A 121896-nucleotide genomic window follows, 5' to 3' on the forward strand; every position below is an offset into this window, starting at 1 on the left:
TTAGACTCCTGTTTACATCATTTTCCCTCCGTTATACCTAAAAGTTATCTTTCAACAGTGCTGCTTTGCATGGCCAATGAGAGCAAAGCAAACAGTACAGAATCAGCTAGGTTTTCTTGTAGCATCTGACATACATAACAGAAGCAAAAGAAGGTTTTCCCCGTTCAAAATTTTTTAAATGTTCACAGGTAGAACTAGAACAGACAATCTAACCATTAACAAAACACGAACTTCAACAGGAGCTTAAAAAGGCTGATGATACTCAGTTCTATCAAGGTTCACAGAGCACTGCTTATTACTTTATTCTAGAGCTTTAAGCGTTATTTATGCAACCTTAGGGCATAAGCTCTTACCCATGACCAAGGGGAGCCACTGAGGGTTTCTGGCTGGTCCTCCTCAGATGATGATGTCCTGACCCGATAATTTTCCCCCATTCTTTGCATACACTACTAAAACCACTCTTGGTTTCAGCCATATAAAAAAATGCTTCCTTCAGGTTTTAGCTGTTGACAACAAAGCTCCAGAGAGTATAATTTCCCAGCGATCAAGTTTGCTTGCTAATTTTACCTGCTGAGGTTCTTGGAAGCACAGTCAGAACAAGAAACTTGAGCTCAGTAAGCCAGGGCACACTTTCCTTGCAACTGACTCCTCAAGTATCCTAATTAAGTCATAAGGTTCAGTGAAAATTTAGAGCCTGACAAACACAAATTCACTTCCAAGCAGTCGGTATCCTTACTTTCATATGAGATTTTATGGTTAGACAGTTGGCTGAGTTATAAATTCTGTGAACAGAATATAAGGGATTTTCACTGCCAACATTTTATTACCATCATTAATCATACTTTGTATGGTGTTTAATGATTCAACGTTGTTTCCAAGACAAGTTCTTAATGTCAAAATCTAATTCTGCCTTTCTGCACAGTTGCACAACTCCACAAACATAACTGGATGCACGTGAAGGCAGCACAGCTTTTCTGTTCTTCTGTGCAATCAGGTTTGAAGGAGGGCCATATTCTTTTCCATTTGTCCCTTTTGGTCTTCTGTTTCTGTTTGGTTTGGTACCAGAGTGTAGAGTCCAGTTATTATAGATGTCACCATATGTAACTTCAGACAAACTTGCCCTGATACCCATGAGACTTCTGGTTCTGTAAAGAGCAGACTGCCACATCCAGCATCTTGAAATCACTTCTGGCAGCTGACAGGAACGGCAGCTTTGTCACCAGGATCAGGCCCAGAGGAAGCTTTGTGCTTGAACTTATCACTAATTCATAGCTACCATATGCTTTCAAATTCACAGCCCTTAGCTGTATTTTTGTTATTTATTATCCCTCTGCTTATGAGGCATCTGGCTGCAGTAGCTGGTGAAATAAAATCGCTATCAAAAACCCTGAACCCTTCTGATACATCTCTGACTTTGGGCAAAGGCTTCTAAATCTTTCCACTGCCTTACATAACAAAATGGGCTATTTATAGCACACCACTTCAGGAGAGTACTAGCATTAGCTGTGAGCTGATAATGATTATCAGATGAACAAATATGCCCAGCTATGTTTGATATATAACCTTAAGCTATATGCACATTCACTAAGAAGGAAATCCATTAACTGATAGGAAAAAAGAAAACTTTGGAAATATAGCACTGAGTAAAGAAACAGCCTGTGCCAGCATGTGATCTCTCATCACGGTGAGTGTCACTAAGTGAGCAGCATGTAAAGACAGAAAGGAGTTAAAAGTGATAGCCTTCTCTGGCAGTTGGCAGCACACCAGGCATTGTCAGCTTGAGGATTAGGGTATCACAGTCGCACAGGCTGTGATTTTATGGTGTGTTGTTTTCGACAGCAACATCAGCATCAGCTGTACGCACCTCCATCATCCTTATCTCAAACTACAACATGCAGGGCTTTCTAAAGTCTGAAACAGTTTCCTGAAACAATTTATTCTTGGATCTTAAGAGCTGTGACATCCTAGCTCAGAGGGAGGCTCACTGCTGCGTGGAGTTGCCTTTAAGCTTTGGAAGTATTGGAAATGAAGTGTTATTCCTGTGCATCAACCACAATTAACACAGCTGCCAAACTGCTGCAAATGTCTGACATGCCAAAGGAAATGTCAGTTTGCATCACAGGACAGGCATCAGGTGCAAGCAACACACTCTCGGCTCACTCCACTTACTCACTGGGCCTATAGGAGCCTGCTGGGTTGCCCTCAGCATCCCTCCTGCACTGTCATTCAGGCTTATGCTGCCAGCTCTGACCTGCTCCTGCCCCTGAAATCCTGCCACTCTGGCCCAGTGGTCCCACTTCCCAACAGACTTCCCACCTGATGGGTGACAGCATCACAGGACATTGACCTAGAAGACATCTAGAAGAGACCTAATTTTCAGGAAATTGATGCTTGCTTAGGCTTCTTCACATTTCACATTAAAAACTCAGAATCTGAAGTGGCCCAATAGCCAAATCACTCTCAAGCTGTAGGCTAACACTTCCAAGGGAAAATAGCACAGCACTGAAGTTACCAAGATGCTCAAGTTACCCATTTCTGTCGTACATCAAACGTTAAGACTGTAAGCACAGAAACCCATTTATTAGCTATCTGACAGATCGTATTTTCTTTCTGAAACAATTTTTGGGAAGGAAATTCAATACAATTCCTCTCATTTCAGCTAAACAGGGAAATACCACACCTAGTGAATTTCAATGGCATTCCTGCTTCTGCTGAAAGGTCTATTCACTAAACTTAAAAGATAGGAACCACTGTTCTCTGGAGTAATTTTCCACTGTCTCATCCATTTCTTCTGTTAAATGTGCTTTCGAGCTGTGATGGGTAAGTACAATCTATCAGGAATACTGCTTATATCATTGTAATGTATTGCATAGTGTTTATTTATAAAATTCTTCAGGCAGTGGGTGTGCGTCTTTCCCAGCACACTGTATTCCTGAAGCCTTTGTCATATTCTGTGCCATCCAACTTCAGGACCTTTCTGCTTTCACCAGGAAGCACTAACAAATACGAGCATTTCTTCTACGTAACAGATATGAATCCAGCAACTGCTCTTCTTAGAACAATGTGTTTGATAGTCTGGTATCCTATGTCCAAGGGTGACCATCACCATACAATTCTGATCAAGATATCCAGAATGGAAAAATAACCAGATGTAAAATGAACTTTCTCCGTAATTTTCATAAATCAGGACAGTGGTTCCCAACCTTTTCCCAAGGTTGCCATTCCCACCACCTGCTCCCCTTCCACCTCCCCTGCTGCCATGGCCCCACATCCAGGCCACTGGCTCTTTGCCTCCTTCCCAGTGCTCCCCCATGACCCCAGCACCTTTTCCCTCACTCTCTTCCCATTTACCCACTCTCAGGAGTTCACAGATTTGCTGCTACTTCCCCAGCTGGTGTTTTCAACCAGACACATGTGGAACATGAGGGCTGACACAACATTCACAGAAGATGTTCTCAGACTTACGGTTCACATAAGCTTCACAAGCAGCTTTGGGACTGCTGCTCAGCTCCTAGCCTCTGCGATCCTGTAGCAACATGTTTCATTGGATAATTATGCAGTGTAAACAGAAATCTTGATGTCAGTTTTAAACATTGCCTAATGAATCCACTGCACAGTGACGCAGGGTAAACAGGAGCCAACTTTTTTTATAAAAAGCATTTGTAAGTGCTGTATCATGAGAAGGAAAAAAAACATTTGTAATATTTCCAGAATATTTAAATATAGTAATATTAGTTCATGGTAACCATTGTGTGAACTTTATTTTGCTGAACTGGTAATATTATATCATCTTACTTTTAGTAGAATAATTGTTCAACTTAAAGATGAATTTAAGGTATTTTTAAATACAATCACAACTGTACTGTACTGGGACAGCATCATCACTCACCTAAAAAAAGCTTAACTTTCTCCAGCCTTATCACATTACTGCAGTTGCTGTGGACAAAGCGTATGGAACTGCTCTTCTCTATTTTCTTTCTGTAAAGGCTTTTGTCTCATAAACACCCATGGCAGTCTATAGCCCTTTGGTATCTGAAATAGGGCTATATTAAGAAAGCAAGAATAAAATCTACCTTATGCAGCTGCTGAGTTGTAACTCTCCTCTTTTGCATCTCCTGCAGAGGTAAGATTCAAGACGCTGCTTGTTCAGCCCAAGCACCAGCCTCGTGGGGAATTTCAGACTGGTACACAGTGCTGCCAATCTGCCCCAGCACCGGTGCCGTCTTGTCTGGGACAGATCTATGAGATTTATGGCTAATAAATCAACAGTGTTTACAAGAAAAATAATTTACAAGTTTAAATAGAAAGAAAACACACCACCAACAACAAAAAGGTTCTGTGTGCTTGCAAAAGCGCGTTCTGCATAGGTGTCATATGAGGCAGAATTAATCCAATGGTTACTGCAATACCCTGTGAGCCAATAACTGTTCTGCAAAATGTATCTGATCCCTGTAGGTAGCAATGAGTAAAAACTCACTTTCCTATCAATCCTGTTGTCTCTAAGCATCTTGTTAAGTTGCTTTTAACAGTGCCACTCAACATTTTCTATAGCACCTCAGCACACAGTGCTGGAGTAATACTCCTTGGTATGTTCAAAGTTTAAGTGCATAGTCAACTCATTGGTCACGGTCACGTGACAAGTGTGAAGAAATTTCCTTCTGTTTTTGTTACTACATCAATATAAATCAAACATTTCAATTTTCTTAAGGATTTTAACCAAAACCACATTCACATATGCAGCAGCTTCATGAAGCCTTTCTTAAAATCATGGCAGTTGATTCCAAATGCCTTTTTCTCCCTGAGCAGGAGTCCCACTGTTGTACCCAACACCCAGTCACTCCCTCACCAAGCAACGTCAGCCGTGGGCAGTGCCAGCAATGTGACTATTGACTCAAAACTCCCAGAGTTGTGTCCTCCACAATCATCAACGGTTATTTCGGGGGCTGTCAAAACAGGACTGGAAATGTTATAAAAGGATTTGCAAATGACCAGAGCCACTGAGCATTTCTTCAGGTGAACAGTGGAGAAGGCGTAAGGGGTAGAAGAAAGTCAACAGGCAGACGAGGTATGGGACTAGTTTTGCTTTTCATTGAAGAGCTGCACCCTTAAGGAAGTAGGAAAAAGGAAAGAATATGCATTTTATTTCACACCAGCACAGCCACCCTATTTCGGTGACAGCTGGTGAAATATTAAGGCTGGCTGCTGAGGGGTGGGGGGTGGTGTGTGAGCAGAGGACTCGGGTGGCAGAGCGGGACGGCAGCGCGCGATGCGGTGGCAGGCCGTGCAGTCGGCATGTAGGTGCCCACCGGTGTGCGGGGCTGTGCTCGCCGGGTAGGCAGCGCGTGGCAGGTGGGTGCCAGCAGAGGCTGGTCTTTAAGATAATCGCAATGCACTACCGCTCTGAGAAACAGCTGTGGCATGGGCATGTCTGCTACAGGTGCCTTGGCAGCAGCTGGGAAAAGACCCCAGGAAGGACTGGTGTCCTGTGATCCCCTACCAAGCCCCGCAGCCAGCCCAGCCCAGAGCCTGTGGCAGATGGATGGTACCTGTTGAGCTGGGTGCTCACACCACCCACCTGAATTCCCCCTGCCATGGAAACCCTATTTATTCCACACTGCACACAGCCCCTGCCCAGAGTCCTTGTGCCCCAGCAAATACTTCCTACTGCAGCCAGGAGCCCTATTTGCCCCCCAGCTTCTTCCGTGCTGCTGCCTCCGTTCATAGTCCCCACTTCCCTTGCTCTCCATCTTCCACCCTGTAAACCTCTACCCCGACCTTTCCTTCAGGTTGTTTATTACTTGTACCTCTTTCTTTTTGTGTGTGTGACACCTTTCACCACAGTGTCACAGATACAGCCTTCGAACAGCAGCCCCTTCTCGAGCAATATTTAGCAGCTGCTTTTAGATGCAGAGTGGGAGCCAAGATCTGTGCGTTCCCTATCACCACAGCAGGAGGCACTTGCTAGAGAGGGATGAAATCCCTTACATCCTCTAGTGTTCAAATTATCTGTGACGTCCAGATGATAACAGACATTATTGCTTAAGTGCTTGTGCAGTGCTTGGGTAGGGGAGAGAGGATGGTAAGAAGGAAAACAATGTCACCCTCCCAGTAACCTTCTCTATACTTGGATACTGTCTTTTGCAGAAGCTGAATCATAAAATACTTCACTCTGACACACAATACAGAACATGCTAACAGTCCTGTCTGCAGGTGATAGTAGTGGATGACTAAATCAGCAAGCATGGAAGGCACTAGAGAAGACGCAGAGGCTGTAAAAAGCCTGTAAAATCATGTAGGCAATGCCTTTTATTTTGTTTGCTACTACATTATCAAATCACTCCGTGTGATGGAGAGCTCTATCTTCTTGCCATGTCCAAAGTCAGACAGGAAATACTTAAAATATTTGCGTACATAATGCGCATGGGCCAAGTTTTCTTGCAAAGGTCACCGGTACTGAAAGCCAGTAACTTCCTCCCACAAAAAGGCAGGACAAGGGTGGAGCTGGGACCTGGGTTCCCAGCCCTACACATGCCCCTATGGTAAGCAACTGCAGCACAGAAGTTTCAGCACGGGCTGCCAGTCCCACCCAAATAGATTTGGTTTTATTTATCATTATTATTTATCTGTATTACTGTACCACCTCAGAGTCCCAATTGGACACAAACCCTATGTTGTCCCTCTTTCTGAAAGCTTACACTCTAATAAGAGAGCTTACCTTGTAAACTAGGTCAGGGATGAAGAAACTCGGATGGAGCTCTGGAGAGTGCTTTTCCTGACTCATCCACCATTATACTTTTGGCATCCTGTGAACAAAATGCCGTATTTTTCTACCATGTTGAGTACATAGCTGGTTGTATGGTGGCCAGGAACTACACTGTGGTCACACAGTAAGTGCCTGTCTGGTCCGATAACAGGTTATGCTCTGTCAGACAATGGGCTATGCAAGCAAGTTTCACTATATACAATTGCTTATGTACATACTCCATGATGGAGAACAATTCCACTTGGTCACATGACAGACATATGTCTGGTGAGGCCAGTCCCAAGACTTCTGTGCTATAGACAGGACACAGTAGGTAGGTAACTCATGGAGCAAAAGGTTAACAGTGAAACAAAACACAGGAGTGTGATGGTTTCAGTCCACTAGCAGCTGCATTTTGGCAAAGTTTTGAAGATTTTGTGGCAAAAAAAGAATGTTGAGAGGATGTGATATATTTTTATTTATTTATTGTTATATACTTCAGGCATTTTTTTCAGTTTCTTGAAGAAAATGGATTTCTAAAGACTTGCAAAGCAAATCTCAGATCTAAAACACAGAAAAAGTTAACAGACACTGGTATAAGTTTTTGAAGTATTTGGTAACAGGAAAGGAGATTTCAACCCGCTGTCTTTAGTTCTGAGTTCTCGTAAAATCTCTTATGTCTTTGAGGCTGCATTATGCTTCAGGCCATTAAGCAGTACTGTTTCTCTTGATCAGTTCAGGGCATTCCTTAATTATATTAACCCCTTTCAGCCAACCCTTTTTTTTTTTTTTCTCCCTACTTGACATACAAAATCATACTTGACAGTCCTGTACATCACCAGGACAGATGTCCATGCAGTACTTTTATTTATGAAGGATGGACTAGACATGAATGTCATACTTTAGAAAAGTTTGACTAATAAACCAGTGAAAACTGAACAGGTAATACTATTTACATAGGATAACGCTTGCCTTCCTTCCCAAAACTTAAAATGAATTCTCACTCTGAAACAAGGACAATGAAATATAGAAACACACTGATTTCTAGCAGTTACCTTGTAAATAGTGATCTAAGTCTCTCAAACTTACAGAACTTACCTTTTCCCTGTAAATGAACCTAAATTAGCTCTTTGGCATAGTCCTACTGATGTTTGCATTTCAAGGCCAGTACTGTAATGGACTCAGGCACCTAATGGCATTTCATCAGCCAGTGATCCTCCCATTGGTGTATCCAGCAAGAAAGGACTGCCCAAATATTAGATGGCTTCTGACAATGTCTATTCTCATCCTTCCTGTACCTGGACTGAGTGAAGTTAACGCTGTTTCCATAAAGACAAAAGGGAAGTTTGCAACTCAGAGCACTTCCAAAAACCTAGACAAAGACTGTGATCACTGACTTCACAATTAGACTATACAAAATACTATGACACCTGGTGCATTCTACAACATGTTTTAGATTTCAACCTGAATCCCTCTCACTCTTAATGCATCTTGGCAAGAAAATATCCCCAGAAAGTATATTGAGAGTTTTTCAGAACCATCTCATCTGCTGTCTTGAGTGCACTGTGCCCAGCTTGAAGTCTGCAGGCAGTGCAGCAATTTAACCAGAAACCAGAATACACCACTGTTCCAGATGTAATAAGTCACTTGCAGGTCAGTCTCTCCATTTGATGTCTTCAGTTACTCAAGGTAATTTCAGTTTCAGGTTTAAAAGTTCAGATCTCATTTTAAAGTCTACTTTCTTGACCCTTTTCCTTACGCTAATAAAACCAGACATATAATTACGTTTCTCTATCCCAAGAGTCCTGTATGGTAAAACTATCCAGTGTGGCACCTGTTCCAAAAATTAAGGCTCTGACTGCATTCCCACTATTAAAGAAATATACTTTACAAATCTTCATATAAAAAGCCTACCTAGATCAATCAGTAGCAGTATACTGCAAAACTGTAACAATTCTTGTTGCCTTATGCCAGCTGTTAGATAAATAAGACTTGCAAAACAACATCTGATCCTGAATTTATATTTCCAATTTCTGGAATGTACAGAAAGTTTTCTAAAATTATTACTTATGAACTTCTATGTGGTCTTTTTTTGTCACAGAAGAAGTGCACTCATTGACTTCCCTTCTGATCCAAAATTATCTCCGCCATGGGGAGTAGTAATTTCCTGTGTCTCTCCCAGGAATTAGGAAGGACATCCACCAGACAAGTAAATTAGAAAAGTCACTTCAGTGTTTGGAAATATGAGAGTAAACTGTCTGATTAGATATCATTCTCATAAACAATGGAAAACAGTCCTGTTTCTGTTCAGAAAGCAGACCCTCTCAAAAGTTATTTCGTGAGATGGTGGCTGTTAGTTCTTGTATCATTCAGGAAATGTGTCTCTTTCCAATTAAATATGTCGTCCAGTCAGGAAGAAAAGCGGTCTGTCCTCTTTTGCATTGGCAGTCTGGAATTCATCCCGCAGCCGAAACTGCCATTCGTCTTCCAGCTCTAGCCGGACAACAGTCTGACGCAGAGAATTGCGATCTTGACAAATCACACACAGGGTGGCACCTAAGCACAGAGTTAAGAACAAACCCAAGTGAGTAGCCCCTTTGTTCTCGGATCACCCAGCTCCCACCACCTCTTTGCAAGCAGAACTCCATCCACCACTGTCACAACAGGCGTTGCAAATGGACTCGAGAGAAAATTAAGACACTCATGCTGGACTGAGGACAGCTATGTTTGGCTCCCTATTTGTCACGGTCTTCTTGTGTAAGGTGAGGCATCTAGTATTCATCTAGTAAACCGGACTAACAATACTTTCCGTACTCTTTAGGGTAAGGAAGGGTAAAACAGGACTAAGGAGGTGGTGATGGGTCCTGGCAGAAAACAACAAAAAGCCCTACACCCATGGCTGTTCTAGCCCCACTGATCATTACCTTGTCGAGTGAAACCCTCACTCAGCGAAACACTTACGCCACAAGTCAATTACCATGCGGGCTGACTAAGCTCTTTGTGCTTTGCTGACCAGAAACGGTCTAAACATGTCCTTAATACTAATCACAAACTTTACCGCTTTTCAGATTGGTAAGCTAAAGTTCTGGCAAAGAATCTGGTCTGTATGACAATGGACATGAGCAAATCCAGAATGCCAAAGTGAGAAATGTCATATTTTAGTAAACAATATCAACTGTCTTGACTGGCATGCTGATACCATTTTAACTTGCACGTATGATTTCCTGGCTTCTGAGAAAAGTGCTCAATTAAGAGGAAATAATTACCTCACCAGCATTCAGTAATTTGAATGAGAGGTGGTGAGGTAAGTGGAAATGCCCAAGACAAAAAAACAGCTGAGAATATAACAATAAGAAACAAGGCAAACAGCCATGCGGTGTTTAATGCTCATATAGCAGGTTAGGAAATGAAGCAGACTGCCAAGGGAGATGAAGAAATCCTGAATCAAATACACTTTGTGCTACCTGCTCTAAAAACTGCCTGCTTTGTGCAAAATGAAACTGATAGCCTCTGGCCACTCAAAAAATGCAATACAAAAGCACTGCTTTCTTTCGCAGTTACTGACAGCCTTCTTGGAGAAACCACAGGCTGATTCAAACACTGACACTGCTCCAGAATGAGCATAGACGCTGGCACTCACGTGGCTTCAGTGGCGTGTGCAAGTGAAAGCACCGTATACCCCAATTTGCACTTTGCTACAAATACTACATGAAACTGTATTAACTGCAACAAAGAGCACAGCAGTTCATAACAACTCTGCCTGTTTCAAGAGGGCGTTTGCCGAGGTGTTCCTCCTCCAGTGAGTTATAGCTGTGAGTGAAACAAATCCCCAGAGCCCTAAATGCCTAAGATAGTAGCAGAACAATCTGAAAGAATTTTGCAGTGTGACTGCCTGAAATACAAATGAAAGTCCACTGCTATCCACCATCGTAAGAATTACATGGAGAAACTGGTTACTAGGAATACATTTTAAATGAGCCAGCTTCTATTTCCAAGGATAATCAATAGATTTTGGTGGACACTTGTCCATCACCCATTCTTTACTGAAAATTAGAAAACCTGCAAGAACACAATAGGTAAATGCTTCATACATAAATCTTAAATACTCAGTTTTCAAACATAAAGGAGTTGTGCATATACACTAAGCATAATGACACAGATCAAACATTCCTCCCCACTTAGAAATCTGCAGAAGTTACAGCACTGTTATATACCAGTTCACTACAGTACAGAGCCAGCATGACCAAGCATACAAGATGGGTGGGACATATAAAGCCAAATATGAATAGATGCATATACATATATTTGCATATATATACATATATATGCATGTATATTTAAATATAAAATACATTTTTCCCCAGGTTCCCACAGACCAGGTCATATAATTCTCTGTAATAAAACTATTACAGCTCACCTTTAAGAAAATGAAACTTCTTCAGAAAGCTAGCTACAACAAAGGAGTCACAGAGGTATAGCAGGAGACCGCTGAATGTCAAACCAGAGGAGCTGATATTCAGAGAGTGAGGTCGAGAACTCACATAGCAAACTGCAATCTGATTGGGAGAGGGGGAAAAAAAAAAACATTTTTCAAGATTCCATATAAAGCTAAGGTTTGATATCAAGCTTTCAGTATTTGCAGCTGTTTCAAATTCAGACTTGCTTTCCAACTCCAAATATTGTGATCTTTATAGTTCCATGCTAAACATCCCTCTAATTATTATAAATCTACATAAAAGAACTATTCATAACTATATATGAGTTATTACTATTCATTACTATTATTATCAGGAGGTTTAGATATGATAGGGTTTGAAAGCTGCAGTAATAATAGCTCCGCACAACCATAATGGCTGTGACCTGCCCAGCAGGTTTTTACAGTTTGCCTACACATGAGTAAATACAGCAACTGTGAAGTTAGACACAAAAAAGAGCCCTTCAGAAATGCCTAATTCGTTTACATGATGATAGGATTACTCAAGTCAGTGTGAGTTGTGCATATACTTAAATGCGTGAGTTTTCCTCTTGTCTAGTTTGTTTTTGTGGCTACTCCACGAATCCACTAGGACCCAGGAATATTTATGGTACTCTTTCAGGATTTATAAACTTAAATTAAGGAAACTTCCACACAAGGCTTTGTTTCCAGAGTGCCATTGTACTACTTAGTTGGGGCAGACCCTCATCTGGCATAAATCAGCATGATTCAGTGGAGGAAGGCTGACCCACAGCAACTGAGACTCTGGCCCAGGATGCTTGTACTTATCCATAATCCTTTTGCATCATATTCCAGCTCAGGCAACAATTCCAGAATGGAATTAAACTCATTTCATGAGCTGAATGTGTTAGAGCTGAAAGAATGCAATGGATGAAGACAGTAACAGTACAATGCTCTTCCACAGAGTTTGTTTTTCCAAACATGGTGGGAAGATAGACCTGTAAGAGCTTAGCCAGAAAAAAAATTAAAATATATAGTTCAAAATGTTCTGGGAATAACATATATGGGAAGGTCATTTTACAGCTGTTTTGGTAAAGAAGTTTAGTAAATCTAGCAAGACTGAATTTCATTTAATATTCAAGTCAGGTGAAAAGTTAAAAACAGTTTCTCTCCCCAGAACAACACCAACTTATTATCACACTTCTGTCTGACCTACATTTGAGTATAAGTATGACCTTGGCTTTAGATCTAAACTCATCAGGGAAAGCCAACAGCTCCTGAGATGTAATGTCATCTTCTCCCATTCTGACTGTTCGCTTGGTATTTGCTTCTCTGCCTCATCTTATCATCCAAAAGTGAACTAAAACATTTGTATTTTGAAGTGCTTTCTAAAGGCTAGCTAGGATTTGTAAAACACTCCTGTGGAAGATATTTGCTGTAGGATGGGCCAAGTTATAGCAGACTGGGAAAATTCTTACAAGAAAAATGTTTTCTGTGTTAATTCAGAATCTCATATAATTCAAAGACTGTATTAGTATTTAGAACAACTCTGGTATTGTTCTCCATGTAATTCATTTGAAGTCTCTAATAATATCTCTACGGGTTTAAGATTTTTATTTCAACATTATAGGGTTCCAATACCTGGTTCTTCAAAGGCTGTGTAACTATTATTAAGGAATGCATCAATGAACTCACCCAAAACATAGCCTATACATTTCTAGAGCTGCTTGAAGATTGTTTTGTTCAGTACCTGTGGTCCTAAGTTAAGGTAACAGTCCACAGATAGCACTGGATGGCTATAATTCTTCAGTGAGAGAGGGAAGAAGCGATGGCTGTGATACTGCAGGTATTTTTCAAGGAGCAACTGAGCAGGTGCTGCCAAGAAGGTATGCTTGTTGTCAGGAGCACAAATGTACTGAGCAGGGGAGATTGAAACTGGAGTGTCAGATACCTATGAGGAAAAAATATTTCTAGTACAGATAAATCCTGATCAATCAAGTTGTACTTAATGTTGGTTTGTATAAAATATACCTCTGTCCTACAAATCTAAGATTTATATAAGAAGCAAAATCATCCAGACAAAAATACCAGCTACCAAAAAAGTTTCAGCATTTCACAGAATTATATTTGTATTTATAGAGTCTTTGAGGTTTCTTCTTTGAACCCAAAGTACTCCTACATACGAAGTCATATGAAGATGAGTAATGCAATAGCTATAGATAAAAAACTTAGTGAATGGTTACTTGGATCATAAAGAGATGGTTTAGGTGTTTTATTTAAAAGGTTTTTTAGGAAAATAATTAAGAAAAGGGCTATTTATGCCAAGAATATCTTAGATTTCAGAAATTAATAAATTAAAAAAACCAAACACATGGCGGACATACCCAATTACTGGCAACTGGTGAGGCACCGAAATACCTCAGGTCTCCTGCTTACAGGGTACAAAAAAGGAAAACAGAATTGTAACAACAATGAAACCGAGGTCTCAGGTCCCACCTTAGACTTAATATGGAAGGACCGCTGTCCTCCTACTGCAATTTGCTTTTTCATGACACTGAAGTGATTGAACCGACAGATGAGAAGTCCAGCACTATGGACACGCAAGTTGAAGTCAACATCATCACACGTAAATCTGGAAAGGATAAAGTCATAGCAGTTCAGAGGAATGTTTCTCATCACACACTAACAAATGCAAGCACTCAGGGTCTTTGATCAGCAGTATAGAAAGGACAGGTGTCAAACGTACTGACCCTCCACCAGCACCTATCAGTCAGGGAAAGAGGCCTCAGCTTTCTAATAATAAACTAGGCTAGAATGAGTTCAAGAAGATCAGAATGAGGGAGGGAACCACTTGGGGGGGAAAGGACCAGAAACACAGAGGAAAATGGAAGAAGAAAGGTAGTAAATTGCCAGGGAAAAGACCTAGGAGTTAAAATATTTTCTTTGCCTTTTACTACAATAACGTAGTTATAGAAAATAGCTACACATGTTACTATGCCAGATAAGGTCAAGGAAATTAATTCCTTTGACTTCCAAGGAGATGGATGAGGCCCTACATTTGATTTGTCAAATGCACAGACATCTCCGAGTACTCATTTTTCCCTTAGAATACAAATATCCAGTAATTTTTAAAATGTTCCTCTACAGATATATTGTCATTTTACATTAGAGACAAAAGCTATTTAAAGACAAGGAGTCTTAATACAACAGAACTGCTGAGACACAGGAATAAATTAAGCAGAATGAGGCCAAACGTCCCTGAGCTGAATTTGTCCCATTTTAAAAATAAGATGTAAAGTAATAAAAGGTAAACTTCTAAAGCTCACTAAACTCAAATACTTGGCCTTTGGAAAATCCGGACTCAGTTCTTCATTTTGAAAATATATTATTACAAAGCAAATAGGATGATGTGCAGAATTGGTGGGTTAGCATCCAGGGCTTGGATTCAAGACAGCTGAGCAATTACCACAACAGCTGACATCAGTGAGAAACATGGCATTTGTTATAGGTTTTTAAAATCTTGTCTTTCATCTTAATAATATTTACATGGATATTTGGTGTTCCTGACTGTGCCTCCGTGTTTTAAAATGTACCTTTTTCCTTTCCAGCCCAGGCGTGGAATGTCATACAATACTTCAGGCTCAACGGCACCCACACGGAAGATAATGGTTTAAAGATACAGGCAGGAAATGGGGGGTGTGATCCGGCATTCCTGACATTTTAACATTGCTGCCTGTACTCCTATCATTATGCTTTATTTTCATTCTCTTCATTAGCCCTTCATAATGCTTCATAAGGTAATACAGTTGGACAGCTTGGGAGCACAGTTCTGCACTAGGAGATGCATGGAAGCAACTTTAAAATGCTCTTTCTTAAGGTGTCAGGCTGGTGACAATAGAAATTTAGGTCTTCTGTTTATCCACAGAATAACGAAAGCAGAAGTGCTTTCCTGCAATTATAAGTAAACTTGGACTTCAAAAGACATCTTCCTGGCATAGGAGAGTTCTTCTGAGAAGTACAGAGACTGATGTTCAGTTACCTAAGTCTAGATGTGTAGAGCCATTTTAGATTATCTGGGGTATCCCATGTAGCTTACAGAAAAACACATGTAGATTTCACGTCATACCTGTCAGCCGATATGGACATCTTGCAGATTCTGAGGTGCATAAAGTCCAGTTTCAGAGAAGTGAATCCCCACCTCTAGTGATATCTACTTCATTCTGTTTTAATAAATGCTTGTCCCTCAGAAATGGGGCCAAACCCACAGCTTATTTCACATAGATCTGTGAAATTCTGTGAGATGACGTATCTAGTGAATACAGTTGATAACTGGTGACACTGCGTACGGCAATATTATAATCTGATACATCCCATGTGGAACAATAAACGAAAAAGCCCAATTTCTGAGACAGCTGAATGTGAGAAACAACCACCAATGTTAACAAAGCTTATTTATTCCTTTCTTCTGATTGTCCTGATGAGCACACATGCAGTATGTTCCATGTTGTGCTGCTGAGGGTAAAAAGCCCAGCTGTATCTCAATTCCATGTCAGAACAAGATTTGATTATGCACCGTTCACCCATACTTCCCTCTTTCCTTCAGAAGTACTGTGTTTCCCAAAAGGCCACTTAGACTAGACAACTGAGGGACCAATACTGCAGGGCACGCTGCTAAGTGTGTCTGCTCTATAATTAAAATATGACTGTTTCATTTGAAACTATGGAAATTAATGTCTTTTTTCCAACTGCTGGCAATTTGGGAAGGATTTGAACCATCAGTAAGAAAATGAAATCTGTCTGCATCCCATTAGCAACATCCCCTAAAAACACAAGAGCTTTTGTAAGAAATCCTTTATTTGGTTGATTATATCTGTTGAAAGATGCTGCTGTTTCACTTACCTGTTCTGATTGTACTGGACATTCTGTGTCAGGTCAACGTTCAGCATAATGAAATCGTGCACATGGCAGCAGGAGAGCGGTTCCTTGATCTCAGCACTGTTTGTTTTACTGGACCATTTCCTCATCCCAATTAAGGCGTAGTGAGTGACATTGGGAGTTGCTTCAATATGTTGCAGAATTTGCTTCAAGGAAACATTCCTTTCAGTCCACGTATAATCACTACAATAATTACAAATATGTGTTAATTTTAAAGTATATAGATAATACTCGGAATCTCATTCAGCTGAAGAGCAATTCTTAACAATCAAAAGTAGTTACGAGTATCAGGATTCTTCAGCATTATCTGACTGCAACTTTTTGTCTCTCACTCTAATCAAAACTTAAAGTTAACTAGAGCTTGTGTAGTGGTGACTGCTATGACAGTTCTGAAATTTAGTCTGGATCTTTCAAAATATTAACTCAGACATGTAAAAATTTAAAGTTACCTGGATAATGTTCCAAATGACTCTGGGAGGGTTGCTGACTTTGTGCCATAACTTAAGTGCTAAGTATAAGATCCTTCTAGCCCACCCCTAGAGTCCATAAATCTCAGTTTTCACTGAGTTTAGTTCTCTTTGAAGTTTTGCTGTAAATCCTGTATAGCACCGTTCTGGGAATAGATAAAAATATCTAGTACAAACAATGTTCTAAAGTAATGAAAACAAAAATATTTGTTTGGGGATTTGGGGAGCTAATAAAGGAGCCATACAGCCTGGGACTGACAAAAAAGCCAGAGGAAACCAGTTACACAATTTGCACAGAAATGTCTTTTAGCTTCCTTAGAAAAATCCTGTTTAAAATGTACATTTGAATACCCATGCTTGCCCAGTGAATCAGGGATTGTTTAGTGTCTGAAATCTGCAGTGTCAGTAACTCTGGTTTGAACTGGAGTCAAGCTATACAGCAAAGGCTGCAGGGCACTGAAACCTCAGGGGACAGCAATGAAAAACAAGCACTAAACTGTGCTATGCAAAGGCAGATATCTAGGGAAAATACTTCTCTCATTAGGCAAGGTTAAAAGATATCAGCTGAAAAAGCGTATATTACTCTATTTACCTTTTCCTGTCCCCTGAACAATCAACTTCTACTGCATTCCACATAACGCAGGAGTCATCTGAAATGACAATGAAAGGCCAAATATCCTGGGGTTTTATCCCCAGCTCCTCCTGCCGATTTCGTTCAAGCTCCAAGTTATGGTAAGACAACTCTTTTATCAGGAAGTGTGCAGCACCTGAAACCAAGGACATAAACCATCTGATTAAAAGTAGGGGCAGAAATTGTTTGCTTTTAACTTGAAATCCTTTTGAACTTAATATTTCTGCAGACTTGAGTATGACTCATTCTGAAGATTTTTAACGCCCTGACACTCCCCAGAGCCAACTTACTTTGTCACTTGCCAAGGAAACGACTTATAGGATCCCCACTGGGAAGCACAAAAAATGAAGCCTGACTTCTGTGGTAGATTTGCTAGTGTCTTAAGGGTTTAGCAACTGATTATTTTACCCTGACAGATACTTGGCTCCACTAGCATCTCCTAGTGCAAATGTCTAGAGATGTTGATTGACCAACTGAATAACATGGGAACAATGACAACCTACTTTGAATGTTTGTCACTACTGCTGTCTGTAAGTTGTTCCAGTAGTAAAAGCAAGGTGCTGAACATTTCACAGGTATTAGCAGAACCTACCTAACAGATGTACCTAATCAGTGCACCACAGCACATAACTTATTTCCACAAGGAAACAGAGTAGGTAACTCCATCTGAGTTAACACCCTCAGCTCCCTTTAAAATCAATAGAGGAGAGTAAGTATTTCTAGGGTAAAATTAATCTAGTTTGTTTTAGGTGACCTCGATTAAGTGAATTGCATCTTCAGCTGTGACACATTCTCTTCAGAGAGAATCCAGATCACCAGATCAGATATACTAGCTAGAAGGTGTATGCCTACATTTCACTGTTGAGCAACAACACCTCAAGGGCCCAAGTTGTGTGCCTGCATTTGTTAGAAGTTTTTGTTATACTTACCTACTCCTGCACTGTTGAAAATGCTTGGAAGAACAAGCATGATGTGGTTGGGCCAATACTTCTTATATATGGCCATTTCATATTCCTTGACAACTAAAACATGCAAATGACTGGCTCCATCCATTGCATGATATAAGTTGAAAAGTCCATGTTCATGACGACCAGTGGTGGGAGTAAAAGTGGGGCTTTTTATGTAATCTTCACTCTGTAAACAAAAAGAAGCATGCGTTTCTGTATTAAGCTGGGTGATGTTTAAACAAAGAGAACCGGATCCTTTAAGAGAACAAATCAGATTCACTGACACTGGACAATCTGCTACATTTTAAATCAGCATAATAGGAAAATAAGCAACTTTTGTAAAAGTTGGGGAAAAGAAAACTCTATGACGTAGTTTATTCAGCTGCTGAGAGTGTGATGGACTGGGTAGGATTGCTAACCCTGACCTGCCAAGCGCACAGGACCTCGAGGCTAGATCTCCAAAAGGATTTAGGTCCATATGGCATAAGATGGTAAGAAACACCTTACTCCAAAACCGCAGTACAACCCTTCTGACTAGCTATCACTCAGTCTTGAATGCATTGAAACTCACTAGGTGCTTCCAAGTCTGCTAGCACAGCTTCGGAAAGCTGTGTTTCTACAGGCATCCAGGACTGTTCCAGTCTGGGCAACTAATTTTAGCCTAGTTCCTACTAAGGTCATTAAGGACCCGGAATGAAAGTGTGCCTCTTTACAGAGCCTCTCCAAAGCCCTCACAGATAAGCACTCCAGATTAAAAATGCCAAAGCACAAAATGTTGGATATGATGTCAGTGGAATTCACAGAAGGGAATTTAAAGTGGATCAAGAAAAATATTTTATAATGGTTTAATAATGTAGGTTTATCCCACAGCACTTTTCAAGCTTGCAGAAAGCTTGCAGGCACCATTTTGGAGCAAGTGAACAGGAAAAGAAGCAAAGGAAGAATTTTTGACAAAGCCTCAGAGCAGGTTGGTGGCAGAAGCAGAAAGAGACTTCACAAGGACCCAGTGCACAGTTCTGATTGCATAGCCAAGCACAAGTTTACTGGGTGAGGGAGAGCAGGAGGTTTCATCCAGAGTTGCTGCTGTGTTGCTGACTGAGTTCTCCCATTTCAAACTTGAACTGGACATAAAAGCCTGAACTGGAGGGTGGTATTGATTGGTTATTATTTATTGGAAGCAGCTTATTTTCTCCAAGATAGAAGTGCTACTGCTTACTACTTTGCCGCAAATCGCTTCAACAGTCCAAGCAGTGTGGCCTGAGAAAGGCACGGCTTCATCTTAGACACAGATATTAGCAGTCACTAGCCAACATCAGAATTTGCGCAGCCTGTCAGATGGATGACCTTACAAAGTGGTTTTTTACAAGCGTAATGTGATCTTTTGGACAGTCTTGAATAATGTAACAAAGATTCTTTGAAAGCCTTATTTTTTTATGAAAGCAACTGAGCAGTTATGCAGAGTAAGAAGGATAATCCACTGCCTTCCTCTACGGTAAAAAGATTGCTTCCTCTTAGTAGCTCTATGATAAACAAAACCATGTCTCTGAGGCTCATTGCTGAAACCGTTCCCACTTTAACATCTTAAACTCATAACCAAAGACTTTTTGCCCCAGATAAGAGTGTTCATACCAAAGGATCAACCTGGATAATGGGCAAAAGAAACAGTTTTGACAGGTGGCTTAACAGTTTTGTTTCATGTCTTCCTTTCTGGGAGAAAATTCAAGCTTAGTATCAGGACATCTTCATTATCTCTTGACAGCAGGATCAGAAGTGTAAAGAATCCTAATTCAACAGATTTTGAAATTGGTGGTGTCTCTTTCCCATATATGCCCATAAATATAATTATCCATCTACCTTATCTGTGACTAGTGGTAGCCTCATGCTTTCCAATTGTCTTCCTGGTTGGCTAAACACAAAATGATGCTCCTTTGACTTTGGAATGATAAAATGCAGCTGGATCTCTTCTCCCAGCATAGAATAGGAAAATGCAAATGCATGCAGAGTGGATTCATAAAGCTGAGGATGGGGAAAAAAAATGATAATTCCAGTGGTTAGAGTCAAACTACAAAGTCTCGTTGCATTTAGTACACATTTATAACATTACCAAACAGACTACAATCACTTACTGTATTGCATTAGATTTTACCTCACAATTCACTAGATGTTAAGCAATGCCCCCTAGGGTAGAGCATACACTAAAAAAATATAAATCAAACTGTTCTGTCTTTTGAAACCATTGTTTCTGCTTTGTCTTGCAGATGGTACCAATACTTGAAGGCCACTTTCAGCTTTCAGAAATATTGACACATAAAAACCAGTATTTGCATTCCTCACATTCCAATAGGCAACAATTGGAGGGTTACTCTGAGTAATAACAGTCTGTACACCACACATAGACTTCTCATGCTGAACGACTACTGTATCAGAAGTAGCATCTTTTGCTGTTAGTCAGGTAAAAAAAAACAAGACCCAGTAGGAAAAGTTTACCAGTTTTAACTGGTAGTATACACACGGAATGCAGATTACAGCATTGAATATGCTAGTGTAAATGAGGCAAGGATCAGTCCTCTGACATCCCCAAACCTGCAGCCTTGTCAAAGTAGACAAACCTCAAGAAATAACAGAATCTGTAAATGAGGTGTTTTTAACACATACATACAACTTCTAAGCCAATTCAAATACAGTGAATGTACACAGAACTGTGTTTGGGTTGTGTCTGCTTCAGTTTATGATCTGCTGAGTAAAAATATTTGCAAATCTTTACCTGGTACCTGGGATTGAAACCCATATACTGATGACACTGTTCACAGTGATGGTAGGTATTATATGCTGCATACTTGGACAATCTCATCCTAGTTGTTTGACGACGTGCATACATATCCTCCTGCCTCCTGCTCATTGATCTGCCTATTAAAAAAAGAAACAACTTAAATGTAACATATATTCAAGGACAGAATGTATTGCCTTGTGACAAATTGTTTCTGTCACTGTAATTAGCATCTAGGAACAATGGCAGGATTAAACACACGCAAAACAAACTATGAGTTCATTCTGTGCATAGTATGTTTTATAAATTGTTATGTGCAGCAAAGAGGACTATAAAGAAGTACCTGCAAATTCATTATTATGATAATTTTGTATAGATTTCACATAAGGCTGAGGTGTAAGCAAAGCCAGATTATTGAAATAATTGTTGCTGATGTTATTATTGGTTGAATGTTTGCAAAAGTAATAAATAGTAAAAAAGTATTATGATAGACATTTGTTATCCTGGGATGGACATCACAGGAGATTATGTGAAATGAACTTGGCAAATTTAGTGATGTTGCCCTTTAGCGAATATCCACATTTTAAGAGGGTCTACTTTGTTGGAAACTGAAGGAAGATGAGATGTAATTTCTGCTGAAAAGGACTGTTATGTCATCTGGCCAAACCTTTCACTTAGATTTTCAGCATCAGATCAGGTTGTTCAAGGTTGTTCCTTGTGCTGTCACGTTCTGAAAAATCTCTAAAAGTGGAGTTTCCACAGTCTTTATGGTCAGCCTGCTCCATGGTTTGACCACTTTTATTCTGGAAATATTTTTTATACTATCTAATTGTAATCTCCCATTATACAACTTGTGTCTGTTGCCTCTTGTCCTTATGCTACGTATCTATAATGTTTTGTATCCATAAGTTCCCAACAGGAAGCTGAAGACAACAATCAGATGCTCCTGCTAGGCTTCTTCAGACCAAACAAACCCAATTTTCTTCAGTTTTCAATGTACATCATGTGCTTCAGGCCTCTATCCATCTTGGTGGCTGCCCACTAGACTCACTTCTGCATATCAATGTCTTTCTTGTACTGAGAAGCCAAAAACTTGACAGAATACACCAGATGCAGTCTTACAGATGCCATGCATAGAAGAATAATCAGTTCCTTTAAGCTGCTTGCTAGATTTTTAGTAAGCCATTAACCCAATGGAGAACTGGTGACTTATGTTCAAATTGTTGTCTGCCAGGATCATCAGGTCACCCTCTTCAAAGTTGCTGTCTATACAGCTGACCCCAAGCCTGTACAGCTGCAAAAAATTATTCCACCCCAAGTGCAAGATCTTGCATTTACCTTCACTGGACTGTATGAGGTTCCTTTTCCTAAAGTTCCTTCCTGTAGGTTCCACCTCCCCAGCCTGGCAAGGTCTTTCTGAATGGCAGTGCTACCTTCCTGCATATTGACGGCCACTCCAATTTGGCATCATCCCTGAACTTGCTGACATTGCATTCTGTCCCTCTGACCAGTACTAATGGCAACCTTAAACAGCATTTGCCCCACTATCAGTCTCTGAGTATTGCTATGCATACCCAGCTGTCAGTCATATTTGGGCCACTCAATACATTCTGAGTCCAGTGGTCCAGCCAAATTCCCAGCCACTTTACAATCCACCTATCCAAACCATCTCTCTCGAGTTTTGGCTATATGGATGTCATAAGAGACAGTGACAAAAGCCTTGCTGAAGTCAAGACAAAACCACTGCTCTTCCTTTGTCCATAGCGCCAGTCACGTCATCATAAAATGAAATCGTGTATACCGATCATGATTTGCCTATGATAGATCCATTCTAGCTAGGTCCCAACCACTTTCCTGTCTTCACGGGGCTGGACATGGCTTACAGGAGAGTTTGTTCCATAATTGTTTTGAGGATTGAGAGTAGGCTGACTAGGCTGTAGTTGCTTTGATCCTCCTTCTGTCCTGTAGAGCAAGGGCATGGCATTTTCCTTTTTCCGGCCATCAGGAACCTCCACCAATTGTCGCTACCTTTTAAAAGCGATAGACAGTAGCCTCACAATGGTGTTGGCCACCTCCCTCAGCATGTTTGGATACATCCTACCCGGTCCCATATGCTTTGGCATGTCCAGCTGGCTAATGCAGAGGACTAATTCACACCTCAATACTCCAGGAATCTAGATCTGGCCATATGCATCTCATGCGTTCCAAACCAAACCTAAAAATTTAACCTATAAGCGCTTTTAAGTACATAAATTACTTTACCCACATAAGTCACTCCATTGCTACAGAGCAGGAAAATGCTACTATATAAAACCAATCAAATACACAAACTTACTGTGGAACCAGATTTTTAATGAAAGGCTACCTATATAATATTCCATAAAACATTTATAAGGCTCATACTCCATCTGGCAAATTTCAATTTTTTTTTAAATTCCTCAAATGCAATTTTGATAATTTCACTCTGTTTAAAAGTTTAACAGGATTCTTACATTAAAAATAAATGTTATATATGTGTACCAATCCAGATTTTTCAGATTCTAACCTTCACTGTTTATAGTCTGAAGTTTTGAACAAATCAGACTTGCATCTTCGTATTTTGGGTCATGGATAGTGTAGTCAAAAGGCATCTTCTTAAATGTCTCCAAATCTGGCCACATATCTCCAGGCTGATGGTAGTATTGATCAGATTCTTCTTTTATGTCTATGATATTATTGAAAAATAAGAATTAGTGTAATTACAATTTTTAAAGCTTTTAATATTGTTATAGGTGGGGTTTCTATGTCTATTATTCCTGCATCATTTTTTCTTTCATTGTTCTGAAGAAGCAACATTATTATGCATCAAGAGGTGCACCTTTGAACAAATGTACCTCATCCCTCAATGCAATTCTGGCTTTTAAACCTCTGTTATCAATCTAAGACCTCTGTAATCTTACTGGAGGAGTTGGTGGGATGATGATGAGAACACTGTTAAGGGTCTGTTAAGGCTGATCTACCTGCATCCAGGCATTCAAGTCTTTCCACTGAGCACCACATTTGTGAACTCAGTTGGGGAAAGATATTCTCACTGAGGAAAAGAAGCCCTCTTAAACCTTCAGAAATTGCAGTATTAAGTAGAGTGCAGAGTTAAAGTCAAATTCCCCTTCTAGTGATAAGAGCAGAGTAATCAAAAATAACTCACCCTAGGGTAAGAGAAAAATAGTAAATGGTATTGCTATAACGTGCAATGAACTCACGCCTTTTTCTGAAACAGGTTAACTGACATAAAAACCCAGACATACACAAGTCCTTACAAAATACTTTTTTACCTTTGTCAGGAGGATCAAAGATCTGACAAAAGGAGTGAGGAGTTCAGTTTGGAGGTCAGCTGCAAGCTGCTGTAAGGAGCCATAACTCTGTGTCCATGAGTATAGACTAAATGATTATTTACAGCAGGTGAGACCCTTTGGCACCCAAAGTAAATACAAAACTCATGTGGAATGAGTCAGATGGTGAAATTATCTTCATGTCCTGACTGTGAGTTACCTCAAAATCCTGCCTAAACAAAGGATTGCTTGCACAAACCTCTCCCCTGGCAGACTGGTCACCTTTTCAAGAGGTTTTGCCATAAATCTTGGTGGATAGCTGCCTTTTTCTCAAGCACAGCTCAGTGTGGAGAAGGCTCCTGGGCACTGCCCCAAAAAAAAGCCCTCAGAGACAAGAGACGGTCCCAAATTAAAATGGTTGAACAGCTTCCAGCCAGGGCCTGACACCCGCAGCTAGCAAGCAGGTAGCACCCACCTGAGATCTCCACAGCTGACTGTGGGCATGCTTTTACTGCAGAATGAGACATATTCCATAAAATATCACCCATATTTTTCTATCTAATCCAGCCATTAATTACAGAAATACATCTGGAAACACAGGGGAGTAATACACTCTAAATAAAGGAAGTTTGGACTAAAATTAGCTATTAGAGAGCAGGAACTGTTTTCCTCCTTCATTTAGTCTTATGTACTTAGAAAATATGACATTGCTCCTCAGGATATAAATCTGCCAGAATTTCACTGATTCTTTTTATATAGTTTACCACAAAAGTTCATTTCAATTCTAAACTAATAAATAGTGGCTGGATATCATTTAGTATACTTTAATGCTGTTGATGACTTCCCAAGAAAAACAGAGACATGTGGTTTTCTTACTGAAAGGAATAATAAACTCTAAATGATTAGTAAAATAAAATACTCTTAGGTATCAGTTGAAGATCTGAAAAATTGAAGACACAAAATTTTTCTTAAAATATTTCAATAATGTAAATGAATTGCAAAAGTGAATGGCATAGAATATACAGACAACTACTTTTCAATTTAATGTAACAATTTTCTACAGTCTCCAGAAGCAAATATTTTTATATCAAGAACTTACTAATGTTGATTTCTTCCTCATCATAAACATCCACTTCTGTCAGTCTAATCAGCATTCGGGACAAAATACTGAGGAACTGCAGATAGGCACCTGTTTTCCCTATCTGTAAATACATAAATTAGAAAATACAGAAGTAAACCTTCCTTTTTTAACATGTTACTTTTCAACATATCTGGAAATTGCAGCTGCGGTGAAATTGAATATTAATAGTCAGTGCTTGCTTATTGCTGTATTTGTATAGTCCTTGGCATAAATTAAATGCTTAAATGCACAACAGTTTTGTTCTCTGTATGCAGAAATCTAGTTTGGAAAACACACTTTTCTCTCCTTACTGTTTCTATGAACTTTTTAAAAAACATACAAGTTCATGAAATGTTCCAATAAAACTCCTCAAACTACAAGATAACTAAAAAATTACCTCAACCCTTTCATATTTGCATCATTTACCAGTACACTGACTGCTGTTGAAGTACACGGACTATCCTGAAGAACAAAGTGGCACGCATCTGTAGGAGAATTTGTGCAGGCCACTTCAACTCCTGGAGGACATGGTACAGGTAACAGTATGTTTTTCCACCTCTTATTCTAAAAATGTATTATTTTCCTTCCACCGTTTTAAAATTAACGTTTAGAAGTCCATTTAAAAATTACCTTAAGGTTATAGCTTTCTCCTTTCTTTTTTATCCCACCAACACACTACATATATTTTCTCTCCATTGTGCCAAATAGTACTGCTGTCCTTTTTTTCAGCTGAAGGGTATAAGCCACAGCCACTGATTTATTCAATGGATTGTTCCGTGTCTTCCACATCAAGTTTGCTGGTGGCAACGTCAAGTAAATAATGTCATATCTAAGCAGACAGCTTTACAAACTGTTACACTTGAACAGGAGGCCATACATAATTTGTTTCAATGAGAAAAAAAGAGACCAGCAAGCTGATGTCACTCACAGGAGAATGAACACGCCGTGGTCTTGTTTGTGTGTGTTTATAGCTCAGCCTCAGAATGGCACTAATGTCCAGCTGACAACTTAAGGCTAATGTCACACCTGTACAGGGGAGGTTAACACGCAGATAAGTTCCAACGCATTCTGCTGCAACTGTCTGATTTCACAAAGCGGTATCGGGTTTTGGACGAAGTCTGCATTATTACTGAATTGAAAACCCAGCTTCGCTGCCATTACTGCTAGGACACATCAGAAGTATAGGGTGCTGAATTACTAAATATAGTATCAAAATTACTACTTTTCACATATTTGAAGTGAAATTTTCATTTTCTCTCAACATTTGAGAATTTGAAACTGAAGCAAGAGTAGTAACCATTAGTTTTAGTCAAAGTTCAGTATCTGTTGTTCTTAATAAATCAGCCTGCATTTTAAACGGTTGCTTGCAAAGGGTGGGAAAGAATACTGTTAGCCCTGTTGAGGGTCAATTACAGAATCACAGAATGGTCAGGGTTGGAAGGGACCTCCGGAGATCATCTAGTCCAGGGGTCCTCAAACTTTTTAACCAGGGGGCCGGCGCGCGGATGAAGTGGCAGGCAGTCATCTGCGGCTGCTTGGTTTCCCCCCCAACCCCCCGGCGGGGGGTTCTGTAAATACCGGGGGCCGGATTGAGGACCCTGGGGGGGCGTATCCGGCCTGCGGGCTGTAGTCTGAGGACCCCTGATCTAGTCCAACACCCCGCTAAAGCAGGTTCCCCTAGAGCAGGTTGCACAGTTGCATCCAGGTGGGTTTTGGATGCCTCCAGAGAAGGAGACCCCACAGCCTCTCTGGGCAGCCTGTGCCAGGGCTCTGGCACCCTCCCAGTACAGAAGTTCTTCCTCATATTCAGGTGGAACTGCCTGTGTTGCAGTTTGTGCCCGTTGCCCCTTGTCCTGTCGCTGGGCACCACTGACAAGAGCCCGGCCCCATCCTCTTGGCACTCGCCCTTCAGACATCTGCAGGCGTTGGTAAGGTCCCCTCTCAGTCTTCCCTTCTCCAGGCTGAACAGGCCCAGCTCTCTCAGCCTTCCCTCACAAGGGAGATGCTCCACTCCCCTCAGCATCCTCGTTGCCCTCTGCTGGGCCCTCTCCAGTAGTTCCCTGTCCCTCTTGAACTGGCAAGCCAAAAACTGGACAAATAAGCCTTTCTGGTACACATGGTAGACCATGTGTTCTATACAACTCTCTGCTATCCCTAGTAACACAGAAAAAAAGTGACTTTGAATAGAGGAAATGATAGCATGGATCATAGTCAGCCCGTGGACCAGATGTTTCTAACTCCCAGTCTGGGTTTTTATGTAAAATCCGTTGAAACTAATGAGAATCTTTCTACTGACCCTGCAACAAAGTTCTGAACTTGGCTGCAATAGCTATTGATCGGTGAGCTAGACAAAAACATCTTATCTTTCCACATCTGAGGAAAACCTGATGACACTTTGTTCTAGAAGAAAAGACTTTCAGTGTTTCCTCTCAAGTCTGAGATTACTTTTACACGCCCGTATGAACTTACTCTTTTAAAGCTCCTCTGATCATCATTTCATTAAACACATCGTGGCCTGACAGATTAACAGTTCCCCAATTTCAAGCAAATGAGAGATCATTTGTCAAAAGTACACAAACTGTTCCCTTGATATCAGGTGTCTATGTGAAAAACTAATTCCTTATGTGTTTGAAGTATATACTTAGAATTGACAACAGAACAACAGGTTGAAAAACTTACTCTTTCTTTTTGGTAACCATTTAAAACTTTCTCTATAAAAATCACATATTTTGCTTTCCCTTGAGAACCAGTCTTCACCAATAGTTTTCAACAATGTATCTGGGGGTGACTAGGCTACTACTACATGGTACTTAGCTGAACAGTGCTAGTTGTTAATTGACTGGAGTATGCACAAAGCTGTAGGTTCACAAGTCAAAAATGTTGGAAACCACAGGACTACAACTGCTAGTCCCTAACCACTAAACTGAAACATACATACTTATGAAAGTCCATGCATCATATCTTACCCAATTTTTTTATCTGTCACATAAAAAGTGTCCAATACAGTACTGTGAACTTTATGAACTGTGAGATACTAGCAACGCCTTATGAAAAATGCTGGTGGGAACTTGCAGGAATCTCTCTAGGTTTTCAGAATATTTCTCTGCCAGGAGAGAGACCAGGCTGAGCCCACAGCAACATTCATATCTGGACTCCATTCACTTGCACATTTGCCTGCATTTGCTGCTGAAAAAAGATGAATTGGTGAGATAGAGAACATCTTTTCCAGGTCATTTTGAGAAGATTTTCAAAAAGAAAATAAGAAAAGAATGAATTCTCATTTACAAACAATGTTTACTCCAGAAGGGAAGAACCTTAAACAATTAATTTGTAGCATGCCCAGACAGGTAAATTCACATTTAAAATTAATTGTATTGTTTTCTATATGTACCATCTCTAGCCAAAATGGAACTACACAGAGTGTCTGTTTGAAAATACTGAATAGCTGTCAATTATCAGAGCTTCCACATCTCTCCAAAGAGTGCTTGCCCTGCCTGTCAGTACCAGAAGCAGAGAGAAGAGAGAGAGAGAATGCACGCCTGGGATGAGGAGAGGTGAGGAGAAGGCAGCAGAGGGACTGCATGAAGAGTGTGCTGGTATGAGATGGTAAAAGACCTTGTTGCAGCTTCATAGTTTGGAGAGTGCTGTGACAAGTACCCTTCTTGTAGGTAGTTTGGGCATCATAGGTAGCTGGAAAGAGTTCCTGCAAGCAAGATATGTACAATTTTGAAGCATAAAGCCCTATATTTGCCCATCCTCCATGTTCCAACTGCAAAAAAAATAGAGTATCTGCAAAGAAATTTTAAACTGGATACATGATTGGGCTGTAGCCTAGTACAAGTACAACGCTGTGTTAATCCTAATCAGTGACTCTGGGCTGAAGCATGATATATTAACAATGATGATGTCTGCTAAGGCAGTACTATCAGCACGGCGTTTTCCTCCATATCCTGCCTTTGCTTTCCACACAAAAGCTGCAAACAGATTAAAAAAATGAAGGAACCTGGAACTGGGCTGCATTTTTATGATATTATCCTGAAACAAAATGTACATGAGGTGTGCTGCTACTACAGACAGTAGTAGTGCCTTAACATATAAGGCACTCAGGGGCCAATATTTCTAATTAATCTAAGTATTACTCTAATTTGTTTCTATCTACCTGAATTTGAAAGACAGGAGTCTGATGAGTCAGACTTGGAACAAAAAAATCCCAGAAGACTAAGAAGTAAAAATCTCACATCCTGTGAAAACCTATGATAACTAAGGAATTTGGGACCTGCAAAGATTTCGTGTTTTGGTTTCTATTTTCATTCTTAGTGCAAGGGATGATTTGGCCCATAAAATACTAATATGTTTAACCTGCAGCTATTCATCCATGAAGTGTGTAGCTGTAGCTGAGCAAGAGGAAGCAATATGAATTCAAATTCCTCCTTCAGAAAATTCAAGAGGTTTGAAGGTCTAGTTTTTTGTGTCAACGACATACAATGCCTAAGAGAAGTGGAAATCTCTCCAAAGATTTTGACCACTGAACTGTGCTTGCTATTGATATCAAATATAAGCTGAAAACAAACTGTCTAAGAATCTGAGATATCCCAGTTAGAGAAATTATGTGTGTGCCTCCACACTTATGCACGGCAGTGACATCCAAAAGTGCTGTTGCAGCAGGTCAAACACTAATGCGTTCCCTTTTTTTGACTTGTTCCAGACACTGGACACCAGGACCACTCGAAGTACTTTCTTATTCTTACATGTTGCTATAAAGTATCATCTGATTTCAGTCTTCACATTTGGAGAAAGATGTCAAAAGAGGAAATAATTCCATAATGCTTTTCTATTTCAATTTCCAGGTGAGATAGTTCTTCACATACCACGACAGTGCTTTTCAAACTGTGGTCTGCAAACCAGTGGTGGTTCACAGAAAACATGCTGATGGTCCACAGGGAGCTGGCTCTTCTCCTTGTTTCCACTTGCTACCTTCTTTACAACACAGCTAACAATAGATATATTAAATATTTCCTATTGATATTTTTCTTACATAAGCTGAACGGTATATAAGCGCAATGTAATAAGGTTTTAATAGTAGAGGAAAACCAATTAATATGGGCAGCAGTTTTCTTTCTTAAAAAGTGTCTTAAACTGTGCTTGCTTTATTTCTGGATGCAGTGCCACAGGACTGAGCATGCCCATGAGCAGCTTCCATGCTTAAGGAAAATGCTAGTTCAAGTTGTAATATCCACTTAAAAACCAAAGGTACAAAACCTTGATTTGCAGTTTGGGGAACTTTAAGATGAACATTTCTAAGAAAAGTATTTTTTGTGAATTCAGTCTTCCTTACAGACATTTTCTTGGGTGCACTAGCGACTAGATTTCTAGCCATCGATAAGATACATGTTGTTCGTGGTGGTGCATATTTATTCATACTCACTAACCAATGGCTTAACTTCGATGATGTGAGCTAACTTACAGATAAATATATGGATTTATTCTATGTCTATCCAGATTTTGCTGCATTTCCTAAAGCCTCTTGTAAAAATAATGCATCTATTGCCTTCTGAAGTCATTAAGTGTCCTTGTAAAAATGCATCAAGTCTTCTAGCAAAACATTTTGACCAGTAGTGAGGGTAAAAATCTATGTGAGAGAAGGGTGAGTGTATTTTATTATGAATTACCCTGACAGTGAGAAGTATAATTTTGGTTCACTAATGTGCCTATTTTTCTTCCTGTGTTGATTTCATATTTTTCATTTTAACCAATTGCTTCCTGATTTGAATTTTAGTAAAGGAATTGCTGCCTGATAAAGAAAACAACAACTTCCTAATTTTTGAAAATATAGTACTCTGGCAGTCTTATGCTTTGACTCAGATATTATTAACACTCAGACAGATGCTGTCTAATAATTGATTTTGTTTATGCCTATATCTGTTCAGCATACTTTTACAGCTTTTTGTTTGGTTTACAGGAGTTTTTAGTACTTTGGGAGGTTAAAATAGTGAAGGAAGCAAAACTACTTTATCCACATACTGAAATGAATATAAATCCCTAGATTTTGATACTTAGGAAGAAGACATGATACTCCTAATTTAATGCATATGAATTTGTTCTGTATGAAACAGGTATATTCGTCAGAAATAACTGAGGAATATAAAATGAATAAACACCTGTGGACAGTGTCCTTTAGAAACTGATCCAACTGCATGACCCAATGCAAGACTAGGAAATAACCTGCATTGTGGAGACAGCTGGAAAAGAGATGAAGTTTCAAGTAAAAGAAGTGATATCAAGGCTGAAATTTGCTGCTGTGCAGAGGGTCAACGGAAGTCCTACTCAATATTTGCAAAAATGTAGGTTTGATAATAAAAAGTGGTGAATACCATACCCTGGAATGAAGTCAATGAATAAATAAGCTGCCTTTTCAATTATAATCAGTTAAATGGCAACAAGCAAATATGTGAAGCATCAGAACCTTCTCACAGGTGTGTAGTATGCTCTCAGAAATCTCTGAATGACTTCTGAGAATCACAGACTTACATTTGTGACCCAAACCCAAATAAATACCAAAGAAATACTTACTTATCAGCTAATCGGGATATTTAGGGTGGCTTTGGGAATAGTACCATTGTGGGGTTTGATGTGTATGCATATAAAATTCTAATAAAAATTGTCAAAGCCTGTGTTTTTCCTTGAGATAGCAATGAACATCATCCTTCTGCCAGAATGTATTTGTTTCTATGCTGCAGCTGAGTATGAAGTTCAGTTTCTTGATCACATAATACCTCAATCTTTGGCAAACATGGATGATTTCAATCAAAGGAATGGACAGTGAAAACTTCTCATCAGAGTACTTTCTGGAATCCTTTATGAATTATAGTAACATTTGCAGGAAGTCCCAATATGAAAAGCCCATTTATGCTCTTTCTACTCTACTGCACCATAAATTCAGATGTACAATGGAATACCATCACTTAACAAACATCAATGTATAGCTTCCTTTTGCAATGGATAGGCGTAGAAAAGTGGATCGCGTGGGAAGTTAAATAACTTCCTTTAGATTAATTCTTTGGGTTGATCTTAAAGCAACTGGAAACACGAGTCTTTGTCTTGGTTTGGATTTATCCTTTCTGACTTCTGAGATTCACAGGACATATATATATATATATGCTCTCATTAGGCATGGTGTCTCTTCCTACCTTGTTGTTTCATACCCTTAGCAGAACATGAGAGGCACAATATTACCTTAAGCACGTAACATGCATTGAACTAGTAGATACCTTGCTCAGAGATAAGTGCTAAACATTCTTAAAGAATTTAGACAAGAAGGAACTTCTTAGGACTATACCCATTTCCACATATCTTTTCAAAGTAATTTAAAAACTCTTGGATGAGCTACTCATCTTGTAAATATGGTTCTGCTAATGTTGAACTGGCCTTCTTGCATGTATTTTTTACAACAGCTTCTATTTCTGTCTGCTGTGTGGAAGAAACAAAGAAAACTTAATTACAAACTCCTAAGTGTCTTCAGATTGATCATAAGAAAGTGGTTTTGTGAAGATCTTTGATCTTTATTTAAAATGTAAATGCATATTCAAGTTTAACAAACTGAAATCATACATAAAATCTATCTCTTGAGCAAACTATCTTTTAAAACATTTTAATGGAGAGAGACTAACAGACAATGAACATTGCTGTAACTTCATTGTCTTTTAATTCAGGCTAATAGTAAAGAAAGGAACATTATTTTATTAGAAGTGATTAGAAAATAAAATATAAGCAGCTTATTCTCCACCAAAAAAAAAAAACAAACCTTCAAGTATAAGTAATAATATCTAATCTATTTTTTCTGAGATTAAGATAAAATTAAACAAAATAAATCGATGATAATACCTTGTTCTTATTACACACCTGTGGTGGGCCACTCAGCAGCAGCCTCCTTGGGTGAAACGTGTCCATTCTGCCTTCATTTCTGTTGTTGTAGTCCATATGGATTGGCTTGGGAACTGTCCACTGGCGGTAGTATAGAGACTGCTCCGTGCAAGTCATCATCTTACTCATAAGAGGACGAAAAGAACTTGCCCACATAACAGAATGATAAGGCAAAAGGGAAGACGATTTGGGAAGTCCACTGCTATCCGTAGAAGTAATAATATCATAAACCAGTTTGGGCAGAAAAACTATGGGAGGCTGTTTTGATGCTTTGGTCATGGAGCACTGAGAGGTCTGTAGGATGAAGGAGTTATGAGCAGGTGCAGAGGAGGAAGAAGAGGAGGAGAAAGGTGAGGAAGATGATGAGGTGATGGAAATCTGTGCACTTTTTATGTTTTGTTTTATATCCAGCTGTTCAGTTACCACTGGCAAGTGTTTGCTGATTGTTGTTTGTGCCCCCTTGTCTATTTTCTGCTTTTGCCTTTCATAGTTATTTGTAGTTTCTTCAGCACTGTTGCTTAGCGCTTGGTGGGGGGATTTTGCTGTATCTGCTGCTGCTATTAAAGGAGGAGATGGCTCACTGCAGAATGCTGTAACTAGAAGAAAATTCTTATTTCAATACAATGCAATTATCTCTACTAGTCAATGCCATAGTTAAACAAAACCAAAACAAATAATCGTTTGGATAGAGTATCCATCAAACATTGCAATCCTGCTCCTGTTCTTGCTTTCATCTTTCTTGTATTGGAAGTCATAATGGGACTAGTTTGGAGTATTCACCTCAATGCAGAAAGTGGCTTTTAAAGTACTGAAGTTCACAGGAAACTTGTCAGTGACTGTCCTGTCCTCTACTTCTCTCATCCATTCTTTGCTTGAAGTACTCATCAGATACTTTCATCACTCAAGACAGATACAAAATTACCAAAACCATCATTTAAGAGAGTGTAAGAAAATAATATTCACAGGCTATTATCCCACCAGACTACAGACACAGACTGACATCTAGAAACAGTCCTCTGAGTCAGCTCTGAATTGACACGTGTCTGCATCACCACAGCACTTAGTCTGATGTAATAAAACCTGGTTCTCAAGTCTCTGGTGCTACATAATTCATTAGTGCATTCACACAGCAGCTGGTCAGCTCAGAGCACATACTGAGCTCATCAGTGTTGGCCTTGAATAGGTCATGTAGATATATCCCACAGCTAATTGCTGATTTTCTGAAAGTGGTATATTTTTACCTTATATATTCTAGTTACTAAGATTTCTTGAAAGTTTTAGGCCTCATTTTAAGCAGTTCTAAGCATCTTTAATGCTTAGTGAATTCCAAAGAGATGCAAATACTTCAGAGTCTTCAGAGTAGACTGAGAACTGGTTGAGGAATCAGTCTCCAGACAGTACTAGGAAAACCTGTCTGAAGCTGAACACAAATAAAAACAGCTTTTATCTCAATGGTGAAAACAACAGTCTTGGTTCTCAAAAGAATTCCACATTTTGAACTAATAAAAGTCTGTATTTTCTCTTGGCCTCAAGAAATAGCTAGAGATATACTCTAGCTGCATATTAATCTAAAGTAGCCAGTAAAGGACATTAGCAATAAATACAAAAATATCACTAGCAGTATGAATGGTTTCAAGTAAAACCACTGTGACATCCCTCAAAATACCAATATCCAAAAGCACGGGGAAAAAAATAAAGGACAAAAGATTTCCTTAACCCCAGGCAAATTGAGGCACAAAGCCACAGGCCACATGGACACTGTGGAACTGATGAGCGGCCCAACTTTAGAGAAGAAAGAAATTTGAAAATGAAAGTGTTGAAGCTTATCCAAATATTTTCAGGCTTTTTTTCCTAATGTAATGACCACTGTGCCTGTGGAAAAGAAATCATGGGCCAAATATGCCTGTTACCATGTTGAAAACTACAATTAGATCGAAGAGATCATTTACTGTCACTGGCAAAAAACGTGTTTTAAAAAGCTGTGTGAGATTGCAGCTTCTAGGATGTTATGGTACAATGTATATTCTCCACTTCTATTCAACTCTTCTCTTAATATTATCTGCATAAAAAGCATGTCAAGATATTTATCAGACAAAAAAGCTGTAGTAGTTCTCAACATTGCCTCATGCTTTCTATGTCAGTCTGCAGATTAAAAAGGAACCAAAGGTTTAAAAAATTTTTCATCTCCAAAATAGCTTTCAAATGATGCAGAATTAATGAGTGAACATTTCAGAGCAAAACCAAAAAGGTAAAAATATCCATGAGGATGAGCTTTCTTTCTCTCCTACAGATTTTAAAAAGATTTTTTTAAAATGTGAGGCATGTTTTCTTTTTCATAAATTGTCATATCTCCAGTCACAGTACTGAAGATTCATACCTCAGTGGCACACATTAAAGAAGTGCCTGGTTTAGGCACCCCAACCTATGACTATTTTTCAAGCAAGAAAATACCTGATTTTTTATATTTCAGAAGTCTGAGCCTTATTTTTTTAAATTTATCTCTAGTGATCCCATTAAAATAGGCCTTATCAAAACCATAGTGATTCATGCCTTTTATTATTTATCTAATAAGCTGAATAAAAGATATCTTTTATGTCTTAAATGTAACTTAATAGAAATGATCGTAAGGTCTTACTGGAAGCTTTTGAAGACAGAGATGAAGATGCAGAGTCATGGGAACAAGATCTTTCTCTTTTCATAGGACTTCTTTTTTCTGAAGTAGAACCTGTTTCATGAATGGTAGTACAGGAAAACATAACCAAAATACATTTTAAGCCTGTAAGAAGTCACAGCTGTATTGTCAAAGCAGGGAAAAGTACACAACAGTTTGTGTGGGTTTTGTCCTCATTCTGACACTGCTTTCAGTATGGAGAGTATCTGTGCCTACCATGCAACACTGGATCAGCCTGTGGTCTAACCTAACTATGCTAAGCTTCAACAGCTTCATAAAATCAGCGCTGCAGCCAGAAGCTGGTAATCCCTAGGCATGCCTCAACCACATCGTCTCTTTCTACCTGTGTCTTGCTTTCCTCACTAACCCAGCGTCAGGGAAACCAACAGGGCAACAAACTGCTTTGTCAGTATGTTATGAAATTACTTCCTACCCCATACAGCTTCATGGCCAGACTGTATCTCAGCTTTTGGTGATGAAAATCCCTGTTTGTACAGCCACCAAGGGTATTCACTTGAGGATTCTAGCTCAGGCTTCTAAGTTAAAACATTTGTTTCTTTACAGTTTCACCATGGCAGAGAGACATAAGTACTTAGACTGTAAGGCTATCTCAGGTGCTCTGAACTGGACTCTGGAGGAACATACTGTGCTTCATGGACTAGGAAAGCTGCCTTACAATTTAGACGCCTAACAACTTAGTGCCCATTTGACTCAGACTGCATACTGCATATAACCCAGGCGTATTTCAACTAAAACAAACTGAAAAACTAGTGGACAGAAGTGCTTGTCACATCTAACATAGGCCTCTATCGTAGACAGTCTGAGTATGACCTCAGGTATATCATTCCTCTATGAAAAATAAGTATTTGATTAAGGCAAATATTTTTGTTGTGCTTGTTCTGCTAGCCTTACTTTCAATGAATAAGAATTGTTCTGCTGTCCTTATTATCAATGCATGAGAATTTGAACAGTAACCAGCTCTCTTCCTCCTCACAGTACAGAAAAAGAAATGGAGGCAAACAGTTTGAGATTTAAATAACCTACAGGGATAAAAGTCCCTTGTCTTCCATAGTTACAGGCACAATAGACAGTAAAGAAAAATGCAAAGAACTTACCGATAATGCCCATCAACTATCACTCAAAAAACCCCTCCAACAGTTCCTGAATAAATTATTGTTGTTTGTTTACACATGGAAAAGTTCTTACTTGTTCTTTTAAGAAATTATAGACTCACCAACTCTACATTCATGAATTCACGGTCATTTTCAAGGAGCACTCAGAAGTTACTATGTTCAGATTTATTTTCTAGCCATACTACTTAATACCTTACAAACTAGAGACTACTTAGCTGTACTATAGACAGTTTCCTTGGAAGGAATCATCATCATTGTCACTATGTAAGCATAGGTTGGACAGCATCAGTCAGGGATAGTTTAGGTGAAGTTGGCTCTGCTGTGAGGGAGGGCATCGGGTCAGTGCTTCCCAGAGAGCAAAGCACACACTTCCCTGCTGCAGGGAGGGCAACACAGCACAGCACTCCAAACAGTGACTGCCACTGGATGTACCCACTCCAGCTCCACTTTGCAGCAGCCTGAACATATGGGGCAAAGAAGGGAAGGAGGGAGGGGAGACAAGGGGGTGAAAAAAACAGAGCAAGAGAACAGATGCAGCAGCAAGACTGCAAAAGTTAAAAATGCTACCACAGCAGCAGCAGCCCCTGGGCAGGGAGGGTGAGAAAACGCAGGTTCAATGAGATGAAGTAAAACTGCAGAGCAGAGCTCAGTCAGTAAGGCTGACTCCAGAAACCCTCACCTAGTAGGCAGCCACACAATCCTTCTTTTTCTAATACAACTCAATCATTTTACAGCTTCTTTTATTATCACTACTAATAATACCTTCCGTCGCTATTTCTTCATCATCAGTGCTGCTTAGTTTCTCTGGGTCACTTTCTAATGCATCATTCACAACTGCCTTCTCTGTGTGAATTTCTGAGCTCACAAAGTATGCTGCCAAACCAAGTTCTTGCTCCAAGTTTGTCCTTACCAAAGAAGACGAATTTATTAAACGTAGGTCACAGTATCTCAGTGATCTGGAGAGAAACAAGAGGGGCTACTATGAAAACTCACTGTAATCTACTCCTGTATTTCTTTTACAAACACAGCCAAATGGGAATTTTTTCATGATCTGCTTAAACTATGGATGAGATAGAACACAATATAACTTTTGTGCTTATTAAGTTTACCACTGTGGTGCATCCACTTCTCTTTTTCTTAATCCAGTTATGCAGCTTAATCCAGTGCACTGAACATCAGCATCAGCATAAGAAAAAGAATAATCATTTGGGTTCTAAACCTACCGCATAGAATGGGATTCAGTTGAACATACAAAAGCATTTAGTGCCCCAGGGCATCCTGGATGGCTTCCAGCTGCCATTCCAGAAGGCACTGATCTCTACACACATCCTGTAGCACAAATGCCTGCATCACACAGATGTCTCAAGTACCTTAAGATATTTAAAGTATACTATTTTTTACATACCCTTATACTCTCCTTTAAACTGGGACAACTCTCATAATATTTTCTGAGCTATTTATATCTTGCTACAAACAGGAGGTTATTATTAATAATATGGATTTTGTATTTATGATATTAAAATTGCTGAGAAATGGAAAAGAAACATCTTGACACTGAAATCTGTTTTCTTCTCCCACAAGTGATTACACAGTTAGTCTTTAGCTATTTGGTAAGTGATGGATAAAAAACTGCCACTGAGAAAATACTGGATCTTCTTACCGTGGCAAAGACTCCCCTTGTGGATCCATACCACTAAATATCAATATACAAGGCAAACCTTCTAGTTCCAAATAGGTCTGTGGCCTCCAATCTACATCTTCAATCTTCTGCCAGATCTGTATAAGGCAAGAAACACTATTGGACATATCTGTGTGGCACATAAAAATACAAAAATATATACTTTCATCATCCGTTATATGAATCAATTTTTTATAGTGGATGGATTTTCCGTGAAGGGAAACCACAGAGCAGAGCCAATTTCAACATAGGTAGATTGCAGAATTCTTAGAGCGCTGTACGTAGCAATCTGCCTGCTGTAAATCTGAGGAGACTGGGCTAGCATATCCCAGCCTGAAAAGCCTTCCAGCTTCCCAGCTGTGCAGCACTGAGGCCAGGGCACAAACAAGTAGAGTGGATACAGTACAATGGACAGTAGAGTAGGAGCTTTGGAGGAGAGTAGAGTGCAGAGGGTTGCTTCTCATGGCAAATAATGTATGGATGTCTGAGTCCAAGCAAGAAAATGAGCTAGGAATGAGATTTTTTCACCTTAGAGGAATAGGGAAAAGCTGGAAGTGTTTAGCACACACACACCACTGTCCTCACTTGCTACACCTGCTCTCCTCCAAAGCTGTCAGTTTTCCTGATAACTTCATGAGTTTGACAACTAGATCTATTGTTCGACCATTTCACATCAGGCTATACTGCTTTACTTACAGCAGTCAGTCATTTCTGTTGTAAGACTTATCTACAGATAAGGACTACACTGTAGGACCAACCATACAACAACTCAGCTTCTGACATTCGTACATGTACCACTATTATGTATGTCAGAGAAGATAACCAGGATGTGATTCAGAACTTACACTGATACTTCAGAATAAGTTATGCCTAATTTATAACAGAATGAGGTCAGCATTAGGCCTTGGATCTCCAACGACATCATCTAACATCTAATTACATCTTAGACTACACCTAACGTACTTAATCAGTACAGAGTATACCATATATATATTACACGATCCTAAAATGTAAATACATTTTTGCTTTGGTGATCAGATGATGGTAATTTTATGAAAAGCAAAGGAGTATCAATTTTATTTTGTTAAACAGATGACCCACGACTCAGGACCTAAAGGATATAAATTAATTCATAAACAAGCACATGGTCCAGAAAGCATAAAGTCCTGAGCTGTGAATACCGGGATGCTCTAGGACTCATGAACAGCATCACTGATTTGGTGCCTTCATGCCACCTGCTGGTCATAAGAATAATGTAACTCTCAGTTGGTCACTGGTTAAAATCTTTTTGCACTATGATCATTTTGTGAGAAAGTTCTGCTAAACTGTGACAACTTTATTTGGCTTTTTTCCTTGTGGTTCATGGTCCCTGTAGCTAAATGCAGGTCAGTCGTTCGGGAAGGTTGCTGATGAAAGTCAAGTTCTAGTCAAATTGGTTAATACTCCACTGAGTATTATTAATCAGAGGTAGGACAGTAGAGGTCTTCTCACAAACAGTATGTCTAAAAGATGAGAGTCATGCTCCTTATGGCAGTTATTTTTACCAGTAAGACCCACACTTCAACTCATGACCATAACTCTCACCAGTAAAGTCTCCCCACCTACCCATCTATTGAAGCTTCCCAGCCCATGTCATTCTGCAAGTTACCTTTAGTTGCTCCACAAAGTGCTTCCCTATTGTGATTCCAGAATTAGGATTTCCCAGGATTATTTCAAAGTTATCTTCAAGGGCTAGTCTTTCCCTTACATTATACAGACGTTCATATGCCACAGCAGCCAGTGGAGTACATGGAATTCTCAACACTACCATGAGGCCATGACCACTAGGACATTGTCTTGAAGAGTTTATGAGGTTTTGGGTGATCTCCAGAGTTTCAACTGAGGTGTAATTCTTCATCTGAGAAAGACCACACACAGCCATCATAGCTGCAGAGTAGTGTTGTATGAGGACAAAAGTCCTTATCACTGCACTGTGTAATCTGGGGAACCTGAAATAAATGATGAATTAAATAGTGAAGCATTAACAACTAAAGTGGAAAAGGTAACTTTTACAAAAGAAAGCAAACTCAAGTTTTCTCCCGTAAAGAATTCTTCATATCTACTATACAATGGAATCTCACCAAATTGCAGTTTCACAATCAGAACTGATGTTGTCTCTCCATTTCTTAGTAAAGATTTACTAAGTAAGTAGTCCAGTAAGGTTACATCACTTGAAGTTACCAAGGCTTTACTGCTGTTACAAAATTTATCACAGAATATTTGCTAAGGCATTCTGTAATATCATCAATCAAAGTTATATTTTCTCATCAATAAGAATGGTATTCTTCATTATGCATTATTCTTAAGGGGCAGGAGTGGGGTGGGGTGTTTCTTTTGTTTTCTTACTGAAGCTGTGAACCCTATTACTTTTGTTTCCAAGAGGACTGAATACGTAGGCAGCATCTAATGAGCATTCTCAAGTTCCCAAACCTAGGTACACCATCTCAATCCCCAGTCTATGGAAGGCAGAGACATGGATATGCAATAGTTCCCTGTGCTCTGATTTTCACAGCAATGAAACCCAGGTGCACAGTAAAAAGAGGAGCCATGGCCTGCTCAGAAAAGTGCCTGATGTGTGTGATCAGAGCTCCAAAGCACGCTGCAGCAAGCCCCAGCAGTTAAGCGTGGATGTGCTCAGTCTCCCAGTTAGCAATACAGACTCACAAGATTTTACTTGTCCAGTCTCATTCTTCTCACAGATCCCAAAAAACTCATCCACAGCCGTATGCATGCACATAACGTGCCACTGCTCTTTTGCAGTGATTCTAGACTTGCTCCACGGGAACTACAGAAAACGGATGATGTATTTTCAAGCTCTGATGATGCTCTGAAGTTTTTATTGCTAATTTAATTGTACAAACCACAGTGATATGTCTACTTCTCTTTGTGGTCCAAGTGCAGTATACACAAATGCTATACATCAAAATCAGTCAGGGTTAACCAGCGATAACATTGAACGAAAGGAATAACACATTTGAAATTACATGATGATGCACACTTAGATTATTATAACATAGAAGGTCACAACAAGAACACACTCTAAATTGATCTAAACAGTGTGCATGTTTGCAGTAAGAGGCAGCCTAGACTGGTTAGATTACAGGCCAAATATATGCAAAAAAGATGGAAGGAGAAAATCAGAATGAGTGAAATGCCCTTGCATATGCAGCTGATTTGTGGGACAGCAAGAAAAAAAAAAAAAAAAGAACCAGGCTTCTAGCTAGTAACTGATTCTGCTAGAATGTACCTCCTAAATTTCCTGTGTTAAACAAAGGAGGGTACCATACCTCTTTCCCAAAGCCGTGACCATTGATTCAAAAGAGCTGTCATACCGGAGCAGTGGAATACTATGTCCAGAGAGGGTGGACTCAATGAATTCTGACAGTCCAAAGTATTTCTTGTTTTCATGGTATAAATCTACACCCTAAAGCAAATGAAGCAATAAAAATATAAGGTAAGGTCTATCAATCAGTAATTTACAACTGATTAACCATTGGTATCTCATAAGTTTGCAATCATATTCTCTAATAAGCATACATCTACTCAGGTGTATTAAAATACGGAGAGAAAGAAACAATTCTTTTGAAAGAAGTTTGACCCAATTTTCCCTTGTTTCTTTCTTTCTCTTTCCTCACATATACACATACACAGACAGAACAGCTATGTCCGGAATAAATATGCACACATATGAAAAAAATCCAGGTATTGTACATATATTTATGCAATAATGCACTATAGAGATTTTAGATGATTTCCATTTATGTAGCTCAAAGATTTTTATAAGAGCTACTCATTTATAGAAGATATAAAAGCAAAAAAAGAAAAAAAAAACAACAAAAAAACCCACAAGAATTGACAGGACAAGCAAAGGGAAAAAGAACTTGCCACAAACTGAACAAGAAAAAGATGCCATGCGAATGTCATTCTTGTTTACAGAAATCATGGGGCCTCCACAGGTTTGTCAAGTACGTAAATGTAAAAAACCTTATGAAAAGCTCACAAAAGCACCTCAAAGCATCTGTCTTACATTGCTGTATGAAGAAGGCCAGTGGATCTCATTGTAAGGGCTGATGTGAGTATGCTGTGTCTGCAGTGCATAGGGGAAGGAAGTCACGTGGAGGGTCACAATATTTGGCGCCTCTTTCACCTCCCTGCAGTTCAACAGTCTATCAACAAGTCCTGTGGACACTTCTGTTTGAGGATAAAGGCTATGCATAGCACTGCAAAAAAGAAACCCAAAACCTTCCAAAGTGATCAGCACGAGGGAACATTTGTGTCCAGTGGAACAGCTTTAACCTGGATACAAAATCAGAGTTAAACACATACAAGGAACTTAGGACTCTATCCTTTGCCCTGCTTTTGTTGCTTAGAAGGATGGGAAAAGAAATGCAAATTATTTCACTGCAGATTAAAATTTCTGTAAGTTTGATAAGCTCCCTAGCTAGAAAATTACCAGTCTCTTACGGCTACCACAATATGAGAGAGAAAAGATGAAGGGAAGCTGATATTTTGCAAGTTACTAATAAACAATAGTCCTGTAGTAACTTTGGCCAGATTGTTAGTGTTGCGCTTCAGAAAATATAATGCCTACCGACAAAAATCAAGATAGAAAATGATAGACAGTAAGTCAGTATGACAGAAAAACAGAGGGAAACTACTTGTGATAGAGTTTTTGTGAAAGGGAAGAATAGCTATTGTTAGGGCAAGTGCCACTATCATGGAACACCTACAGTCGATTCCGTGCTCCAGTGTAAAACTTCAGTGCAAATTTATGCTATTTAATTTTTGGCATTTGCCTGCAGTGACTAAATCACAAGCCTAGTCACTGCAAGCTTCTTCTGTTACTACCAGGAAGAGGTAAGTAACTCCAGAAACTGGTTGTGTGTGTCCACCCATGGTCCAAGTCAGCCCTCAGAGATGCCCGTGTCTCTGTTGTGTCTGTGTGAGCAATCCCAGGCAATTACACTTCTGGTTTAGGCATGTCATTTAACTGACTTCAGTTAGGTGGTAGGAATCCTGCTGTGCAGAATAGGCACTTGAATATTTGTCACTCACATATCTTTATCAGATAAGAGATAAAAATGTCAGAGTTAAGCAGCGATACAGGTACTTCCCTACCTCAAGGATGTTACATTAATAAATGCCTTTAAAGGCTGTGACAGCTGCAATAGTTTCTGTAAGTTCCCAAGACATACAGGAGTTGAACAGGCAATGCTCACATGCAAAAATAAAGTTTTGGTGAAAATCATCATTCTCAACCAGTGTGAAAGACAAGACCTTGTCATTTCAGTCACAAACAAGATTCCATATTTTTTGGTTTCAGAAACACTACCATGCTCCCAAAGTTGGAATATGCAAGGTATTCCTGGAATTCAGTATGTTCTCTGAGCAACCCAGTGCCTCGGGAGTCAGAAAGCAGAAGCAGCCCATTTCTCAGCAGGCAGATTGTTGAGAAGCCAAGGAAACACGTCTCTGTAAGTGAAGCAATGAGTTATGGAAGTGAGCTGACGGGGAACTTGGTAAAGGTTAGACGGAAACCGCCCTGCTTCCCTGAGAAGTCTACCTGACATTACTATGTATCCACAGCAGCTTTCAATTTACAAATCAGTGATTCAGGATAGAAAAAACATCGTACTGGAAATTTTCCAGTCAGTTAAAAACATAAACAGCAGTGTTGGTTCACTAGTTGTCTACTCACTGTGGAGGGGTTTTGCATGTTTTACAGCCCAGAGGACACTGACAGAGGATAATTGAGCTCTGTATACTTTCACAGGAAGCTTTCATTTGAACAAATGACAACCAGCCATAAAAAAACAATAGCTGGGGCTGAAAAAAGACAAGAATGGTGAGCAAGAAAAGCTGAAATGTTCCACTGAAGCATAATATAATAAGCAGGTTATGAATAACTCACAAAGGTCCTTAAAAGAAAACATATTTATTCAATGCATAGGAAGATAGAATTAGCAGAAAGATGCAAACAAAGATGAAGGAAAGGATAAATCAGAAAGCTGATCTTGACAGCTAATGCAAACAATAATAATTTATCTAAAAACAAATTACAGTTCTCTTACCTCATTAGATCCCAGTGTGCATGATCATGGATTAGGACAAACAGTGTATGTGGATTCTGCATAGAGTTTTGTAAAAAGACTTTGAATTTAATCTGGGCCTCTGCATCTAGTTTCATTACATACTGTTCCACCCTCTGCTTTGTAAGATGTTCCTTTTCTAATCCAAGTTCTAACAAAATACCTAAAGAAATGGAACAAATGTCAGTATTTCAAGATACAGATGCATCTAACAGTGTCCTGTAAATCTAAAATAAAGCTAACTAACGAGCACCTGAGTGCCAGAGATGAAACAAAGTCTGCTGATAAGTCACTTCAGAGGGTGGAACACAAATCAAGAAATCAATTTTCTCAAAGGAACCCAAATCAAGATTTTGAGTGCTGGAGTCAGCAATTGAGCAAATATGAGACAGCAATTTCTGAGCCACTGCTAGCTGGAATGGACGAATCTGATGTCGTTCAATCTCATAACCTGGAAAAAGGCAAAATTCTGTTTAGATATATGCCCAAAGACTAATCTAATGCAAAATGTTAGAGTCTGGCAAAGAATGACTGATCTGCTCTTTAAGGTACTTTGCTTATGAACAGGAGTTCCAGTTTATGAAAATCTATATGGAATATGCAAAGAAATCTTTCTGCATTTGGGAATTTTGGTCCTGTAAGTCTCTTAAATGTCTGAAAGCTGAAAGTGAACTTGTGCAATCATACTCTGCTATCACAGAAGGAAAGACATAGAGCTTCAAAGACTACTGTACCCAGTGGAATGAAGCAGAGCACCCATCAGTATAAATCTGAATATTCCAAGACATGAGCTGCTGTTTTCCTCAGGACCTTTGCCTTCAGGAGCCTAGGACTCTACCCAGAAGGATCTAACTGCTAAGTGCATGTCTCAGGTCCCCTACTCTGTCACGTCTTAAAGAAAATTCTCCTTACTTACTTGTACACGCAGCTGTTCCAGTTCCATTCAGTGCTGTTGGTTTATTCACTGAAGCAGAAAGTGATGAAGAGATGTGCCCTTGGTTTTCCTGATAAAATTTCTCCAGCAAAAGATCAATGTCACCCTCTATCAAATTGAAGGGATAGTGGAATAAACATCCTTATTAATAAAAGCTGCATTTCATATTGATCTTTTGTAGATCTTAAAAAGCTTTATATATGCTAGCTAGTTATCCTGCCCTTGGCTTATTGGCTATTTTATATGGGAACTCTCTCATTATTTTCTGTTGCATCTGCTTTTACAGCATATCACTAACAAAATGCAAATCAGGCCAGGGGATGACAGATCAGCTCTGCAGACCACTGGCTAGGGCATTTATAGAGGATGGTAGAAAACTAGCCCCAAGGCCCTCATGCAAATCTGCAACCACAAAGACATGAAGCTGGCTTAGTTTATGTTCAGACCATGGAGCTATATTGTTCACTAATAAGGATTACAAAAAGCTTTGGAAAATCTGATAAACGTTTTAAAGTCTTTAACATTTTTGAGAGAGAACAAAAAACATTTCCTCATAAAGCTGAAAGAGAAATATGAGTTTTATAGCCACACACAATGCTGAAGCAAACAAGGTATGATTTCTTGAACTACGAATACCTGCAAATATATCCTGTTCTATTCAGCAGGAGCCCTGCTTACAGATGAAAGCTGTGCAGAGAACACAATATGCCTGCCCTGAGTATTTAGTATTTCCTCAGTCACTGAGAAGTCTGAACATGTCTGCACTGCTGAGCTCAGAAAGGCAGGGTCCGCCCTGTGAAGTGCAATCCAGTGGATATAGATGGCAACTATTTTTAGGATGTTCATTTACCTCTTCTGCTCAAACAATAGCAATAGCAAAAGTGATTTTGAGAACTGTACTTTGAAGGTACCAAGAGCAGAAACACTAACATAACTACATGATGGTTCAAGGAAAACAATTTTAAGTGACCACTCAAAATATCATGACATATCCAGAAGGGTTCTTGTGATCTGAGTACAGATTTACTGATGTGACGTGAATGGTAAAGGGGACTGTGACAGCCCGTTAACACTGACAAATACGCTGCATTTACTCTAGTTCTGTGATACGGTTTAACCTTCCACGTGGCTGGGTCTACCTCCAGATAATCCTGACTGTAGTAACGCTCAGTACACTCAGTTAAAAAATGATTCAGTAACCCTAGCTACCTGCAATTTTCCTCTTTTCCGTGCACGTGCATCATGACCAAGCTGACAGTATGGTAAGTCAAAAGGACAAATCCTACCTTTGATAAAGTAACTGTTCTATCATGGCCTAAATGAAATCTGTGCTTAGAGCAAAAGCAGTTACACATCCATATGGATGTGGACTTGCAAAGTATATGGATGGATTTGCATAGCTAAGAATAGTATGTTCAGTTATTTGTTGCCATATTTTTATGAAACTGAGGGAATTCAGAAACCAGCACTTTTAGGGAGAATTTCAATTTAAATATACTTTCACAGCTTGGTCCTGTACTTGTTATATATTTCTTAGAATGTCTTGCTTCTGGAAAGGCAATGAACACAGCTGTTTCCTCTGACTTGAACATTTCAGAGACGTGGAAACATGCCTCTTGATTATCTGTTAGGTACCTGGGCAGAGTGTGCTAAAGAAGGACCCCAGAGTTTCCACTTTCCCTGTGACCAGCTGATAGTTAACTTCTTTTTGGTAGTCTGAAGGACTGAGCATGCTTTCAGACAGAACTCTTGCCTGATACTTTCCTAAAAGACAAAAAAGTAATTTTGAAAGCACTTCAAACTAAAGTTAAATGTTCTAATTCATAATAAAAATACTATCAAGCTAAATGAGTACCACACACACAAAAATGGCAGAGGAGTCTTTTCTCTCTTCTATACATGTATGCACCAGCCACCTGTAAGATAGATTCATGTTTTATAATTCTTTGTGTTTCTTTCCCAGTTTAGGAAATATTTGTTGATACAGTATATAAAAAGACCATATAAGTAGTCAAAGGAATCGTCAATTACCTTACGCTCATAATGAATCTTTGAATGGCCATTCAGATAAATTGGTTATCAGCACAGCCCTCAACAGAGTGACAAAGAGGATGACATTGAAAGACCCCCTTTTAGAAGCTAAACGTTCAGTCCTCTGCTTGCTAATATCCCAGTCACACAGAGCAGGAGAGCTTTATGCACCGTGTGTGCTGTACCTTGCTATTGTTTGCAGTAGCGTTGGCTGGAATGCCATGATGAGAAAACGGGTAACGCAGGCAGAATGTGACTTGCTGGGGACAGACCCAGCTGTGCAGCATGAACCTGGGTTCATCAAAACCCATTACTTGCCGGTCAAAGCTCTGCTTTCTGAGGCAGGTTATTGAAACTCCAACCAAACTTCTCATAGCGTTGCATTACTCTATTTTGCCTGGAGAAACACCCTTGGGATCTTACCTGTTATCACAATGCAGGAATCAATGGCTCGATTCCTACTGGCACATATGATCACCACGTAGTTTGTCTTTATTAATTTTCCTTCAATGAGTAGCTTAAACATTTCTGAAAGCCCTTCAGCCAGAGAGTAGCTGCACTCAATGATATGGACGCTATCATTGCAGGAGCTAGCTGCAAGGCCTGCCAGCCAGGGAAGCTGGGCTGAAGTCACAGCTGCAATCTGGCTGGGCACTAGAGGGAAGGTCTGTGGAACAGCCTGTTGGTACTGACGGATTTCAGACAGGTGTGATTCCCGCCATGAACGCATGAATATTTGTTCCAAATCCTCAATCAAAGGGACCTGGTCCGAGGCTAAAAAAATGAAGAGGAAAGCATTATGAAACAACTAAACAAAACTTTTGAGTTAAAACTTTAAACCCAAATTTTTTCTTCATGTACTTTTTTTAGAGATGATCATGTTTCAAATTTATGCATGCGTGACACTATTGCCTTTAGCAGATGTGAACCAAATTTTTCATTCTGAAGTGCCTTTGACATACTCAAGTAAAACTGAGTATCAGTAATTAGAAATATTTAAGAGGTTGAGTGCTGCCTGTCTCAGCATAATAGAACTTCTAAACCACAGATTACATTCAAAAGGCGTGATTTACAGCTTTTTTCCTTTTTTTGCTTTTAGTTGCTGAGGTCCAAGTTTACAGGAGAAGATGAACTTTACATGATTCTATGTCAATCTGTCTGGCCTTCAGGAACTAATTATTTAGTTTTGTTTCATTACCATGAAGTTGTTTAATATCACATGTCCTAAGACTGATATTTAATATTGCCCTGCCCTAATATTCCCTTTCTCATTTGCCAGCATGTAATATATTCATTGCAGTCTATCTGGATGTAAAATAACCTTACCTAGCTGGACAAGGTAGTAGACAGTCAGTAAGAGCTGCATTTCCTCTGAAATAGGCTGCATTGTGGAGGCTCCATATTGTTCATATGCTCTAGATAAAGACTGTGAATTTCTGTAACAGGTGTACAACAAAGGACTCACTATCACATCATTAATGTTCCCGCAAAGATATGGGAAGTTTCCATGACCTACAAAATAAACAGTGTTTGTACAGATCACATTCACTTCATAATTTCCCATGTATGCATTAAACAGCTTTAATAGAAAACCTTTTAAAATTTACAGTGTGTAGCAGTTGGACGTATCTTTTACAAGATTTACGTCATCTCTTACAAAAAAGATTTAAGGCCTTGTTGGGGGGTGGGGTTTTTACCTTTAAAAATAACTGGCTTTGCTTTACAGATCGTCAACAGGTTGTCAGGAACTGAGACAGGTTCTCCCGAGCCCACCATCGGAGATGACGCTGGCCCCACCAAAGCAGAATGTGGTAAAGATGATAGGCTTCCTCCATCTAAGATTTTAGACAGATTATTACTGGAGTAAGGTCTAAAATGATTTCCTCAGAGAGAAGTTATTCAACATCATCTCATACCCATATTTGGTATCAGTATTAAATGCTTTTTATGGTTACATCACACATTTCATGAGGTGTTACTACAACGCAGACTATTATGCTAACTTTCTTGGAGGACTAATTATATTGTTTGAAACCTTGAACATCACCCATGCATCTAAAGATTTTTAAATTGTTTATAAACAAGCAGTTCCGGGTATGAATGCAAGAATACAGAGACTTGTGTGGTATCAATGAACAAATAGTTAAGCTTTGCGTGTTCTGTATGATATACTTAGTTTCACTGCTTCTATAAAGCAAGAAAGAAAAATTTAAGATTCAATGTTTGCCTAATCATAACTTCTTTATGGTAATTTTAATTTAAACAATACAATAACACATTAAAAGAAAACATTTTGGGCCAAACAGGTTTATTTCGCTGCCTGTCACTCTAGTCTACTAGAGTGTCTAGTCTACTACTACATGGCACTACAAAGTCCAAGTGTCATGAACACTGTGACAAATAATTGATACCAAGGATGATACTTTGACCTGAGTTATGACACTAATTTTAATATCCTCAAGGTGTTTCCATTTCTAAAGATAGACACAGGCACCTGTCGGGATTTATTAATAATGACTTGATGACTGGATCCTAATGAGACTTAAACTCAGAGCCTCAAAAAGAAATCAATGTAAATGAGGCACCTAAATGTAGGTAAGCATGTAGGTATCAAACACCTTTCAAAACTCTAACAGAAGTATGCGTCTTTAAAATACTGCCTCTTTTCCCTCATTGTTTTCAGAATAATGAAACAACCATTGTCATTACCTTGGGTAATGGTACCTTGGATGTAGCTTACCATTTTTAATTCTGTTTGGAGCCTGTGGATTGAGCTGCAAGTTCCAAGTTTCAGTAGATGATGGAGATTCTGGTGACCAGCCTTTATGACGCTTTTTTGGAGGCCCTGAATTTGTTAAAGTGCCTGAATAATAGTAACATTTCAGAAAGGTATTAGAATAAAACATATGCAGCTTTGTGCATGGTAATTCAATATTTTTTGATAGGTTGAATGTGTGCATTAAGTACCGTGGTAGACAGGGTCCTCCATTAATATAATTTTTTATGGTTTTTATTTTACTTTGCTATGTCCTGCTTAAATTTCTGGGAACCTTCTGCAGAGAACTCTTAATTATCTAGGTTGACTTCACTTATTTTACACCAATGTTTACCCATATTAAGAATAATGCAGTAAGAATGAGATATGTATAGGAATGCTTACAAGTGTTAATATTTTGAAGTCAACATTGTGAGCATTTTGCTCCCTTTATTTCTGAACACATGACACAGTGTTTCATGGAACTTACTGCAAAATAAAATTCTCAAGGGTTCCAGGGCAGTATTAATGAAGATCTGAGTTCTTTTCAACCATTTTCCCATTTAAAGGATTTCTGCCACTTCTTGATGGTTAACATCCTTGGTTTTACATTATTCCATGTAAACCCATAGTAAATTAGTTCTGCACTTTACTTCTATCCACATGTAGTTCCAACACCTTTGTCTATAAAAACATAACTTTCTCACAGTTTTTCCAGGAGCTCCTGATATGTTTAATTTCTTGAATTTTTCTTTCATTGATTTCTTGAATCTTCTCGTGCAATCCTGAAAACTCCTAGAATGATGAGCTTTCACTAACATCAAGTATTTCTAATTATTGAGACTCAACTGTCCTCCAGAAATTGCTCAGCATCTTGCAGGATTGAGCTATTTCTATTTCTGGACATGGCTATGCAGAGGTCATGACACTACTTCACACTGGCAGGGCTCTATCTCCTGGCAGAATGGTTAGTTCCACATAAAATTTAAGAGACAGTAAGAATCTTATATAGAAGGGGGGGCAATTTTGCTAAATATATTTAAAATTATAAATAAACCTAAAGTCTTATTATTCCCTTGCAGAAGAACCCAACATACAGGACTTCAAAGATGACGTTGTCCTTCACGTTCTCACCACGCGAGGGCAGTATTTAGCCGTTTGTGCTACTCCCGCTTGCATTGCGTTTCCTGGCACACGTTTGTTACAAAGGTCACAAGAGACAGCATTGCAAAGATTTTTTTATTTGAAAATACCGTACTCTTTCCTGCAGATATGGTGATATGTGAAAGTAAACCACATGAAATGAATTGGCAAGAATACGTTGCTGCATGGAAGAAAGAGATCAATAACCTGAATGGGTAGAGAAAAACGATTTGACTGTGACGCCAGCAGGGAAACTTGGAAGACTTGCTCGGAAATAGCTATAGCATGTTTCTAGCCATAATGAAGACTAACTTTCTTGCTTAAACAAGCCAGTGACACAGAATGCAGTTTGTGACAGAAAACAATTAACACAAGTCATTATAATAATGGTGCAGTGAGGACAGACTTAATTTGGAGCCAGTTGTCAAAGCCTAGTGCACTTTCCCAAGGTGAACTGCAACACAGGAATCACCCTATGAGTGATTACTTAGAAATCTTTCTTAATTCCCTTCAAAAAACCTGTTGGTGAGATTGCTGCAGACTTTAAGAACCTCTAAGAACCTGGATTCAGAATCGAGTCTGTACTTCTATCAAATGAATGGACTGTAAATATAAAGAAAAACTTCTAATTAATAATGTGAGCTGCAACAAAGTTATGGCTGAAAACATAAAAAGAATTTTCTTTTCTGAAAATTAAATCAGAAAAAAAAGTGTTATGGTCAGAAAAGACTTGGAAGGGAATAGTCATTTCTATTCATACAGGAAATTATGATCATGATATCATTTGTTCCATGCTTCCATTGTACCCACGGAATATAGAGTTTACGGTTATTAAACAAATCCATACAAATACCTAACACCGAAGGTCTTGTCAGAGCAGACAGGTTATTTTTCACCAACTGCTGTTTAGGCGATTCCTTGCCATTATAAACAGCTGAGCTGAACGCTGCTGTCGAAGGGATGTGGTCTATGGCTGCAGCTGGCAAGAAAAAACCCAAAGTATTTAGATGAAACGTTTCTAGGTCAAGATCCCCAGCTGATATAGTAAACTGATCACTTGATCATTTACTTTAATAGAGCCGTCGCGGTCTGCTCAGAGTGAATGCAATGGCTGAATACAACAAATCCACTTCTGATCTCATACCAGATTATTGCTGTATGACTCCTGAGTGCCTGGGTAAAATTCGATTCTGCAATCAAATACATATGTCAGATCCTTTAGCTTCTTTTCAGGTGGACCCTAGCTCTTACATGAAGTTTACTCAAGAACCACCTAAAAGAGTGAGAGAAGTTTTTTTTAAAATTTACTAAAAATCTCCTAAACTTCCATTCCAATTTGACATCCTCTTTCCAAGCTTCTTTTAAACTACGCTGCATTAAAAAGAGAGATTTTCTCAAGCCTAATATGCTTGTAATTAATGTTGTTGTTTTATATATGTAACCTCCGGGGGGAAAAACAATCCAATCTGCTATTATAAAGACAAGAATTATTTGTTCTGGAGGGGTACCGGTATTCCAGATCACAACTGTTTAACAGGCTTCTATCCCACAGAGAGAATACAACCACCAATAGACATGCCTCAGTTCTCCTGTGTGAATTTCTTTACAGTCACAAGACACTAAAGAGCTGTTTTCATTATGAAGAAGCTCAAAGAGACAACTCTAGCCTCTATTATCCGCCACCTCTCACTTATGTCAAGCTAATGGAAAAGTAAATGTTTCAGAAAGGCTTTTTAATACAAAAAAATGTTACAGATACTGATCATTAGTTTGGGGTTTTTTTAACTTTAAAGCCACTTTTCTCAGCAGAAGAAAAAAATCAGAAGCTTTTAAGCTGACGCCCATATAATGCCTGCAGTAAAGAGGATTCTGGTCATAACATAAATAGACTGACTCAGATGAAAAAGCTGAAATGACACTGGTTCCTGTAACATTTGTCACCTGTGACCAGACAAGCAAGAGCTGGAGGGACGTAATAAAATAATTCTCAGCAACTTTTAAGATAATGGCTTTTAAAAAAAATAGGTTTGCCTTAGCTATGATCAAGCTGCAGAACATCTGTTTTATTATTTGCTAAGCTAAACCTGAGGGGGGAAAATGGACAGCCAGAAACCTTCAAAGCGTGATTGCTTTCTTTATTTGTAATATATGTCTAAATCTATTCCACTAGCTTTGTTTTATGCGGTAGCGTGTTTATTTGTTGGTCTTTCCATGCATAGAAGAGTAAGAGTAGGTGGAAACCCAGCGTGCTTTCCTTCTAAGCAGTACCTGTTTGCTGAGTCCCAGCTGGAGCGCTTGGGTTTGCTGCTGGCAGTGGCTCACTTGAGGTGCTTCCCGAGAGACCCGAACTTTCTGGCAGTTGGAACAATGTGCTTGAGCAGGTGCTGGATGAAGGCTGCCGGCCTCTGAACTCTTAACAGAAAAGAAACTTCTTATCCCCTGACAACAGCAGCATTTCCTCTTTGTCTGCACGTTTGATTTGATAATTTCACACATGAATTACTTGGAGGCTACAGCACTTGGAATGAAGGAACGGATGTCTTCAGACATGCCATCCTCATATTAGGTCAATCAATTACTTTTTACAGCTGCTGTAGTAATCACCTAGCTTTAAAGAGCCTTTCTTTCAACTGATCTGTCTTAGGTTTTACACAGACACCAGTCCCTGTGATAGCTAAGCTTGGATGATGAAAACCAGAGCTTGAGGAAGACAGCTTCATTATCTTACCTGCCCCTTTCCAGCAGATTACAGATCCTTTGGTCAGAGCTCCCTGTGCATTCCTGACCAGATAATACTTTAAGTGTTTCTGTTTCTTGGGCTGAGTGGTCAGTTTAAGATTAATGTGATTTGAGAATTCTGTAAAGTAGCAGAAACCCTTCTTGCCACAGCCAACACAATTGCCGGAGAAGCCTGATAAAATAAACAATGCATATAATCCAATGAGATAGGTGGGTCACTATTAATAACATCCAAACATGACCCTTTCCTGGAGAAAATCTGTATTTTACTTTTTTTTTGTCCACAGAGTGAACTTTTTATTAACATTTTCCTCCAAAAAAAAAAACCAACCAAACACATCAAGTCCACTCTGTTGCACCTTGGCTACCAGACTGCAAAAACAGAGCCCCACATTTACAGAACAATTAAAATAGGGCATATTTTTCATCTTTCTCCCACCACAAAAAGATCACAATCTTTACCTACCTGTGAAACATTAAACCAAGAAGTTTCTGACTGAAGAGTGCTGAAAGAGATGTTTAACTCCAGCCCTATTCAACACCACAGAAAGCATATGCTTCACTTCTGTTTCAGCTTTCGTCGAAATAAAACATGCAATTAAGTCTCCAGAACTTAAATATATTTAATCTACTATATTTAATTAGGCCTAAGTATATTTAAGTACCAAGTTCCTATTACAGCTGCTTTTTTAGAGATGAAAAAATACTGAAGCATTCCTGGGCTATTAATTTAAAGTAGCTTTCTCCAATTATGGCTGGACTGTGTTAGCACTTCACAGCAGTTTAAACTATTTATGATTACGGAAACAAAGTGTCTGTGGCTTTATAGACACAACAGAGATATAGTCCTTGCACGTAAAGAAGCTTATTGTACTCAGACTTGATGGGGCATTTCCAGGGATGCTGCCATTTCCTCTCATTCTGAGATACACAGTCAGCCTTAAAGAGGGGCTCGCGATGGTGATGTCATTATTGTCGTAAATAAAGGGCATTCCTGGCACAGTTGAATATTTGCCTTTTGATTCTTAAACAACTGTTTTTGTCCATTTTCCAAAGGATTTCCTAAGAAATTTTAACTTTGCACCAGACCAATGCAACCGTCTGAAAATACTTACTATCTACGAAGAAATCCTATAGTGTGTAATTAGAAGAGTCTTCTGCAGGGAAATTTCCTCTCTGTTCCCCACACATGACTTTAAGCATAAAGTTTTCTTTTTTCTTAATTATATCTAATGAATGTTTTTATTTGTCATCACAGGAATTGGAATGGGAAGAGTGTGTTCAGTCAATTGAAAGATGGCAAAAATAAAGGAAATATATTTCACGTAACATATGGTCAAAAACATTGGGAATAAATAACTGCAGTAAACGATCAATAGTATGGTAGATAAAATTAAAAGCCTTATAGGAAAATTACTATTTCAATCACATATTTCAAACAAATTAACTTTTCAAATTAATGGTCAATATCTTATTCCTTCAGCAAAATACAAGCACTGAAATATAACATTTTGTAAACAACTGTTGCTTGGTTTACAACCCAAGCACTTTTATTGGTTTTCAAATGACTCAGAAGAATTCATTAAAATCTTAAGTTCATGTGGAAATTGGTCTGGTATCCATGGGAACAAGTGGCTAACAACTATTGAAAGCTGCCTATTATCTCTCTGATCCTGGTCTGTAGGATGATAAAGGTCACTATGACTCATAAAATGAGGACAAGTCATGACTCTGCAGAATCCTCTGTGTTATATCAGTCAGCACAAAAGCATCTGTCTAACATCACAGAGCCTTCAGTAGCTGCAATAAAAGCAACAACAAAAGGAAACAAAATTCGAACGGATGTGGCAAAAGCTGTAGAGTTTGCATGCATTTTATGCAGACTAAGAAATCATTAAAAACACTTCTGCTTGTAAATGAAAACTTCCCATACATTTGACAGCACACTGAGCATGAGCAGCAGCACTGCAATTTTTGCCTGGTTGCCACTTACAAGCCTTTACATGTTTTCAAATACAAGCATGAGGGGACCATTTCCAAAGGTGGCACAGAAGTACTTGCACACGTTTTATCATTCTGCCGGGAGCACCCAGCAACTTGCCAAAGCCACAGGTAGAAACATTTGTTCAACAGAAGTTGTACAGTGGACGTAAAATCTTTTTATGTGGAGTTTAGATCAGTCATTACTGGTAACTTTCATAAATTATCATCTGCCTAAACTAGATTTAGCAGTAAGTTCTAACTGAAATAACCTTTTGCCCTAATCACCTATTTTTAACTCTGTGAGGTCTGCTAGAAAAATAGTTTATACCACATAGAGCACACAGGTGAGGCCTAGTAAAGATTAAACAGATCTAAATTGTCCACTTGTTTTGAAAAGTCCTTGGATAACATTCTAGAAGGTTTTTTTAGTTTTCCTTTTAAATCAAACAATCATCTTTCACCTCAAGCTTCCCCAGCTCCTCTGAGTCAGACTAAGAGTCCTTTCTTGCAAGCTCCTGCCAGCACCATTTTTCATCCCATTCATTCTGCCCGACACTCTCTTTGATGACAGCCATGGCTTCGTTAATACAGCTTAGCCCTGACATCACAGACAGAACACAGCGTGATCTTATAATTCGAATGCAATAATAAAATGCTGTTCCATCGTTACCCATCGCAGGGCTCTGCCAACCTTGTCCATAGCACTTTATGTAGCAGACTGAGTAACATAGAGAACCCAAACATTTCATCCTCCTCCTTTCTCTGAATGCCCTGTTCGCATGCCATGGCCCCAGGCAGCAGCTGATGGAGAGGACAGCTTGTTTCATAAACAAGCTTGCATTAAATATTCTTCCATACATTATACAGAGGACAAAGGTCAGGGGAGTCAGGCAAGACATAAGGTGACTCAATATATCTATGTCATGGGATTGATTTCACAAGGGAATCAGAAATCAATGCCTGGAGTTTAGGGGCTAAAAGCCTTTCACCTTTAGGTCACCAGTTCACATCCAGCTCAGTTCAGTAATGACTTAAGGCTGTTACCCTCAGAAGATTGTTTAATCAGAAGGTGTTTGATTGTATCTGTTATTTTATCATATGCATTGGCTTGAATTTGCTCACATCATGATGACTGATCGCAGATAATTTAAAAAGCTCTTCCATGGCAGGGACCTTGTGCTCAGAAGAAGGACCTTGGACTAAAAGGGTATGAAACCTGACCTACCTTCTCACTAGGAGAATGGTTCCTTTGGATCAACAGTGAGCTTGTGCTAGGCATAAAGAGAGGACTTCAGGATGGAAGGATATCCATCTAACATTTCATAATCTAATCTTTCATAAATTGGAAGAAATTTTCTTCCTGTTTCTCTTTTAAAACAATAACAGGCTTTTAACTAATATTCATATTTCTTTGGAAAGTTGAAAGCTTGCTTAAACAAAGAATGATTGTATTTCCAACTTTTCAGCAAAGGTATTTCGTCTTTTCAGTTCTACTCACAAGAAAAAGCACACACACACTGACAATGCTCCACATTTTCCCCACCTACTCAGTACCATTGCATTTGAAGACTGAAGTTCTAAAATTAAAAAATAAACTAAATCAATATAGTCAGGCTGGAGAGCTCCATTGTACAAAACCTCACCAGTACTACAAAAGTCCAATAGAACATTGCACATTTTAACGGAAGCAGCCACAGCATTTTCTACAATGTTTTCATCTTACACACAGCTTACAATGAAAGCAAACTAATCTTTTCCTCTGTCATTCTGACCTCAGGGACCCACTGAAAAAAAGAAGGATTTCTTATTCCCTGCTAGGAAAGTGGGCAGCTGTTTGGTCTTTTGGGAAGGAAAATGATGGGTGAATAGCTGCTTTGTTTATCATGAGAGACTCACTCTTAAGAGTGAAAACTGGGGAAAAAAAACAAGAGGAAAAAACCTTTGGGAATGGTACATGTTGGTTGCTTTTATTAGGAAACAATAAATATCTCACTATCACAGAAGTGCTGCCTCCATCTAAGCTTTGTTTTAGGTCACATAAAACCCAAGAAATAGCTTCCTAAAGGCAAAAAGCTGAATCTCTTTTGCAGGCTAGTTAAACCTGTCATCTAGCTTGATGAACAGAATGAATCATATGAGGTACATGCTCAGACACAGAGAACATTTTGCCTGCCAAAAATATAGTCTTTTCCAGAAAATGGGATTCTTTCCTGTGGAATAATATGTCAGTCTTAAAGACTAAGAAACAAAACAACCTCCAGCATAAATGACTTTCAATTCACAAGCACATATGACTTGACGGTGGGACAACTTTTTATTATCAATTATTACCGATAAATTGGCACATGCCCCAGAGGCACATCAACAGCCCCTAATGGGAACAAGACCATAAGTCAAAAGTTGGCCCAGAAACTACTAAGACATTTCCCTGTTTTCTTCTGGAATTTTTGTATGCTCCACAGGCACCTTCTCAAACATACACAGACACATCATGAGAAATCAGGAAACTGCTGGGAATTCATTAAGGTCTTTTCCCTTCAAATAAGTTGTTTTGGAAAAAAATCTACAGTACTGAGTATCAGCTGCCTTACAAAAACCCATATATGAAAAGAAAAAGCATGAAAATAAACAAAACCAATGGGGTTGAATGTTACAAGCGATGTGCCTGTATCGTCAACAGGTCTTACCGAAAGCATGGGATATATTCTGGCTCACGATGACAGCTCATTTCAATGCAAAATGAATCCAATTCATCTTCCCTCTAAACTTAGAAAGGCTTGAAGGGACCCTTTGCCATATTGTTTCAAAAGGCAAACGTGTTTGAAGAGCAGCCTAAACTCAGTAGATCAAAAATAAGCTTTCTGTCCTGTCTTTAAAAGCAAGACAATAAAATAAGATTCCCTTCTTCATATTAAATGTTTTCAACTTAAATCTATCACAAGACAGAGGTCACTGTGTTAAACTAATAGACAGAGAATTTAAGGAATGAATGGTTCTGTCTTTTACCTCACTATGTCTGAAACACAAGACTATTCATGTCTGCTTCTAATTCTACTTACCCTGATTTGACTTGCATCGGTGTATGAAAATCCTCACGTTTTTTCATTAGATTAGAGACCAGGAACATTATTTTATTTCCATCTCCCAGATGAAGACTTTGGATCTTAAAGTATGCAGGTTCTTTCCTACTTAAGCTTGCTACAGAATACATAAAAGTCATCCTACAGAATACTAAAATTCTTGGCAAAAGAATGTGATCCACTGGTGTGTAGGTGTGTAACAACAGCCAAAAGTAAGCATTTGAATGGTTTCAGGAAACTAAAATGTATTAAATAAGCAAGCCGAGGATGCAGGTAGCATAAAACCCTCCCAGTTATGTTCCTGTTGCCTTTTTCTGTTCTTGTTTAGCATGCAATTAACAAATACACTACTTCCTCTCTGCTAACAGCCTAAGGAGCTTAAGCTGTTAATAGTGCTAGCACTGAATGACTTGAGTGGTACAACATTCCTGTCTTTATCTTTAAAATGACAACACATGGGTGATTTACAACCCTCCTAATTCTTTTACAATCACTGGTCAAATGTACTGTGACCAATCTAACTCTGCAAGATCACATGAGGAAAGAAATTACTGTACATAGAATTACATTATGCACCTTCACACTACACTGTCATCCCAAACGCCTTGAAGAGTTGCTCAGTCTCAGATAACAACTGAGTTCACATCGTATCCCTCAGTGTCTGTGAAAGAAAACTGTCAGAAGACATGCAATTATTTCCTTTTTGCTGTTTAAAGCTCACACTGGTACACAGATATATGATGCAGCATTTTTTTGTTAACTAACTAAGAAAATAATACATAGGAACATGAGAGTGCCTGAAAAAAAGAGTTCTCCCTCCAATTATATACCACTTTTCTCAATATAAAAACTATTCCACTTCAATAACTTTAATATTCAGTTCATTCATTCACATGACTGCAGATCTTCCTTATTTGGGTTGGTTTGGACAGGGCTAATGGCCATCAGAAAGGCTACAATAAAAATAGATAAATAGATAAAGGACCTATGTTTATGTCAGAAGTTAGACTTTTAAATAGATGAAAAACAAGAAACTGAAGTATCCTGCAAACAGTATTATTCAAACACAAGTATTACCTGATTACACATATAAAAAAAATTCAATTTATAATCATTCATATTTATTTGTATTGTGATAATAGGTTAGAATCCAGAACCCATGCTATTATTCAAAGACAGTGGAGAATATTATTCCTATCTCAAAGAGGTAAATCTCATAAATGTTTGTAGTCCAAACTATCATCACATCGTTTGCATGTATATAGTAGCCTGAAAGTTCCACTTGACAGACCTACAGTCTGTCCATGTCAGTATTTGGAAAGCTAAAACAGGAAGAGGCAGCAGTTCAACTAGTCCAGTTACCAGATGTGCAGTTCAGCAACAGAACTGACTGGACAACAACTTCAGCCTTGGACTAATGGATAGAAGGTGATGAAGCATTTCTAATGAACTGGTTCACTCTGCACCTTTCCAAAGCAAACATAGCCAGGTCTGAGTTACTATCTTGTTATACACCACCACAGCATTACTGTCGATGTAAAACAGAAATAAGATCTGCTGAACTCACTCTGCAAAAATAGATTAACTATTAATTGTAGCCCACAGAAGAATCCACTTACTGCAATCACAGACACTTACCCAGCAGGGCATTGCGCCCATTGTCATCTGGCAGGAATCTTTTATCCACAGCACACACTAAAAGGTGATCAGGTAAATTTGGTGACTTTGCACCAACAAGTAAAAACCCTGATGGTACCTCAATATGTTCATTGGAAATTGAAACCAGTCTCAAATCTTTACCAGCCTGGCAGAAACCTAGAAAAAAATCAATTCAATGTATTTTAAGTTGACAAGATTTTTTTGTTGAATACTCACCATTGTCTTCATTAAAGGACTTCCTATGTTTTTAACAAAAACCAAAGTTTTATCCTCTGAGGTCAAGGGTAAGCAAAGAGATAATTTTCTTTCCTGGCTTTTGGTCAGCCATAAACAGATGCTACCAGTACAATAAACAAACAAAAATCTGAAAATTTACAGGGAAGTTTCTCTTGATGATGTTTTGCAACCTACTTATTTATGGGACAATATACTAACTTTATCACAACTTAGGTCAAACATTCAGAAATGGAGATAATAGTTCTCAATATCTGGTGAATTTTACTGGTTTTTCCTGGGTCTTGGAATATTTTTTACAAGATAAGCTTTAAATAGAAAAGAGTGATGATAAAGCCATATGAATTACCACATTTCAGCAAATGCCGTGCCTGCAAACTCAACCTTTTAAAGGTTGCATTGCGTAAGAGAACAGAAGCACTGTCCTCATGCCAGGTGTTCCAACAGAAATGCTTATCTGACACACTGAGCAAAGACCCTGTCAAATACAAGAGCAAGCCAGAGCAAGCCACCTTTTTCTGGCAGTTAATGTATACTGACAGTTTTAGGATTTCTACATCATATAGGTTATCTCATTCTGATGAATTATAGGGAAATGGCCCCAATCCTACACTTTCCAGTAAGGCAAATGCCTTCTGACAGCATTTTCAGTGCATTTCTTACCATCAGTAGTGCAACATCCTTCTGGGGGAGGCTTCATCTGGTAAGAAACAGGACTACTTGATTCTGAGCCTTCTTCCTCCTCCTCCTCTTCTTCTTCCTCATTATCTGCTCTGCTGCCTGCTACAAATTATCACAGCATAAATGACTTAGACAACAGAAATCACTGGCAACAAACCAATGAATGAACAGTGTGACCCAGTTACAGCAAACCGGGTTCTCTCCTCTTGACAATGACTTTGCTGTTGCCAGCTCCTAAGGTATTTGTTGTTCCCTTAAAGATCCAACTTCCAGTCATGTTTACAACGGAATGTCTTTCATTAAAAAAGAAAGCTTTTAGTTCCTGTGCAAAAAAATGTTCAAAAGCATGAGCCAACTGCACCTGAGAAGGAAAAAAAAATATGAAAGGACAAATAAACAGAAGCCTCAATTTAGTTTTTAAAAATCTCATCATTTTTAGGCTAATCTCACGATTTTTAGAAGCCTAAGTCCTGGTGTTTGAACTCTTGCTGATCACAACAGTGTAACCATATCCTTTGTTTTACAATATTAACAGCCAATGTAAAACCAAAGTCATTACTGCTTAGCACTTTAGAATGTCCTGGCTACAGTCCAAGTACAGATTTTAATAATTAGGTATTGACTGTGTCCTTGGTGTTGTACAGGAAACTGAAGAAATGGTTCCTGCTTGAAACTAGGTTCACCACAGATGGTGCCACAACAAGAACACCTAAGTCTCAGGCCGTCTGTCTCCCAACAGACCCCAGAGCACTGAGTAAAATATTGCTACTGCCCCTACAACATCGAGGAAAGGCAGATCTCTAGGAAGACCATTCACAGCAGCCTGTGCTAGCCTAGGAGGCAATAATGAATGCTGGAGAGAATACATGAAGTAGGCTTCATTTTTTGGAGGGCTTTAGGTGTTTCTTCTTCAGATTCTCTGCTGTAAACCACTTTTCTGGTGCACCAGGTACCTAAACCAGCATTCCTACCTGATAGCTTGCTCGTTAAGAGAATTTACCTGCATATCATAGGTGTATTTTTCAGCCTCTCAATTAGAGACTGGTTCTTTCATTCTCTTCACCCACAGGACAATAATTTTTTCATGTATAATGCAACAGCTCCAGCAAAACATATTGAGCAATGACTCCATCCCCTCTTATGGCTCAGACACACTCACGACAAAAGGGACAAAGCTGGCAAGCAGAGGAGTGCAGCTAAATGGTAAATGGGGAGAGCACTTCTATGGACAGGACTAAGGAAAAATTCAGACCAGATCCAGCCTTACATATGACAGAGATAGGGCACAAGTATGAAGTGAACCCTTTATATATAACTTAAGAACTTCATATAAGTATATAACTTATATAGAACTTAATACAAGCTATGTGAATATTTTAATATACATATAATGTTTTCTCAGTGGGACTATTCATAGGGCTGATAGTATCCTTCAGCTGATTGCAGCATCAGGTCTTAAATCAACAGCCACAAAATATATTTTATCTATGAACAGACAACCTCCCTTAAATGCAGGTCAAGGAAGGATGCAGTTAACCACAGGCATGAGTTAGCTGCAAAGTTCATGTCAGACCGTGGTGCTGCTGTAAGAGCTGAATATAACAACACTCAAGAAAAATCTTACTGCAGTGGAGCCAGTTGCCATACCACTGCTCTGCATTGCTTTCCCATGCTGCTTCCCAGCCTTTTCCCACTGAAGCCCCAGTGATATTGGTGGTATAGGACTTGGATAATAATGGAAAAATAATGCTTGTCATTAACTTCTGAAATCAGCTTTGCACCTTTTTGACAGAAGCATAATACACAGGCCTAAAAGGTGGCACCCAAATGCATCTAAGAGCATAAGAGAAAAATGGAAGAAATATGTTTTTTTATTTGAGAGATAAGGTGTGAGTAGAGAATCAAAACCATGAATGCGATTTTGATTCAAATGGGATTTTGATTTCAGAACTGAAGAATTAAAGAACCTCATTGATTTGCATATGCTGACTTCTAATAACTGGCAATCCAGTCCACAGGTTTAATTTTCAGTTTATATGATAATAACTAGGCAAACAGAGATATGCAAGAAATCTAAACCTGTTACAGCCAAATAACCTTGCTTCTATTGTAAAGAGATTTTAAAGCACATTCCTAGAAAGTTCCTGAACATCCAGACCATTTATTGGCATTTTCAGATATGTTCTGCAATTAAAAAGGCTAAGAAAAACTAAGAAGATGTTAGAAGACCCTCATTAGAAATGTACAACCAGTGAAACCACAGCAGGCTGCAGGCTTTTTGATAAAATGAAAAATCTAGCAAAGGTTTGTTGAAATAATGGTAATGGTTTGGGAGCATTTTAAGCACCACATGAATTTGCCAGGTCTGGGGAAGAGAGGAAACACATCAATAACAAAAAAAGAGAAAAACCCACCAAACAGAATGAAAAAACATACTATTATTGGAGCCAAGGTCCAAGTCCCAAATTCTCAGAAGAATGGGCTTGTGATAACTGGCATGATTGGAAAGCTGTAGAAAACCAACTAAAGCTGGCTAGAGGCCATATAAAGAATGGAAAAGGAAAAGGAATTATTTACAAAATGTTAGGCACCTGCATAGAAACTCCCTGTCAGCACAGGGAAAACGACAGTAGAGGAAGACAAGGTCTGAAAGAGGAAATAGAAGGCAGGAAAGCAGCTAAGTAATTACTGTGTTTGAAAATTGAGCAGCTGCAGAAACAGTTACAGGAAGAAAAGGAGAAAAAACAAAAACTGGAAGAAAAGGTTGAGATGATGCTTATGCAAGCTCCCAATCTCCCTGACATTTTACAAATCAAAAAGTTAATTATATCCTCTGAAGAATGGGATAGAAACATATAGCGTGACCTCAGCAACAGCGACCTGGGGAAAGACAATTCTTTATCTCCTTCAAATCCCCCTGAATTGGAAGCCAGAGCCATTACAGAAACAGAAGAAACTACTGGACCTCAGGGTGTAGCAGGAGATCATACCCAAGAAATTGCTGCATTCCATCAGAATTAGATGGCTAATTTGCAAGAGTGCTATGGCTGTAAACCAGGCAAAACTACAACTGAATATTTATGGCAAATATGTCCAACCAGAGAAGACAGAATCTTACTAAATCATGATGAAGTCGATGGATTTTGGGGTCCTGATGTCTTTTTCAATTCTGGCCCCAAATGATCCCCACTTGATAATACGTAGGCATACTGGGCTAGCAGAATAGATATACTAGAGAAAGGAGAGCCTCTGTTAATACCCATTAGATACTTGAGCGAGCTCTCCACAGCTATTGCAAAAGCTGCCTGTATCAAGGCCATGCATGACACAGCTCTCTTAATGTTCTCGTTTCAGCAGTTGTACAGATCATTACATGCTCAAGCCATTAATTAAGGGAGCCCCTGCTGTACTCAACTATTATCTCATTGCAAAATGAGATGAAATTAGGAGAAACACATACTTCAGTACCCCACTGGTCATAAGGAACATTGCTGACCACCAGGAAGAAGCCCTGTTGTGCAGAAATCTCCCTACGTGGGGAACATTAAGGCATGACATTATAAATCATGGGGGAGAAATGGGATGGGGTGATCTTATCTATTGACACAAAAAATACAGATCATAACGTCAGACAAATTATATGATCACCTGAAAATAGTGCCCAGGAACCAGGAACCATTGATCGCCAGCCCAGGACTCAGAGGTGGAGAGAGCTCTATAATCAAGCATTGGCATTAGGCATTCCAAGAATTCAAAGAAAACCTGCTGGCATTATCCAGGATCTAATTAATGTGTTTCAGAGACACAGTAACAGCAATTGGAGGGAAAACACGCCAAACACTGAGACACCATCACCAACTCAGAGAGGGGACGATAAACCCTTCCTTCTCTAAAATTCAAGATCAAAAAACAAATGGAATAGCGCCTGGATGACAACTGGGCCTGTCTGTCCAGCAAGTGGAAATCTGTCAATGGATAATAATAGCCGATATATTCTCATTCCAGTTGGTCCTCAACAACAACTGGTGAAATTTGTAATAGATATGGGCACACAAATTTCAATATTAACCCAGCAGGATGCCAAGAAAGCTGGGTGTGTGACACGGACAGCACAGAGTTAAAATCACTGGTGTAACAGAGCAAGTGTTATTTGCCAAACCACAAAAGTTAATCTATAGCTCCTGGGCGAGAAGCCCATATCATCTACTTGTTTTGCAGTTAAAGATCACAATAAAAATATTTTGGGTTTCAATGTTTTGAATGGCAGAACCTGGCACCTGCTGGACAGCAGCTCATGGTCCTCGTGACCCTAATTCTGATAGATGTCAGGAGGCTACAGTGCGTGTACTCTGCACAGCACCTGTACTCCCTGAATCAAAGAACACTACAGTACCACGACACCCAATTTCTGCTGCAGCATAAAAGAGAATTTCTGAAGGCATAGCTGATTTGGCAAAACAACAAATCATTCCCAGAACCCACTCCCCATATAATTCATTGGTTTGGCCAGTCTGAAAACTGGATGGGAGGTGGTGACTAACAATTGATTACCAGCACTTAAGTGCCCACACAGACCCACTAACAGCTGCAGTACTCAATACTGCAAACCTAACAGCCACACTACAAGCAGCCATACACCCATGGATGGCAGCACTAAACGTAAAAACCATGTTCTTTATGGTCCTCTTACAAGAGGAGGAAAAAAAGGAATTTGCTTTTACTCGGGAAGGTATACAATATATCTTTAACAGACTCCCACAAGGATATAAACACCCACAATTGCTCATGCTGCCCTTGCTGAACTTTTACAGACAGTCCCACTTCCTCAAGATGTGAAACTGTACCTATATATAAATGATATTCTAATTGGAGGAGATTCCCCTGAAAAGGTAGGGGAAGCTGCAACAGCAGTATGGCAAGCACAACATAAAGCAGAAATTGAAATCCCACCTGAGAAATGTCAGTAGAGAAGTAAAAATTTTAGGTACTTGGTGGGTAGGGCAGCAATTCCATAGGACACCCTAAGAAAACCAGAACAGCTACACATGCCCTAATCAAGGAAAGAAATTACAACAGCTTATGGGAACCTTAGGATATTGGAGAAAACATGTGTCCACATTTTCTGCCATTGCTGGTTCACTGTATTCACTTTTTTAAAAAGAAAAACCATGGAAGTGGAACCCAGAACATGAAGAGGTAGTCAAATACTGTAGTACAGGAATTAAAAACTTATCACTGGGACTAGTACACCCCCAAGACCCTGTTATAGTAGAACAGGGTCTTGACGAACATGGTACTGATTGTAATCTGTTCCAAAATGGCCCTAAAGGACCAAAGAGACCTTTATTGCTCAGCTCAACTGCATTTAAAGAGACAGAACAGAGATACCCTTAAGTGGGAGAAGGAACTTTTGACTCTAGTCCAAGCAGTGAAACAAGTTGGAAAAATACACCAGGAACAGCCTGTGCAAACCAGAAGACCATTTAATTGTTAGAAGCAACCCTAAAGGGAACTGCTTCCCCAGAAGGAGTTGCACAAAAAGCTACAGTCAGAAAATGGTATGTTTATTTGACAGGAATTGCAGAGGAAGTGAAATTAACTGAAGGAGATACTAAAGTTTCCAAATTACAGATGCCTATAAATGCAGATCCATTAGCATTACAACAACCTTTTAAACCCTCACCAATTTTAAATGCACCTTCTCTCACCAAAGGAACACCAACAGAAGACATTTGGTTTACTGATGCCTCAACAAAAAAGATAAAAGGTAAATGACAATAGAAGGTTGCTGCATTAAACATCAATGCTGGCAAACAAATAACAGAAGGTGAAGGTAGTGCACAAGTAGGAGAAGTAAGGGCAGCTGCTTAGCAGCACAGAATAGAGAAAAAATTATGTAAGTAGATTCCTAAGCCGTATGGACCAGTGCCACACAATGGCTCTGTCAATGGGAATCCCTGAACTGCGAAGTAAACCAATCCCCAGTCTGGAGTACTCAAAATTGGCAATTATTATTAAATATAGCCAGAAAAACACCATTCAAGACGGGATGAGTAAAAGCTTGTGCCACGGGCAATAAGCCAGCCACAAACTGGAATCAAAAGGTGGATGAATTGAATAAAATTAGGAAGATAAAAACAGGGAACTCCTTAAATCCTGAGTGGCACTGACAAGGAGAATGGCTACCTCAAAAATTAGGCCACACAGGTAGAGAAGCACTTCATTTTGCTGCACAGAGGAAGGGTTGGCCCCTAAACAGGAAAACTTGTGAAATTATTCTTACATAACGTCCTCAGTATAAATTAAGATTACAAACAGATGACCCTGTTAAAGCACCACCTTTGCATATCAGCGAGGGTATAACCTTATGGTCTACCTGGCAAATCAATTATATCAGCACTCTAAAACCACCTGCTGGGTATAACAGATGTAGAAGTAGTATCTCGACTCCTCATGGCAACTAAATGCCAAAAAGCCAACAGACAAAATACTGTATGGGGGTTACCATCTTTGTTCTCAAGTCTACCTACTCCTGATACCACCCGAAGTGATAATGGCTCACACATCTCATGCAAGAAGGTGCAAGAATGGGCAAAACAAGAAGAAATTCAATGGGTATTCCACACCCCATACTAGCCTCAATCAAATGGAAAGGCAGAAAGATCTAATGGCTTATTGAAAAAGAGCCTTAAGCCATATGAAGCCCAGTGGGATACTCATCTTTCCAAAGAACGTCACCAACTGAATCATTGGTATGGGCCCACTGAAAGCCCTGCCAGCCAAGCATTCTTTGCAAAAACTGAACGTAACACTCCACCTTCTGATGAAAGAAAATGTCCAATAACATTACAGCTAGAACAACCTATTATGGCAAATTTACCACAAATTGGAACTGTGCCTATGACTCCAGTGAAACCTTGTGGGCCACTTGCTTGGGAAGCTACTGATAGCAGTGGAGCAAAACATAGACGGATTTATCCTGCATCATAAACAGGGTAACCTTTTTGGCCTTCCCCACCAAAACCTTTTCTTTCTTTTGTCTTACAGGAGAAAATTAATCTGTATTGATGGCAACAACAGCAGCAGCATATTCCCAGCCCAGTCTCATTTTTCCTTTTAACTGAGACAAGTATAATCCTTCCAGTTCAGACACAAAGTTCTTTGGACCATGTGCTACTAAATTACTAAATTATACTTACTGGAAGTGTTGGGATCTCACCAAAAGATAAGGCAGACTTGAAGCCTGCTACTTTGGTTATACATGGAAATTAGGCATAACTGAAGGATGAATGGAGATGGGAGACACTGCACAGAAAAAGAATTATTCTATTTCACAATAATAACATTCATCAAATGAATTCAAAATTCAAAAAATTCACTTCAAGCTACACCAGGTGAAGAAATAAAAATAGGGTTCCAGGCAATCAATGGACTCACCCACGAAACCCCCACCAACATAAAAATATACTATACTGATTTTTCTAAATCAAGAAACAGTAAAAAATCTTGCTAAAAGATACCAGAACAAAATCAGCAAATTCCATCTTTAAAGGGAACCAAACAAGACACCATTTTGGTAGGATGTTGAATTAAAAATCACACTAAGTGTATGACAGCAACCTTACACATTGTAAACTACGCTGGAGAAACACACAAGATACGTACCTGTGCTTTTAAATGTGAATGCTGGTATACCTTTACTATATTCCAACTGACTTCATGATCTCAAAGGTCTTTTCCAACTTAAATAACTCTATGATTCTATAATTCTATGATCCACTGTCTGCCTTTGAATAGACTCCAACTCTTGTTCCAGCTTAGGTTTTCAATTCAAGATTGATATTGAACAAACATATTCACCAACTCAACCTCCTATCAAACTGTCTCCTCATATTTATAAGACTGGTGTCTACATGATTAAAAACATAGAACAGCAGCATTATTTAACCCATCATGGTCCCTAAAATGAGTGGAACTCTCAATACAGGTTGATATCTCTGCAATTAAACCCCCCTGCTCACCACTCCTGAACACATCTTATACAGGGTGGCTAGTGTGGTTGCATGGACAAACCCTCACCTCTCCAAAATGATCGAGGAGAGATGTGACTTTATCATGGGAACAGGGCTAAGAGTATTAAACAGCACAGATGCCAGAATTTTAACAAACAAAATAACCTTGGCAACAAGTGATGTACATAAACTAGAGAACCTCTTACAATCTTCTTTAATGGCACTAGGAACTAGTCAATGGCTTTTAGCTGATATGATGCCTGAGTGGGAGAGAATTAATGAAAAAGACCACCAACTAATTACAGAAGTACTTGGCATTACCCAAAATAATATTTCTCTAGCTCTTAGCTGCATCCAGGCTCAGCTGAAGATACAATCTACTGTGGCAGCAATTATAAGGGAAGGTAACAAGGGCACCTTGGCCACTGAGAATCAAAAGGTAATCTGGGATAATGCAACCAAATTTGAAAGGGCCTTCCAATCTTGGTGGCATCTAGTTAATGTCACTTATAAGCCCACCAACAGTAAACCACAGTTTTCATTTTGACAAGACCCAACGCTTTGGTATACACCATATACCCAATCGTTGCCCTGGGATTCAATCACCACAGATAGAATGGTACTCTATCTGATAGAATATAGAGTATGGGCCCAACAAAATGGAAAAAAATGGCAAACCACTAATATTGATGCATATGCTGTACAGGAACAATAGGGATTTTTTGGCGACAGTAATACCATTAAGGCCTAAGACATTTGTCTTGACACCGAACAAAACGTTTGTCGCTTTGAAATAAAACCTGATGAAACCCCTGAAACTGTACTTGTATATGTTGGAAATGGATGTGTTTGTATAAGAACCCTTTGTGATTTTGTATTTATAGACAACGCCACTGTGGAGACATATAATCACTCAAATATCTGTATTTGTCATTTTACCAAAATTATGGGCTGTGACTAATTACTCAGCCCCTGTAACAACCCACCAATTGTTACAGTTGAACTACATTTCATATCAAGATTCATTGCCTACCCCCATTGGAATGAACCTTAGATTGGTGAAGAAACTACTACAACATGATGACCTGTGTCAATTGCTGAAACAAAGTTGTCTGGAACAAAACCCCCCAAATTACCATTCACCATGATGCAGAGGAGATACACTATGTCCTGGAAAGAGTGAAGAAGGACAGAGAACACCACTGGTGGGGCACCTTGTTCGGATGGTCACTGATAGCAACAGGAGCTTTTGAATCAAATGCTGCATCCCATCATAATTTTACTAATTTCTGTTGTATTATGTTTATTGTTGAACATTGTTCTGTATGTTAAGAGAATGGAGGATAGCTAGATGGGTGGTACTATTGCAAAAAACCTCACATACCTAACATTGCTTAATCACATTTAACAAAATCCTAACAAATAAGTAGACCAACCAAAACTTTCCTCAAATTACAATTGGAATATGGCATTGATCTATTTATAGGCACAGAGGCAAGAGGTGACCACACTGCTGTTCTGTGAGAGATATCGATAGACTTTAGTCACGGGGTGGATTTTGGTGGTGCGTTTCCCACCCTCACCTCCCACCAGGTCACTCTACAGTCTCAGGAACACTGGTTAGGCCTTAGCCTTGGTGTAATAAGTTGGGTGGTTAAGTGTCCCTTGGCTGTACCAGAAAGCCTTGCACGGCTCAGATGGGAGAAGCACTCACCACACCAGGAACTCCTGTTGCCTGGCCAAGGCAGGGAACAAGAGTGGGAATAACCAGGCATCCCCTGACAGCCTTGGAACATTCCAGGCTTGAATCGTAGCCCGAGTGGTACAGTACCACTGTTACCAGAATTTTGAAAATTTGAAAATTTTGAAAATTCCAGTAATTACTGACTCGGTCCACAGCCAAGATAGAAACTTACCACTGACTGAAGCCAATCATCTTGCAACCCGATAAACAGGGGTCCTAAGTGAGGCCCTTTGAGCCTTCCTGGACCGCAGCCGGCTGCAGCCAGCATCTCCCTCTTGGGGGGGTGGCTCTTGGAGCTCGCATACTCTCCTGTTGGCAAAGTCTGGAGGACTCTCACCTAAAGCTGATGACGGGGCCTGGGCTGAACCCCCCAATGCTTGAGGATCAGCTGTTCACCCATTGAGAAATGCCAAGGCATTTGATGTATTTCACTGAACTCAAGGGGAAAGTTTAACAGGTATACCTTTGTATATTTATATGCATATATATCTTTGCACATTTGCTCCTTTGTGTCCGTGTGCATGTGTGTGTGAACTGATTTAGATATGCTCTCTATAATTAAGTTACTGCTCTGATTGTAGTAAATCCTATGGATTCACTTTGAGAATACTAAATTAGCCAATGAGTAAGTGCTGCTAGAATCTTGTGATCCACATTAAAAGGTCCACCTTAAACTGTGAATAAGTCTTAGACTGCTGCTAGATCAAAAGCTGTGTAAAAATTCTCTCTGTGGTGAATTTGTGTGTGTACAACATCATATGAAGATCATTTTTTAAATCATTCTAGCTTGAATCTATCTCAGTTTTCCTCTGTATATTTCATCCATGTCATAACTAATAGAGTGAACCTTGCCATCAAACTTTGTTAAGGCGCACTTTTATAAATTCATATTACAAGCACTTTTGCTAATACTTTTGACAGTGATTATTTGAGTGACCCTAAACCACTCTTTCACAACACCCACATGAAGAATAACCTAGGAAAATCTTCAGAGTCCCTTCAGAATTCCTCTTGTCTGAAACTTTCATGAAAGGAATGTTCTCTGCCAGGCTGTTGTAAGACTTTTAATTAATTACAGTTCAATTCTGTTTCCATTAACTGCAAAGAAAACAGAATCAGCCCCTCAAGGTTTGGAAAGTTCTTTGAAAGCCTTGAAAGAAAGAAGTTACGCAAGTGTGAAATTGCACTTTTGTTCCTGAACAGTGCATCTGCTCCTGTAGCATCTTTCCCAACTGATGTCATAATCCATTTTGTGACATCACAGTTGGTTTCCACGGGAAAGTTTATTAAATCCTCATATAAAGGTTTGAGAGAAGGACCACCTTGTGTTGGGAATAAGCAGCATTTATATTTAAACAATGAATGTATATTCAGTATTATGGCCTATATAAGCAAAAAAAAAAAAAAAAAAAAAAAAAAAAAAAGAAGAAGAAATTACTAATTATTTGTGAGCTGTCACCAGATTTACTTTTTCCAGAAAGGTTTTCTCAGCTCTTATCGTGAGGTAATAGTAAAAAGTTCAATATGTGCAAAATATTTTTATCTACTACTATATCTTGGGCTGAATTTATTTTTTTTTCTGTTACTATGGAATGTTAACCATTATGCATTTTCCATTACATATATATCTAAGCCATCTTTAGCAATGGCAGGGGAATTAATGGTGGCATTCTTCACATATTGGTAAACTCACTGAAAACCATGAGACTACTGCACAAAACAGCACACCAAAATACCAAATTGTATCACGAGCTTATCAGATCTATATAGTTTAGACAAACTATACTACTTCCAAGAAAAAAACAAACAAAAAGACTGAGTAAATGAAACTCAGAAAGCAGGCTTTTCTAAACACACACAAAAATTCAGTGAGAAATCCCATGTGTTAAACAACAACTAGTGCAGGGTTTACAAGAGAACACATCCTAAATTTTTACCTTTGTAACCACAGAGTAACTAAAAATATTATGCCCAAAGTTAAAATCAGTCTTAGCATATATTTTTTATAAATCTGTCATGTGTCTACCACCATTTGCTGTATAACTTCCAGTGGTTTATGGTAAATTATAAGATAACAGATTTATGTTCCAAATCTCCAAAGATTCCTCCACACATGTAATGGAACAATTCCTAGTACTTCAATTTATGTATATTGATAAACAACAAATTTATAAACTGTAGAAATAAAGCTGAGCAAGCAAGTGGCTTAATTTTGCCGAAGTAAAAGACAATGCAGTTTGTATTTTAATCTAGTTCTAATACATACATATGTATGTATCTTTGTAGATCACAAAAAATGCAAACAAAAACTTTAAATACTTTTTCTGCATTCTGATTTGAAATGTGTGTGCTGAGCCTTAGGAAAGCAAACAGCAGAATTGTCTTTGAGCAGAAATATACATTCCACCATTTCCTACCTTCCAATGATGACAGTTGCTGTTCAGCTTCCAAATACAACTGAGAAAAGATTGGTCTGGGAACTAAGTTGTTTGAGCGGAGAGAGGCCTCAATAGAATTATGCAATACTTCTTCAAACCGTGTTGTCTTGAGCTGACCAGCGTAAGAATTTCCCATCTTCTCAAAAAAAAAAAAAAAAAGAAAAAGAAGAAAGAAAAAAATATTCAATTTTAGCAGTCAGAACTCAATCCCTGCATGTTGTCAGACTACAACATTTCTCACGAAAGAAAGAAGCTTCATTGTCCACAAAGAAAGGCAAAGGAAAAGAACATTGACTCCAGCAGTCACTGGGCAGATCCTGCTGGTAAATTACAGGAAGTTATCTAAAAGTAACAGCTTTCTGTAATTCAGCAGAAGGGCAGCAAGCTTTGACACCTTCTTGAAGATGTGGCTAGAAATCTGATGAGAGTAATTCCTTGGTTTATATATAGCAATTGACGAGATGCATTTTCAAGAGTCAGCAATCTCATCTGTTAAACAGCCTTTGTTTTACATGACTGGAACAGAATAAATGTTAAAAGAACTGGGGAATAGCACAGTTTAGTGTGTTTATCTCTGCATGGCCCACAATAGCTGAAAACTCATGGCTAAAGCAGTTCAACATATCTTTTAAAGGTGCTGTCTCATAAACAATGTAACCAGACTATAACTCAGATATGAAATATAATGGCTTTTCCTTCTCTCCTTAAGCAGTATTTTTCCCTGCAAACATGTTTGGGTTGGTTTTTTTTTTTTTTCATTCTAGAATGAGACATTATCAATTATCTATTTAATTTTGCATTTAATTATTAGGACTTCAGTTTAGTGAAACTGCGTAATTTACTCATTCTGCCATTGAGGAGTCAGTCTATTCCAGCTGAATATCCCACGTACTTAACTACTGCCTGCTTTCCATAGTGAATACAATGAACTGGTAGAACCAAAAGCCATGTCAGCTTTCTTTTCCTATCACAAAGTAGCTCTTGCCCTGGGCCCCATGTCCTTTCCCTCCTCAAGTAACTGTGAATAGAAAGCATGAAATGCTTCCTGTTTGTGGCAGTAATTCCCAAACACTGAACAGCCCCTCCTCAGCACTGGATACTGCTTGGGAAATGAGCCAGTTGGGAAGCATCCTGTAGGAATCAGTCAAGCAAAAGAAAAACTACTGTGAAACCACATACTGCTCTTGAGGAAAAAAGGGCTTTGAAAGGAGCAATGTACAAACAATGTAACAATGTACAAAGATGGATATCTTTTTATGACTTTGTAAAGCATTTTTTACATATATAATCATATTTTTGTATACTTTTTGTATCATGTTAATACTACGTATATAGTATAGTTAGTACTATATAATACAGCATGTTGGTATTATATAACTTGTACTAATAGAAGTACAGTAAAAATTACAAAACCATGCAGGCAGCATTTAAGAACACGATTGTCCTGGTTTCAGCTGGGATAGAGTTAATTTTCTTCTTAGTAGCTGGTACAGTGCTGTGTTTTGGCTCTGGTGTGAGAGCAATGTTGATGAATCACAACAATGATCTAGATTAAAAGCAGGCACAACTGATGAAATATTTGTGTATATACACAAAATTAAACAGAAAAACTGCAGCAAGCAGTACTGATGTATCCATTTGGTGAAGGGTAAACAGGAAGCTGCAAAGCCTGTTAGCGATGTTCAGTACTAATATGGAAGCAAGGATGCATCTTCTGACACAAAAAGCAGATTACAGTTCCATCTCCGCACTGATAGGAAGCCTCTGGCTCCTCTTGACTTAAGTACCTGCTTCACCCACACCAAACACAGCTGAAGACAATGACGAAAACCTGACATCAGTATTGTCCTTAAAAAGCTTTATCAGAGGTGTACGCAGGAAACCCAAGGTCAAGCTCTGAAATTAATTATACTGAATGTTGTTTCTACACGAAAGCACTAGAAGATGTTTAGTTATATTTCTAATCCGTCTTTCAACAATTATGACAATCAGGTATCTTGATAATTATTTGTCTGTGTTACATTGATGTTTTATGTTTAATATAACACAGACAAATAATTATCAAGATACCTGACATACCTATTTAATTCTTCATCCTTTTAAATTCCTTCCCATATTATGAACTCTTTTTTTCTCTTCTTAGGTTGGAGGCATCTGCAGGCTCAGGGACCTATCTCTACACTTTCAGGGCCAGGTACAATATGGTTCTATGTGACTGTTCTTCACAGTCTTGAAAGTCTAGACTAAAGAGAAATAAAAATGCACGAACATGCTCTCAACATGTTAACATTTGAAATTACACCTTCAGGACTGGAAACAGCATTCAGCTATCAACCACTCCACACACTTTTTTACATAAACTGCTTTATTTAAATAGAGTGCCAAAACCTGAAAAATTAATGCAAAATCCAAAAGACTTTTTGCACTTTAGAAAAAAATCACTGATACAGCACAAAGGGAATATCCAAAAGTTTGACTGCAGTGGCAGAAGCTTGTTTTACAAAGGGCCAGATTCTACCTGTTCTCAATATGACCATGCAAAGCAGACTGGTCTACCTGCTTTTCAAACTTACTTATTTCTTTGAAAGATTCATTAAAGCACATGAAAAAGAGGAAGTTTTTAATCCAGATCGAGAAAAAACAATTCTGAGACAACTCAAAAGCATTATCAAACAGGCATGCAGACTGCTTTATACAATGAAAGCTTACTTGCTTTACTGATCACTATCTTGATCTAAGTGTGATGAATGAGAAAACACGGTAATATTTCTGTTTATAAACTCCACTCCAGACACAGTCAGCTATTATTCTGTACAGTTTATTAGGAACAGAAATAGATACACCATTTACCAGGATTTAACATACTTGCTCAGGATTCATACAACCCACTAGTGGACAAAACAGAAATCCTGTATTTAACCCTGAGGATGGCAGAAACCAGAATCTTACCAGTGTGATGTCACGGATAAAGAATCAGTTAAAATTAAGTTATTTTATATGCAAGGGGCAGGTCCTGGAATCCTTTACAATATAAGCATATTTGTTTATCCATTGGGGTGCTAATTTAATTATGTGAATGGGTTTGTAAAATGAAAGAAAAAAATCCTTTCTATACATCTGGTAAGCTCTTGTGTACCTGTAGGAACTTACAATCACAGTGCCAAACACAATCATAAATCCAGGAACATACTTTGGAAAATGTGATCAGTGTTTTATAGCCATTTTTCATTATCAAAGACACCACTGGAACCAGAAAATGGGCATTCCAGGAGCTTTTTTGCCAGCATCAGCCTTAGTCACTGGGAGTCTGAATGACAATCTCAGTTTGAGAAATTACTTTTATGAAGCAAGCAGGAAGCTGTTTCCCCACTAACTCTGTGATGGTGTCATCCCCTCTTTTCTTTAAAGCTGCTCAGACTGTGGTACCTGAATTGTCAATTGCTGACTGTGGCACCAGGAAGCAAAGGCTTTGAGTCCTATTTTCCTGCTTCAATGAACTCAGCGTTCCCAGCCTAGATTTATGTCTCTCTTGGATACAAGTGGGTGGCACAGGCTAAATTTTCAAATGCTTCTGAAATTCCAAGCCATGAACATAGACAGTGACAAGATGTCAGTGACACAGGATAGCCCTTGATCCCAACTACTGATAAATCAGAGGGCACCTCCCCATCACACTGTCAGTTTTCATGTAAAACATGCAGAGAAAAATATTTGCCAATACAAAGGGGAGAAAAAAGGGGAAGACCTGGACTGGGAAGAGCTGCTTAAAACCATGATAAAAAGAGGAAAACCACTCTGAGGAACTTGGGAGCCTAAGAAACAATCGCAGATACAGAAGAAATCCATGGATAATGCTGTCAAAGAAAGATGCCAAGTCCAGACATCTGAAAATGAGAGTAGGAATGTGTTAGGCACTAAAGAGAACAGTCCTCAAATTCCAAACAAGGGACTGTCAGGATTCCCGTAGTAAACAGGGATTGCATGACTAGGAACACCAGGGAACTTCTTAAGGGTTAATGTCTGCCACATATAGAGGCAAATTCAAGTTCAACTGCAGCTGACCTAGTTAGGTTTTGAAGAAAACCTGCACTATTCTGCTATGATGCTGTACTCCAGCTGCTGTGATTTAGAAAAAGAGTTCCCTCCCAGCCAGGAGGGCAGTACTACCACAAGAGTCATTACGGTGACCAGTCACGATAACACAGAGCCATTGCCAGCGGCAGGAGGACATGCAGTCCCATCACTTAGGAGGGAGATCTTCTGCACAGTGGAACAAAAATGGTAACACACTAGTGACTTTTTAGTTGCAGTTGTCTGTGATAAAGATCAGTGAGGAGTATTAAGATTTTTTGAAGACCGAAGATCTAGCACAGCAATTCTGGACAAGATTTATCCTCTACCTAGGAGTGACTGGGTATCCTAAGGAAAGCTATGGACTTCGGAGCATAGAAATTAACCCAGAGCTTTTTACAACTCCCATTAAAACAGACAGATAAAGAATATCTGCCTTCAGCAGAAATTGAATAAAGAAAAGAATATATGTGGGCTGTGTTAAGAAGGCTTGAAAAAATAGTCTAGGATTCTAGGGATCTAGGAATCTAAGTGGAAAGTTAGGAAGACATATTTAATGACTAACAAATTCAGTCTTAGATACAGCTTACACATTATTACAGGAGGAAGAGTTTCATATTCAGTTGTGAACATTTTGCATTATAAAATATAATGGACATTAATACTTTAATTTACTAATCCTTCCAGCAAAACAGTATGGCAATGGATGCATTTTCGCAGTTAAAGCAGACAGCTTTCATACTTTTAAAATGGCCTAACAGTAATTTCAATTGTATCATTTCTAAGAGGAGAACAGTAAGATGTTTCCAAGCACACTCTTATTGCTATGGCAAGAGGTAGTTCAGCACTTGCATAAAGTGAGGGGGTTTATTTAGGTGAACTATGGATTTAGGCATCCAAAAGGCTATCCATTAAAATTTGTCTGGGAAGAGAAAGCATTCTTCACTGCAAGTTAACAATTTGTTCACAGATCAGTACTGGAAAAGTTGTTAGTGTGATCCTTTTGCTCTTTGAACATGAGTTAGATCCATCCAGTAACATCCTAAATCAATCAATATTTCTAAAGTTTGGTAAAGTCTTTAATAATTTTTGGAAACCAGTATCAAAAACAACAGTCTGATTAAGAAGAAAGAAAACCTAGGGCAGGGACTTGCGTGTAAGTGTAAGTACAAGCAGAAAAGTAAATTTGGAGACAGCACAAAGCTGATTCTCTTTAATAGTAATGATACATACTATAAGATCCTCCTCATGGATTCAGTTCAGCCACAAGATTGTGTAATCATGTTTTATTCTTATTTCCATTAAGCTATCTGTAATTATATACAGTGCTTTCTTTAGCTTTGTATTTGGAAGAATAAATTATTTTTAATCTTCTATATTTACACGTGCCTAGTCTAAAAGTGAGACTGTGTGGTAAATCTAGTCCCACAGGTTATATAAAATCCTTGATTCAGGATAACTAAAAGAGACTGTTACTGATACTAACCCCCCACCAGACTCAGCATAGTACTATACCATATGTCTTTACTATGAGCCTCAAAACAAGGTTACTCCATCCAAAATGCCTTTTGGGAATCACCACTGACCCATCATAACTTCTGAAGCGTGCCTGGGAATTGCTGCAGAGAGTTAGTACTACCACCAGAGCCATGCCAAGGCATTACAACAGAAACTAGATTTCTAGCACAAATGAATTTTTCCGCAACTGTTTAATTTACTAATTCAGCTGTAGCTCATATCGACAAAGACAAAGAAAAGCTTACTCTTTCAGAAAGCAATCTAGTGGTTCACATACCACAAAACTATCCCTTGTAGAAGTAATTTACAAAGTTTTTATTTGTCAGTACAAAGCCACTTACAGACATAGTAAATAGGTGGACTATTGCCAGTTTCTGCAAAAAATATTAGTTTCTGGAAGTCAAATTTGTTTCCTCACAATATTCTTCCAGAACAACTTGGCAGTAAGAGAGAGAGAAAAAGGGCTCAGAAGACTGATAGTTATGATATAAGACTGGAGTGTGGGAAACATTTAAATAAATTTCTTCATTTGAGATCACTTCCAGACCAATGTTTTAGTCTTCCTATGATTTTCATCAAAATCTTCAAAACAGGTTTGATTTTCTGCGGTTAGTCTTACCCAGAAAGAGAAATTTTGAAGCTTCAAAAATTGCTGAGAATTGGAATTACAATCCTCTGCTGAGCTCAACTCCATAGTGCTAATAAGATTAATAAGATTAAAATCAGTAGTCACTCATGGATCTGCTGATTAAAATCAACTTCTTCAGTGAAGTAATTTATTCCACAGCAATAAAGATGCCACATTGTTAAAAAGTCTCTGGTTGCTCTCTGTTTTGCATATGAATAAAGTTATGGCAGTTCAGTAGACCCCATTTGGCCATTACATTTTAAAGGCCACATAAAACTTTTAACCTAAACCAGAGTTACCTTTGCCAAAAAATCCAGCTCCTTTTCTGTTACCAGATCTTAGAACTATATATCTCCTGTGGAATTATATTAGAAATGTTATCTACAGACCATACCAGATTAAACTTAATGGTTTCCTAATAATGCCACTTTGGAAGGTAGTTCATGATTAAACACAGACACTCTGATTAAGGTTGATGACAGATCACAGAGAACGTAATCCTGCCATCTTTATACAGCCAAGAACAATTCCGCTACTGTTTCCACAGAGAGAACATACTGCAAGAAGACTACTCAGACCTCTCCACCACTTCTTTTTCTTTTGCATTACCTTTTAAATTTTATCTGGTATCTTCCTTTGATTTTGAAAATCAGGCTAACTACAGACATGGGATTTCTCCTGCATTAACAGTGAGATGATTTGCTCTGCTGACTCATATTTCCAAGCAACAGGACATTGGATCGAGAGTGCAGATCGAAAGGTGCCAAGCTTTCAAGTGCACTGGGAAGAGTGGGAAGTGGGAAGACATCACGGAGCTTTTTGGCAACTTTAGATTCCAAGCCAAATTGCTTCTATTAATCACTGAAATCAGTTCTCTCACTCGCGTTAGAAGTAAATAACACAAGAGATGTCTTTATTCTCAGGAGATTGCTCCAGAGATTAATATGGACCCCGCTGCAATGAAATCAAATATATGCAATTTTCCCCACCTACTGAAAAATCAAGCCCACTTGTTAACTACCCTCTGTGCCCTTGGAAAAAAAATCACACAGATCCATATCAAAAGGGATGAAACCAGACTTGGACAAATCAATGTTAAACAACCTCAATAAAAACACTATTAAATAGCTGTTGCTTTCTTTTTTCCTTCAGGCAGATAATAAATCACACTGTTTCGTGGATCATTCTTAATATGAAATTTCACATCCATTTTGGCCACTGGAAAAAGAACTTCAGCTAAAAGCAAGTATTTTCTTATTTTTGCTGATTTTTTTCTACTGTAAACCAACAAGCATTACTTTTGAGGACAGAGTGTTCATTTGTTCAAAGAAAACATTACAATTCATGCAGGGAGCAGTAGCAAAAATAGCAAATGAGTATTTTCTACAGAAAAAAAGAAAAAACAAGTTCCCAGTAGGTCTACAAGAAAAAAAAAGTTCATATTTTTAAACTTCTCATAAAAATTAAACTTTACTTTGCACCAAAAAAATAAAACTTGACTAAATGCAAAGCAATCTAACTTGTCATAAACCCATTAAAATATACAGCTATGCTTGGAGATCCAGACTAATGCATGTTGGCAATTTAGTGACAAGGAATCTAAGCTGTGACAGCCTACATTGTAGTTTTCTGGGGAAACAGAAAACACCAATTACAAACAGATTCCTTTAATTATTTAAGGATGAAAGGCTGTTTTGGTTTTAAGACATAGTTTGGTCTTCCTTTATGACTATAGAAAACTTTACTTCCTTCACCCTAAAAACATTTATGCCTACTCTCAAACCAGAGCAGAATTTTTCTACTTTTAAAGTAGACATTTAAAGTAATGGCTTGTTTAAAATAGCAGTCTGTTTTATCTTATCTTAATATAGAAGAAAAAATATCAGACAAAGTTCAAATTGGTCATAGTAGAAAGTCCTTTGTGAAAACTCAATCACTGGATTACTACTCAATATTTTTACAAAATCATAATGACTATTGGGACAGATGCCTGATAAAAATCTGTATCTGCAAAAAGAATTTGGAAGAAAACTTAATTAGACTTTTTATAGCTGACTGAACATCTATCATTAATTTGTTTCTTAATTATAATTTTCACTGGAAATCCATTTTCAGACATAACAATAACAGATTTTCATTTACTTGCTTTTTTTATTTAGTGTGAACCTTCTTTCATAGACAATCATACATGTGGTTCCTTAAGGTCCTGACAAATGGGCTAAGGAGCCACTTTACAACAGTAAATGTAGAGCTGAGTGATAGTCCAGTGTTGTAATAACAGTGCACAATGAGCCTAATATATGATATAGCAATAAATACATGTAGGCAATGGCACTTCATCCTGTAAATGCTTTTGCATTCCTCTCTGCAGGAAACAACGTATTCTAATGGAGATTTCTTTGATTTTCCTGCAGGATCTCATAAACTTTGCAGGTGTTACTGGAGAGAAAATCCCTTATCAGCAGCTTCCAGCACAGTTCAGCTGATATGCTTCACTATTTCCACAGCACAGAACCCTGACCCTATGGCTGGTCAGGCAGCTCTGCCTTGGCTCCCATTTGGCTTTTGTGTGTTCTTTGATCAGCTCCTGGCTTTGGATGAAAGCAAATCTTTTAGAGACCACCTTCAAGCTCTCTTAAAAAAAGAATTACATACATAAAACCAATTGAGCTTGTTAAGCAGCAGGAAGAAGCCAAGTAGAGGGAGGAGAAAGGAAGGGAAGGAGGTGCCACAAATCAATGTTAGGAAGCGATGATCAAAGTGGTGACTGGAAAATTAGTAAAAAATAATCCCTAACTTGTACAGGTCTAGGTCATTCCTCTTCCCAGCTCTGTAAGCACAAAGGCTTTCTCACTATTACCCAGGAAAGAGATACAACTCCATTTCCAGCAACCGCCTCGCACATCTGCTCTGTACCTTTGAGTACAGCAGGACTTGAGATGCTAGAGTAAAGCAGTAGGAAGCAGACTGGCAAGCCAGAACGAGAGAGTTTATCTTGAAACACGTTTTCCAAAGAAAATTCTAAGAAATCAGCACTTGGGGTATATAACTCTTTCTTCTGGTTACTGGTGCTAGAGACTCTTTCTGAGATTCTTTTCAGAATTCAAAATGAATATACAAAGAGTAATCCTACACTGATTGTACAGGTTAGCTTTTGAGCCATCCTCAAAACCATACTTTTATTTTGCCTTACCCCCAACCTACTGCCCTAAGCTCACTCCTGGAAGCAGTGCAGCAGCGGTCTGTGGGGCAGCCACATGCACACATGAAGATTGGGATGTATAGCTTAAAGATGCTTTGAAGCAATCTCTTTCAGAGCAGCAGAGGCAGAGCCAGACAGTTTCTGTGGCAGTTCTTCAAGGATATACACAGAGTGCACAGGTTTAGAAGCTTTACCTCACCCACATAGAAGGACCTCACTGCTTGAAAGAAATCTTCACTGATTTTTCCTGACAGGGCACACTATGCTATATATGGATCATATTTTCCACCTAATGAACGAAGAGTGGACAGAAATACAATGGGAGCAGTCTAAAATATGCTTCAGCACCTGCGGATAGCAAATACCTCTCTAGATAGATGTATTACATTGCAAAATAGAACTCAACATCAAGGTGTACTCAATCAGGAGTTGCACATGGACTGTATGTTGAAAATACATTAAATAAACTTTCACAAACAGATATGCAATTCAAAAGCATTAAACTAGCATCTTTAGTTAAAGACCCACTACAGAAGTCAAATTTCATCAATTTAAGAAACTGAACTTAGCAGTTTGAGATCCAAGCTGTCTGTTTTAAGGGCTTAAAAATTCAAGTTGTCTGCTTTTTTTTTTTTTTTTTTTATATTTCAAAGTTTTACTGAAAGAAAAACACTCACCCCAAAGACAGAAAATGACTGACAAGGCAGGAGGTACACAAAATGCAAAAGCATATACTTAAAACATGATTAGCTGTAAAATGTCTCTCAATTACAATATTTTAACAGTAACCAATATAAGACAGTATGAGCATGTTATGATATGTTCATGTTTTCATTAAACAGTATTTTTCAGCATGGAAATACTAGCTATGTAATAAAAGATATTCTGTACCGTAATGAAGGCATGTGCTTCTTAGTGACATCCAGTAAAGTACTCCCAGAGTTTCATATTCTGATTGCACTGCTGAACATCTTACACCTGTGGTAACTGCCAGTGATTATATCTTAATGGAGTTTTCCTTCTTTTGATTTAGACGAGTCTGCTGCTTGGTGAATTGGTTAGGACACTTAAGGCTCCTGAGTCAGCACTGTACGCAACCGAACAACCCAGTCAGGTCGCTGTGACACAAACACTCTCCTGTCACAGTAGAGCACAGGAAGGTTTCAAAGCTATCTATTCTGCAACTCTGGCAAAAACAAAGTAACGAGACCACAATATACCCTGGCAAGCTGTTCTCTAATTTGTGTGCTGGCCAGACTAAATGATAAATGGTCTGACTTTATGTCTTATTAATACAGAAGTGCTGTGCTGGGTCATGGTGCTCCTGGCCAGGCACATATCAATTTATCAGTCTGAAGTATTATTAATGTCAACAATTTTGTGGCAGTTTTTTTGGAAGGACTGAGGGTGGGTTTTTTTAAAGAAATGGGGGTGTCCTTTTGCATTATATAGATTAAAAAAATCACTAAAGAAAGGATAAAATATATATTGTGGGTACTTCGTTTTGCTAACAAAAAAAGATTAACAGGAGAACAGAAATTAGATGTATAGCAATATTATCTTTGTGCTGGTACTATGCCTGTATCTTCTGAATAAAAACATTGGAAATCAAAACACTGTTTGAGAGGAGGTGTTCAGTATAATGCTGGATATACAAAGAAACAGCTATCGTATCATGTTCAAACAAACACTGCATCTTTTCAGGATACATCCACAGTACATGTACAGAGAATGTTTATTTCTGGTACAGGTATATTTATCAAATGTTTCCTTCAGTCACAAGTTGCAGTACTTCACTTCAGAAGATTAAAACAATTATTCTGAAAAATGAATTTTCTTTTTCCTATGGCTGCAAGTCATGAAACATTCAGATATATGCATAATGTAAAACTCAGTTAAGTATCACTGAAATCAGTAAAATCAAGCACTTACCTAGGCTCTCAATTGAATTAAGGTTCTGTATAACCTTTGCATGCAGGATACACTGACCAATAAAAAGAGATTATTTTTTTGGTACAGCTTGTGAAATTTTGTTTTCACCCATCAGTCCCAGGGTACAGTTTCATAACTGGCTCAAGCTGTTCTTTGCTCACATTACAGCTGAAAAAGAATGTCTCTTACTCTTGATCATATATTTACCCCCACGCCCGGCTCCGTTGTTCAGTGCCATAGATCTAAGCTGATATGGTTGAAAACTAGTAACCTGTAGGGTTATGTTCAGCTAGATCAGATCCCTCATCTAGTTATGCAGAAAGTATATGACCACCAACATATGGCAAAAGGAAAGAACTAGAAACATGTGGCTAGGGATGGCGGTGAAAGCAGGATCTTTTTCTCCAGACTATGAAAATGCTTTAAACAACATTTTAAAATCTTAATTCCACACCTTCTGATTCTTCTTCTGTAACACAAAGCAGAAAAAAATTGAATTTTAAAGCCTATTGAGACTTAGGTGATTTAGTGTTTTCGCTTGAAACAATCTTCATATTTATATAACGCTTTCATTGTCTATTCGGTAATTAAAAGATATATATACTCTCTATATGCTCAGTATTTAAAAGCCACTTGGACAATGCCCTTAACAACATGCTTTAACCTTTTGTTGGCCCTGGTGTGGTCAGGCAGTTGGATTAGATGATTGTTGTAGGTCTCTTCCAACTGAAATAGCCTATTCTATTTTATACTTAAATTTCAGATGCAAGCACTGTATGACAGAATGTAAAAGAAACTGTACAGAAGGTAGTTAGTAATGCTCTAGGAGATTGACTGGTATGTTTTTCTGTTACTACAGAAGTGAATTGGAAGTTTTATAAATGTTCTAAAAGACAATTGCGGGAGACCTCAGTCATATTATTTTCAAGTAGGATACAACATCATTCAGCTAGGGAACTCAGTGCCTGGTTTCCTATCAGCACTGTACAATTGTGTAACTAAAACATATTAACCTGACAAGATGACACTTAAAAGACTGTATTGACAGCCAAAGTTTATAAAAAAATCCAAAAGGAAAACAAGCACTGCAAGAAATACATGCACATGTGTGAAAGCATGTGTTTGTTGGAAAAGTCCCTTTTAATAATTTACCAGGTCAACAATAACACAAGCCAGAAAATTCACATTTTAAAGAGGTATAACTGCACTGATGCCAGCCAAAATACTTGTTCCATAACTATAGTGCATTCATGAACAAAATGTATCTATGATGCTGCATATGGTGCTGTCTAGAATGAAGTCTAGCACGCTGCAGTGCCTAACTCTGACTTTGCTCTGGGCTTGGAAACACCACATCACTCTTAAAGAATATTAGTTTAAGAGAGGTGTTAAAGAATATATTAATATGATACTCATTAATGGAATGCAGAAAGTAAAAGAATCCCGAGTGCTTTGGATATAGGCATGGAGCCGAAGTTCTAGAGAAGGAGAGAGGACAAGCAAGCACAGAAGGGCCTATTGTGTTTGATCAGCACCCAGAGCAGGAATGCCAGGAATGGGTGATGAGCATGCAGGTTATGTATAAGAGATCTTGTATACAGAACCTGTGGGTCAGTACGCAGCTGCTGATGCAACATACATCAGAAAAGAGTGGGTCTGCCTGCTGAAATGAGTTGCTGAATCTCTGTGAAATGAGTCAGTAATGTAAGTGAGGAATTGCCAGAACAGTTGTTAGGGGAAAGCTCAGGATGTAATTATTCCAGCAAAAGGTACATAAAACATATACCTTGCACCATAGGCACTTACAGAAAGAATCTTCTATTTTTGCAGGAACCTGCATGGCATGTTTTCCAACGTTTGAGAACACTGGAATAGAAGTGAAACAAGGGATATAACCTGAGGTTATAACCTCAGGGTCATAAGATTTTCAGAAGTTCAAAGCACAGACTAAGATATAAGGACAAAAGTCACAAACAGCGTCATGAAAATATTTCATCAGGACATTTGTTTATAAGGAAGAACAAGGAAAGAATTGGTCCACTGTGCAACCAGAAAGGAAAATTAAGACATGATGGTTACATGTAATGCTTTTTTCCCCCAAGAAGATGAGCAAAGGTTATCTGTGATCAAATCACCGATTTCTCCAGCAGCTTTAGCAGGGACAAATGGAGACTGTCCCTCCAAAACACCCAACAACTTAGTATATGAAGCATTCTGCATGCAGATTGTGTATGAAAGAACTAAAATTGGGTCCTGTCAATCAGAATGACTGGTTTAATTGCGAGACAACTACTTTTCCTCTCAAAATGTTTTTGAAATAGTTGCAGGCATACCTGCTTTTTGTGTTTATGCAGAAATACTGAAATGTATATAAAATCTTACATATATATATAGGTTAAAAACACCTACCTTGTTGTGTTTTCCAGGGTACTTATGTGGAGCCTAGATGGTCTCCTCCATAAGAAATATGCTTAGCCTTGTACTTTGGTCATGTACAAAAGGAGACTTTTAAGATCATCTAGAAATACAGAGTGTGATTCAGCTACCTAACCACAGACATCTTCTAACTTTTAGATGTTCTGGGCTATCCTGTATGGATTCTAACTGCTGCTCCAAAGCAGCAGAGGTCTGAAGCAGGTCCTCTGTCATATCTCCCAGTTCTTTAAGGACATCTCCGGTAAATCAACAAACCTCACATGAAATGAGACACCTATATTTAGGCAACAGAATCAGACTGCAGGTACCTACTGGTTCCCTAGGCAGAAATTTCCATTATAATCAATAAAATCAATGGAGCTGAGAGCATGATTCAGCTGACCAGCTGCTAGTGTTTATTTAGTTTAACATGAGCTGAATCACTCACCTGGCTCCATTGACCACATTGGCTACATCTTCATTGAATACCAGGAGTTGCAGCTGTAGATGTCTACATGAAGACCTCTATATTTAGTGTCTTGGGTCTCAATTTAGTTGCTTACACATAGATGTTTAGTGGTCTTTGATATGCTCCAGGGTATCCAAGACAGCTGCATAGGTCCCACAAACACAATGTAAGACCTGCCAGGAGACCAAGCCAGGTAGAATACCTAAGGACATATCAAACGTCAAAAGAAGCGTGTAAAAAAGAATCTGAATCAAATTCTTAATCTCAAACTAAATTCCGCTCTCAAAGTAAAAAATTGGCATGTCTACAGATTCATCTATGTTGTCAAATGACATGGCGTCCAGTTTGCTTCTAGCTCCTGATCACCCAATTCTCTACACTGTGTCCACGTTACATTACCCAGGCATTCCGCACTCAGCTGGTAGTTCTGCTGGTAGCTAAATAAGGCACTCCTTTCTCTAGGAAGCACGGATAAGATTGTGTCAGCTTTGCTCCCATTACCCTACAGTTCCCTAAAAGGTTTGATGCCCTCAGCCACCTGTTCTCACTCCATGCTCCCAGGCAAGCAGCACATGCCGTGCCATAAGACCACGAACAGTCCATTCTAGCTAGCTGCAAAACATAATTCACAGTATTTTTGTCATCTGAACACGCATGCACAAAACCTGTGCCTCAAAAGCACAAAAGTCATGTGCAGAGCACTGCAGACACAGCCCATCCATTCTGAAGAATGCTATCCAAGCAGTGTGGGCAAGAGCTGCTGCACAGCACGGCCCTTGGACCATATCTCCCTGGACAGTTGTCAGTCCAAAGAGGTTGGGTTCTCCTGGGTAGCAAGAGCTGATCAGGGTTCTCAGGATTTCAGTTTGGGATGTTCTGCGTAAATTCTTCCTTTGCCTGCATTTTTTCTTTTGTGTTTTTGTTGTTGTTGTTGTTGGGTTTTTTTCTTTTCTTATTTTCTGTAACCTCAATGTCCTCCCACTGTTTGACTGTGAATTGGGATAATATCACTTCTCTAAGGTGCAGAGACCAGTTATACTCAAGATTACGAGCTATTCCAATCATGCTGCCAGAAAAAAAACATGTCAGAAAACTATTCTTCAGGTTTTGTAGGTATTAAAGAAACAGGAGCTTTAAAAAAGGCATTGAGGAGAATTCCAAAATAATATACAGACTTCTACTGTGAAAGACTAACAAATATGAAGTAAACTGAGGATGCAAATGTAGGAAATTGCTCTCTATAAAGTAACAGGATAGCTGTAACAGGATTGTCTTGCATATGAAAGTGTATTAAAAGCTCATAAGAATCTTTTTAAATACTGCTTTGTATTTAAATCATACAAGTACTTTTGCTCTTCATATCACTGAATTGACAAGGACCTTAACCACAATAGTATGTTTTTAAAATCTCTGACAAAAAATATTAAAGAGTTAAATAAAAGGTCAATTAAGTTTTATAAAACAACGAAGTGATCTAATAATGAATGGGAAGGGGAAAAAAAAATGAAAGGAAATGCACACTTGCCAAAAACTAAAGAAACCAAAAAATTGCTCTCTCTTGCTAATTCCTCCTTAAACAGCAACTGCACAGACGCTCAAGACTGAAAAATTAAAATAAACAGGGTCATGCTGACCTTGAGGCAAGCAACAGACTTATTTACTACAACAGACAATGATGAATCATACTTAAGCAAACCTCCCATTTGTTTTCAATAGAATGCATTATTAATCAGACACATTGTTTTACAACTAGTACAACCTAGCCCAGAAAAATCCTTCGTTTCCTGAGTGCACAACAAGAACATTTCAGGGTGTCACAACTGTTTTTTCATTACTCTTAATTGTTACTGAAACTGTTGCTGCTTTCATATCTCACCTACATTTCATTTTTATTCACACACTGCACAAAAGCACCCACTACTTGTTCAGTCATGCTGTACCTGTGTAAAAACCCTATATGAATGTTCAAAGACAATTTTTAAAAACTTGAAAGCTACAGACTGACTGATACTTCTATAGCTATTTATGGCTGTAACTGTTCAAAATACTTCCTCAGGAGTGTTCCTTCATCTCTAGTAATTGTTGTACTGGCAAAAAAACTCCAAACCTCCAGGCTGAAGTAACATCCATTTGAGTGCTTAGAAAAACAGCTCTTAAAACTCTCAACCTTCTTTGCTGTCATTGTGAAAGACCTCACATGCCAAGCCATGGGATGCAGGATGCTGTACAGTACATTGGGTCAGGAGACAAGGTGTGGCACCATCTTATGCCTGGGAAACAGGCACATTACATCCTCCTGCAAATATGAACTGAAACAAATTGACCAAATCTTGTGCTTTGATACGCTTGCATTAACCCACTACCTATCTCAAACTTCAGAGACAGTGATGGTACTATTCCACTGCAAAGTATTAAAGATACATATACAATTTCCACTGCCATTGCCACGTTTTGTACCTATTTCCCAACCTGCCATTTATATATGTTCCCAGCCTCTATATACTCTTGGGAAGGAGTCATGTCCATGTGTACCAGTGGAAGGTTTTTTTTCATACTCAATGAACCACAGAGGAATACTCTCTGCTTGTAAGCAGAACAAATATACCACAGCACTACTCACACAACTGTTGTACTGCAGCACAACTTTCTGTCAGACCCTCTCACTTTAGCTAACAGGAATCATTAGAGTTTTAATTTGTTCAGTTCACTTTCGTTTTATATACATTTTTCTTAAGAATTCTATCATCTGAAAGAATCTTAAGATTCTTAAGAAATCTATCCTCTACAGTTTCTTAGTTGATCTGCAGTAAGGGTAGAGATCTAAATCCAGTGAAAACAACAGGCTTTGGGTCAAACCTGACATTCTTTTCAACTGTCTTATGAATGATCTCAGACATTAACCAGGATTTCTGATTATTTTAATTCCTTAAAATATTGTATGTTCCAGTGAAAATTCAACATCATCTCCAAATTACTTTAAGTGTTACAGAAATTTAAGAAAACATTCTCCTCTATAATGCATTTAGTTAATTATACAGCTAGCATCTTGTTCCTCTGGTTTGCCAAGCTTTCATAGTTATCAGTCACATGGCTCCACTAGCAAACAGAACAGATCCTGCAAATTTTCACACTGAAAATTACTCACATTTAAAAACATTAACAATACTGGAACAATGTAATGCTGAAACAATACAAAACACAATGTCAAAAGATTAGCGACTCTCAAACATCCACACAAGTGTTACCTGCTTTGGATGTTAGCTATGCTGGAGGTACAGGGGCTCTTAGTGTGACTCCAAGCGAAGCCAACTTAGACCTCATATGATCTATCAGGTTAAGTATAGGCCCTGTAACCACAGCTATACTGTACTATAGTCTTCCAGGTCTGTTCCTCCACTATGAGTTGTACAGATCAGTTCTGCTGAACTGAGAGTCAATACAGAACTGTTCTAGTTGCTACTACACTGCATTAGCCAGCATTGAAGTCTCCATATCAATTTCTCATCACCTAGGTATCCTACCAGTAAGTCCCACCTTACCTTCTATAATGGGGAATTACCTGTGGAATAAACACAAACACGCAATAATCCAAAAATGCTGAAATACTGCAATTACGAGCTCACAGTAGGATTGAGGTACCCAAGTAGATAGACAAGATAACAACAGATTCCTTTGTATACTACTCCTTTGGCAATTATCCAAAGACTCTAGTAATGTCAGTATCAAGCAACTAAGAAACAAATCCATGTTTTCCTCCAAGGAAAGGTGGGTAAGCAGCTAAATTTGCTTTTATTTGCATCTGGAACATTAAGTTCCAACATAAGAAACAGGATATAAATCAGACAATACAAATGCTGACTCCCTCTGCCCTCGTTATCTGTAGGACTGTTTGTGAACGATCCTTATGTGAGCTGCTTTTTGGTAAGAGCGGTAAATGCACAGCAGAATAGCACCCACCAGAATGAAGCCCAAAAGCAAATATCTTGATATGTGAGTTCAGAAAGGTTGTGAAAATGGCTTGCTCAAAACTCTTCTGCAGAGTAAATTCTATCAGGTGGAGACCCAGCTGTTGATGCTAATACTACTAAACATGATGGTTAAGCAGAACTCAGTTCAGCATGCCTCCTCCAGCTCTGCTGAAATATCTTCTTCCCTTTCCCTGGAGATATGACAAGAGCAGATGACACAGATAAGGTCAATTTTATATAACTGTTTGCTAAAAATGGAAGAATGAGAAGACAAGTATAAAGGATTCCATATTTATTTTAAATTTCACATTCCATGAGCCAGTTTTACAGTACCTACCTTAATACTTAGGAAAGTTCTGTAGCAGACAGTGAAGTTGCTTGTACATATTGATTTTTCTAACATTTAAAAAAACCCAAAACACCCAGGTCTAATATTTGCAAATAGCATGAAATAGTATTAGCAGGCTGGGAACCCATCTGCCTCTGTTTTTTCATTACATAAAATGAGAGGCAGTTATCTGGAGGAGCTACAGACACTTCTACAAACTTTGGATCCTTTTTCTCACATTCTGTTCTTGAGAATCAATTCATCATTACTGCAAGTTTTATTATACATAGTCCAAAACAGCACAGCCATTTAAACAACTTTAGTTTATCAAATGACCCTAACTAAAAAATAGAGGAATGGTTTTTGCATCATTTTGTCATATATTAACATCATTGTACTTTTCAGCTGAGTACATAACAGCTATCAGCTGTGAATATCATATGAACAATGTAAAAAATACTTTCATCATGCTATCACCACACATACTTTAGCGCAGTTTCCAAGACCTCAAAACTTAGCTTTTAACAGAATACTGAGTGTTAAATTGTAAAGGCAAAGGTCCCACAAAATCTATTTTAGCTTAACATTCTGCACATCCAAAATTTGGTGCTGAAATAGCATAGCAACTATATATGATGCTGTTGACTTCTGGAAGAAGAAGTAAAAATTTAAAACAGCGAGCATTTATTATAAAATTACATGATAAAGTACAATTTTTGCTCTTTTTACCTCACAATTTATCAAAAAGCAATTCTGGACTAAAGTCTGCCAGAATGATACTAAATTCTTCAACAAAATTAGAATTCAATTTGACAGGTGTGTAATCTCTGACATTATGCTGAAAGCAATGTTAAAATTTTTATCGTATTTTGATACATTATTCTATAGAAAATAAGCTGGAGAGGAAGAACACTGTAAATATGACATTTTGCCCTGTTTTGACATTTTGTCTTGCTCTGGTTTGAAACCATTTTTGCATGTTATACAACACACACAAAAAGTCTTAGTAGGAAAGGTAATCCAGGACAATAGATCTGCACAGAAAGGAGTACAAATTACAAATAGTAATTTTTTTTAACCATAAAAATCTTAAGACAGCACAATGGCAATTATATACATGACAATCACATTCTCCCTCTCTCTCTCTCTGTTGTGCAAATTTGTTGTATAATCATAATGATTATGGTGTTTATACTTGTAATTATAATGATCAAAGAAAACGGCTATTAAGAATAATTTCTTTGTACCTGAAACTATTTTATACTCCTACAGTGAAAACTGGGCTAGAACTTCAGTGCCTTGGTTTAGAAAAGCCATCTCAGCAGTGTATTAAAGTACTTTAGTAGTATGTTCTCACATTTGATTTTTTTTGGTTTTCAATATCAAGCAAAAAAGCAAACCAGATTTCAAGAATTAAGAGGAAAGGAGCCAAGAGCAAAACAGAAAACATGGTTATGCCACTAGATAAATCCATAATCTGCTTACACTGGAGTGCACTGTGATCACTTTGGGTCCACTGTGTCAAAAAGGACATAGTAGAACTTAAAAAGGTTCGAAGAAAGATGAGAAGGAAGACTGAAAGGATTAACAAACTTCAGGACTATCTAGCTGGCTGGGATTCTTCAGAATAGAAAAGAGGTGACTTAGAAGCATATGCTAGAAGACTACAACATCATGACCGCACATCAAGGGCGCATAAGGACAGGCAGTTCACTGTACATTCACCTATAAAAATTTGGACACTCATTTATATTCTTTTTAATGCCATTATTTCAGGTGGTTGATATTGCTTCATATTTTTCAAAAAAGCTGGGCGTTGTTCTCACACTTGAGTATCGCCCATTGTACACTGTCTCTAGCAGAGAACAATCTCTCATGATCAAGCAAGATTTAAAAGAACAGAGCTCATGTGGCTAGAAGAAAGAATGGAACAGCACTCTAAACAGACAGCACGAACAGTACAAAATGGTATGTCTGAAACACCACAACTAGACATATTGTACCAACTGACATGTTAGGAACAAACTTTTATGTAACAGTAAAATTCTTTCCTTAAAGGGCTGATTTCCACATCTGCCAGCATCCATTTATCCTGTAATTTGTATAAGAGCAAAATTCTTTGCTCAAAATGATGGCTTTTTCACCTCTGCCAGCATCCATTTTCCCTGTAATTACGCATCCAGTATATTTTACACACACATATCACTTGTGCAATAGCAGTAAACTTTTCTTATAAAAGACAGTCTTTTTCCTAGACATTTGATAAAGGCTCTTTCAGAAAAAACGTCTCAGCTTTATAGCATAATTTGAAAGCACAAGGAAGATGCATTCAGAAATGTTAGCCCAAGATCAGCATGCAGGACGTTTAGACTTTCAAATCAAACTTTCAAAATTACAATTTTCTTTGATTCTGAGCAAGGTCACCTCACCTGCCCACCATAGAGCACCTTGGTCTCACTACTGTCCCATATCTCCAATTTTGGGAGGCTTACAATTATCCTAATCTGTTATAACACATCCTAATACATTAATGTTATAATCTCAGCTTTTTTTTTCTAAACCTATATATGTTTCTCATTGTAAAATACAGATAATTCTACTTACTGAACATACAGTGAAAACTTTTCTTGGAAATGCCTTGGATCCCAAAGTACGGCTTATTTTGTTAACACCATTATATGACATTCAGGAAACAGCACTGCATTAGAACTTAACTTTTGAAGACCAAAGAAAAGCATTATATTAAAGGTACCCAAACAGTAGGTCTATGACAGAATATGGAATTAACCATATATGAAGAATTCTAAAGAATTTATCCTATGTAGGGAAACATCTCCATAAGTTCTGAGGAATAATCTTTTTAACTGTTGCTTGTCTACAAGCTAAGACTCAGGAACATGATCTTTGGCTAAAGAAGAGTATGAGTCAAGCCTACATGAAGCCCAGGTCACTTTCAGCCAGAAATACTATTTTTCTTCATTGTCTACTGTGCCAAAAACTGTGAAGAAGAAAAGGGAGGAATAACTGGTTCACATAATTGCAAACCGTGCCTCTACTAGAATTCTGTTATCAAAGTCCTTCCTTTACTTCTAACGCTCTGACTGGTAACTTCTTTCCGTACTCGACATTATGGACTTAGAAACAGTATGTTATTATCTTTTCCCCATCACCCTCTGCATTCATTTAACTATATAGTATATGAATAGCTTCATGAATATATGAATATATAAAAATCTTCCCATTAAGGTGTTTATTTTTACCAAACTACAGCTTTATAAAACTTTTTCTTATTGGTTTTTCCTTTATAACTAATTTTGAAATTCTGCTTCCTTTGAATAAATTCTGCTTATCAGCTTCTTAATTTTTTCAGACAAGCGTCCTAGTATGCTATTAAGAAGCTCTTTTCAAGCAATAGCTATATCCCAGTGATGGATAAAAATAAATCAGGTGGGTAGGTACTACCTGTACATACACGCATATCAACACACACACGGAGTCTTATGCATCCTCAGGCTGAGGCTCAGTTATCAATGCATAACATGACACTAGTTTATATAGCAGTCACCTTCATCAGCTGACATTCATTACTCTACTTGCATGACCTCACAAGAATTTGTACAAAAAGCAAAGACAAAATATGGCCTTTATGCAATAATATGACTTTTACGTTATTCCTATTAGTCACTTTTTCTCTGTATGTCACATTTCAACAGTCCTTAGTGGTAGACTGTAGAAAAGAGTTTATTGGAAAACCCGCACAGATGAAGCCCCTGTCATTAGCACTACTTAATAAGGCAGGCACTCCTGTTCATGTGAGGCTGCAGTTTCACAGCTACATCCAAACACAGAATGTCATTGCTTTGCTATGTCTACATTGCTAAATAACACCAGACCACAGGTCATTCTGTGGCATGTCCATGCTAGCTTTCTTGAACACATATAGTGTCCTATGGTTTTGTGGACATAACCATGACGAGTGGTTTGAGACAGAATTCTAATCAATGCCAGTGCTGTGCTGCAGTTGTCAAAGTGATGCTTTCACAACATGAAAGCTGAAGGGCTGAGAAAAAGTTTTAGTGGGAAAAAAGTCTGCTGGGACAGTATGTGAGGCCCATGCACATTGGGAGTAGTCCCCGGTGCATGCCATTCCCAGACCAGGCCCTCTCTGGAAGCCTATTAATCACCACAGGCCAAAACTGTACCAGGAACCACTCTAATCAAAAGTTCCAGTGCTCAGGCTCACCACAAGCTTGTTTTACCTAGCTCTGCCTTCAAGTCCACGTGCATCCTGGTCACCATTTTCCTTTCTTCCTACTTTCTCTGATTTCTTTTCTATTCTGTGTCTTTTAAAAACTATTCTCTTTAAATGTCCTTCCCAAAAATTATTTACACACTCCACTTCCAACTACTTCTCCTTTCCAAGAACTGAAATATTCAGCAATGAAACAACTAATACTGACACACACTATTAGGCTTTAAAATTATCATTGTTATGAAAGATTAAGAAAATTGCATTTTGCAACTGTGTTGCAGACCCTGAGGCACTACACAGCTGCACATATACCCATGCAACCACGAGAAGAGAGATCATTTTCATTACCTTTAAACTACATAGACTAAGTAAATACCTGAGCAAGTTGAGGATCTGCCTTCTTTATATTAGTAAAGCTTCTACATCAACTCCTCATTTTCTGTGGGTGGATTGTCCAAACTGATTTAAGTCTTGTCGTCCTTGCTCCACGGCTTTGGTTATGCACAACACCACAAAGGGTGGCATGCGGCTCAGACCACTCAGAAGCAAACTTCTTAAGGCTATTCCTGTTCTCCTCACAAACAGGTTCATGTTTTTCATGGGTATTCTTATTAGTTTGCATATTTCAAATGGCTTTTACTTCACCTCTGGTACTCTGTCCCATCATTATGGAGTACCAATGAGAACTGACTGTACAATGTTAGCTCTTCATCTTGCAAGGCAAGTCAGACTAGACAGGAGATACAGCATACATTAAAAGGAATAAGAAGCTGTATGACGGCAGAATGGCCTGAGACATTTCTCTCACTGAACTACATTAAGCCTGCTTTACATTTTTCCTGGCATAGTAAGAGAGTTATTTTAATTTCATTTTAACTGAAAATTTCAAGTGCTTAACCAGCTAAATAAAAACAAGCCCCATTTTAAAATATAGCAATTAAAGGTAAGAACCTTTCTTTTGTAGGGGAACTTACACAGGTTTGTGGCAAAATGTCATTTGAACTTAGGCTGCAACTTCTCTGAGCATGAAACCTGTATTATCCAGCAGCATTTACTTTTCAATTCTTTTCAGATTATTCAAATTCCTGTAAACTTACCCATGGTATGTAACAGGCTTCATCTCTCATTCTTTCTGATTAATTTGTGACAAAACTTAAGATCTCAGACAACACTATGTGTCTAGTTACCCACAATAAAACTTAAGATCTCAGACAACACTATGGGTCTAGTTACCCACAATCAAAACTCTCTTCTGACTGTTAGATCAAAAACTTGCTTAACACCATAGAAGAATGTTTTTTCAGAAATTATTGTAAAATTCACATTTGACTGTTTAATGTAATTATACCATATCATACATACTCATTTTTATATGTGACATAGTTCAGAAGTGAGATTTAAACCATTCTCTCATGATGAAAACAAGCATATGCTTAAGACAAAGAGCTATGGAGAAGTATGGGAATCCAAGAAATAATAAAAGCAACTCACTTCCTCATTTTAGATTTGTTGCATGATGATTCCAGTGGCTCCCCAACTTCTTTTTTCAGGAAAAAACAGTGAATCATAGAAGAGTTTGGGGTGGAAGGGACCTTTAAAGGTCATCTAGTCCCTCTTCCCTGCCATGAGCAGAGACATCTTCAATGAGATAAGGTTGCTCAGAGCCTTGAACACTTCCAGGGATGGGGCATCCAACACCTCTCTGGGCAACCTGTGCCAGTGTTACACCACCTTCATTGTGAAAAATGGCTTCCTTATAGCCACTCTAAATCTACCCTCTTTCAGCTTAAAACCACTACCCCTTGTCCTGTCGCAACAGGCCCTACTAAAAAAATCTGCCCCCATCTTTCTTATAAGCCCCTTTTAAGTACTGAAAGGCTGCTGTAAGGTCTCCCCAGACCCTTCTGTTCTCCAGGCCGAAGAACCACAACTCCCTCAGCCTTTCTTCATAGGAGAGATGCTCCAGCCCTCTGAACACCTTCATGGCCCTCCTCTGGACCCGCTCTAACAGGTCCATGTCTTTCCTGTGCTGAGGACTCCTGAGCTGAACACAGTACTGCAGGTGGGGTCTCACAGGAGTGGAGCAGAGGGGAAGAATCAGCTCCCTTGAACTGCTGGCCATGCCGCTTCTTGTGCAGGTCAGCAGTCAGCTTTCTGGGCTGTGCACGCACATTGCTGCATCATGTCCAGTTTTTCATCCACCAGTACCCCAAGCCCTTCCCTGCAGGGCTGCTCTCAATCCCTTCATTCCCAGCCTGTACTGATACTGGGGATTGCCTTGACCCAGGTGCAGGACCTTGCAGTTGGCCTTGTTGAACCTCGTAAGGTTCACATGGGCTCATTTCTTGAGTTTGTCCACGTCCTTCTGGAAAGCATCCCATCCCTCAGGTGTGTCAGCCATACCACTCACCTTGGTGTCATCTGCAAACTTGCTGAGGGTGCACTCAATCCCACCGTTGATATCACTGATGAAGATATTAAATAGTATTGGCCCCAATATGGACCCCTGAGTGACAGCACTTGTTACCAGTCTCCATCTGGACATTGAGCTGTTGACGTCTACCCTCTCGATACAGCCATCCAACCAGCTTCTCATCCACTGAACATATCAAACCCATCATTCATCAAATCCATATCTCTCCAGTTTGGAGAGAAGGATATTGTGGGGGACCATGTCAAAAGCATTAATAAGTATTTTCAGTACAATTTCTTATTTTTCAGTACCTTCTACAACTTCTGTTCCCTCTTCCTATGCTTTCCAAAGCTGAAGAACCCTTGCCCATCCAGTCTTTCCTATAGAAACTCCCTCCCACCTTCAGTCTTCCTTGTCTCCACTCCAGGACTCCTCAGCCTCTACTCTAAGACCAGAACTGTACACATTATTTAATATATGGGTAGACAGCAGATTAATACAGTGGCAAAACATTGTTTTCCTTTTTTTCTTTTTTCTCCTTTTCATAATTATTAATTTTTTACTTGTCTAACTGCCACTGAGCTTTGACCTAACGACTTTAAAGCCTGTTTCTTGAGGAAGAATGGTTAATTCAGATCACACGGACATTTAGTTGCCATATATATTAGTTTTCATCTTTTTATAACACTAGACATTAGCTTTCATTTAATTACTAGGTCATTAATTCTACTCTAGAATTAGGGATGGAAATCTACAATGTCTGACTTCACATTACAAAAGTTATAATGACTTTTAAAGCAGCTTTTGTCATTCTAATTAGGCTTCTTCTAGACTGAATAATTAGAAAGAAGGCCAGTACTTAAAAATGGATGTTTTAAAAATCATTTTGACACACAAGTGATCTACAGCAGATATACAGAAACATCAGAGAGACAGGCCAGCCCATCTGAATTTGGAAAAGGCAATTTCTGTGCTTCTAAGAATGTCAAATTTTAACTTCTTACTTCAAATGTGAACAATTACAAATATGTACAAGTAGATGTCAGAGGAGGAATCCATTCTCCCATAGCACAGGTTCTCAATTTTTTCAGTAGTTTTTCCAGTTTGTGCAGGGACTACCTCTCCCTTCTGGGCTGACCCAAGCTATACATTTATGCCCCATATTTTTTTTGGACACAGGTATTCATACACAGACGTATTAAGTGGTATTAGAGCATGACCTAGGTGAAAAAATTATTTATTGCTTCTTTTTCTAAGTTGATTTTTAGCCAGATCAGTCCCTTAAATGATTTCACTATATACCACTATATCTATACATGTGGGAATGAGTGGCCAGCAGCAGCAACTGCCTAAGTGATAATGGTCACAGTCATTAGGATTATTATATAGCAAATCTATTTTTAAAAATACATTTTAAAATGGCAGTGGGGAAAGAAAGATTGTTTATAAATTCATATAGCAGAAAGTTCTGCATGAGTGTCCATTAGAGATAAATAAAGAAGCAACTCCGCAAAGCCCAAAGACTGTCTGGAAACCTTTATGAGATAATTACATTTTTCTCTGGTTTCCTTGACTTCTGTCTTCTTATCCTTACCTATAAATTATGCATTTGTGACACAACAAAATACGCCTTTGGCTCGCAAACAGCCGTGACCTACCTATTCATTAGCTACGTCTAATATCTAAGCCACTGCAAAAGTATGATAATTGTAGACATGGATAACTTCTGACAAAAATTTGAATTCATCTGTTTAGCCATAGGATCAGAATTTAACTACAGGATCAGGATCTCACTTCTGCAAACACTCCCCCTTTTGTGTGGAGTTTGTCCTTCTTCACTAATTGGAAATGTTCTCTTGTGTAAAGCTAGGGATGGACATGTTTGCAAAATCAGGATGCAGCTATGACAAGAAAAGATGAGATGTAGTAAGAAAGAGGATAAAATATTACAGAAGGTGCAATACTTTGTTTTCCATGTTTTTACTGCAGATTAAACAAGCTGAAGTATTAATGTCAAGATCCATTCTCTGAAAAAGAACAACATTTACTTTGGATCTCAGTGTAGTAATGAATATTAATAAAACCATCTAGCTTCTCTGGGGCCACTCAGGCATGCCAGCAAAACTGTACCTCTTCATCTTCTTTACCAGAAGAGGATATAGGAATAAGTAACAGTGAATCACCCAGCAGCCCAACATACCAGTTTTCAAGTGCAATATCCATCTAAATAAATAACAATTATCCCAGCACATCTGTTACTTTGTTATTTAGTGTAGCAACATTGATATTATTATACATATTCTTCTAGCTAAAGTTAACTCATCCATTTGTATCAAAGTTTTCTCTTTGGTCCTAAATTACAATAAAATAAAACATAGTAAAGAAACACATTCTCCTTAAACAGTTTCATTTCAGACTTTTAAAAACACATCACACTTACATTTTTAGCTATATTTAAAGATGTCACATAACTATGCACTTAACAAATCACAACTACAATTTCCTCTTTCTAAGAAAGTTTCATTGAAACAGCCACAGACTTCTTTTATTCTTAATACCTACATTACCACCTAGCTTAAGATCTAATATTGAATTCATATAGTTTTCTTAAGACAATAATGCAGTTATGTATATTGATGTAGCCTAATATATTAGTAAAGATTTCAAGTATATTCTAATAATATACTTTTAGCAAAATGAGTGCAGCAATGAACCCTAAAGGCTGTTTTTATTAATATTCTTAGAATCTGATCCATAGCCAGAAATCCTACTTCGCCCTCAAACCTGCAAAGAACGATTTTTACATTGAGCCTACTTAGTTCAGAAATGACAGCAGTATTGCATAGTGACATAGGCACTATCATTGGTTCTGAATCAACAAAAAACCCCAGTTTGATTGACAGGAATCAGAGAAACAGGCCCATTTCTAGGCTGACTTCCTCTCTGTTGCTACCTATTTTAGGCTTAATGAGCTCTCACATGGCTGGGGCCCCAGATTATTACCCTGGATCACCACTAAAACTTGCAATATCTCTTTGTAAAATTGGGGATTTAAAGAGCTCTGATCTCCAAAAAGAAATCCAAAATGACAAGAAGCAAACAATGTTTTTTGCACAGGCAACAATAGAAAATACTCATAACAAAGTTCTTTTCTCATACAATTTTCAGAATAGATTTTTTTTTTTTTTTTTTTTTTGCATCTAGCACAAAGAGACAGCTAGAAATGGTTATTCCTTTACCAGCATGCAAAAAGAGTGAACAGGCAATACAAGAGCTAAAATATATTAGGTACGGGCTTTGTTTGATACCGTAACTTTTATTTGTTGATGAGGTAAGCAATCCATCTTGAAAATGATGGCATATCTCTTCCAGACACCAAAGTCAATGTTTTAAGCATGAGCTACATCAAATATCAGCTCATTCTTTCACTTTAAAGATATCTCAGCACATACAACCCATGAACGAAAAAAAACCCAACTTCTTTGCAAGTGTTAAAGAAAGGCAGGGAGTTATTTTTTTCCATTTTCTCAGACAGGCTCTCTGTAATATGTCAAAGCAGGCAGAAAATGAACTCTTTAAAAAGCTCTTATTACATATATATTATGAAAAAAACATTAAAATTGATTCTTGGATGTGTAACGCATAATTTATAGCCTTCACTAATACACATTTTTAAAAACTAATAGGTTGTTTTACAGGTTAGTGCAACTTTCTTGCTGAATTAATAGCACTAGCATAGGACAACTTGCTTTCTCAGCTTTCCCAATGTTTTCCTGAAAAGAGGCCCATTACATGGCAGGGGGCAAAGGACAGGCCTAGATAACACTGTTTAGACATTTCTTTGATGTCCACAGGCATCATCCTCGACAACTGACCACTAAAGACAAAAGAGCACTCAGGCTGCTGGAAATCCCAGCCATTCTTCTCACCACCTTTTGATATCCCAAGGCTTCTATACCCTGACCTCTGCACTCTGACATCCTCATTTGAAGGATGGTCAGCCATGTCAAAAATTCTTCCCAAATTTAGCCAATAAACTAAGGATTTCTTTTGCTTTTCATAATTGCTTTGTGTATGGATGTACAAGTGGGAACACTAAGAAGATTTTACAAAAAGAGTAGAAGGAAAAGTGTCCACGAGAAAAAACTTCCAATTTTCTGGTTTTTAAACCATTCTCAAACACTTACTTTCGTTCACAAACCACTCTGTCTAAAGCTTCTTGATGATACCACACTGTGCACACATATCCACAGTATTTCTACCTAGTCTGTGTCATACAGAATTCCACTTCTAACATGCAGATGTTGTTTGCTAATGTATTTCACTCAAACTTGCACAACTTAAATTGTGTGCATACCGTAGTTTAAGGACTGATTATCAATTTCTATATGTTCATATTATAAAAATAAATGTAATTTTAATGTTTTTCAAAATGTTTTCCTCCCTACACATGGTGTGATTGGCAATTGGATCATTTTCCCGTTGCCTTCAAGACTATTTGGAGAAAACATTTTCCACAAAACTATCGGAGATGACCATGAGTACTTTTAATCAAGCAGTTTCATTTTCCCCTTTTCTGAAGGATTAAAATTGAACAAAATAGTCAAATAGAAATAATACACATCTAGCCAAGACACTGGGAGTGTCCTAATACGATTAACAACACAAGACATTCCCTACAGATTTAAACATTTTCTGCACAAGCTCAGCCAGGCAAACACCTAGAGAAACACCCTTCTCCCCTTTATTATTATGGGAAATCCTGCTGAAAACCCACTCGAGATATGTAAATGATATCCCATATCTAGGTAATAAGTCTAACAAGAAAAACTTAGTGATGACCAGTAAGTATGTATGAATTTGGAGTTCAGCCAAAGAAATCTATATTCAGTCTCGTGCTTTGAGAACCACCTTTGTTACGCACCACTAAAACATCTTCCTGCCATGAAGTTCTGTTGCTGGGAATGAAGACAAAGTCTGATCCAAGATTTGGTGTATTTCACAGTATACGCTCTTCTAAACTAACTTTAATTGGAAAATCTATGCCCAAGCAGTAAACTGTTTTGCACTGATTTTTTTTTTAAACTGGCATTAATAGAATTTTTTTCTACATTAACAATATTCCTTCTAATTTATAAGTCAATGATATATCAGTGATAATGCAACAAAGAAAGCATACATGCCAACATTTTTAAGATGAAACTATTAATCATTTATAATGCAAACACTGGGATTTATAATGCTTGTTTTAAAGCCAATTCTAAATCACCTAATATTATCTACTCAGCTCAGCCAATGCTTATTTACTTTAATGTAGGTGTATATCAGAAAAGAGCAAAACTGAATTCACAAAAGGAATGGAGTGTGATTAGAATAACCAAGAATCTTGCTGTCTTTAGAAACTCTCTTTTTCTCTATATTAATTTACCGCCATAAAAAAAAAAAAAGGCATATACTAACAAAAAGAAGAAAAGAGGGGGGTTTGAAGTTTTAAGGTTCAAGAAGTTCTCAGAAAAAAATGCTGATGACAGCCATACAAAGGCTGTTAGAATTGACCTTACTAGTTTTGGTGGGTTTTGAACTGAAACCCTGAGCATTTTTGCTCAGTGTTTACTGTCGTTATTTTAAAAATAAATTGCATGTCTTTAGACAGAACAGGGGACTTGACTCTGAATCATTAAGACCCCTCAGAGCAGCTCCAGCATGAATGTAAAACAGATAAAATTAAACCAGGGTAAAAAAACCTCTGCTGAACCACAGGTCTGTAGATAGTTTCATTTAACTGAATCCTGACCATGGATAACATAAAATATACCCAAACAGGCAATATATATATGAACTTAAGTCACATCTATATAGCAACATGAAAAGCCTAAAAGATCAGTGGTGTAAATTCAATGCACATAAGGCCATCAAAAAATCTTCCAGTTCGGGCAGCATCCACTGAAAAGATTACAATCACTTTTATAGAGGCTCATTACTGCTCTGATGTTGGAAATTATTGTCCTGCCACTTTTACCCACACTGTTGCTCCTGTAAGCAATCCCTGATCTTCTTTAGTAAAAAAAGTTGAAACTGTTAAAAAAATAATCTTCACCACCTCCATTCATTTCAAGCAGAACAGATTAGGAGCCATGAACAGGAGCAGCTCGGCTGGCTGGGTCACCTGTAATAACCTCTGACAGAAGTGCAATAATGAGGTACTAGGGGCAGTAACCTTCTCAGCCAGCTGCAGTCGGAAGATGATGTGTGAATAAAGCCTTAATAAAACACTAGATTTTCATGTGCATGTCTTTTTATACATGGCCCTGAATGTAGGCAAATTCTGTGGCTGCAGTTACACTTAATTCTGGTGTAGGTAGGAGATTGAATAGATTATTCCTTTGCAGTCGTGTTATTTGTTAGGCTATTCTTCCTCTGTTGCATCAACTTCATTAGGAGTTGCCAGACTTTCATCACATAACCTAACACACACAACTGTGTAAGCAATTTCTATTTGGATATATCAAAAGATGCACCTTAAAAACAAAAATGTGTTTCATCCTGAATCTACAGAAGCACACAACAGAAAAAACAAACCTGAGGGAAGCTTTCCATGCAGATTAAGACCTCATATGCAAAATTTACAGGGATCATTCAAACACGTAGTAAGATTTAGCTTGAATTCAAGATAGCCTTTTTTCTGTAGAAAGTGAACGCGCTGCCAAAGAAACCAAATTACAAGTAAAAGCAATGCCACCTAGCAGCAAAAAGACTGTGAAGCAGTATAACTAATTTAAAATGGGGATAGCACCATCCATAAAATTTTGCTTTCTTGCTGCCATCCTACACACCATTACTTCGCATCCAGACTGTCAACATGACCTTACACCCTCTGCTGCTGGAAGTATATAGCCTAGGAAGAGATGCCTGGCCTTTATGTCAAGGGATGGAGAATCACTTGCGTTCCCACTGCAGGATCATGTTCACATCATTTGATGCTTGGCCAAAGCGTCTTTGGGCTTCTGTTGGGCCTCCATGACCCTGACATAACTATTTGCGTGTGATCTTTCCCCCAGTCAGTTTAATTCAATTATTATGCAGGCTGCAGCTTTTATGAGAGAAACACTGTTGGCATGGAACTAAAAGGATGTGATATGTGAACTGGGATGTTGCATCACATTACACACAGGGTAAGAAACCTACTTAAATAGTATTAGAAAATTCTGTGGGATTAAGAAAGTCATAAATAATTGTGTCATGCATTTGCCTAGCGGGAGCAGTCTTTGAAACACATTAGCTCCAGAACAATGCTTAAATTTTGCCTTGCAGGGAAATCGTTGAATTACTGTAAAAGAGAACCCAAGAGAGGACACCATTCAGACAGCAAACATCATCAGTGAGCTGGAGCTGGAGAATGAACTGAGAAGCTAAGTCACCTGCCCTACTTGCCGCACTTTTTCATACCAACTGATACTCCCAGTTGCATCCCTCAGCTGCCTTTGGCTTCCGCTCATGCATACGAAGTGCTGGCTGCATAACAGAAAGAAAAGTACTAAAATAAGCATGAGAATGTGTCAGGAAACTTTACTGCATAAAAGAAAACAAGACACACACAAGAAAAGACATATACTAACGTCTATAGAAGACTATACAGTCACCACCTGAGATTTTACAGATGTTAATATTTTAATTCATGTGAAAACGAAAAAGGTAGACTGACCTGTTTGAGATTGCAGGGATCCTTTAAGGCACAGTAATAATGAAATGCTAAAAATGCATAGGTATAACAAAGCATTTGCATTTTCACGGATTATAAATCTGCTACCTAGCTTTTTAATAAGCGCATCTTTTTTACAAAATATTGCAGTATTAAATTCATTAGAAGACCTGCATTATAGCTGGAGAATACTATCATTTTCAATGCACTTTAACAAATCAGCCAATCTGTTGATAAAAATACGTATCTAATTCGATATATACAGTACATGGAATAAACCCCTTTCCCACATGGGAAGGCAGCCCATTAGATAGATATGGCATCCATACAGGAAAATCCATATGGATAGCAATGTTATGGCTTGATTACTCAGATGAATGGGAGCACAAAATTAATCAGATGAAGCAATATTCTAGATCATACAAAACACACATGAATAAAGCTATAAAAATATATGGCAGGAGCATAACAGAAAAAAAAAGATCAGTGGTGAGGCCAAAGATAGGTGCACTAAAGACTAGCAGGTTCATTAACCAAAGAGCCTCATTAACACAGCTATCTGAACTGATATGAACAAGACCAGGTTTTGCATCAGCAAACTGACTCCCTGGTTAATAATCCCAAGGAAAAGACACCTGACTGTACTTCCCTTCTCTTCTGTCACTAGCACTAGGTATATCTTCCCAGAAAACAACAATGCTGCCTGTTTTATATTTGTTCCTCCTGTTATTTCTCTGAATGGGAGCCCTTTTTCTCTTTTGTATTAAACCTCTGCATGTGACCATTAAATTGGAAGACATAGGATTGTCAGTATAAAGATTGTTGGTAGACAAGTACATGAAATTAATAGATTGCCTTTCAAAAATCCCGACTGTGACTCTTGCAGCCCACCAAGAATCGTTATCAAAATGTACTTATATATTATAGTATACAGAGGGGTTATTTTTTTACAAAAAAGAAGATTATGATTAGGTTTGATAAAAGGGGAAGGAAAGAGCAGATGAATCAAAGAAATGTAGAGCACGAGGTTGGAAACACAGTTTGTAAGACAGAGACTGTGGTGAAGTCTTGGTGCAAAGTAACCTAAGGTCTCTTACTTCTTTATTAAAGCCTCACAGACAAAGGTTTTTAGTCATAGGTAACCACGACAGAGCAGCTAAGCTGTGGTAACTTATATATCCATAACATATTTTGTCCATTTAGGATGTAAACCCTTGTTCCATGGTTCAAGCTGGGGCCATGTGAACTTCAGCAGCAATATTAGTACTAATGTTCATCAGTGAGCTAGCATAAGCAAATGGAAGATATTCTAAAAATGGAACTTTTGATAATTTCATGCTTGGAGAAAAAACGCTGGTTGCTTTTTCTAAGTTACAATACTATGAAATTTACAGCCGACTGTTCAAAGGTGGTCAAGATACAGTAACATTATAGGACAACTTCTCTTTCATACAGAAAAAAAAAAAATTCACTGTCATTTTAAGGACAAACTTCCCAAAGGCAAGACAACAAGATGAGAGGTCAAAGAGTTATAGCAGATGGAGTTACATCAGGTTGGCAGCCAGTTGCCAGTGGCTTCCCAGGGTTCAATTTTAAAGCCAGTGTTTCTTAATGTTTTTATAAATGATCTGGACACAGGAATCAAACCAAATGTACATAAAGTTTGCCAACGATACTAAACAAGGAGGAGCCACTACGCTAGGAGGCTTGAGAGGCCTTGCAGAGAGATCCGAGTAGCCTGTAGAGCTGGGCAATGACTGATCACGTGAAATTTAACAAGACCAATTACGGGATTCTCCACCTGGGACAGGGTAATCCTGGTTATATGTACAAACCAGGAGACAAGAGGCTGGAGAGCAGCCCTGCAGAAGGAGATCTGGGAGTCTAGGTTAACAGCAAGTTGAATATGAGTCAACAGTGTATCCTGGCAGCCAAAAGGGCCAACTGGGTCCTGGGGTGCATCAAGCACAGCATAGCTAGCTAGTTGAGGGAGGTGACTGTCCCACTCTACAGCGCACTGGTGCAGCCCCACCTCAAATGCTGTGCACAGTTTTGGGTGCTTCAATATATGGACATCAAACTATTAGTGTGCCCAGAGTAAGACGACCAAGATGGTGAAATGTCTTGAGGACAAGGAAGTGGCTTGAGGAGTGGCTGAGGTCACTCTTGCAGAGGAGAAGGCTGAAGGGTGACTCACAGTAGTCTACAGCTTCCTCAAGGGGGGCAGTGGAGGTGCTCATCTTCTCTCTCTGGTGAGCAGCAACAGGAGACAAGGAAACGGAATGAAGCTGTCAGGGGAAGTTCAGATTGGGTATTAGGAAAAGGTTCTTCACTAAGAGCATGTTCGGTCACTGGAACAGGCTCCCCAGGGAAGTGGTCATGGCACCAAGCCTGTCAGAGTACAAGGAGCATGTGGATGATGCTCTTAGTCATATGTTTTAGTTTTAGGTAGTCCTGTGAGGAGCAGGGAGTTGGACTTGGTCTTTATGGGTGCCTTCAAACTTGAGATATTCTATGATTTTATGATTTTACTATATAGCTTCTTTCCTTTATCCAGATTTCCTCTAAAGAGCTTCATAAACAAGAAAGTGTAGGATATGATGGCTCTCCCACAAGTATTACATAAAAAGAAATGGACCTTCAAAGAGTCTGCTATCAATTTCTCCAGACATTACAGATAAACGTCTGGGAATCCACCAGAGTAACCTGAACCTGCCATATATGGCTGCAGAGCAACACCCAATATTTATTGATGAATTCTGAGGCCTGATACCAAAATTCAGTAAAAGTCAGAAGGATCTAACCAGTCGTTCAGGCCTCAGCTGTTCAAATCTGTCAGTAGCTGTGCATTGCCATGCTGACTTGAAGCAACAGTATACAGCATCCTCCTCAGTTGTAAGAATTGAAACAGAGGATTTACCAGTATCAAACTCCACAATATAATCTTCCTTGCCTAGGATATAAGGAGACTGACTTTACTATCCTGAAATCTGGATACTTAAAATTTATTTTTTAGTCTCCCTAAGACCTAGACAAGCACTGCTAGACGAAAATGAATTGTCAACTAATTCAAAATTCACTTTCTAAGCAATCCTTTAAATGGCAAGAGGGAACACATCCCAGTACCCTCAGATTATAGAACAGACAGTAAATTCCACAATAATCCATCCACCATATTGTTCTCCTTGTGGAGCTGCACTGTTTCACATTGTGGAAGCCTATTTGCCCCTGGGAAATGGGACTGAAGTATTAGTGGAAGACCAGAGTTTTCCAGTGCCTCCGATTCTGCACCCAGATTTGCTTCACAGAATTTAAAGAGATTTCTCCAGGTCTTTGCAAGCTCTTCTAAATACAGAACATGCACTGTACATTACTTTTTGCTCAGCCACCCTCTCACATGACTAGGCCTGGTCAGTATCTCATGGCCTCCACCATGCTGTGCCAGACATCACACGCATGGAATTGTACTGATTCCCTAGGAAATACTCTTTCTAAATGGTCTTTCAGATGGGGACCCCACTGTGAGGCAGAGTACTACAGTACATCACCAAGATTCCTCTCGTGTTCTTCCAGTATCGTGTGAACTTCAAAGCAGGAGATACTACAATGCTGCACTCTAAGTGTGTAAGATGCTTGTATCATAGCTGGGGGGCTGGATATTGGGTCAAACATTTGTCTCATGCTGAGAAGACAAGACTTATCTCCTTTCTTTTAAGGCTCTCTTGCTTCAAGGCCCTTCTGAGCAGCAGAGATATACTTACCATTGATGTGAACACTACGCTCTTCTTTACACAAAAGATGACAAATGACAAAAAATGGGGGAGAAATAGTAGAACAAGGGGGAAAAACACCAAAGTGTATAGCAACATATATACCTGTTGACAGAAGATATTAAACTGAATAAAATGATAGAACTTAAAACTACTCATCAAAGTCTAATATATTCTAACAAGTCTGAACTGGCTGGCATCTAGATGCATTTCCTCCCCAGATGGCAGGAATGACTGAGCCAAATTTACATCTGTATGTCTATGCATATCTCCACAGCATATTTATGCATGCATTTTGAACAATTAGGGGCCAAATAATTCACAGTTCCATCTACACAACAATGCCACTGAAATCTGGATCCCTCACTTAACTTGAGCATCCATTGCAGTCAAGTAAGTCACAAATGTTTTCTTTAAAAACAAATGTATTTACACCGTATATCAACCATTTCATTACCTGTGGGGTGAAAAAAATGAGAATAGCTGTCAGATTAGGATGAAACAATCTTTACAATTTTTCAGCAACTTCCAAATCATTCTTGCGTTCAGAAATATTTTCACTACTGTTATTACAAGTAGGGTCCTGAATTATTACACCATTGATATTTACAGTTTTATCTACCACACTATGTGTATGGTTTGACAACTCTGTGTGTGAGGTATTAGTTTGCTGCTTTAATCTCTACTTCATAGAGAAAGTGGGAGAGTAAGAGATTTTGAAAATGTGGTTCCAAATCAGAAAGGACTATAGTCTCCTTTTTTAATGCACTAAACTTCTTGCTGACAGAAGCAAAACTGGTGCTGCTAAACTTGTCTATACACACATTCAAGTCCTCTTACAGCTGGTACACAGACCTAGTAGATGAGGACTTGGACGATGAAATCAGAAATGCAGTCATAATCATTAGAAACTAGCTTATTATTTCAAAGCATTGTATAATGACACTAGAACTTCACAGGACAGGATCAGATTTTTATTTTAAATAAATGTTTATCCTTGGAAAAGGGATAAGAAACGTTGTGGACATAAAAATTTCCCATCTCATAAGGTGAAATCTATGTAATTTCTCCCTGTTATAGAAACAGAAGACCTAGTCCCGCCCTTTCCTACTAAGGAGCTCTAAAAACTAAGACAGCTAGGTCAAAATCAAGAATATGTTTTGCTAGCAACCATTTAAAACAACATAAAAAGTGTTAAAAGAATCAATAGGCTAAGTATCAGGATGAATTCTCCTACCTATAAATACATCTTTGATGGCAATTCTTTGTCAGTACTGCCTATTTTTATGACTGTGATGAGAATATACTTTCTACAAATAATCTTTCATTTTCATCTACTGCATAATTATATAAAATATGCCTCCAACATCATTAAAAATTGCTTTTAGTACATAAAGTACAGCTGTGCTGTTTAGCTAGCAAAAGGATATTTTCTTCCTATAACACTCAATCAGTATTTATATTTTAAAGCATTTTTTTCTAAGATACACAATGTCTAAACAGCTATTTTCTTTTATTGTTTCTTCAGAAATACACCACTGGCTATGTTACTTCTTAGACTTCCTTTATTCCTCAAATAAACATTCAAGCACAAAAGGCAACACATGGAAAATGGCAAATGAAGGAAAACTGAAAATCAAACCAATGTTCTTTGAAATACTTAAGTGTAATTATAAAGGAACAGCCACAAATACCCGCAAAATGAGCATGACACATTTAAATTTCCTTACTAAAGTACAGGGTCTCCTGCTACAGTCTGTGTGAGAGAAGTTTTGAAGAGTTAGTCAGATTTGCAGACTGAATCGTTAACCACAGTCTAAGTAGAAAAAAAAAGTAAAGAATTTTCAGTTCAAAGATGCAATGCTTTCCCTGTGCATGTGCATAATACACAAATGCAGTCGCGTTTTTGTCTAAGTAGAGATATTTGTATGTAGATTTTGGTTGTTATTAGTTACACTAGCCTTTTATGCCTCTTCATGTAACTTTTATTCACATGAAATAAACCCCTGGTTGTGCCTGATCTCAGCTGAGAGTAAGTAAATGCTTTATTTTGTTTAAGGGTGAAAAAAGGAGTGACAGATCACTTACCATTTGCTGTGCAGACTTTGTATTCATTAGAAGAGCCACAATCAATAAGAACCAAAACCAATTTTTCCTTAAAGATGATTATGCCCAGCACCACTAGAGTGTTTAGGAGTCTGACAGGCTTTCATTTATTAACATGAATCACCTTTGAAAGTTTACAGCTTCCTAATCCAAATTTAGCCTTACAGAATGCAAGCTGTAAAATGCTCCTGTTTTGTGATACAAAACTATACCATTTTTCTCATGGTTACTTTTACATTGTGTAAGTTGCATAAGTTTCAAATGCAGAAAAACTGCAAATTACAAACTAATTTGCTACTTTTCACATTTTATAGAGCAATCTCTTCTAGGTTTTGAGGGCAACTGTTTTTTCTTACTTTTTTTTTTAAAAAAAAGAGAAACTATGGAAGCCGTTAGGTTTTTATACTGAATATGTTCTTTTAGTTTAACAAGAAAACCAGAAATTAAACCATTGTTTTAAACTTATTGCACATTAGAAAACTCTTTCCTTAACTTTGTGCATATTATGCAGAGTATTATTGAGGCGTTTTAAAATCTAACAGATTCTGAACTATGGTATCCAAAGACAGACTCGCTTAACAAAGTATTTAAATATATACACAAATAGACAACATATTTGAGACCTAAGTGAGAAGAAAATTTCTGCAAAACTGTATAGTCACAGCACCAAGGAATATAGACATTTTTAACACAAAATAAATGAAGCATTGCTTCAAAACCATTGTGCCTAACAGATTCACAAAGCAAAGACGATCACAGTATAAGTGAAATTCCAACCCTAAATCATTCTGTCCTACGCTTGTGCTTATAAGATCTTCTGTCAGGAGCTAATCTCACGTGACAGGCCTGATCCAAAGCCATTTGAAGTCAATGGAATGTCTCTTCCTGACTTCAGGGAGCTTTGCATCCAGCTCTTATAAACTTCAACAATACAGTTCATAGAAGGTTGTTTTAAGAGAACAATAGTTAAGCATTGTCTAAGTAGGAAAGAATGTTAGCTCAAATGGAATTTACCTGCAGCAGTAGACTTGTTAGGTTTGTTTTGTTACTGTTTTTTTATGCACATAACACAGTTAAACCTTTCCAAACTGAGAACATTCCGTTTCTTTAGCAGAAGCCAGAGAAAATCAAAACTGCAGTCAAATACAGACACAAAAAATAATTAGGCAATTTTGTATGTAGTAAGCTTAGATTTTCTAAATAAACAAAAGACCACTTTTAAGGCCTCAATTAATTTAAGGTTTTCTTAGACAGCTGTACATTAAGAATAAGACAGAACAAGAAGTTTCAAAAATATATCAGGCATTCCTGCAGTTAACAAACAAAAAGATAAATTAAAAAAATAAAACTAGTTGTGTAAGCAAGGGGGTAGTATGACAGGAAAAGAAGTTATTTTGGTTTTTCTTTTTTAATAAGATTCTCTACTGACTGAAGTAAATTTCAAAGCTACAGCTGACAACTACCAAGCCTGATAAGGAGCCCAGTCAGACTGTTATTTATTGTTTGAAAATAATAACAGAACTGTAAGCCCTGAAACAGCAATTAACTTCATTGTAAAAGCTGGTGAAAGAACAGTCCCGTTGCTGTGGCTATTCTCTGTTTATAAGAAAAATGGAGCAATAATGAAGTAGACTAGTACAGAACCTGATGCTGATCCCAGGTACACCAGTACCAGTAAATTTACACTGATGAAAAGTCAAATCAAAATCAGGTCCACCAACGCCAAGTTCCCCAAGGCAACAGAGCATGGTGGTTCTAACTTCCTCACTCACACATGAAATCAAGTCACTACAGCTATTTTAGTTACTAGTGTGGAGATGAAAACACAGAAACTTCCAATTAAGCACAAATATTCCACAATGTCCACCTTGGGATACTGACTCTATGTTTCACAGTGAAAAAAAGACATTAAATCATAAAGACTTATTCATGATACATACAAGCCACTGTTAATTTTCTTTGTAGTTAGTTCAACATGTTTAACAACAAACACTGACATTACTGGCATTATTAGTTAATAATTTTCCGAAGGGTCTATGAGTTGTTAGAACAAAACCAAGGTAGCTCATATGTCAAAAAGTAAAGTAAATTAGACAAAGCACAATGAAAAAGCAAACATCAATTTCTCCAATGTATAGATACTACACTTTCTGTCTCCTTCATCTAAACAGTATTGGCAACTGAAAGTAAACCAATCACTTCATAAATATACCTAACCAAACTGCTGACTTTTTAGGCTGAGCAGGTGAATCAAACATAATTACAAATTTCATCTCATGCCAGTACAAAATTACTTTTTTTTTTTTTTTCAGTTGAAATGAAACAGTATTTCTCAGGTCTAGCATACCTTGTTTGGTATCATCAATATTTTCTTACAGTAATTGTTAAACAGACCATTTTGTTAAACTCAAAAAGACCCCAAACATTTCATTTGGGTGTTTTGACCTCTTTTCTCCTTGTTGCTATTAAATGCATTTCTGAACTGAAGCATTGCCCTAAAATGAAAAATCAGCCTTTCATGTAAGAAAGTCAAAACAATATGCAGACTCTAGTTTTATATTTTTTCTTCTGAAATGCACAAATTAATTGTTTTATTCACTCCAGAACTACATTTGGGGTAAAGAAACCATTCATATATTTTGTTAAGCCTTATTTTGCCAGATACCAGAGCACTTGCTTTTATAGTTCTACCCCGTTCTCTCCTCGTTGTACACAGGCAGTTGGAACACAAACTGCTGAGTATTGCTAGCTGGTATCCTAATTCCCTCAGACCTAATCTGCTCCCTGCTTCCTCCGTTCTTGCTGCTGCTGCTACTGCTGCTAACACTTCCTTAGCCTTCAGGAGACCCGGGCTTCCCGTCACCGCCACCCCCGCCACCCCCGCCGCCTCTGAGCATTCCCAGGTGCTGATAATCTTTTTTCTGTATTGCTGCTGCTGCTTCTCCTTGTTTTGGCAGATGTTACAGCTTTGCACGTTGCAAGGATCTTACCTCCGAGACCCTCTTTGTTGCTCTGTCTGACCACGTTGGAAGCAGGGAGTGATGGATATTAGGGAAGCATGAGCCTCCCCTTGCTGTTTAGCAGCTGGTCTGCAAAGAAAGATAGAGATGCTGCTCTCTCCTCCTCCCCCTCCTCCCCGTCCCAGCTTCCCCCTCCCTCCTCCTTGCTCCCTCCTTCCCATCCACAAACTCCAGTTCTGTCTGCGCTTCAACACAATGCGCTACCTCTCAGCACCAGCTACCTAAGGTCAAGAATACAATCCCCCTCACCCTTCCCCCCAGCCTTTCCCTCTCCAGTCTCATGCATCCTCACCCCTGCTTCCCACTGAATATGGTATCTTCCCAACTAGACATGCCTTATTTGGCTCTAGGGTCTAAAGCACAATTTCAACAGCCCTAAGAGAAAAAAAAACTTATAGAACAGAAGATGCACAGGGAATGCCAGGGATATGATGGGAAAGGGGAAGTCTTCTGGAGAAACTGGAAACTTTGAGGGTTTATCTATGTGTGAAAGAAATCTAGTCACAGTAGCCAAAGCCTGCCACTTGGAGATTAGTTTAAAAGATCGATACAGATTAAAGAAAAATACCCTGGATAACTAGTTATCTCCCAAATCCAGCTTACCTATTGTTTATGCTCTTTGTTTCTCGATCCTTATTCTAAATAGCTTTTTTTTTAAAGCTTCCAAACTTTTTCCTGCAAAGCCAGACTCAAATACCAGTATAATCTGATGATGCAATAGTGAATGAAAGTGAAAAAGTAACCAGTGGTATTTTCTAAGACTCTGAGCTATGAAATAATCACCTTAAATATCATGAAAAACAGAGGCACAAGTCCTCTAAGTTTTCAGCTTGAATAACAAATGTGTTCAAGGGGTCTTTTTTCACCTTCAGCAGTTATGGTGACTAGAAGCACTTTCAGGTGACCAGAACGTGGCTTCCAGAAATCACATATAATTACAACTAGCCAGCTTGTTCTTCTTAAGGACCTAATTTTAGACACACTTATCGATAAACCAGTCTCTAAAGTGTTTATGTTTGTTACAGAGACTGTGGAGAGAGGTAGGTGATGCTGAAGACTTCTAAAAGATCTTGTCTGCTTAAGGTTAAACACTTTAGTTAAGTGGACAGGATCTCCCTCTGGAGGCCTTGAGAGGCACCTGAATCTCTCTGGTGATGTATGAAGATGTATTAGGCACTTACTTCATGAGGTCTCTTTTACTGACTGCCCAAAATTAAGCAGCAAGTTAGTTACTGCAAGGCCAAGGTCAGACACAATGAAGTTGTAGAAATTACAAGTTATTTTAAAACTTTCAATATCCTAGCCCATGTTTCTTTGTTGTTGTTGGCCTCAAAGGGCAATTAGGAGGCATGACACATCCAAGGTCAACAGAAGGTGGTCCACGGGGCAGAGAAACAACTGTTCACATTCCCTGGATCATCTCACAAATAAAAGACAAATAAGGTGGCTCTTCGAGCACAACAGCAACATCCGCCATGTAAAACAAAATCTATTGATCAATCTTTTTATAAAACTGTTGATCAATCTGAAAAGAATCAGAACATAGTCTTTATCTTCACTCAAAGCTAGGACAAGCTCAGTAACTAGTGCAAACAACACAGATTTGATCCAGCTTGAGAACGATAACCTAAATGACTGAATTGAAATTAAGGAACTAGTCTCTTTATTCTGTCATAATCGTCTCAGTCACTTTGCCCAGAAATGAAGATTTAGGAAAAAATTATAATCCAGACTTGCCAAACCATACACTCATCGTGATTCAATTGAGCAGCTTCTTCCACTTTCTCCTCTGCAGCAAGACCTATATCACAGCACAGTGCTATATCCCCTCTCCCTCTTGAAGGCACAGCAAGTGCACCTCTTGGCAAATTGTTTAAACTTAACCAAATGCATCTGATAGTTACATTCAATACTCAGAAATGTGCTACAGTGTTGTGCTGCAGCAAAAGGGCATGCTTCCTACTTTCATGCTCAAGAGACTTGCACTTCAGTGTGTCTCACCTAATGGGAAGAATTACATTAATCTCACATCTCAAAAACTCTCCCTACTCACCCAAAATCATAGCAAAGTAAAGATTTGAATGTCTGGATAACTTTTGATAATTAGCCAGACTTTTAATAATAAGCCAGACTGCCAGCATCAAGACTTTCCTTCCCGAGTTGTGGGCTGCAATATGCTTTTTAAGAACTAGTGCCATCTTGCACTATGCACAAAAATACTTCCTACCAGCCTTCAGTATACATGCTACTTTCCAACAGCCTTCACCAACCCAAAAGGAGCAGAGTACCACTCCTAAGTAGTGGCTGGAAGTCACTCAGAACTTGTGTGTGTGAAACAAAGTTTTCAGACCAGAAACAATGTTAAAAATCATTACAGCAACTATCTCCAGATAAGTATGAGTAATCATGTCAAACTGATGCTGTTCATGTTGTAGTTGCTGAGGTCTATGTCAGAGCTCATAATTTGAATTAATTTTTATTTTAACAACTGCTAAACTTTAAAAATAGAAAAGGTTTAAAAAAGGAGAGAGAATCAGATTTCTCATCTGTTTTGGTGCTGAAAGATCTCTATAAAATCAGCTAGATGCTTTTTCTAGAATACTGCAGAGATGTCACATGTCAGCACAACTCCTGAAGGTCAGAACTTCTTACTGATGTAAGAAGCAAAGGAAGCTTTAGAATGGACAGATCATTTGGAAGTAACATATCATGAGGACCAGAGTTTTTTTACCCAAATACAAAGCTGCTGAACTATGAGCTACATGCTGAACTACATGTGCTACAAGACAGGTAACCTCTAGGTTAAACCAACTTCAGTACCAGAAGAGTGGTATATATGGAGCAGGACACCAAGGACTGACTGATGGACTTTCAGCATATTTGCCAATCAACTGGAGAAGGTGTTGAACACTGCTGTGACAAAGCTTGATGCATTGTACAATGCAAATGGTGAAATGACAGAAAATTATTCAAGATATCCAAATATAGACTGTGAAATGTTGCAGGCATATCTCATAGTAGTAGGTGATTGAAAGGGCAGGTTAAATTAAGTACTAATAAATGAAAAAGAATGGATGTGCAATAAAAGATCTGTCTTGTAGCCCTAGCAAGCCATAGTGGCACTCAGGGCAGGAAGATGTCAGAGGCAAGATGCTGACAGTGTGGGTACTCTATAGAGATTTGGAGATCAGTGGAAGAGCAAAAGCAACTGGCCAGAAGAGTTACCTACCCAGAGAAGGGGCGGCAAAGAAAGAATGATATGAGGCTGCTCCAGCAGGAGGCAGCAGCGACCAGCACTGGTCGGGTGGGTCCAGCTCTGCTCAGTCTGTCCAGTGCAAGAGCACACTAGGGGTAATGGACGTGCTAGGGGCACGAAGTGCAATCCTTTCCCCTCACAGAAGACAACTCTTTCTCTTTCAGCCAGTGTTTTTGCCAGTGGTTCAGTCAACAGCAGCAGCCATAGTACCAGGCAAACCCAAAGATACTCTCTCCTTGCTACCGGCTTTTCAAAAATTAGTTTGGTGGACACATGGAGTTTGGTCCATCAGTAAGCAGCTCAGATGCAGGGTATCTGCAGGACAGGAATTCTCCAACTGTTTATTACAATTGGATACCCCAAAGAGGGCAGTACTTTACAGCTCTGTTTATGAAACTCTTCCAGTCCTGAAACTGGATGTCCCTGCTGTCCATTGTCATGGACAGAATATAAACATACTTAGTACCACACAGGCATTTACTTAGGAAGCAAAGTTTACCATGTACTCTCCTGTGCCCTTTTAATAAAACACATTTCTAGAAATTTTCTTAGTAAAGTGAGATGAAGAATCTTCACATAGTTAAAACATCAATGCAATAATTCCGTAGAAGCACCCAAGTTTCATAAAGATGCTAAATGTTTTAAAACAGTACACCACATAACATTTAAAGATGCAATCATGTAGTCAATTTTTGTTTATTATACCTTGATGTAATAAAGTCTTCAAATATCTGTGCATTTTCATCAGCCATGTTTAGCACAAGTCTTCTACCTCAGACACTTCTAACAATCTCCACTGCTTCTTCACAAGCCGTTTGTAAATCATATACCACTGCAAAAATGAAACAAATGGCATTGGTGGGCTGCTAGATCAAAAGTATCCAAGTTCTCAATGGAGTTAAAGTAGCAAATAAATGGTATTTTCTATCAAGGCTGACTGTTTCTCTCAACTTCCAATGACAGACCATGAAAGCAGGTTCTCTTTGTTAGAACAGCTATGCTATGAACTCCAGAAGCAAAACACAGTGACTCCCTGTCCAACTTAAGCAGCAGAATCATATTTTTGGCAGAAGCCCAGGTTGCTGAGCAGAACCTACAGTTCTGTGGAACAGCCCAAAGGTTGTCATAGCAGCAATGACATTCTGAGCTAGCCCAGAAGACTCGTTCTCTGTATGAACAGAGCAAGTGCCTGCTTTACACATCTAGCGCCAACCAGGAGCTGGATCATTCCAACTCAGGCATCAATTTTACCACAGAACTTCAATTCAGATATAATCACTAAGACACAGTGTTCTCCTGTTTTATGCAAAATATACAGAAACTTTTTCCTAAGAGTTTACAGATACTCAGTGTGATTAAAATGTTCAAACAAAAGCCAAGTCTGCCTTCAAGAATTCACTGTCTGATATGAGTCAATAGTTAATATAGAACACTTTCTCATATTATTTAGTTAAGGACTATGAAGACGATTAGAGGACTGGAGCATCTCCCTTATGAGGGAAGGCTGAGAGAGCTTTAGCCTGGAGAAAACTGAGAAGCAATCTTATCAATGGATACAAATATCTTAAGGGCGAGCATCAAGATGGGGCCAGGCTCTTTTCAGTGGTGCCCAGTGACAGGACAAAGGGCAACGGGCACAAACTGCAACACAGGGAGTTCCACCTGCATATGAGGAAGAACAGGCTGCCCAGAGAGGCTGTGGAGTCTCCTCCTGTGGAGACCTTCAAAACTAGCTTGGATGCGATTCTGCACAACCTGCTCTAGGGGAACCTGCTTTAGTGAGGGTGTTGGACTAGACAATCTCCAGAGATCCTTTCCAACCCTGACCATTCTGTGATTCTGTGACTAGGAGATAAAATGAAGTAACAAAATAAATTTTAAATAATAAAAAAACCTGCAATGGGGAAATCTTAATCTAAAGTGAAAAAGTAACTTTTTTTTTAGTTTTCTGAAACTCAAGATATAAACATCTTACGAGAACACACTTCAATGTTCCCATGCGTTCAAAGCTGACAAAATTATATACATCAGGCAATTTTGCACCTCCTCTGCAACTCAAAAGATACAAGATAATAATAATAAAAGATACAAATATAATAATGCCCTTTTGCACCAGGAATCTTCTGTTTATAAACTCCTTAGCCTGAATGAAAATTTCCAACAAGCTCTGTTAAGACCTTTGCCTAGAAACCATCAGACTCTTTCAGATGAGAGATGGCTTGCTGACAAATTTCAGAACCTCACCAAGAGCACAATATTCACTGAACCTTTTCAATAAAAGATACCAGTGCTCATATGCAGTATGTACCTGCTATTTACATAACTCTAATGTCACCTTAAAGGTACTTTCGTCCTTCGATATAATTTATTTTCCAGATTACAGGTACAAAAATTCAGAGCTTCAGTTTCTAACATGTCCTAAAACCAGTATCTCCAACATGGTGTCACATCCATGACTTTTAATTTTATTTCAAGCATGCCGTTCAGGACATGACAAAAGAGAATGCTGCTTAGCACTGTGTGGTTCAGATCTG

The 121896-nt window shown here is 38.5% G+C and overlaps 1 protein-coding gene across 1 annotated transcript; it reads right to left on the bottom strand.

The window, feature by feature from the left end:
• Window positions 1-7205: 7205 nt before the first annotated feature.
• On the bottom strand, window positions 7206-116176 carry GREB1 (growth regulating estrogen receptor binding 1). Its single transcript, XM_037392688.1, has 33 exons — window positions 116077-116176; window positions 74295-74451; window positions 62104-62223; window positions 61186-61362; window positions 54474-54656; window positions 54014-54157; window positions 52599-52724; window positions 50588-50710; window positions 49545-49682; window positions 49174-49359; window positions 48271-48621; window positions 47452-47580; window positions 45799-45924; window positions 45136-45333; window positions 44865-45045; window positions 42821-43013; window positions 42081-42217; window positions 40403-40742; window positions 38737-38852; window positions 37839-38032; window positions 35908-35997; window positions 33252-33868; window positions 25332-25434; window positions 23470-23628; window positions 20922-21064; window positions 20012-20173; window positions 18140-18344; window positions 17172-17346; window positions 16077-16295; window positions 13674-13809; window positions 12928-13128; window positions 11160-11298; window positions 7206-9298 (listed from the first exon to the last, which is right to left on the bottom strand). The coding sequence occupies exons 2-33, from the start codon at window positions 74449-74451 to the stop codon at window positions 9135-9137; spliced, it is 5832 nt and encodes a 1943-aa protein (XP_037248585.1). The 5' UTR covers window positions 116077-116176; the 3' UTR covers window positions 7206-9134.
• Window positions 116177-121896: the final 5720 nt, after the last annotated feature.

Source organism: Falco rusticolus, chromosome 6, assembly GCF_015220075.1.
Source record: "Falco rusticolus isolate bFalRus1 chromosome 6, bFalRus1.pri, whole genome shotgun sequence".
Taxonomy (NCBI): domain Eukaryota; kingdom Metazoa; phylum Chordata; class Aves; order Falconiformes; family Falconidae; genus Falco; species Falco rusticolus.

What these genes read in the sequence shown, in the direction of transcription:
- GREB1 (XM_037392688.1), bottom strand. Translation starts at nt 74,451, where the DNA reads ATGGGAAATTCTTACGCTGGTCAGCTCAAGACAACACGGTTTGAAGAA. An exon ending in TTCCTGCATTGTGATAACAG is followed by an intron (nt 47,581 to 48,270) that starts GTAAGATCCCAA and finishes TTTGTCTTTTAG; the next exon opens with GAAAGTATCAGGCAAGAGTT. An exon ending in GTTTCAATCCCAGGTACCAG is followed by an intron (nt 20,174 to 20,921) that starts GTAAAGATTTGC and finishes CCCCATCCTCAG; the next exon opens with CTTTATGAATCCACTCTGCA.